Source organism: Astatotilapia calliptera, chromosome 3, assembly GCF_964374335.1.
Source record: "Astatotilapia calliptera chromosome 3, fAstCal68.1, whole genome shotgun sequence".
NCBI lineage: Eukaryota > Metazoa > Chordata > Actinopteri > Cichliformes > Cichlidae > Astatotilapia > Astatotilapia calliptera.
In genome coordinates this window covers 58964733-59108911 of record NC_137424.1, presented here as the reverse complement: position 1 = coordinate 59108911, position 144179 = coordinate 58964733, and the positions used below count along the sequence as shown (strand labels likewise).

At 39.3% G+C, this 144179-nt stretch overlaps 7 protein-coding genes across 9 annotated transcripts in view; 4 read left to right on the top strand and 3 right to left on the bottom strand.

Moving 5' to 3' along the window:
• The window catches only part of LOC113017244 (uncharacterized), a 6139-nt gene extending 5773 nt beyond the window's left edge, over positions 1-366 (top strand). Inside the window, exon 4 of the mRNA XM_026160401.2 lies at positions 1-366. This exon is cut by the window's left edge and continues 1788 nt beyond it. The gene's annotated coding sequence lies outside the window, so the exon portion shown is untranslated.
• Positions 367-69310: 68944 nt separating this feature from the next.
• Positions 69311-74963, top strand: LOC113017218 (toll-like receptor 13). Of its 3 annotated transcripts, none has more exons than XM_080292676.1 (3): positions 69311-71820; positions 73353-73470; positions 73552-74963. In XM_080292676.1, exons 1-3 carry the CDS (start codon positions 69354-69356, stop codon positions 73796-73798), a joined length of 2832 nt encoding a protein of 943 aa, XP_080148802.1. In that variant the 5' UTR covers positions 69311-69353; the 3' UTR covers positions 73799-74963. The 3 variants fall into 3 exon arrangements, 2 of the variants coding, with proteins under 2 accessions (XP_080148802.1, XP_026016159.2); XR_003271422.2 differs by lacking the exon at positions 69311-71820 and adding an exon at positions 71985-73235 and having other exon boundaries at positions 73552-73566; XM_026160374.2 differs by lacking the exon at positions 69311-71820 and adding an exon at positions 72016-73064 and having other exon boundaries at positions 73552-74912.
• A 2157-nt stretch (positions 74964-77120) lies between these two features.
• LOC145421816 (uncharacterized) lies at positions 77121-83078 on the top strand. Its single transcript, XM_080292669.1, has 4 exons — positions 77121-77374; positions 79102-81647; positions 81997-82114; positions 82209-83078. Exons 2-4 carry the CDS (start codon positions 79178-79180, stop codon positions 82453-82455), a joined length of 2835 nt encoding a protein of 944 aa, XP_080148795.1. The 5' UTR covers positions 77121-77374; positions 79102-79177; the 3' UTR covers positions 82456-83078.
• A 4759-nt stretch (positions 83079-87837) lies between these two features.
• Positions 87838-114031, bottom strand: rnf150b (ring finger protein 150b). The gene is made up of 6 exons (XM_026160322.2): positions 112866-114031; positions 97553-97803; positions 97102-97256; positions 94873-94969; positions 92620-92875; positions 87838-91682 (listed from the first exon to the last, which is right to left on the bottom strand). Exons 1-6 carry the CDS (start codon positions 113314-113316, stop codon positions 91564-91566), a joined length of 1329 nt encoding a protein of 442 aa, XP_026016107.2. The 5' UTR covers positions 113317-114031; the 3' UTR covers positions 87838-91563.
• Positions 114032-117022: 2991 nt separating this feature from the next.
• On the bottom strand, positions 117023-119752 carry LOC113017203 (tripartite motif-containing protein 16-like). Its single transcript, XM_026160361.2, has one exon. The coding sequence runs from the start codon at positions 119644-119646 to the stop codon at positions 117982-117984; it is 1665 nt and encodes a 554-aa protein (XP_026016146.2). The 5' UTR covers positions 119647-119752; the 3' UTR covers positions 117023-117981.
• Positions 119753-123477: 3725 nt separating this feature from the next.
• LOC145423410 (zinc finger protein 232-like) lies at positions 123478-128907 on the bottom strand. Its single transcript, XM_080295818.1, has 3 exons — positions 128817-128907; positions 127230-128035; positions 123478-124216 (listed from the first exon to the last, which is right to left on the bottom strand). Exons 1-2 carry the CDS (start codon positions 128905-128907, stop codon positions 127350-127352), a joined length of 777 nt encoding a protein of 258 aa, XP_080151944.1. The 3' UTR covers positions 123478-124216; positions 127230-127349.
• A 7821-nt stretch (positions 128908-136728) lies between these two features.
• Positions 136729-141392, top strand: LOC113017265 (tripartite motif-containing protein 16-like). The gene has a single exon (XM_080292661.1). It carries the CDS (start codon positions 137375-137377, stop codon positions 139046-139048), a length of 1674 nt encoding a protein of 557 aa, XP_080148787.1. The 5' UTR covers positions 136729-137374; the 3' UTR covers positions 139049-141392.
• The last annotated feature ends 2787 nt before the right edge of the window (positions 141393-144179 follow it).

Sequence of the window (144179 nt, the reverse complement as noted above, 5' to 3'; positions counted from 1 at the left end):
CTATAATCTTATCAGTCGATGCAGAAAAAGCATTTGACAAAGTCTGCTGGAAATTTCTGTTTGAGTGACTATGAGTTATAGTTATTTCCCATATTCTTGTTATAATTGTGTTATTGCTATCATTGTCATTATTATGATTACTGGTGATGAGTATTATTCTGATTATTGTAATAATTCTTTCCTCAATTGCATTAATCCTGGACTGAATAGAAATTAATGTACTCATACTCGTATTTTTCTGTAAGTTCCCTAATCTGTTCTCCTCTACTCTGTATGTTGTATATTTCGTGATAATAAGAAAATAGGGAAAAAAGAAACGTTTAAAATTTTAATTGTTAGGAATTAAAATTATACTTCTATTTCAAATGCTAAATGTATTGTTCTTTTTTCTCAGTTTACATTGTTTGTATTTACACGTATGATTTATTTAAGAAGTGTTAGAAAATAATAACTAGTATGTTTTCCTGTTACTAACATTCATACTAACAACTGTGACACAAATATGTCTTTGGTGTCCTAATGCTTACAGGACTCAGTGTCCTTAATTACATTTAATCTTTGGTTTAATCTTCACAACAGCCCACAGCAAGTTTCCCTAGTGCTTTACCTGCCTGTCACCACTAACTGAGGGCTTGAGTGAGAGACAGTACTTTCATCTTAGACACATCAGTCATTTCAATTCATTTGGTTCTTATTTTTCAAAACAGCAAAAGAATAGGAGTAACTAACAGTTTGATATGGTTGTTAATCTTAAATGGCACACTATAAGTGTTTGTACTATATAATTTTACTGTAAAAACTGTGTGAGAGTGGTCTATTGCTCAGTGAAAATGGCTTTTTTCTTTGCAGTTTCACAGTTTTGAAAAAGGTTCAAGTTGCTGTCATTTGCATGTTTCCTCCTGAAAACAAAACTCAATTCTAGAGAGAGAGATAGCGTGATAAGAGATAACTCTTTATTGTCATTGCACAGTCTTACCTAGTACAATAGTACGACAAAAGTGGAAACTGTCCCCAGGTCGGCACCAGAGATGGGCAGTAACGCGTAATCTGATTACTTTTTTCAGGTAACGAGTAAAGTAAGGGATTACTATTGCAAAAACGGTAATTAGACTAGAAAAATTTGCATTTCCTGCGAAAATGCAGTGTGGATGCTTAAAGCTGAAGCTGTATGCAAAAAGTAGCTGAAAAAGCTGAAAAGTTGCAGAAATTGTAAAAACTTTGCAGAAGCAAAAGAACTTTGCTAAAATGGAATAACTTAGCAGAACTGCAATATCTTAGAGGAAACATAATACTTGGCAGAAATACAATAGCATAGCAGAATTTAGCAGAAATATTGTAACTTACCAGAAACATGATAACTTCTCAAAAATACAAGAATTTAGGAGAAATAGTATAAGATAACAGAAAGAATATATTTAGCCAAAAATACTTAAACATTACAGAAACACTATGATTTAGAAAAATAGTACAACAGAGCAGAAATATTGTGATTTACCAGAGACACTGTGATGAACTATGAATATTGTAATTTTAAATTGAGACTATGTTTTAGCACAAATATTATAATTTGGCAGAAATACTATAATTTAGCAGAAATACTATATTAAGCACAAATCCTATAAAAAGCAGAAATGGTATGATTAAGCACAAATACTACATTTAGTAGAAATACTTTGTTTTAGCACAAATCCCATAAAAAGCAGAAATACTGTACTATGATTTAGTAGAAAAACTATAATTAATCAGAAATACTAAATTTAGCAGAAATACTATATTAAGCACAAATACTATGAAAAGCAGAAATAGTATGATTAAGCATAAATACTACATTTAGCAGAAATACTATATTAAGCACAAATCCTATAAAAGCAGAAATAGTATATTAAGCACAAATCTTATAAAATAGCAGAAACAGTATGATTTAGCACAATAGTAATAAGTTAAACAGAAAAATTGGAAAAGCAAAATGGACAGCTGAAAAAATGCTGAACATGCTGAGGGTCCCTCAAATATACTTGTTAAATGACAAAAATCTGCAAAAAAATTTATTACAGCCACACAATCACAAATATGTACACATGAGGAAACACACATGCACAGAGAGACCCACACACAAGATCCAATTCAGTCAACCAGTCTAAATATATTGAATTTAAATCTTAGAATGAGATCATCCCATTAAAAGCCTTTCTCTCTCTCTCTCTCTCTCTCTCTCTCTGTCACACACACACACACACACACACACACACACACACACACACACACACAGGGAGAGAGAAGTGAGTTTCTAGGTCAGCCTGGGAGCTGGTGAATTTGAATCCACCAATCAGAGAGGCTGTGCACTTTTCCCCACCAAAACAGGTGCATCTTTTTACACACGCAGCAGCACAGAGAGACACAGGATTATTGCAGTCTATTTCTCATAGTGACGACTCCCCTCAAACAAATGACCGTAATTTCCTAACCGTAGGGGCTAGAACGGTCATTCTTACACCGTTTTGTTCAGAAGAGATGGGGGAATCTTCAAGTGTTGACAATTTAATATTAAAATATGAATTTTTAGAGATATATGACATGGATGACTTATTGACTTAGAAGCCACGAATTCCCCAATATGCAAATTTGAATACCTGGAGCCCACATACATGATTGGCTGGCTGGGAAGCTGTGCAGGCCCTGATTTGTGGATTTGAATTCCTCAGCCCTCAGATATGATTGGCTGGCTTAGAAGCCATGAAGGCCCCAATATGCAAATTTGAATGCCTCAGGACACATATATGATTGGCTGGGAAGCCGTGCAGGCCCTGATTTGAAAATTTGAATTTCTCAGTCCTCACAGAGGATTGGCTGCCTGGGGACCTGGCAGAAATATATAGAAATACTATGATTAAGCATAAATACTACATTTAGTAGAAATACTATGTTTTAGCACAAATACTATAAAAAGCAGAAATACTATAATTTAGCAGAAATACTATATTAAGCACAAATCCTATAAAAAGCAGAAATAGGATGATTAAGCATAAACACTACATTTAGTAGAAATACTATGTTTGAGCAAAAGTACTATAAAAAGCAGAAATACTATAATTTAGAACAAATAGTATAAAAAGCAGAAATACTATAATTTAGCAGAAATACTATGTTAAGCACAAATCCTATAAAAAGCAGAAATACTATAATTTAGCAGAAATACTGTATTTAGCACAAGTACCGAAAAGTACCAGAAATACTATGATTTAGCAGAATAGTAATAACTTATTGAAACACAAATGCACAGAGGGACACACAAACACAGGCTCTAATCCAGTCAACCAGTCTAACTATATTCAATTTAAATCCTACAATGACATGCTGCCAAATAAGGGCAGGGTCCTCTCTCTCCCACTAAACACACACACACACACACACACACACACACACACACACACACAGAGGGAGAGAGCTGCCAAATTTAAATCCACCAATCAGAGTGGCTGTTTACGTTTTCCCGCCAAAACAGGTGCATCTTTTTACACACGCAGCAGCACAGAGAGGCACAGGATTATTGCAGCCTATTTCTCATAGTGAGGACTCCCCTCAAACAAATGACCATAATTTCCTAACCGTAGGGGCTAGAGCGGTCATTCTTACACTGTTTTGTTCAGAAGAGATGGGGGAATTTTCCAGTGTTAACAGTTTATCATTAAAATGTGAATTTTTAGAGATATATGACATGGATGACTTGTTGACTTAGAAGCCACGAATTCCCCAATATGCAAATATGAATGCCTGAGACCACATATATGATTGGCTGGCTGGGAAGCTGTGCAGGCCCTGATTTGTGGATTTGAATTCCTCAGCCCTCAGATATGATTGGCTGGCTTAGAAGCCATGAAGGCCCCAATATGCAAATTTGAATGCCTCAGGACACATATATGATTGGCTGGGAAGCCGTGCAGGCCTTGATTTGAAAATTTGAATTTCTCAGTCCTCACAGAGGATTGGCTGCCTGGGGACGTTGGCAGAAATATATAGAAATACTATGATTAAGCATAAATACTACATTTAGTAGAAATACTATGTTTTAGCACAAATACTATAAAAAGCAGAAATACTATAATTTAGCAGAAATACTATATTAAGCACAAATCCTATAAAAAGCAGAAATAGGATGATTAAGCATAAACACTACATTTAGTAGAAATACTATGTTTGAGCAAAAGTACTATAAAAAGCAGAAATACTATATTAGGCACAAATCCCATAAAAAGCAGAAATAGTATGATTAAGCATAAATACTACATTTAGTAGAAATACTATGTTTTAGCACAAATAGTATAAAAAGCAGAAATATTGTAATTTAGCAGAAATACTATATTAGGCACAAATCTTATAAAATAGCAGAAATAGTATTATTTAGCACAATAGTAATAAGTTAAACAGAAAAATTGGAAAAGCAAAATGGACAGCTGAAAAAATGCTGAACATGCTGAGGGTCCCTCAAATATACTTGTTAAATGAAAAAATCAGCAAAAAAATGCACAGGGAGAGAGAAGTAAGTTTCTAGGTCAGCCTGGGAGCTGCTGAATTTGAATCCACCAATCAGAGAGCCTGTGTACTTTTTCCCGCCAAAACATGTGCCTCTTTTTACACACGCAGCAGAGAGAGGCACAGGATTATTGCAGCCTATTTCTCATAGTGAGGACTCCCCTCAAACAAATGACCATAATTTCCAAACCGTAGGGGCTAGAGCGGTCATTCTTACACCGTTTTGTTCAGAAGAGATGGGGGAATCTTCCAGTGTTTACAATTTATCATTAAAATATGAATTATTAAAGATATTTGACTTGTAATGCACCATAACTGAGTAGAGCGAAGCAAAAACTGCCTTGACTTGCCCTCAAATAACGCTTTCTAACTCGAAATCTATTTGGAGTATCGATATCATTCTTTCACCGTAAGAGACAGCAGGCTTTGGTGAACAATCATGGAAATTTTCAGGTCTCTGTGGAAATCCAACAAAAAGTTATGACGAGAGAAAAAAGTGGTTCATTTCCACAGTTTGAAATCTGAAGAAATCTGAGCGAAGGACGAATTTCCTACCCTCAAACAAGTCCAACTCATTTCAGAACGGTAATAGGTGAGAAAGAAATTCTTGAATTGTGAGCGTCAGGGGTGTCTGAAGATATTCGGGGACAAGCCTCATGTCTTAACTTTGCTTCGTTAAGGAGATATGACGATTCGAATATGCCTCTCATTACAGAAATCCAGCGGTGATTTTGAACAAGCTCTCCATTCACTTTATATGGAGAGTTTTCTGACCTTGTGTTAGTCTGAGGAGATTTGCAAAAATTCTATAAATCCCACAACAATGATGGTGACATTTTCTGAAAGCCAGCAAAAATACCTACGTTTTGATGTATAATTTGTGGAAGTTGAGTGAAAATTGAGCAAGTAGCAGGAAGTTGTTCGGACATGAAGTGAAAATTGCAAAACCTTCAGTGGCACACTGGAAGCCAAGAGCATAGCAACCATAACAACACATGTATTTTGTGAAAAATCACAATTTTGACACTCAAAACTTTAAGAGGCATAAAAGTAAAACAGTAGAAGATTTGAAAAAGCTGAATCATACCTGAATAGCCAAATAATTTGTGAACATTTTAAAATTTGAATGGTTGTTCTAGGTGAAAATATGAGGAAGTAGTTAAGTTTCAAAAACAGGCAAAATTTAGCAGAATTGCAGAAGTTTCCCATTCATTTCAATGGGACAAATTAAAGGAAAAAAGCTTAATATTTTAAAAAGTATAATAGTTAAAAATAGCAAAAATCGTAGCAGGAATTAGCAAAAATAGCTGAATAGTTTAAAGTTTGAACGGTGAAAATAGCACAAAAATTGTGGAAGTAGTTAAACGGCGAAAAGTGTACGGAAGCAACTAGAATAATAACTAGAAAAATTTGCATTTCCTGCGAAAATGCAGTGTGGATGCTTAAAGCTGAAGCTGTATGCAAAAAGTAGCTGAAAAAGCTGAAAAGTTGCAGAAATTGTAAAAACTTTGCAGAAGCAAAAGAAGTTTGCTAAAATGGAATAACTTAGCAGAACTGCAATATCTTAGAGGAAACATAATACTTGGCAGAAATACAATAGCATAGCAGAATTTAGCAGAAATATTGTAACTTACCAGAAACATGATAACTTCTCAAAAATACAAGAATTTAGGAGAAATAGTATAAGATAACAGAAAGAATATATTTAGCCAAAAATACTTTAACATTACAGAAACACTATGATTTAGAAAAATAGTACAACAGAGCAGAAATATTGTGATTTACCAGAGACACTGTGAGACTATGTTTTAGCACAAATATTATAATTTGGCAGAAATACTATAATTTAGCAGAAATACTATATTAAGCACAAATCCTATAAAAAGCAGAAATGGTATAATTAAGCACAAATACTACATTTAGTAGAAATACTTTGTTTTAGCACAAATCCCATAAAAAGCAGAAATACTGTACTATGATTTAGTAGAAAAACTATAATTAATCAGAAATACTAAATTAAGCACAAATCCTATAAAAGCAGAAATAGTATATTAAGCACAAATCTTATAAAATAGCAGAAACAGTATGATTTAGCACAATAGTAATAACTTAAACAGAAAAACTGGAAAAGCAAAATGGACAGCTGAAAAAATGCTGAACATGCTGAGGGTCCCTCAAATATACTTGTTAAATGAAAAAAATTAGCAAAAAAATCTATAACAGCCACACAATCACAAATATGTACACATAAGGAAACACACATGCACAGAGAGACACACTACCAAGATCAAATTCAGTCACCCAGTCTAAATATATTAAATTAGAATCTTAGAATGAGATCATCCCATTAAAAGGCTTTCTCTCTCTCTCTCTCTCTCTCTCTCTCTCTCTCTCTCTGTCACACACAGACACACACACACACACAGACACACAGGGAGAGAGAAGTAAGTTTCTAGGTCAGCCTGGGAGCTGCTGAATTTGAATCCACCAATCAGAGTGCCTGTTTACGTTTTCCCGCCAAAAGAGGTGCACCTTTTTACACACGCAGCACAGAGAGGCACAGAGAGGCACAGGATTATTGCAGCCTACTTTTCATAGTGACGACTCCCCTCAAACAAATGACCATAATTTCCTAACCGTAGGGGCTAGAGCGGTCATTCTTACACCGTTTTGTTCAGAAGAGATGGGGGAATCTTCCAGTGTTAACAATTTATCATTAAAATATGAATTATTAAAGATATTTGACTTGTAATGCAGCATAACTGAGTAGAGCGAAGCAAAAACTGCCTTGACTTGCCCTCAAACAACGGTTTGTAACTTGAAATCTGTTTGGAGTATCGATATCATTCTTTCACCGTAAGAGACAGCAGGCTTTGGTGAACAATCATGGAAATTTTCAGGTCTCTGTGGAAATCCAACAAAAAGTTATGACGAGAGAAAAAAGTGGTTCATTTCCAGACTTTGAAATCCGAAGAAATCTGAGCGAAGGACGAATTTCCTACCCTCAAACAAGTCCAACTCATTTCAGAACGGTAATAGGTGAGAAAGAAATTCTTGAATTGTGAGCGTCAGGAGTGTCTGAAGATATACCGGGACAAGCCTCATGTCTTAACTTTGCTTCGTTAAGGAGATATGACGATTCGAATATGCCTCTCATTACAGAAATGCAGCGGTGATTTTGAACAAGCTCTCCATTGACTTTATATGGAGAGTTTTCTGACCTTGTGTTAGTCTGAGGAGATTTGCAAAAATTCTATAAATCCCACAACAATGATGGTGACATTTTCTGAAAGCCAGCAAAAATGCCTACGTTTTGATGTATAATTTGTGGAAGTTGAGTGAAAATTGAGCAAGTAGCAGGAAGTTGTTCGGACATGAAGAGAAGACTGCAAAAGCTTCAGTGACACACTGGAAGCCAAGAGCATAGCAACCATAACAACGCATGTATTTTGTGAAAAATCACAATTTTGCAACTCAAAACTTTAAGAGGCATAAAAGTAAAACAGTAAAAGATTTGAAAAAGCTGAATCATACCTGAATAGCCCAATAATTTGTGAACATTTTAAAGTTTGAATGGTTGTTCTAGGTGAAAGTATGAGGAAGTAGTTAAGTTTCAAAAACAAGCAAAATTTAGCAGAATTTTGGAAGATTTCCATTCATTTCAATGGGACAAATTAAAGGAAAAAAGTGGAATATTTTAAAAAGTATAATAGTTAAAAATAGCAAAAATCATAGCAGAAATTAGCAAAAATAGTTGAATAGTTTAAAATTTGAACGGTGAAAATCGGCTGAAAATTGTGGAAGTAGTTTAACGGCGAAAAGTGTACGGAAACACCCAGAATAATAATAATAATAATAATAATAATAACTAGAAAAATTTGCATTTCCTGCGAAAATGCAGTGTGGATGCTTAAAGCTGAAGCTGTATGCAAAAAGTAGCTGAAAAAGCTGAAAAGTTGCAGAAATTGTAAAAACTTTGCAGAAGCAAAAGAAGTTTGCTAAAATGGAATAACTTAGCAGAACTGCAATATCTTAGAGGAAACATAATACTTGGCAGAAATAGCATAGCAGAATTTAGCATAAATATTGTAACTTACCAGAAACATGATAACTTCTCAAAAATACAAGAATTTAGGAGAAATAGTATAAGATAACAGAAAGAATATATTTAGCCAAAAATACTTAAACATTACAGAAACACTATGATTTAGAAAAATAGTACAACAGAGCAGAAATATTGTGATTTACCAGAGACACTGTGATGAACTATGAATATTGTAATTGTAAATTAAGACTATGTTTTAGCACAAATATTTTAATTTGGCAGAAAGACTATAATTTAGCAGAAATACTATATTAAGCACAAATCCTATAAAAAGCAGAAATGGTATGATTAAGCATAAATACTACATTTAGTAGAAATACTTTGTTTTAGCACAAATCCCATAAAAAGCAGAAATACTGTACTATGATTTAGTAGAAAGACTATAATTAATCAGAAATACTAAATTTAGCAGAAATACTATATTAAGCACAAATCTTATAAAAAGCAGAAATACTATATTAAGCACAAATCCTATGAAAAGCAGAAATAGTATGATTAAGCATAAATACTACATTTAGCAGAAATACTATATTAAGCACAAATCTTATAAAAAGCAGAAATACTATATTAAGCACAAATCCTATAAAAGCAGAAATAGTATATTAAGCACAAATCTTATAAAATAGCAGAAATAGTGTGATTTAGCACAATAGTAATAAGTTAAACAGAAAAATTGGAAAAGCAAAATGGACAGCTGAAAAAATGCTGAACATGCTGAGGTTCCCTCAAATATACTTGTTAAATGACAAAAATCAGCAAAAAAATTTATGACTGCCACACAATTACAAATATGTACACATGAGGAAACACACATGCACAGAGACACACACACACAAGATCCAATTCAGTCAACCAGTCTAAATATATTGAATTTGAATCTTACAATGGGATCATCCCATTAAAAGGCTTTCTCTCTCTCTCTCTCTCTGTCACACACACACACACAAACACACACACACACACACACACACACACACACACACACACACACACACACACACACACACACAGGGAGAGAGAAGTAAGTTTCTAGGTCAGCCTGGGAGCTGGTGAATTTGAATCCACCAATCAGAGAGGCTGTGCACTTTTCCCCACCAAAACAGGTGCATCTGTTTACACACGCAGCAGCACAGAGAGACACAGGATTTTTGCAGTCTATTTCTCATAGTGACGACTCCCCTCAAACAAATGACCGTAATTTCCTAACCGTAGGGGCTAGAACGGTCATTCTTACACCGTTTTGTTCAGAAGAGATGGGGGAATCTTCAAGTGTTGACAATTTAATATTAAAATATGAATTTTTAGAGATATATGACATGGATGACTTGTTGACTTAGAAGCCACGAATTCCCCAATATGCAAATTTGAATGCCTGAGACCACATATGTGATTGGCTGGCTGGGAAGCCGTGCAGGCCCTGATTTGTGGATTTGAATTCCTCAGCCCTCAGATATGATTGGCTGGCTTAGAAGCCACGAAGGCCCCAATATGCAAATTTGAATGCCTCAGGACACTTATTTGATTGGCTGGGAAACTGTGCAGGCCCTGATTTGAAAATTTGAATGTCTCAGTCCTCACAGAGGATTGGCTGCCTGGGGACCTGGCAGAAATATATAGAAATACTATTATTAAGCATAAATACTACATTTAGTAGAAATACTATGTTTTAGCACAAATATTATAAAAAGAAGAAAAACTATAATTTAGTAGAAATACTATATTAAGCACAAATCCTATAAAAAGCAGAAATACTATAGTTTAGAACAAATAGTATAAAAAGCAGAAATACTATAATTTAGCAGAAATACTATGTTAAGCACAAATCCTATAAAAAGCAGAAATACTATAATTTAGCAGAAATACTATGTTAGGCACAAATCCTATAAAAAGCAGAAATACTATAATTTAGCAGAAATACTATGTTAAGCACAAATCCTATAAAAAGCAGAAATACTATAATTTAGCAGAAATACTATGTTAGGCACAAATCCTATAAAAAGCAGAAATACTATAATTTAGCAGAAATACTGTATTTAGCACAAGTACCGAAAAGTACCAGAAATACTATGATTTAGCAGAATAGTAATAACTTATTGAAACACAAATGCACAGAGGGACACACAAACACAGGCTCTAATCCAGTCAACCAGTCTAACTATATTCAATTTAAATCCTACAATGACATGCTGCCAAATAAGGGCAGGGTCCTCTCTCTCCCACTAAACACACACACACACACACACACACACACACACACACACACACACACACACACACACACACAGAGGGAGAGAGCTGCCAAATTTAAATCCACCAATCAGAGTGGCTGTTTACGTTTTCCCGCCAAAACAGGTGCATCTTTTTACACACGCAGCAGCACAGAGAGGCACAGGATTATTGCAGTCTATTTCTCATAGTGAGGACTCCCCTCAAACAAATGACCATAATTTCCTAACCGTAGGGGCTAGAGCGGTCATTCTTACACTGTTTTGTTCAGAAGAGATGGGGGAATCTTCCAGTGTTAACAGTTTATCATTAAAATGTGAATTTTTAGAGATATATGACATGGATGACTTGTTGACTTAGAAGCCACGAATTCCCCAATATGCAAATATGAATGCCTGAGACCACATATATGATTGGCTGGCTGGGAAGCCGTGCAGGCCCTGATTTGTGGATTTGAATTCCTCAGCCCTCAGATATGATTGGCTGGCTTAGAAGCCATGAAGGCCCCAATATGCAAATTTGAATGCCTCAGGACACATATATGATTGGCTGGGAAGCAGTGCAGGCCTTGATTTGAAAATTTGAATTTCTCAGTCCTCACAGAGGATTGGCTGCCTGGGGACCTGGCAGAAATATATAGAAATACTATGATTAAGCATAAATACTACATTTAGTAGAAATACTATGTTTTAGCACAAATACTATAAAAAGCAGAAATACTATAATTTAGCAGAAATACTATATTAAGCACAAATCCTATAAAAAGCAGAAATAGGATGATTAAGCATAAACACTACATTTAGTAGAAATACTATGTTTGAGCAAAAGTACTATAAAAAGCAGAAATACTATATTAGGCACAAATCCCATAAAAAGCAGAAATAGTATGATTAAGCATAAATACTACATTTAGTAGAAATACTATGTTTTAGCACAAATAGTATAAAAAGCAGAAATATTGTAATTTAGCAGAAATACTATATTAGGCACAAATCTTATAAAATAGCAGAAATAGTATTATTTAGCACAATAGTAATAAGTTAAACAGAAAAATTGGAAAAGCAAAATGGACAGCTGAAAAAATGCTGAACATGCTGAGGGTCCCTCAAATATACTTGTTAAATGAAAAAATCAGCAAAAAAATGCACAGGGAGAGAGAAGTAAGTTTCTAGGTCAGCCTGGGAGCTGCTGAATTTGAATCCACCAATCAGAGAGCCTGTGTACTTTTTCCCGCCAAAACATGTGCCTCTTTTTACACACGCAGCAGAGAGAGGCACAGGATTATTGCAGCCTATTTCTCATAGTGAGGACTCCCCTCAAACAAATGACCATAATTTCCAAACCGTAGGGGCTAGAGCGGTCATTCTTACACCGTTTTGTTCAGAAGAGATGGGGGAATCTTCCAGTGTTTACAATTTATCATTAAAATATGAATTATTAAAGATATTTGACTTGTAATGCACCATAACTGAGTAGAGCGAAGCAAAAACTGCCTTGACTTGCCCTCAAACAACGCTTTCTAACTCGAAATCTATTTGGAGTATCGATATCATTCTTTCACCGTAAGAGACAGCAGGCTTTGGTGAACAATCATGGAAATTTTCAGGTCTCTGTGGAAATCCAACAAAAAGTTATGACGAGAGAAAAAAGTGGTTCATTTCCACAGTTTTAAATCTGAAGAAATCTGAGCGAAGGACGAATTTCCTACCCTCAAACAAGTCCAACTCATTTCAGAACGGTAATAGGTGAGAAAGAAATTCTTGAATTGTGAGCGTCAGGGGTGTCTGAAGATATTCGGGGACAAGCCTCATGTCTTAACTTTGCTTCGTTAAGGAGATATGACGATTCGAATATGCCTCTCATTACAGAAATGCAGCGGTGATTTTGAACAAGCTCTCCATTCACTTTATATGGAGAGTTTTCTGACCTTGTGTTAGTCTGAGGAGATTTGCAAAAATTCTATAAATCCCACAACAATGATGGTGACATTTTCTGAAAGCCAGCAAAAATACCTACGTTTTGATGTATAATCTGTGGAAGTTGAGTGAAAATTGAGCAAGTAGCAGGAAGTTGTTCGGACATGAAGTGAAAATTGCAAAAGCTTCAGTGACACACTGGAAGCCAAGAGCATAGCAACCATAACAACGCATGTATTTTGTGAAAAATCACAATTTTGCAACTCAAAACTTTAAGAGGCATAAAAGTAAAACAGTAAAAGATTTGAAAAAGCTGAATCATACCTGAATAGCCCAATAATTTGTGAACATTTTAAAGTTTGAATGGTTGTTCTAGGTGAAAGTATGAGGAAGTAGTTAAGTTTCAAAAACAAGCAAAATTTAGCAGAATTTTGGAAGATTTCCATTCATTTCAATGGGACAAATTAAAGGAAAAAAGTGGAATATTTTAAAAAGTATAATAGTTAAAAATAGCAAAAATCATAGCAGAAATTAGCAAAAATAGTTGAATAGTTTAAAATTTGAACGGTGAAAATCGGCTGAAAATTGTGGAAGTAGTTTAACGGCGAAAAGTGTACGGAAACACCCAGAATAATAATAATAATAATAATAATAATAAAGAATAAAGAGAAACAGGAACTCTATAGTGTGGATGCTTAAAGCATCCACACAATAATAAAGAATAAAGAGAAACAGGAACTCTATAGTGTGGATGCTTAAAGCATCCACACAATAATAAAGAACTAGAAAAATTTGCATTTCCTGCGAAAATGCAGTGTGGATGCTTTAAAGCTGAAGCTGTATGCAAAAAGTAGCTGAAAAAGCTGAAAAGTTGCAGAAATTGTAAAAACTTTGCAGAAGCAAAAGAAGTTTGCTAAAATGGAATAACTTAGCAGAACTGCAATATCTTAGAGGAAACATAATACTTGGCAGAAATACAATAGCATAGCAGAATTTAGCAGAAATATTGTAACTTACCAGAAACATGATAACTTCTCAAAAATACAAGAATTTAGGAGAAATAGTATAAGATAACAGAAAGAATATATTTAGCCAAAAATACTTAAACATTACAGAAACACTATGATTTAGAAAAATAGTACAACAGAGCAGAAATATTGTGATTTACCAGAGACACTGTGATGAACTATGAATATTGTAATTTTAAATTGAGACTATGTTTTAGCACAAATATTATAATTTGGCAGAAATACTATAATTTAGCAGAAATACTATATTAAGCACAAATCCTATAAAAAGCAGAAATGGTATGATTAAGCACAAAAACTACATTTAGTAGAAATACTTTGTTTTAGCACAAATCCCATAAAAAGCAGAAATACTGTACTATGATTTAGTAGAAAAACTATAATTAATCAGAAATCCTAAATTTAGCAGAAATACTATATTAAGCACAAATACTATGAAAAGCAGAAATAGTATGATTAAGCATAAATACTACATTTAGAAGAAATACTATATTAAGCACAAATCCTATAAAAGCAGAAATAGTATATTAAGCACAAATCTTATAAAATAGCAGAAACAGTTTGATTTAGCACAATAGTAATAAGTTAAACAGAAAAATTGGAAAAGCAAAATGGACAGCTGAAAAAATGCTGAACATGCTGAGGGTCCCTCAAATATACTTGTTAAATGACAAAAATCTGCAAAAAAATTTATTACAGCCACACAATCACAAATATGTAGACATGAGGAAACACACATGCACAGAGAGACCCACACACAAGATCCAATTCAGTCAGCCAGTCTAAATATATTGAATTTAAATCTTAGAATGAGATCATCCCATTAAAAGCCTTTCTCTCTCTCTCTCTCTCTCTCTCTCTGTCACACACACACACACACACACACACACACACACACACAGGGAGAGAGAAGTAAGTTTCTAGGTCAGCCTGGGAGCTGGTGAATTTGAATCCACCAATCAGAGAGCCTGTGCACTTTTCCCCACCAAAACAGGTGCATCTGTTTACACACGCAGCAGCACAGAGAGACACAGGATTATTGCAGTCTATTTCTCATAGTGACGACTCCCCTCAAACAAATGACCGTAATTTCCTAACCGTAGGGGCTAGAACGGTCATTCTTACACCGTTTTGTTCAGAAGAGATGGGGGAATCTTCAAGTGTTGACAATTTAATATTAAAATATGAATTTTTAGAGATATATGACATGGATGACTTGTTGACTTAGAAGCCACGAATTCCCCAATATGCAAATTTGAATACCTGGAGCCCACATACATGATTGGCTGGCTGGGAAGCTGTGCAGGCCCTGATTTGTGGATTTGAATTCCTCAGCCCTCAGATATGATTGGCTGGCTTAGAAGCCATGAAGGCCCCAATATGCAAATTTGAATGCCTCAGGACACATATATGATTGGCTGGGAAGCCGTGCAGGCCCTGATTTGAAAATTTGAATTTCTCAGTCCTCACAGAGGATTGGCTGCCTGGGGACCTGGCAGAAATATATAGAAATACTATGATTAAGCATAAATACTACATTTAGTAGAAATACTATGTTTTAGCACAAATACTATAAAAAGCAGAAATACTATAATTTAGCAGAAATACTATATTAAGCACAAATCCTATAAAAAGCAGAAATACTATATTAGGTACAAATCCTATAAAAAGCAGAAATACTATATTAGGCACAAATCCTATATTAAGCACAAATAGTATAAAAAGCAGAAATACTATAATTTAGCAGAAATACTATGTTTGGCACAAATCCTATAAAAATAATAAATACTATAATTTAGCAGAAATACTATATTAGGCACAAATCTTATGAAAAGCAGAAATAGTATGATTTAGCAGAAATACTGTATTTAGCACAAGTACCGAAAAGTACCAGAAATACTATGATTTAGCAGAATAGTAATAACTTACAAAACTAGAAAGTGCATTTTCTGAAGAAACTGCAGTGTGAATGCTTGAATCTGAATGTATGCACTGAAATGAATTAATTACTGAATTTTGAGTTAAAAATATTGAATGAGATAAAAAAAAAAACCCGAATTTAACCTGAAAACAAAAGTGCTGAACTGCTAAAAGCTGAAGGTTACACAGAAGAAGAAGTTGGAAAAAAGCTGAAATGTTTTAATTGTAAATTAGAAAACCCTAAGAAATGAGAAAAGAACATTTAGAGTCAGAAAACATCTGAATGAATATTAAAAGGTCATATTCTTTGAATCACTGAATGACTCAAATGTGATCCCTCCACTTTGATCCACACAGTTTAAAAAGTTTAAATGCCTGAGCTTTGAAAGATACGGTGTTGGAAAGAGAACAATAATGGCGACAATTTGAGGGTAAAATGATGGCTGTAACACTGTGGACACAGCAGCAGTTGAAAGAGAAGTGCTTAAGATGAATCTTGGTACAGTGGCAGGCAGAGCTCGTTAAGCAGGCAGGTGTGAGCCTGGTTGCTATAGTGACCGCACCCAATGGCTCCATACACACGTACACAGACATGCGCCTCACTTTTGCTGCTTAAAATGAACAGAAAAGTCAGGCCGAAACAAATCGTTCCCAAATGAAAAGTAAAAGTCGTATTGACAAAATTCTTTCACCGTGAGTGACAGCAATGTCTAGTCTACCTAATTCTCAGTTTTCATGCCTGTGGAGCTTATTATATGGACGTGGTGACAGTGGAAAGACACCATGCTCTTCTGATTTTCAAACGAACCTTCTGAGCCATTTTAACATTAGAGTCTATGGAAGAGTTGGAGGGAGGAGGCTGTGCATTGGTGACATTTATGAAAGAACCATAACACCTAGGACAATAGTAAACACATTGGATGAAAGAGGACAGCCATGGCTACGTTTTGAGGGTAAAATCATACCTGTAGAGCAAACGCTGCGGACACAGCAGCAGTTTTAAAAAAGATTTTAAGATTAATTTTTTTGCTCCTCTCACTCTAGCAGTTGAGCTGCCTCACTCTAGCCCCAACATTCCGTCCCATACACACCCATTATAAACTCTGAAACGGGTGAAAAAACATCATGAAACTTAAACTGGAACTGAAGAAAAAGTATAATAGATATTGAAAAGATAAATACAAGTTGAATAGTTGAATGTCTTGTCTTCGTTTTAAAGTTTGAATGGTGGCTCTATGTCAATGTATGTGGAAGTAGTAAGAGTTTAAAAATGAGTAAATTGAATGAGAATTTGAAGGATCTCCCCATTGAAATACATGGGAAATTTTTGTTGAATAAAGTTGAATAAAATTAAAAATATAAATGTTAAAAATGAGAAAAATAGAAGCAGTCATGTCCAAAAGAATAGGAATCTAATGGTGTTTGAATGGTTTTTCTAAGTTGAACGGTTTTGAAGGAGTAGGAGTACAAAAAACGTACGGAATAGATAAAATAGAACTAGAAAGTGCATTTTCTGAAGAAACTGCAGTGTGAATGCTTGAATCTGAATGTATGCACTGAAATGAATTAATTGCTGAATTTTAAGTTAAAAATGTTGAACGAGATGAAAAATACAGAAATTTGCACATGAAAACAAAAAAGCTGAACTGCTAAAAGCTGACAATCACACAGAGAAGAAGTTGGAAAAAAACTGAAAATGTTTTAAATGTAAATTAGAAAAACCTAAGACCTGAGAAAAGAAAATTTAGAGTCAGAAAACATCTGAATGAATATTAAAAGGTCATATTCTTTGAATCACTGAATGACTAAAATGTGATCCCTCCACTTTGATCCACACAGTTTAAAAATTTTAAATGTCTGAGATTTTAAAGACACAGTGTTAGAAAGAGAACAACGATGGCGACGTTTTGAGGGTAAAATGATGGCTGTAACACTGTGGACACAGCAGCAGTTGAAAGAGAAGTGTTTAAGATGAATCTTGGCAGAGTGAGAGAGAGAGCTCGTTAAGCAGGCAGGTGTGAGCCTGGTTGCTATAGTGACCGCACCCAATGGCTCCATACACACGACACAGACATGCACCTCACTTTTGCTGCTTAAAATGAACAGAAAAGTCAGGCCGAAACAAATCGTTCCCATATGAAAAGTACAAGTCGTATTGACGAAATTCTTTCACCGTGAGCGACAGCAATGTCTAGTCTACTGAATTCTCAGTTTTCATGCCTGTGGAGTTTATTATATGGACGTGGTGACAGTGGAAAGACACCATGCTCTTCTGATTTTCAAAAGAACCTTCTGAGCCATTTTAACATTAGAGTCTATGGAAGAGTTGGAGGGAGGAGGCTGTGCATTGGTGACATTTATGAAAGAACCATAACACCTAGGACAATAGTAAACACATTGGATGAAAGAGGACAGCGATGGCTACGTTTTGAGGGTAAAATGGTGGCTGTAGAGCAAACGCTGCGGACACAGCAGCAGTTTTAAAAAATATTTTAAGATTAATTTTTTTGCTCCTCTCACTCTAGCAGTTGAGCTGTCTCACTCTAGCCCCAACATTCCGTCCCATACACACCCATTATAAACTCTGAAACGGGTGAAAAAACATCATGAAACTTAAACTGGAACTGAAGAAAAAGTATAATAGATATTGAAAAGATAAATACAAGTTGAATAGTTGAATGTCTTGTCTTCGTTTTAAAGTTTGAATGGTGGCTCTATGTCAATGTTTGTGGAAGTAGATACAGTTTAAAGAGGAGGAAGTTGAATGAGAATTTGAAGGGTCTCCCCATTGAAATACATGGGAAATTTTTGTTGAAAAAAGTTGAATAAAATTAAAAATATAAATGTTAAAAATGAGAAAAATAGAAGCAGTCATGTCCAAAAGAATAGGAATCTAATGGTGTTTGAATGGTTTTTCTAAGTTGAACGGTTTTGAAGGAGATAGATTACAAAAAACGTACGGAATCCATAATAATAAAATATAATAAAATAGAATAAAGATTAGAAGAACAATACTGTGAATGCTTTTCAAGCATTCACACTAATAACTAGAAAGTGCATTTTCTGAAGAAACTGCAGTGTGAATGCTTGAATCTGAATGTATGCACTGAAATGAATTAATTGCTGAATTTTGAGTTAAAAATATTGAATGAGATAAAAAAACAAAACAAAAAAAAAAACGAATTTAACCTGAAAACAAAGGTGCTGAACTGCTAAAAGCTGAACGTTACACAGAAGAAGAAGTTGGAAAAAAACTGAAAATGTTTTAAATGTAAATTAGAAAACCCTAAGAAATGAGAAAAGAACATTTAGAGTCAGAAAACATCTGAATGAATATTAAAAGGTCATATTCTTTGAATCACTGAATGACTCAAATGTGATCCCTCCACTTTGATCCACACAGTTTAAAAAGTTTAAATGCCTGAGCTTTGAAAGATACGGTGTTGGAAAGAGAACAATAATGGCGACAATTTGAGGGTAAAATGATGGCTGTAACACTGTGGACACAGCAGCAGTTGAAAGAGAAGTGCTTAAGATGAATCTTGGTACAGTGGCAGGCAGAGCTCGTTAAGCAGGCAGGTGTGAGCCTGGTTGCTATAGTGACCGCACCCAATGGCTCCATACACACGTACACAGACATGCGCCTCACTTTTGCTGCTTAAAATGAACAGAAAAGTCAGGCCGAAACAAATCGTTCCCAAATGAAAAGTAAAAGTCGTACTGACAAAATTCTTTCACCGTGAGCGACAGCCATGTCTAGTCTACCAAATTCTCAGTTTTCATGCCTGTGGAGTTTATTATATGGACGTGGTGACAGTGTAAAGACACCATGCTCTTCTGATTTTCAAACGAACCTTCTGAGCCATTTTAACATTAGAGTCTATGGAAGAGTTGGAGGGAGGAGGCTGTGCATTGGTGACATTTATGAAAGAACCGTAACACCTAGTACAATAGTAAACACATTGGATGAAAGAGGACAGCCATGGCTACGTTTTGAGGGTAAAATCATACCTGTAGAGCAAACGCTGCGGACACAGCAGCAGTTTTAAAAAAGATTTTAAGATTAATTTTTTGCTCCTCTCACTCTAGCAGTTGAGCTGTCTCACTCTAGCCCCAACATTCCGTCCCATACACACCCATTATAAATTTTGAAACGGGTGAAAAAACATCATGAAACTTAAACTGGAACTGAAGAAAAAGTATAATAGATATTGAAAAGATAAATACAAGTTGAATAGTTGAATGTCTTGTCTTCGTTTTAAAGTTTGAATGGTGGCTCTATGTCAATGTATGTGGAAGTAGTAAGAGTTTAAAAATGAGTAAGTTGAATGAGGATTTGAAGGGTCTCCCCATTGAAATACATTATAGATTTTTGTTGAATAAAGTTGAATAAAATTAAAAATATAAATGTTAAAAATATGAAATTTAGAAGCAGTGTTGTCCAAAAGAATAGGAATCTAACGGTGTTTGAATGGTTTTTCTAAGTTGAACGGTTTTGAAGGAGTAGGCTTACAAAAAACGTACGGAAAAATAAAATATAACTAGAAAGTGCATTTTCTGAAGAAACTGCAGTGTGAATGCTTGAATCTGAATGTATGGACTGAAATGAATTAATTGCTGAATTTTGAGTTAAAAATATTGAATGAGATTTAAAAAAAACAACAAAAAAAAAACGAATTTAACCTGAAAACAAAGGTGCTGAACTGCTAAAAGCTGAAGGTTACACAGAAGAAGAAGTTGGAAAAAAGCTGAAAATGTTTTAATTGTAAATTAGAAAAACCTAAGAAATGAGAAAAGAACATTTAGAGTCAGAAAACATCTGAAAGAATATTAAAAGGTCATATTCTTTGAATCACTGAATGACTAAAATGTGATCCCTCCACTTGGATCCACACAGTTTAAAAAGTTTACATCTCTGAGCTTTGAAAGACAAGATGTTGGAAAGAGAACAACGATGGCGACGTTTTGAGGGTAAAATGATGGCTTTAACACTGTGGACACAGCAGCAGTTGAAAGAGAAGTGTTTCAGATGAATCTTGGCAGAGTGAGAGAGAGAGCTCGTTAAGCAGGCAGGTGTGAGCCTGGTTGCTATAGTGACCGCACCCAATGGCTCCATACACACGGACACAGACATGCACCTCACTTTTGCTGCTTAAAATGAACAGAAAAGTCAGGCCGAAACAAATCGTTCCCATATGAAAAGTACAAGTCGTATTGACGAAATTCTTTCACCGTGAGCGACAGCAATGTCTAGTCTACCTAATTCTCAGTTTTCATGCCTGTGGAGCTTATTATATGGACGTGGTGACAGTGGAAAGACACCATGCTCTTCTGATTTTCAAAAGAACCTTCTGAGCCATTTTAACATTAGAGTCTATGGAAGAGTTGGAGGGAGGAGGCTGTGCATTGGTGACATTTATGAAAGAACCATAACACCTAGGACAATAGTAAACACATTGGATGAAAGAGGACAGCGATGGCTACGTTTTGAGGGTAAAATGGTGGCTGTAGAGCAAACGCTGTGGACACAGCAGCAGTTTTAAAAAATATTTTAAGATTAATTTTTTTGCTCCTCTCACTCTAGCAGTTGAGCTCTCTCACTCTAGCCCCAACATTCCGTCCCATACACACCCATTATAAACTCTGAAACGGGTGAAAAAACATCATGAAACTTAAACTGGAACTGAAGAAAAAGTATAATAGATATTGAAAAGATAAATACAAGTTGAATAGTTGAATGTCTTGTCTTCGTTTTAAAGTTTGAATGGTGGCTCTATGTCAATGTATGTGGAAGTAGTAAGAGTTTAAAAATGAGTAAGTTGAATGAGGATTTGAAGGGTCTCCCCATTGAAATACATTATAAATTTTTGTTGAATAAAGTTGAATAAAATTAAAAATATAAATGTTAAAAATATGAAAAATAGAAGCAGTGTTGTCCAAAAGAATAGGAATCTAACGGTGTTTGAATGGTTTTTCTAAGTTGAACGGTTTTGAAGGAGTAGGATTACAAAAAACGTACGGAATAGATAAAATATAATAATAATAATAACTAGAAAGTGCATTTTCTGAAGAAACTGCAGTGTGAATGCTTGAATCTGAATGTATGCACTGAAATGAATTAATTGCTGAATTTTGAGTTAAAAATATTGAATGAGATTAAAAAAAAACAACAAAAAAAACCAAATTTAACCTGAAAACAAAGGTGCTGAACTGCTAAAAGCTGAAGGTTACACAGAAGGAGTTGGAAAAAAACTGAAAATGTTTTAAATGTAAATTAGAAAACCCTAAGAAATGAGAAAAGAACATTTAGAGTCAGAAAACATCTGAATGAATATTAAAAGGTCATATTCTTTGAATCACTGAATGAAGAAAATGTGATCCCTCCACTTTGATCCACACAGTTTAAAAAGTTTAAATGTCTGAGCTTTGAAAGACAAGATGTTGGAAAGAGAACAACGATGGCGACGTTTTGAGGGTAAAATGATGGCTTTAACACTGTGGACACAGCAGCAGTTGAAAGAGAAGTGTTTAAGATGAATCTTGGCAGAGTGGCAGGCAGAGCTCGTTAAGCAGGCAGGTGTGAGCCTGGTTGCTATAGTGACCGCACCCAAGGGCTCCATACACACGACACAGACATGCACCTCACTTTTGCTGCTTAAAATGAACAGAAAAGTCAGGCCGAAACAAATCGTTCCCAAATGAAAAGTACATGTCGTATTGACAAAATTCTTTCACCGTGAGCGACAGCCATGTCTAGTCTACCTAATTCTCAGTTTTCATGCCTGTGGAGCTTATTATATGGACGTGGTGACAGTGTAAAGACACCATGCTCTTCTGATTTTCAAACGAACCTTCTGAGCCATTTTAACATTAGAGTCTATGGAAGAGTTGGAGGGAGGAGGCTGTGCATTGGTGACATTTATGAAAGAACCATAACACCTAGGACAATAGTAAACACATTGGATGAAAGAGGACAGCCATGGCTACGTTTTGAGGGTAAAATCATACCTGTAGAGCAAACGCTGCGGACACAGCAGCAGTTTTAAAAAAGATTTTAAGATTAATTTTTTTGCTCCTCTCACTCTAGCAGTTGAGCTGCCTCACTCTAGCCCCAACATTCCGTCCCATACACACCCATTATAAACTCTGAAACGGGTGAAAAAACATCATGAAACTTAAACTGGAACTGAAGAAAAAGTATAATAGATATTGAAAAGATAAATACAAGTTGAATAGTTGAATGTCTTGTCTTCGTTTTAAAGTTTGAATGGTGGCTCTATGTCAATGTATGTGGAAGTAGTAAGAGTTTAAAAATGAATAAGTTGAATGAGAATTTGAAGGGTCTCCCCATTGAAATACATGGGAAATTTTGGGAAATTTTTTTTGAATAAAGTTGAATAAAATTAAAAATATAAATGTTAAAAATATGAAAAATAGAAGCAGTCATGTCCAAAAGAAGAGGAATCTAATGGTGTTTGAATGGTTTTTCTAAGTTGAACGGTTTTGAAGGAGTAGGAGTACAAAAAACGTACGGAATACAGAATAAAATATAATAATAATAATAAAGATTCGAATAACAATACTGTGAATGCTTTTCAAGCATTCACACTAACTAGAAAGTGCATTTTCTGAAGAAACTGCAGTGTGAATGCTTGAATCTGAATGTATGCACTGAAATGAATTAATTGCTGAATTTTGAGTTAAAAATATTGAATGAGATTAAAAAAAAAACAAAAAAAACCCCGAATTTAACCTGAAAACAAAGGTGCTGAACTGCTAAAAGCTGAAGGTTACACAGAAGAAGGAGTTGGAAAAAAACTGAAAATGTTTTAAATGTAAATTAGAAAACCCTAAGAAATGAGAAAAGAACATTTAGAGTCAGAAAACATCTGAATGAATATCAAAAGGTCATATTCTTTGAATCACTGAATGACTCAAATGTGATCCCTCCACTTTGATCCACACAGTTTAAAAAGTTTAAATGCCTGAGCTTTGAAAGATACGGTGTTGGAAAGAGAACAATAATGGCGACAATTTGAGGGTAAAATGATGGCTGTAACACTGTGGACACAGCAGCAGTTGAAAGAGAAGTGCTTAAGATGAATCTTGGCACAGTGGCAGGCAGAGCTCGTTAAGCAGGCAGGTGTGAGCCTGGTTGCTATAGTGACTGCACCCAATGGCTCCATACACACGTACACAGACATGCACCTCACTTTTGCTGCTTAAAATGAACAGAAAAGTCAGGCCCAAACAAATTCTTCCCAAATGAAAAGTACATGTCGTATTGACAAAATTCTTTCACCGTGAGCGACAGCCATGTCTAGTCTACCTAATTCTCAGTTTTCATGCCTGTGGAGTTTATTATATGGACGTGGTGACAGTGTAAAGACACCATGCTCTTCTGATTTTCAAACGAACCTTCTGAGCCATTTTAACATTAGAGTCTATGGAAGAGTTGGAGGGAGGAGGCTGTGCATTGGTGACATTTATGAAAGAACCATAACACCTAGTACAATAGTAAACACATTGGATAAAAGAGGACAGCCATGGCTACGTTTTGAGGGTAAAATCATACCTGTAGAGCAAACGCTGTGGACACAGCAGCAGTTTTAAAAAAGATTTTAAGATTAATTTTTTTGCTCCTCTCACTCTAGCAGTTGAGCTGTCTCACTCTAGCCCCAACATTCCGTCCCATACACACCCATTATAAACTCTGAAACGGGTGAAAAAACATCATGAAACTTAAACTGGAACTGAAGAAAAAGTATAATAGATATTGAAAAGATAAATGCAAGTTGAATAGTTGAATGTCTTGTCTTCGTTTTAAAGTTTGAATGGTGGCTCTATGTCAATGTATGTGGAAGTAGTAAGAGTTTAAAAATGAGTAAGTTGAATGAGGATTTGAAGGGTCTCCCCATTGAAATACATTATAAATTTTTGTTGAATAAAGTTGAATAAAATTAAAAATATAAATGTTAAAAATATGAAAAATGGAAGCAGTGTTGTCCAAAAGAATAGGAATCTAACGGTGTTGGAATGGTTTTTCTAAGTTGAACGGTTTTGAAGGAGTAGGATTACAAAAAACGTACGGAATACAGAATAAAATATAATAATAATAATAATAATAAAGATTACAACAACAATACTGTGAATGCTTTTCAAGCATTCACACTAATAAAGATTCGAATAACAATACTGTGAATGCTTTTCAAGCATTCACACTAATAATAATAATAATAATAAAGATTAGAAGAACAATACTGTGAATGCTTTTCAAGCATTCACACTAATAAAGATTAGAAGAACAATACTGTGAATGCTTTTCAAGCATTCACACTAATTACAAATATGGAGGCATATTGAAACAGAAATGCACAGAGGGACACACAAACACAGGCTCTAATCCAGTCAACCAGTCTAACTATATTCAATTTAAATCCTACAATGACATGCTGCCAAATAAGGGCAGGGTCCTCTCTCTCCCACTAAACACACACACACACACACACACACACACACACACAGAGGGAGAGAGCTGCCGAATTTAAATCCACCAATCAGAGTGGCTGTTTACGTTTTCCCGCCAAAACAGGTGCATCTTTTTACACACGCAGCAGCACAGAGAGGCACAGGATTATTGCAGCCTATTTCTCATAGTGAGGACTCCCCTCAAACAAATGACCATAATTTCCTAACCGTAGGGGCTAGAGCGGTCATTCTTACACTGTTTTGTTCAGAAGAGATGGGGGAATCTTCCAGTGTTAACAATTTATCATTAAAATGTGAATTTTTAGAGATATATGACATGGATGACTTGTTGACTTAGAAGCCACGAATTCCCCAATATGCAAATATGAATGCCTGAGACCACATATATGATTGGCTGGCTGGGAAGCCGTGCAGGCCCTGATTTGTGGATTTGAATTCCTCAGCCCTCAGATATGATTGGCTGGCTTAGAAGCCATGAAGGCCCCAATATGCAAATTTGAATGCCTCAGGACACATATATGATTGGCTGGGAAGCCGTGCAGGCCCTGATTTGAAAATTTGAATTTCTCAGTCCTCACAGAGGATTGGCTGCCTGGGGACCTGGCAGAAATATATAGAAATACTATGATTAAGCATAAATACTACATTTAGTAGAAATACTATGTTTTAGCACAAATACTATAAAAAGCAGAAATACTATAATTTAGCAGAAATACTATATTAAGCACAAATCCTATAAAAAGCAGAAATAGGATGATTAAGCATAAACACTACATTTAGTAGAAATACTATGTTTGAGCAAAAATCCTATAAAAAGCAGAAATACTATATTAGGCACAAATCCCATAAAAAGCAGAAATAGTATGATTAAGCATAAATACTACATTTAGTAGAAATACTATGTTTTAGCACAAATAGTATAAAAAGCAGAAATATTGTCATTTAGCAGAAATACTATATTAGGCACAAATCTTATAAAATAGCAGAAATAGTATTATTTAGCACAATAGTAATAAGTTAAACAGAAAAATTGGAAAAGCAAAATGGACAGCTGAAAAAATGCTGAACATGCTGAGGGTCCCTCAAATATACTTGTTAAATGAAAAAATCAGCAAAAAAATGCACAGGGAGAGAGAAGTAAGTTTCTAGGTCAGCCTGGGAGCTGCTGAATTTGAATCCACCAATCAGAGAGCCTGTGTACTTTTCCCCGCCAAAACATGTGCCTCTTTTTACACACGCAGCACAGAGAGGCACAGGATTATTGCAGCCTATTTCTCATAGTGAGGACTCCCCTCAAACAAATGACCATAATTTCCAAACCGTAGGGGCTAGAGCGGTCATTCTTACACCGTTTTGTTCAGAAGAGATGGGGGAATCTTCCAGTGTTTACAATTTATCATTAAAATATGAATTATTAAAGATATTTGACTTGTAATGCACCATAACTGAGTAGAGCGAAGCAAAAACTGCCTTGACTTGCCCTCAAACAACGCTTTCTAACTCGAAATCTATTTGGAGTATCGATATCATTCTTTCACCGTAAGAGACAGCAGGCTTTGGTGAACAATCATGGAAATTTTCAGGTCTCTGTGGAAATCCAACAAAAAGTTATGACGAGAGAAAAAAGTGGTTCATTTCCACAGTTTGAAATCTGAAGAAATCTGAGCGAAGGACGAATTTCCTACCCTCAAACAAGTCCAACTCATTTCAGAACGGTAATAGGTGAGAAAGAAATTCTTGAATTGTGAGCGTCAGGGGTGTCTGAAGATATTCGGGGACAAGCCTCATGTCTTAACTTTGCTTCGTTAAGGAGATATGACGATTCGAATATGCCTCTCATTACAGAAATCCAGCGGTGATTTTGAACAAGCTCTCCATTCACTTTATATGGAGAGTTTTCTGACCTTGTGTTAGTCTGAGGAGATTTGCAAAAATTCTATAAATCCCACAACAATGATGGTGACATTTTCTGAAAGCCAGCAAAAATACCTACGTTTTGATGTATAATTTGTGGAAGTTGAGTGAAAATTGAGCAAGTAGCAAACAGTTGTTCGGACATGAAGAGAAGACTGCAAAACCTTCAGTGACACACTGGAAGCCAAGAGCATAGCAACCATAACAACGCATGTATTTTGTGAAAAATCACAATTTTGCAACTCAAAACTTTAAGAGGCATAAAAGTAAAACAGTAGAAGATTTGAAAAAGCTGAATCATACCTGAATAGCCCAATAATTTGTGAACATTTTAAAATTTGAATGGTTGTTCTAGGTGAAAATATGAGGAAGTAGTTAAGTTTCAAAAACAAGCAAAATTTAGCAGAATTGCAGAAGTTTCCCATTCATTTCAATGGGACAAATTAAAGGAAAAAAGCTTAATATTTTAAAAAGTATAATAGTTAAAAATAGCAAAAATCGTAGCAGGAATTAGCAAAAATAGCAGAATAGTTTAAAATTTGAACGGTGAAAATCGGCTGAAAATTGTGGAAGTAGTTTAACGGCGAAAAGTGTACGGAAGCAACTAGAATAATAACTAGAAAAATTTGCATTTCCTGCGAAAATGCAGTGTGGATGCTTTAAAGCTGAAGCTGTATGCAAAAAGTAGCTGAAAAAGCTGAAAAGTTGCAGAAATTGTAAAAACTTTGCAGAAGCAAAAGAAGTTTGCTAAAATGGAATAACTTAGCAGAACTGCAATATCTTAGAGGAAACATAATACTTGGCAGAAATACAATAGCATAGCAGAATTTAGCAGAAATATTGTAACTTACCAGAAACATGATAACTTCTCAAAAATACAAGAATTTAGGAGAAATAGTATAAGATAACAGAAAGAATATATTTAGCCAAAAATACTTAAACATTACAGAAACACTATGATTTAGAAAAATAGTACAACAGAGCAGAAATATTGTGATTTACCAGAGACACTGTGATGAACTATGAATATTGTAATTTTAAATTAAGACTATGTTTTAGCACAAATATTATAATTTGGCAGAAATACTATAAATTAGCAGAAATACTATATTAAGCACAAATCCTATAAAAAGCAGAAATGGTATGATTAAGCATAAATACTACATTTAGTAGAAATACTTTGTTTTAGCACAAATCCCATAAAAAGCAGAAATACTGTACTATGATTTAGTAGAAAAACTATAATTAATCAGAAATACTAAATTTAGCAGAAATACTATATTAAGCACAAATCCAATGAAAAGCAGAAATAATATGATTAAGCATAAATACTACATTTAGCAGAAATACTATATTAAGCACAAATCTTATAAAAAGCAGAAATACTATATTAAGCACAAATCCTATAAAAGCAGAAATAGTATATTAAGCACAAATCTTATGAAATAGCAGAAACAGTATGATTTAGCACAATAGTAATAACTTAAACAGAAAAACTGGAAAAGCAAAATGGACAGCTGAAAAAATGCTGAACATGCTGAGGGTCCCTCAAATATACTTGTTAAATGAAAAAAATTAGCAAAAAAATCTATAACAGCCACACAATCACAAATATGTACACATAAGAAAACACACATGCACAGAGAGACACACACACAAGATCCAATTCAGTCAACCAGTCTAAATATATTGAATTTGAATCTTAGAATGAGATCATCCCATTAAAAGCCTTTCTCTCTCTCTCTCTCTCTCTCTCTCTCTCTCTGTCACACACACACACACACACACACACACACACACACACACACACACACACACACACATACACACAGGGAGAGAGAAGTGAGTTTCTAGGTCAGCCTGGGAGCTGGTGAATTTGAATCCACCAATCAGAGAGCCTGTGCACTCTTTCCCTCCAAAACAGGTGCATCCTTTTTACACACGCAGCACAGAGAGGCACAGGATCATTGCAGTCTATTTCTCATAATGACGACTCCCCTCAAACAAATGACCATAATTTCCTAACCGTAGGAGCTAGAACGGTCATTCTTACACCGTTTTGTTCAGAAGAGATGGGGGAATCTTCAAGTGTTGACAATTTATCATTAAAATATGAATTTTTAGAGATATATGACACGGATGACTTGTTGACTTAGAAGCCACGAATTCCCCAATATGCAAATTTGAATGCCTGGAGCCCACATACGTGATTGGCTGGCTGGGAAGCTGTGCAGGCCCTGATTTGTGGATTTGAATTCCTCAGCCCTCAGATATGATTGGCTGGCTTAGAAGCCATGAAGTCCCCAATATGCAAATTTGAATGCCTCAGGACACATATATGATTGGCTGGGAAACCGTGCAGGACCTGATTTGAAAATTTGAATGTCTAAGTCCTCACAGAGGATTGGCTGCCTGGGGACTTGGCAGAAATATATAGAAATAGTATGATTAAGCATAAATACTACATTTAGTAGAAATACTATGTTTTAGCACAAATACTATAAAAAGCAGAAATACTATAATTTAGCAGAAATACTATATTAAGCACAAACCCTATAAAAAGCAAAAATAGTATGATTAAGCATAAATACTACATTTAGTAGAAATACTATGTTTTAGCACAAATCCTATAAAAAGCAGAAATACTGTACTATGATTTAGTAGAAAAACTATAATTAATCAGAAATACTATATTTGGCAGAAATACTATATTTTGCACAAATCTTATGAAATAGCAGAAACAGTATGATTTAGCACAATAGTAATAACTTAAACAGAAAAACTGGAAAAGCAAAATGGACAGCTGAAAAAATGCTGAACATGCTGAGGGTCCCTCAAATATACTTGTTAAATGAAAAAATCAGCAAAAAAATGCACAGGGAGAGAGAAGTAAGTTTCTAGGTCAGCCTGGGAGCTGCTGAATTTGAATCCACCAATCAGAGAGCCTGTGTACTTTTTCCCGCCAAAACAGGTGCATCTTTTTACACACGCAGCAGAGAGAGGCACAGGATTATTGGAGCCTATTTCTCATAGTGAGGACTCCCCTCAAACAAATGACCATAATTTCCAAACCGTAGGGGCTAGAGCGGTCATTCTTACACCGTTTTGTTCAGAAGAGATGGGGGAATCTTCCAGTGTTGACAATTTATCATTAAAATGTGAATTTTTAGAGATATATGACATGGATGACTTGTTGACTTAGAAGCCACGAATTCCCCCAATATGCAAATTTGAATGCCTGAGGCCACATATATGATTGGCTGGCTGGGAAGCCGTGCAGGCCCTGATTTGTGGATTTGAATTCCTCAGCCCTCAGATATGATTGGCTGGCTTAGAAGCCATGAAGGCCCCAGTATGCAAATTTGAATGCCTCAGGACACATATATGATTGGCTGGGAAGCCGTGCAGGCCCTGATTTGAAAATTTGAATTTCTCAGTCCTCTCAGAGGATTGGCTGCCTGGGGACCTGGCAGAAATATATAGAAATACTATGATTAAGCATAAATGCTACATTTAGTAGAAATACTATGTTTTAGCACAAATACTATAAAAAGCAGAAATACTATAATTTAGCAGAAATACTATATTAAGCACAAATCCTATAAAAAGCAGAAATAGGATGATTAAGCATAAACACTACATTTAGTAGAAATACTATGTTTGAGCAAAAATCCTATAAAAAGCAGAAATACTATATTAGGCACAAATCCCATAAAAAGCAGAAATAGTATGATTAAGCATAAATACTACATTTAGTAGAAATACTATGTTTTAGCACAAATAGTATAAAAAGCAGAAATATTGTAATTTAGCAGAAATACTATATTAGGCACAAATCTTATAAAATAGCAGAAATAGTATTATTTAGCACAATAGTAATAAGTTAAACAGAAAAATTGGAAAAGCAAAATGGACAGCTGAAAAAATGCTGAACATGCTGAGGGTCCCTCAAATATACTTGTTAAATGAAAAAATCAGCAAAAAAATGCACAGGGAGAGAGAAGTAAGTTTCTAGGTCAGCCTGGGAGCTGCTGAATTTGAATCCACCAATCAGAGAGCCTGTGTACTTTTTCCCGCCAAAACATGTGCCTCTTTTTACACACGCAGCACAGAGAGGCACAGGATTATTGCAGCCTATTTCTCATAGTGAGGACTCCCCTCAAACAAATGACCATAATTTCCAAACCATAGGGGCTAGAGCGGTCATTCTTACACCGTTTTGTTCAGAAGAGATGGAGGAATCTTCCAGTGTTTACAATTTATCATTAAAATATGAATTATTAGAGATATATGACATGGATGACTTGTTGACTTAGAAGCCACGAATTCCCCAATATGCAAATTTGAATACCTGGAGCCCACATACATGATTGGCTGGCTGGGAAGCTGTGCAGGCCCTGATTTGTGGATTTGAATTCCTCAGCCCTCAGATATGATTGGCTGGCTTAGAAGCCATGAAGGCCCCAATATGCAAATTTGAATGCCTCAGGACACATATATGATTGGCTGGGAAACCGTGCAGGCCCTGATTTGAAAATTTGAATGTCTAAGTCCTCACAGAGGATTGGCTGCCTGGGGACCTGGCAGAAATATATAGAAATACTATGATTAAGCATAAATACTACATTTAGTAGAAATACTATGTTTTAGCACAAATACTATAAAAAGCAGAAATACTATAATTTAGCAGAAATACTATATTAAGCACAAATCCTATAAAAAGCAGAAATAGAATGATTAAGCATAAACACTACATTTAGTAGAAATACTATGTTTGAGCAAAAATCCTATAAAAAGCAGAAATACTATATTAGGCACAAATCCCAATAAAAAGCAGAAATAGTATGATTAAGCATAAATACTACATTTAGTAGAAATACTATGTTTTAGCACAAATACTATAAAAAGCAGAAATACTATAATTTAGCAGAAATACTATATTAAGCACAAATCCTATAAAAAGCAGAAATAGGATGATTAAGCATAAACACTACATTTAGTAGAAATACTATGTTTGAGCAAAAATCCTATAAAAAGCAGAAATACTATATTAGGCACAAATCCCATAAAAAGCAGAAATAGTATGATTAAGCATAAATACTACATTTAGTAGAAATACTATGTTTTAGCACAAATAGTATAAAAAGCAGAAATATTGTAATTTAGCAGAAATACTATATTAGGCACAAATCTTATAAAATAGCAGAAATAGTATTATTTAGCACAATAGTAATAAGTTAAACAGAAAAATTGGAAAAGCAAAATGGACAGCTGAAAAAATGCTGAACATGCTGAGGGTCCCTCAAATATACTTGTTAAATGAAAAAATCAGCAAAAAAATGCACAGGGAGAGAGAAGTAAGTTTCTAGGTCAGCCTGGGAGCTGCTGAATTTGAATCCACCAATCAGAGAGCCTGTGTACTTTTTCCCGCCAAAACATGTGCCTCTTTTTACACATGCAGCACAGAGAGGCACAGGATTATTGCAGCCTATTTCTCATAGTGAGGACTCCCCTCAAACAAATGACCATAATTTCCAAACCGTAGGGGCTAGAGCGGTCATTCTTACACCGTTTTGTTCAGAAGAGATGGGGGTATCTTCCAGTGTTTACAATTTATCATTAAAATATGAATTATTAAAGATATTTGACTTGTAATGCACCATAACTGAGTAGAGCGAAGCAAAAACTGCCTTGACTTGCCCTCAAACAACGCTTTCTAACTCGAAATCTATTTGGAGTATCGATATCATTCTTTCACCGTAAGAGACAGCAGGCTTTGGTGAACAATCATGGAAATTTTCAGGTCTCTGTGGAAATCCAACAAAAAGTTATGACGAGAGAAAAAAGTGGTTCATTTCCACAGTTTGAAATCTGAAGAAATCTGAGCGAAGGACGAATTTCCTACCCTCAAACAAGTCCAACTCATTTCAGAACGGTAATAGGTGAGAAAGAAATTCTTGAATTGTGAGCGTCAGGGGTGTCTGAAGATATTCGGGGACAAGCCTCATGTCTTAACTTTGCTTCGTTAAGGAGATATGACGATTCGAATATGCCTCTCATTACAGAAATCCAGCGGTGATTTTGAACAAGCTCTCCATTCACTTTATATGGAGAGTTTTCTGACCTTGTGTTAGTCTGAGGAGATTTGCAAAAATTCTATAAATCCCACAACAATGATGGTGACATTTTCTGAAAGCCAGCAAAAATACCTACGTTTTGATGTATAATTTGTGGAAGTTGAGTGAAAATTGAGCAAGTAGCAGGAAGTTGTTCGGACATGAAGTGAAAATTGCAAAACCTTCAGTGGCACACTGGAAGCCAAGAGCATAGCAACCATAACAACACATGTATTTTGTGAAAAATCACAATTTTGCAACTCAAAACTTTAAGAGGCATAAAAGTAAAACAGTAGAAGATTTGAAAAAGCTGAATCATACCTGAATAGCCAAATAATTTGTGAACATTTTAAAATTTGAATGGTTGTTCTAGGTGAAAATATGAGGAAGTAGTTAAGTTTCAAAAACAGGCAAAATTTAGCAGAATTGCAGAAGTTTCCCATTCATTTCAATGGGACAAATTAAAGGAAAAAAGCTTAATATTTTAAAAAGTATAATAGTTAAAAATAGCAAAAATCGTAGCAGGAATTAGCAAAAATAGCTGAATAGTTTAAAGTTTGAACGGTGAAAATAGCACAAAAATTGTGGAAGTAGTTAAACGGCGAAAAGTGTACGGAAGCAACTAGAATAATAATAAAGAATAAAGAGAAACAGGAACTCAATAGTGTGGATGCTTAAAGCATCCACACAATAACTAGAAAAAAAAAATTTGCATTTCCTGCGAAAATGCAGTGTGGATGCTTAAAGCTAAAGCTGTATGCAAAAAGTAGCTGAAAAAGCTGAAAAGTTGCAGAAATTGTAAAAACTTTGCAGAAGCAAAAGAACTTTGCTAAAATGGAATAACTTAGCAGAACTGCAATATCTTAGAGGAAACATAATACTTGGCAGAAATACAATAGCATAGCAGAATTTAGCAGAAATATTGTAACTTACCAGAAACATGATAACTTCTCAAAAATACAAGAATTTAGGAGAAATAGTATAAGATAACAGAAAGAATATATTTAGCCAAAAATACTTAAACATTACAGAAACACTATGATTTAGAAAAATAGTACAACAGAGCAGAAATATTGTGATTTACCAGAGACACTGTGATGAACTATGAATATTGTAATTTTAAATTGAGACTATGTTTTAGCACAAATATTATAATTTGGCAGAAATACTATAATTTAGCAGAAATACTATATTAAGCACAAATCCTATAAAAAGCAGAAATACTGTACTATGATTTAGTAGAAAAACTATAATTAATCAGAAATACTAAATTTAGCAGAAATACTATATTAAGCACAAATCCTATAAAAGCAGAAATAGCATATTAAGCACAAATCTTATAAAATAGCAGAAATAGTATGATTTAGCACAATAGTAATAAGTTAAACAGAAAAATTGGAAAAGCAAAATGGACAGCTGAAAAAATGCTGAACATGCTGAGGGTCCCTCAAATATACTTGTTAAATGACAAAAATCTGCAAAAAAATTTATTACAGCCACACAATCACAAATATGTACACATGAGGAAACACACATGCACAGAGAGACCCACACACAAGATCCAATTCAGTCAACCAGTCTAAATATATTGAATTTAAATCTTAGAATGAGATCATCCCATTAAAAGCCTTTCTCTCTCTCTCTCTCTCTCTCTCTCTCTCTCTCTCTCTCTCTCTCTGTCACACACACACACACACACACACACACACACACACACACACACAGGGAGAGAGAAGTAAGTTTCTAGGTCAGCCTGGGAGCTGCTGAATTTGAATCCACCAATCAGAGAGCCTGTGTACTTTTTCCCGCCAAAACAGGTGCATCTTTTTACACACGCAGCAGAGAGAGGCACAGGATTATTGCAGCCTATTTCTCATAGTGAGGACTCCCCTCAAACAAATGACCATAATTTCCAAACCGTAGGGGCTAGAACGGTCATTCTTACACCGTTTTGTTCAGAAGAGATGGGGGAATCTTCAAGTGTTGACAATTTAATATTAAAATATGAATTTTTAGAGATATATGACATGGATGACTTGTTGACTTAGAAGCCACGAATTCCCCAATATGCAAATTTGAATGCCTGAGACCACATATGTGATTGGCTGGCTGGGAAGCCGTGCAGGCCCTGATTTGTGGATTTGAATTCCTCAGCCCTCAGATATGATTGGCTGGCTTAGAAGCCACGAAGGCCCCAATATGCAAATTTGAATGCCTCAGGACACTTATTTGATTGGCTGGGAAACTGTGCAGGCCCTGATTTGAAAATTTGAATGTCTCAGTCCTCACAGAGGATTGGCTGCCTGGGGACCTGGCAGAAATATATAGAAATACTATTATTAAGCATAAATACTACATTTAGTAGAAATACTATGTTTTAGCACAAATATTATAAAAAGAAGAAAAACTATAATTTAGCAGAAATACTATATTAAGCACAAATCCTATAAAAAGCAGAAATACTATAATTTAGAACAAATAGTATAAAAAGCAGAAATACTATAATTTAGCAGAAATACTATGTTAAGCACAAATCCTATAAAAAGCAGAAATACTATAATTTAGCAGAAATACTATGTTAGGCACAAATCCTATAAAAAGCAGAAATACTATAATTTAGCAGAAATACTATATTAGGCATAAATCCTATGAAAAGCAGAAATAGTATGATTTAGCAGAAATACTGTATTTAGCACAAGTACCGAAAAGTACCAGAAATACTATGATTTAGCAGAATAGTAATAACTTATTGAAACACAAATGCACAGAGGGACACACAAACACAGGCTCTAATCCATCCAACCAGTCTAACTATGTTCAATTTAAATCCTACAATGACATGCTGTCAAATAAGGGCAGGGTCCTCTCTCTCCCACTAAACACACACACAAACACACACACACACACACACACACACACACACACACACACACACACACACACAGGGAGAGAGGACTAAGTTTCTAGGTCAGCCTGGGAGCTGCTGAATTTGAATCCACCAATCAGAGAGGCTGTTTACGTTTTCCCGCCAAAAAAGGTGCATCTTTTTACACACGCAGCACAGAGACATAGACCTGCTTCTTTCAGTTTATTTCACATAGTGAGGATTCCCCTCAAACAAATGACCATAATTTCCTAACCATAGGGGCTAGAGCGGTCATTCTTACACCGTTTTGTTCAGAAGAGATGGGGGAATCTTCAAGTGTTGACAATTTATCATTAAAATATGAATTTTTAGAGATATATGACATGGATGACTTGTTGACTTAGAAGCCACGAATTCCCCAATATGCAAATTTGAATGCCTGGAGCCCACATACATGATTGGCTGGCTGGGAAGCTGTGCAGGCCCTGATTTGTGGATTTGAATTCCTCAGCCCTCAGATATGATTGGCTGGCTTAGAAGCCATGAAGGCCCCAATATGCAAATTTGAATGCCTCAGGACACATATATGATTGGCTGGGAAGCCGTGCAGGCCCTGATTTGAAAATTTGAATTTCTCAGTCCTCACAGAGGATTGGCTGCCTGGGGACCTGGCAGATATATATAGAAATACTATGATTAAGCATAAATACTACATTTAGTAGAAATACTATGTTTTAGCACAAATACTATAAAAAGCAGAAATATTATAATTTAGCACAAATAGTATAAAAAGCAGAAATATTATAATTTAGCACAAATAGTATAAAAAGCAGAAATATTATAATTTAGCACAAATAGTATAAAAAGCAGAAATACTACATTTAGTAGAAATACTATGTTTTAGCACAAATAGTATAAAAAGCAGAAATATTATAATTTAGCACAAATAGTATAAAAAGCAGAAATATTATAATTTAGCACAAATAGTATAAAAAGCAGAAATACTACATTTAGTAGAAATACTATGTTTTAGCACAAATAGTATAAAAAGCAGAAATATTATAATTTAGCACAAATAGTATAAAAAGCAGAAATATTATAATTTAGCACAAATAGTATAAAAAGCAGAAATATTATAATTTAGCACAAATAGTATAAAAAGCAGAAATACTACATTTAGTAGAAATACTATGTTTTAGCACAAATAGTATAATAAAGCAGAAATACTATAATTTAGCAGAAATACTGTATTTAGCACAAGTACCAAAAAGTACCAGAAATACTATGATTTAGCAGAATAGCAATAACTTACAAAATTACAAATATGGAGGCATATTGAAACAGAAATGCAGAGAGGGACACACAAACACAGGCTCTAATCCAGTCAATCAGTCTAACTATATTCAATTTAAATCCTACAATGACATGCTGCCAAATAAGGGCAGGGTCCTCTCTCTCCCACTAAACACACACACACACACACACACACACACACACACACACACACACACACACACACACACACACACACACACAGACAGACACAGAGGGAGAGAGCTGCCGAATTTAAATCCACCAATCAGAGTGGCTGTTTACGTTTTCCCTCCAAAACAGGTGCATCTTTTTACACACGCAGCAGCACAGAGAGGCACAGGATTATTGCAGCCTATTTCTCATAGTGAGGACTCCCCTCAAACAAATGACCATAATTTCCTAACCGTAGGGGCTAGAGCGGTCATTCTTACACTGTTTGGTTCAGAAGAGATGGGGGAATCTTCCAGTGTTAACAATTTATCATTAAAATGTGAATTTTTAGAGATATATGACATGGATGACTTGTTGACTTAGAAGCCACGAATTCCCCAATATGCAAATATGAATGCCTGAGACCACATATATGATTGGCTGGCTGGGAAGCCGTGCAGGCCCTGATTTGTGGATTTGAATTCCTCAGCCCTCAGATATGATTGGCTGGCTTAGAAGCCATGAAGGCCCCAATATGCAAATTTGAATGCCTCAGGACACATATATGATTGGCTGGGAAGCCGTGCAGGCCCTGATTTGAAAATTTGAATTTCTCAGTCCTCACAGAGGATTGGCTGCCTGGGGACCTGGCAGAAATATATAGAAATACTATGATTAAGCATAAATACTACATTTAGTAGAAATACTATGTTTTAGCACAAATACTATAAAAAGCAGAAATACTATAATTTAGCAGAAATACTATATTAAGCACAAATCCTATAAAAAGCAGAAATAGGATGATTAAGCATAAACACTACATTTAGTAGAAATACTATGTTTGAGCAAAAATCCTATAAAAAGCAGAAATACTATATTAGGCACAAATCCCATAAAAAGCAGAAATAGTATGATTAAGCATAAATACTACATTTAGTAGAAATACTATGTTTTAGCACAAATAGTATAAAAAGCAGAAATATTGTAATTTAGCAGAAATACTATATTAAGCACAAATCTTATAAAATAGCAGAAATAGTATTATTTAGCACAATAGTAATAAGTTAAACAGAAAAATTGGAAAAGCAAAATGGACAGCTGAAAAAATGCTGAACATGCTGAGGGTCCCTCAAATATACTTGTTAAATGAAAAAATCAGCAAAAAAATGCACAGGGAGAGAGAAGTAAGTTTCTAGGTCAGCCTGGGAGCTGCTGAATTTGAATCCACCAATCAGAGAGCCTGTGTACTTTTTCCCGCCAAAACATGTGCCTCTTTTTACACACGCAGCACAGAGAGGCACAGGATTATTGCAGCCTATTTCTCATAGTGAGGACTCCCCTCAAACAAATGACCATAATTTCCAAACCGTAGGGGCTAGAGCGGTCATTCTTACACCGTTTTGTTCAGAAGAGATGGGGGAATCTTCCAGTGTTTACAATTTATCATTAAAATATGAATTATTAAAGATATTTGACTTGTAATGCACCATAACTGAGTAGAGCAAAGCAAAAACTGCCTTGACTTGCCCTCAAACAACGCTTTCTAACTCGAAATCTATTTGGAGCATCGATATCATTCTTTCACCGTAAGAGACAGCAGGCTTTGGTGAACAATCATGGAAATTTTCAGGTCTCTGTGGAAATCCAACAAAAAGTTATGACGAGAGAAAAAAGTGGTTCATTTCCACAGTTTGAAATCTGAAGAAATCTGAGCGAAGGACGAATTTCCTACCCTCAAACAAGTCCAACTCATTTCAAAACGGTAATAGGTGAGAAAGAAATTCTTGTATTGTGAGCGTCAGGGGTGTCTGAAGATATTCGGGGACAAGCCTCATGTCTTAACTTTGCTTCGTTAAGGAGATATGACGATTCGAATATGCCTCTCATTACAGAAATCCAGCGGTGATTTTGAACAAGCTCTCCATTCACTTTATATGGAGAGTTTTCTGACCTTGTGTTAGTCTGAGGAGATTTGCAAAAATTCTATAAATCCCACAACAATGATGGTGACATTTTCTGAAAGCCAGCAAAAATACCTACGTTTTGATGTATAATTTGTGGAAGTTGAGTGAAAATTGAGCAAGTAGCAGGAAGTTGTTCGGACATGAAGTGAAAATTGCAAAACCTTCAGTGGCACACTGGAAGCCAAGAGCATAGCAACCATAACAACACATGTATTTTGTGAAAAATCACAATTTTGCAACTCAAAACTTTAAGAGGCATAAAAGTAAAACAGTAGAAGATTTGAAAAAGCTGAATCATACCTGAATAGCCAAATAATTTGTGAACATTTTAAAATTTGAATGGTTGTTCTAGGTGAAAATATGAGGAAGTAGTTAAGTTTCAAAAACAGGCAAAATTGAGCAGAATTGCAGAAGTTTCCCATTCATTTCAATGGGACAAATTAAAGGAAAAAAGCTTAATATTTTAAAAAGTATAATAGTTAAAAATAGCAAAAATCGTAGCAGGAATTAGCAAAAATAGCTGAATAGTTTAAAGTTTGAACGGTGAAAATAGCACAAAAATTGTGGAAGTAGTTAAACGGCGAAAAGTGTACGGAAACACCCGGAATAATAATAATAATAAAGAATAAAGAGAAACAGGAACTCAATAGTGTGGATGCTTAAAGCATCCACACAATAAAGAACTAGAAAAATTTGCATTTCCTGCGAAAATGCAGTGTGGATGCTTAAAGCTGAAGCTGTATGCAAAAAGTAGCTGAAAAAGCTGAAAAGTTGCAGAAATTGTAAAAACTTTGCAGAAGCAAAAGAAGTTTGCTAAAATGGAATAACTTAGCAGAACTGCAATATCTTAGAGGAAACATAATACTTGGCAGAAATACAATAGCATAGCAGAATTTAGCAGAAATATTGTAACTTACCAGAAACATGATAACTTCTCAAAAATACAAGAATTTAGGAGAAATAGTATAAGATAACAGAAAGAATATATTTAGCCAAAAATACTTAAACATTACAGAAACACTATGATTTAGAAAAATAGTACAACAGAGCAGAAATGTTGTGATTTACCAGAGACACTGTGATGAACTATGAATATTGTAATTTTAAATTGAGACTATGTTTTAGCACAAATATTATAATTTGGCAGAAATACTATAATTTAGCAGAAATACCATATTAAGCACAAATCCTATAAAAAGCAGAAATGGTATGATTAAGCACAAATACTACATTTAGTAGAAATACTTTGTTTTAGCACAAATCCCATAAAAAGCAGAAATACTGTACTATGATTTAGTAGAAAAACTATAATTAATCAGAAATACTAAATTTAGCAGAAATACTATATTAAGCACAAATACTATGAAAAGCAGAAATAGTATGATTAAGCATAAATACTACATTTAGCAGAAATACTATATTAAGCACAAATCCTATAAAAGCAGAAATAGTATATTAAGCACAAATCTTATAAAATAGCAGAAATAGTATGATTTAGCACAATAGTAATAAGTTAAACAGAAAAATTGGAAAAGCAAAATGGACAGCTGAAAAAATGCTGAACATGCTGAGGGTCCCTCAAATATACTTGTTAAATGACAAAAATCTGCAAAAACATTTATTACAGCCACACAATCACAAATATGTACACATGAGGAAACACACATGCACAGAGAGACCCACACACAAGATCCAATTCAGTCAACCAGTCTAAATATATTGAATTTAAATCTTAGAATGAGATCATCCCATTAAAAGCCTTTCTCTCTCTCTCTCTCTCTCTCTGTCACACACACACACACACACACACACACACACACACACACACACACACACACACACACACACACACACACACACAGGGAGAGAGAAGTAAGTTTCTAGGTCAGCCTGGGAGCTGGTGAATTTGAATCCACCAATCAGAGAGGCTGTGCACTTTTCCCCACCAAAACAGGTGCATCTGTTTACACACGCAGCAGCACAGAGAGGCACAGGATTTTTGCAGTCTATTTCTCATAGTGACGACTCCCCTCAAACAAATGACCATAATTTCCTAACCGTAGGGGCTAGAACGGTCATTCTTACACCGTTTTGTTCAGAAGAGATGGGGGAATCTTCAAGTGTTGACAATTTAATATTAAAATATGAATTTTTTGAGATATATGACATGGATGACTTGTTGACTTAGAAGCCACGAATTCCCCAATATGCAAATTTGAATGCCTGAGACCACATATGTGATTGGCTGGCTGGGAAGCCGTGCAGGCCCTGATTTGTGGATTTGAATTCCTCAGCCCTCAGATATGATTGGCTGGCTTAGAAGCCACGAAGGCCCCAATATGCAAATTTGAATGCCTCAGGACACTTATTTGATTGGCTGGGAAACTGTGCAGGCCCTGATTTGAAAATTTGAATGTCTCAGTCCTCACAGAGGATTGGCTGCCTGGGGACCTGGCAGAAATATATAGAAATACTATTATTAAGCATAAATACTACATTTAGTAGAAATACTATGTTTTAGCACAAATATTATAAAAAGAAGAAAAACTATAATTTAGCAGAAATACTATATTAAGCACAAATCCTATAAAAAGCAGAAATACTATAATTTAGAACAAATAGTATAAAAAGCAGAAATACTATAATTTAGCAGAAATACTATGTTAAGCACAAATCCTATAAAAAGCAGAAATACTATAATTTAGCAGAAATACTATGTTAGGCACAAATCCTATAAAAAGCAGAAATACTATAATTTAGCAGAAATACTATATTAGGCATAAATCCTATGAAAAGCAGAAATAGTATGATTTAGCAGAAATACTGTATTTAGCACAAGTACCGAAAAGTACCAGAAATACTATGATTTAGCAGAATAGTAATAACTTATTGAAACACAAATGCACAGAGGGACACACAAACACAGGCTCTAATCCAGTCAACCAGTCTAACTATGTTCAATTTAAATCCTACAATGACATGCTGTCAAATAAGGGCAGGGTCCTCTCTCTCCCACTAAACACACACACACACACACACACACACACACACACACACACACACACACACACACACACACACACACACACACACAGGGAGAGAGGACTAAGTTTCTAGGTCAGCCTGGGAGCTGCTGAATTTGAATCCACCAATCAGAGAGCCTGTTTACGTTTTCCCGCCAAAACAGGTGCATCTTTTTACACACGCAGCACAGAGACATAGACCTGCTTCTTTCAGTTTATTTCACATAGTGAGGATTCCCCTCAAACAAATGACCATAATTTCCTAACCATAGGGGCTAGAGCGGTCATTCTTACACCGTTTTGTTCAGAAGAGATGGGGGAATCTTCAAGTGTTGACAATTTATCATTAAAATATGAATTTTTAGAGATATATGACATGGATGACTTGTTGACTTAGAAGCCACAAATTCCCCAATATGCAAATTTGAATACCTGGAGCCCACATACATGATTGGCTGGCTGGGAAGCTGTGCAGGCCCTGATTTGTGGATTTGAATTCCTCAGCCCTCAGATATGATTGGCTGGCTTAGAAGCCATGAAGGCCCCAATATGCAAATTTGAATGCCTCAGGACACATATATGATTGGCTGGGAAGCCGTGCAGGCCCTGATTTGAAAATTTGAATTTCTCAGTCCTCACAGAGGATTGGCTGCCTGGGGACCTGGCAGATATATATATAGAAATACTATGATTAAGCATAAATACTACATTTAGTAGAAATACTATGTTTTAGCACAAATACTATAAAAAGCAGAAATATTATAATTTAGCACAAATAGTATAAAAAGCAGAAATATTATAATTTAGCACAAATAGTATAAAAAGCAGAAATATTATAATTTAGCACAAATAGTATAAAAAGCAGAAATACTACATTTAGTAGAAATACTATGTTTTAGCACAAATAGTATAAAAAGCAGAAATATTATAATTTAGCACAAATAGTATAAAAAGCAGAAATACTACATTTAGTAGAAATACTATGTTTTAGCACAAATACTATAAAAAGCAGAAATACTATAATTTAGTAGAAATACTATATTAAGCACAAGTCCTATAAAAAGCAGAAATACTATATTAGGCACAAATCCTATAAAAAGCAGAAATACTATATTAGGCACAAATCCTATAAAAAGCAGAAATAGTATGATTAAGCATAAATACTACATTTAGTAGAAATACTATGTTTTAGCACAAATAGTATAAAAAGCAGAAATATTATAATTTAGCACAAATAGTATAAAAAGCAGAAATACTACATTTAGTAGAAATACTATGTTTTATCACAAATACTATAAAAAGCAGAAATACTATAATTTAGTAGAAATACTATATTAAGCACAAGTCCTATAAAAAGCAGAAATACTATATTAGGCACAAATCCTATAAAAAGCAGAAATACTATATTAGGCACAAATCCTATAAAAAGCAGAAATACTATGTTAGGCACAAATCCTATAAAAAGCAGAAATACTATATTTAGCAGAAATAATATATTAGGCACAAATCCTATGAAAAGCAGAAATAGTATAATTTAGCAGAATAGTAATAACTTACAAAATTACAAATATGGAGGCATATTGGAACACAAATGCACAGAGGGACACACAAACACAGGCTCTAATCCAGTCAACCAGTCTAACTATATTCAATTTAAATCCTACAATGACATGCTGCCAAATAAGGGCAGGGTCCTCTCTCTCCCACTAAACACACACACACACACACACACACACACACACACACACACACACACACAGACAGACAGACACAGAGGGAGAGAGCTGCCGAATTTAAATCCACCAATCAGAGTGGCTGTTTACGTTTTCCCGCCAAAACAGGTGCATCTTTTTACACACGCAGCAGCACAGAGAGGCACAGGATTATTGCAGCCTATTTCTCATAGTGAGGACTCCCCTCAAACAAATGACCATAATTTCCTAACCGTAGGGGCTAGAGCGGTCATTCTTACACTGTTTTGTTCAGAAGAGATGGGGGAATCTTCCAGTGTTAACAGTTTATCATTAAAATGTGAATTTTTAGAGATATATGACATGGATGACTTGTTGACTTAGAAGCCACGAATTCCCCAATATGCAAATTTGAATACCTGGAGCCCACATACATGATTGGCTGGCTGGGAAGCTGTGCAGGCCCTGATTTGTGGATTTGAATTCCTCAGCCCTCAGATATGATTGGCTGGCTTAGAAGCCATGAAGGCCCCAATATGCAAATTTGAATGCCTCAGGACACATATATGATTGGCTGGGAAGCCGTGCAGGCCCTGATCTGAAAATTTGAATTTCTCAGTCCTCACAGAGGATTGGCTGCCTGGGGACCTGGCAGAAATATATAGAAATACTATGATTAAGCATAAATACTACATTTAGTAGAAATACTATGTTTTAGCACAAATACTATAATTTAGCAGAAATACTATATTAAGCACAAATCCTATAAAAAGCAGAAATAGGATGATTAAGCATAAACACTACATTTAGTAGAAATACTATGTTTGAGCAAAAGTACTATAAAAAGCAGAAATACTATAATTTAGAACAAATAGTATAAAAAGCAGAAATACTATAATTTAGCAGAAATACTATGTTAAGCACAAATCCTATAAAAAGCAGAAATACTATAATTTAGCAGAAATACTATGTTAGGCACAAATCCTATAAAAAGCAGAAATACTATAATTTAGCAGAAATACTGTATTTAGCACAAGTACCGAAAAGTACCAGAAATACTATGATTTAGCAGAATAGTAATAACTTATTGAAACACAAATGCACAGAGGGACACACAAACACAGGCTCTAATCCAGTCAACCAGTCTAACTATATTCAATTTAAATCCTACAATGACATGCTGCCAAATAAGGGCAGGGTCCTCTCTCTCCCACTAAACACACACACACACACACACACACACACACACACACACACACACACACACACACACACACACACACACACAGAGGGAGAGAGCTGCCAAATTTAAATCCACCAATCAGAGTGGCTGTTTACGTTTTCCCGCCAAAACAGGTGCATCTTTTTACACACGCAGCAGCACAGAGAGGCACAGGATTATTGCAGCCTATTTCTCATAGTGAGGACTCCCCTCAAACAAATGACCATAATTTCCTAACCGTAGGGGCTAGAGCGGTCATTCTTACACTGTTTTGTTCAGAAGAGATGGGGGAATCTTCCAGTGTTAACAATTTATCATCAAAATGTGAATTTTTAGAGATATATGACATGGATGACTTGTTGACTTAGAAGCCACGAATTCCCCAATATGCAAATATGAATGCCTGAGACCACATATATGATTGGCTGGCTGGGAAGCCGTGCAGGCCCTGATTTGTGGATTTGAATTCCTCAGCCCTCAGATATGATTGGCTGGCTTAGAAGCCATGAAGGCCCCAATATGCAAATTTGAATGCCTCAGGACACATATATGATTGGCTGGGAAGCCGTGCAGGCCTTGATTTGAAAATTTGAATTTCTCAGTCCTCACAGAGGATTGGCTGCCTGGGGACCTGGCAGAAATATATAGAAATACTATGATTAAGCATAAATACTACATTTAGTAGAAATACTATGTTTTAGCACAAATACTATAAAAAGCAGAAATACTATAATTTAGCAGAAATACTATATTAAGCACAAATCCTATAAAAAGCAGAAATAGGACGATTAAGCATAAATACTACATTTAGTAGAAATACTATGTTTTAGCACAAATAGTATAAAAAGCAGAAATATTGTAATTTAGCAGAAATACTATATTAGGCACAAATCTTATAAAATAGCAGAAATAGTATTATTTAGCACAATAGTAATAAGTTAAACAGAAAAATTGGAAAAGCAAAATGGACAGCTGAAAAAATGCTGAACATGCTGAGGGTCCCTCAAATATACTTGTTAAATGAAAAAATCAGCAAAAAAATGCACAGGGAGAGAGAAGTAAGTTTCTAGGTCAGCCTGGGAGCTGCTGAATTTGAATCCACCAATCAGAGAGCCTGTGTACTTTTTCCCGCCAAAACATGTGCCTCTTTTTACACACGCAGCACAGAGAGGCACAGGATTATTGCAGCCTATTTCTCATAGTGAGGACTCCCCTCAAACAAATGACCATAATTTCCAAACCGTAGGGGCTAGAGCGGTCATTCTTACACCGTTTTGTTCAGAAGAGATGGGGGAATCTTCCAGTGTTTACAATTTATCATTAAAATATGAATTATTAAAGATATTTGACTTGTAATGCACCATAACTGAGTAGAGCGAAGCAAAAACTGCCTTGACTTGCCCTCAAACAACGCTTTCTAACTCGAAATCTATTTGGAGTATCGATATCATTCTTTCACCGTAAGAGACAGCAGGCTTTGGTGAACAATCATGGAAATTTTCAGGTCTCTGTGGAAATCCAACAAAAAGTTATGACGAGAGAAAAAAGTGGTTCATTTCCACAGTTTGAAATCTGAAGAAATCTGAGCGAAGGACGAATTTCCTACCCTCAAACAAGTCCAACTCATTTCAGAACGGTAATAGGTGAGAAAGAAATTCTTGAATTGTGAGCGTCAGGGGTGTCTGAAGATATTCGGGGACAAGCCTCATGTCTTAACTTTGCTTCGTTAAGGAGATATGACGATTCGAATATGCCTCTCATTACAGAAATCCAGCGGTGATTTTGAACAAGCTCTCCATTCACTTTATATGGAGAGTTTTCTGACCTTGTGTTAGTCTGAGGAGATTTGCAAAAATTCTATAAATCCCACAACAATGATGGTGACATTTTCTGAAAGCCAGCAAAAATACCTACGTTTTGATGTATAATTTGTGGAAGTTGAGTGAAAATTGAGCAAGTAGCAGGAAGTTGTTCGGACATGAAGTGAAAATTGCAAAACCTTCAGTGGCACACTGGAAGCCAAGAGCATAGCAACCATAACAACACATGTATTTTGTGAAAAATCACAATTTTGCAACTCAAAACTTTAAGAGGCATCAAAGTAAAACAGTAGAAGATTTGAAAAAGCTGAATCATACCTGAATAGCCCAATAATTTGTGAACATTTTAAAATTTGAATGGTTGTTCTAGGTGAAAATATGAGGAAGTAGTTAAGTTTCAAAAACAAGCAAATTTTAGCAGAATTGCAGAAGTTTCCCATTCATTTCAATGGGACAAATTAAAGGAAAAAAGTGGAATATTTTAAAAAGTATAATAGTTAAAAATAGCAAAAATCGTAGCAGGAAAGAGCAAAAATAGCTGAATAGTTTAAAATTTGAACGGTGAAAATCGGCTGAAAATTGTGGAAGTAGTTAAACGGCGAAAAGTGTACGGAAGCAACTAGAATAATAACTAGAAAAATTTGCATTTCCTGCGAAAATGCAGTGTGGATGCTTAAAGCTGAAGCTGTATGCAAAAAGTAGCTGAAAAAGCTGAAAAGTTGCAGAAATTGTAAAAACTTTGCAGAAGCAAAAGAAGTTTGCTAAAATGGAATAACTTAGCAGAACTGCAATATCTTAGAGGAAACATAATACTTGGCAGAAATACAATAGCATAGCAGAATTTAGCAGAAATATTGTAACTTACCAGAAACATAACTTCTCAAAAATACAAGAATTTAGGAGAAATAGTATAAGATAACAGAAAGAATATATTTAGCCAAAAATACTTAAACATTACAGAAACACTATGATTTAGAAAAATAGTACAACAGAGCAGAAATATTGTGATTTACCAGAGACACTGTGATGAACTATGAATATTGTAATTTTAAATTGAGACTATGTTTTAGCACAAATATTATAATTTGGCAGAAATACTATATTAAGCACAAATCCTATAAAAAGCAGAAATGGTATGATTAAGCACAAATACTACATTTAGTAGAAATACTTTGTTTTAGCACAAATCCCATAAAAAGCAGAAATACTGTACTATGATTTAGTAGAAAAACTATAATTAATCAGAAATACTAAATTTAGCAGAAATACTATATTAAGCACAAATACTATGAAAAGCAGAAATAGTATGATTAAGCATAAATACTACATTTAGCAGAAATACTATATTAAGCACAAATCCTATAAAAGCAGAAATAGTATATTAAGCACAAATCTTATAAAATAGCAGAAATAGTATGATTTAGCACAATAGTAATAAGTTAAACAGAAAAATTGGAAAAGCAAAATGGACAGCTGAAAAAATGCTGAACATGCTGAGGGTCCCTCAAATATACTTGTTAAATGACAAAAATCTGCAAAAAAATTTATTACAGCCACACAATCACAAATATGTACACATGAGGAAACACACATGCACAGAGAGACCCACACACAAGATCCAATTCAGTCAACCAGTCTAAATATATTGAATTTAAATCTTAGAATGAGATCATCCCATTAAAAGCCTTTCTCTCTCTCTCTCTCTCTGTCACACACACACACACACACACACACACACACACACACACACAGGGAGAGAGAAGTAAGTTTCTAGGTCAGCCTGGGAGCTGGTGAATTTGAATCCACCAATCAGAGAGGCTGTGCACTTTTCCCCACCAAAACAGGTGCATCTGTTTACACACGCAGCAGCACAGAGAGACACAGGATTATTGCAGTCTATTTCTCATAGTGACGACTCCCCTCAAACAAATGACCGTAATTTCCTAACCGTAGGGGCTAGAACGGTCATTCTTACACCGTTTTGTTCAGAAGAGATGGGGGAATCTTCAAGTGTTGACAATTTAATATTAAAATATGATTTTTTAGAGATATATGACATGGATGACTTGTTGACTTAGAAGCCACGAATTCCCCAATATGCAAATTTGAATACCTGGAGCCCACATACATGATTGGCTGGCTGGGAAGCTGTGCAGGCCCTGATTTGTGGATTTGAATTCCTCAGCCCTCAGATATGATTGGCTGGCTTAGAAGCCATGAAGGCCCCAATATGCAAATTTGAATGCCTCAGGACACATATATGATTGGCTGGGAAGCCGTGCAGGCCCTGATTTGAAAATTTGAATTTCTCAGTCCTCACAGAGGATTGGCTGCCTGGGGACCTGGCAGAAATATATAGAAATACTATGATTAAGCATAAATACTACATTTAGTAGAAATACTATGTTTAAGCACAAATACTATAAAAAGCAGAAATACTATAATTTAGCAGAAATACTATATTAAGCACAAATCCTATAAAAAGCAGAAATAGGATGATTAAGCATAAACACTACATTTAGTAGAAATACTATGTTTGAGCAAAAGTACTATAAAAAGCAGAAATACTATAATTTAGAACAAATAGTATAAAAAGCAGAAATACTATAATTTAGCAGAAATACTATGTTAAGCACAAATCCTATAAAAAGCAGAAATACTATAATTTAGCAGAAATACTATGTTAGGCACAAATCCTATAAAAAGCAGAAATACTATAATTTAGCAGAAATACTGTATTTAGCACAAGTACCGAAAAGTACCAGAAATACTATGATTTAGCAGAATAGTAATAACTTATTGAAACACAAATGCACAGAGGGACACACAAACACAGGCTCTAATCCAGTCAACCAGTCTAACTATATTCAATTTAAATCCTACAATGACATGCTGCCAAATAAGGGCAGGGTCCTCTCTCTCCCACTAAACACACACACACACACACACACACACACACACACACACACACACACACACACACACACACACAGAGGGAGAGAGCTGCCAAATTTAAATCCACCAATCAGAGTGGCTGTTTACGTTTTCCCGCCAAAACAGGTGCATCTTTTTACACACGCAGCAGCACAGAGAGGCACAGGATTATTGCAGCCTATTTCTCATAGTGAGGACTCCCCTCAAACAAATGACCATAATTTCCTAACCGTAGGGGCTAGAGCGGTCATTCTTACACTGTTTTGTTCAGAAGAGATGGGGGAATCTTCCAGTGTTAACAGTTTATCATTAAAATGTGAATTTTTAGAGATATATGACATGGATGACTTGTTGACTTAGAAGCCACGAATTCCCCAATATGCAAATATGAATGCCTGAGACCACATATATGATTGGCTGGCTGGGAAGCCGTGCAGGCCCTGATTTGTGGATTTGAATTCCTCAGCCCTCAGATATGATTGGCTGGCTTAGAAGCCATGAAGGCCCCAATATGCAAATTTGAATGCCTCAGGACACATATATGATTGGCTGGGAAGCCGTGCAGGCCTTGATTTGAAAATTTGAATTTCTCAGTCCTCACAGAGGATTGGCTGCCTGGGGACCTGGCAGAAATATATAGAAATACTATGATTAAGCATAAATACTACATTTAGTAGAAATACTATGTTTTAGCACAAATACTATAAAAAGCAGAAATACTATAATTTAGCAGAAATACTATATTAAGCACAAATCCTATAAAAAGCAGAAATAGGATGATTAAGCATAAACACTACATTTAGTAGAAATACTATGTTTGAGCAAAAGTACTATAAAAAGCAGAAATACTATATTAGGCACAAATCCCATAAAAAGCAGAAATAGTATGATTAAGCATAAATACTACATTTAGTAGAAATACTATGTTTTAGCACAAATAGTATAAAAAGCAGAAATATTGTAATTTAGCAGAAATACTATATTAGGCACAAATCTTATAAAATAGCAGAAATAGTATTATTTAGCACAATAGTAATAAGTTAAACAGAAAAATTGGAAAAGCAAAATGGACAGCTGAAAAAATGCTGAACATGCTGAGGGTCCCTCAAATATACTTGTTAAATGAAAAAATCAGCAAAAAAATGCACAGGGAGAGAGAAGTAAGTTTCTAGGTCAGCCTGGGAGCTGCTGAATTTGAATCCACCAATCAGAGAGCCTGTGTACTTTTTCCCGCCAAAACATGTGCCTCTTTTTACACACGCAGCACAGAGAGGCACAGGATTATTGCAGCCTATTTCTCATAGTGAGGACTCCCCTCAAACAAATGACCATAATTTCCAAACCGTAGGGGCTAGAGCGGTCATTCTTACACCGTTTTGTTCAGAAGAGATGGGGGAATCTTCCAGTGTTTACAATTTATCATTAAAATATGAATTATTAAAGATATTTGACTTGTAATGCACCATAACTGAGTAGAGCGAAGCAAAAACTGCCTTGACTTGCCCTCAAACAACGCTTTCTAACTCGAAATCTATTTGGAGTATCGATATCATTCTTTCACCGTAAGAGACAGCAGGCTTTGGTGAACAATCATGGAAATTTTCAGGTCTCTGTGGAAATCCAACAAAAAGTTATGACGAGAGAAAAAAGTGGTTCATTTCCACAGTTTGAAATCTGAAGAAATCTGAGCGAAGGACGAATTTCCTACCCTCAAACAAGTCCAACTCATTTCAGAACGGTAATAGGTGAGAAAGAAATTCTTGAATTGTGAGCGTCAGGGGTGTCTGAAGATATTCGGGGACAAGCCTCATGTCTTAAAGTCGCTTCGTTAAGGAGATATGACGATTCGAATATGCCTCTCATTACAGAAATCCAGCGGTGATTTTGAACAAGCTCTCCATTCACTTTATATGGAGAGTTTTCTGACCTTGTGTTAGTCTGAGGAGATTTGCAAAAATTCTATAAATCCCACAACAATGATGGTGACATTTTCTGAAAGCCAGCAAAAATACCTACGTTTTGATGTATAATTTGTGGAAGTTGAGTGAAAATTGAGCAAGTAGCAGGAAGTTGTTCGGACATGAAGTGAAAATTGCAAAACCTTCAGTGGCACACTGGAAGCCAAGAGCATAGCAACCATAACAACACATGTATTTTGTGAAAAATCACAATTTTGCAACTCAAAACTTTAAGAGGCATAAAAGTAAAACAGTAGAAGATTTGAAAAAGCTGAATCATACCTGAATAGCCAAATAATTTGTGAACATTTTAAAATTTGAATGGTTGTTCTAGGTGAAAATATGAGGAAGTAGTTAAGTTTCAAAAACAGGCAAAATTTAGCAGAATTGCAGAAGTTTCCCATTCATTTCAATGGGACAAATTAAAGGAAAAAAGCTTAATATTTTAAAAAGTATAATAGTTAAAAATAGCAAAAATCGTAGCAGGAATTAGCAAAAATAGCTGAATAGTTTAAAGTTTGAACGGTGAAAATAGCACAAAAATTGTGGAAGTAGTTAAACGGCGAAAAGTGTACGGAAACACCCGGAATAATAATAATAATAATAAAGAATAAAGAGAAACAGGAACTCAATAGTGTGGATGCTTAAAGCATCCACACAACTAGAAAAATTTGCATTTCCTGCGAAAATGCAGTGTGGATGCTTAAAGCTGAAGCTGTATGCAAAAAGTAGCTGAAAAAGCTGAAAAGTTGCAGAAATTGTAAAAACTTTGCAGAAGCAAAAGAAGTTTGCTAAAATGGAATAACTTAGCAGAACTGCAATATCTTAGAGGAAACATAATACTTGGCAGAAATACAATAGCATAGCAGAATTTAGCAGAAATATTGTAACTTACCAGAAACATGATAACTTCTCAAAAATACAAGAATTTAGGAGAAATAGTATAAGATAACAGAAAGAATATATTTAGCCAAAAATACTTAAACATTACAGAAACACTATGATTTAGAAAAATAGTACAACAGAGCAGAAATATTGTGATTTACCAGAGACACTGTGATGAACTATGAATATTGTAATTTTAAATTGAGACTATGTTTTAGCACAAATATTATAATTTGGCAGAAATACTATAATTTAGCAGAAATACTATATTAAGCACAAATCCTATAAAAAGCAGAAATGGTATGATTAAGCACAAATACTACATTTAGTAGAAATACTTTGTTTTAGCACAAATCCCATAAAAAGCAGAAATACTGTACTATGATTTAGTAGAAAAACTATAATTAATCAGAAATACTAAATTTAGCAGAAATACTATATTAAGCACAAATACTATAAAAAGCAGAAATAGTATGATTAAGCATAAATACTACATTTAGCAGAAATACTATATTAAGCACAAATCCTATAAAAGCAGAAATAGTATATTAAGCACAAATCTTATAAAATAGCAGAAATAGTATGATTTAGCACAATAGTAATAAGTTAAACAGAAAAATTGGAAAAGCAAAATGGACAGCTGAAAAAATGCTGAACATGCTGAGGGTCCCTCAAATATACTTGTTAAATGACAAAAATCTGCAAAAAAATTTATTACAGCCACACAATCACAAATATGTACACATGAGGAAACACACATGCACAGAGAGACCCACACACAAGATCCAATTCAGTCAACCAGTCTAAATATATTGAATTTAAATCTTAGAATGAGATCATCCCATTAAAAGCCTTTCTCTCTCTCTCTCTCTCTCTCTCTCTCTGTCACACACACACACACACACACACACACACACACACACACACACACACACACACACACACACACAGGGAGAGAGAAGTAAGTTTCTAGGTCAGCCTGGGAGCTGGTGAATTTGAATCCACCAATCAGAGAGGCTGTGCACTTTTCCCCACCAAAACAGGTGCATCTGTTTACACACGCAGCAGCACAGAGAGACACAGGATTTTTCTCATAGTGACGACTCCCCTCAAACAAATGACCGTAATTTCCTAACCGTAGGGGCTAGAACGGTCATTCTTATACCGTTTTGTTCAGAAGAGATGGGGGAATCTTCAAGTGTTGACAATTTAATATTAAAATATGAATTTTTAGAGATATATGACATGGATGACTTGTTGACTTAGAAGCCACGAATTCCCCAATATGCAAATTTGAATGCCTGAGACCACATATGTGATTGGCTGGCTGGGAAGCCGTGCAGGCCCTGATTTGTGGATTTGAATTCCTCAGCCCTCAGATATGATTGGCTGGCTTAGAAGCCATGAAGGCCCCAATATGCAAATTTGAATGCCTCAGGACACTTATTTGATTGGCTGGGAAACTGTGCAGGCCCTGATTTGAAAATTTGAATGTCTCAGTCCTCACAGAGGATTGGCTGCCTGGGGACCTGGCAGAAATATATAGAAATACTATTATTAAGCATAAATACTACATTTAGTAGAAATACTATGTTTTAGCACAAATATTATAAAAAGAAGAAAAACTATAATTTAGCAGAAATACTATATTAAGCACAAATCCTATAAAAAGCAGAAATACTATAATTTAGAACAAATAGTATAAAAAGCAGAAATACTATAATTTAGCAGAAATACTATGTTAAGCACAAATCCTATAAAAAGCAGAAATACTATAATTTAGCAGAAATACTATGTTAGGCACAAATCCTATAAAAAGCAGAAATACTATAATTTAGCAGAAATACTATATTAGGCATAAATCCTATGAAAAGCAGAAATAGTATGATTTAGCAGAAATACTGTATTTAGCACAAGTACCGAAAAGTACCAGAAATACTATGATTTAGCAGAATAGTAATAACTTATTGAAACACAAATGCACAGAGGGACACACAAACACAGGCTCTAATCCAGTCAACCAGTCTAACTATATTCAATTTAAATCCTACAATGACATGCTGCCAAATAAGGGCAGGGTCCTCTCTCTCCCACTAAACACACACACACACACACACACACACACACACACACACACACACACACACACACACACACACACACACACAGAGGGAGAGAGCTGCCGAATTTAAATCCACCAATCAGAGTGGCTGTTTACGTTTTCCCGCCAAAACAGGTGCATCTTTTTACACACGCAGCAGCACAGAGAGGCACAGGATTATTGCAGCCTATTTCTCATAGTGAGGACTCCCCTCAAACAAATGACCATAATTTCCTAACCGTAGGGGCTAGAGCGGTCATTCTTACACTGTTTTGTTCAGAAGAGATGGGGGAATCTTCCAGTGTTAACAATTTATCATTAAAATGTGAATTTTTAGAGATATATGACATGGATGACTTGTTGACTTAGAAGCCACGAATTCCCCAATATGCAAATATGAATGCCTGAGACCACATATATGATTGGCTGGCTGGGAAGCCGTGCAGGCCCTGATTTGTGGATTTGAATTCCTCAGCCCTCAGATATGATTGGCTGGCTTAGAAGCCATGAAGGCCCCAATATGCAAATTTGAATGCCTCAGGACACTTATTTGATTGGCTGGGAAACTGTGCAGGCCCTGATTTGAAAATTTGAATTTCTCAGTCCTCACAGAGGATTGGCTGCCTGGGGACCTGGCAGAAATATATAGAAATACTATGATTAAGCATAAATACTACATTTAGTAGAAATACTATGTTTTAGCACAAATACTATAAAAAGCAGAAATACTATATTAGGCACAAATCCCATAAAAAGCAGAAATAGTATGATTAAGCATAAATACTACATTTAGTAGAAATACTATGTTTTAGCACAAATAGTATAAAAAGCAGAAATATTGTAATTTAGCAGAAATACTATATTAGGCACAAATCTTATAAAATAGCAGAAATAGTATTATTTAGCACAATAGTAATAAGTTAAACAGAAAAATTGGAAAAGCAAAATGGACAGCTGAAAAAATGCTGAACATGCTGAGGGTCCCTCAAATATACTTGTTAAATGAAAAAATCAGCAAAAAAATGCACAGGGAGAGAGAAGTAAGTTTCTAGGTCAGCCTGGGAGCTGCTGAATTTGAATCCACCAATCAGAGAGCCTGTGTACTTTTTCCCGCCAAAACATGTGCCTCTTTTTACACACGCAGCACAGAGAGGCACAGGATTATTGCAGCCTATTTCTCATAGTGAGGACTCCCCTCAAACAAATGACCATAATTTCCAAACCGTAGGGGCTAGAGCGGTCATTCTTACACCGTTTTGTTCAGAAGAGATGGGGGGATCTTCCAGTGTTTACAATTTATCATTAAAATATGAATTATTAAAGATATTTGACTTGTAATGCACCATAACTGAGTAGAGCGAAGCAAAAACTGCCTTGACTTGCCCTCAAACAACGCTTTCTAACTCGAAATCTATTTGGAGTATCGATATCATTCTTTCACCGTAAGAGACAGCAGGCTTTGGTGAACAATCATGGAAATTTTCAGGTCTCTGTGGAAATCCAACAAAAAGTTATGACGAGAGAAAAAAGTGGTTCATTTCCACAGTTTGAAATCTGAAGAAATCTGAGCGAAGGACGAATTTCCTACCCTCAAACAAGTCCAACTCATTTCAGAACGGTAATAGGTGAGAAAGAAATTCTTGAATTGTGAGCGTCAGGGGTGTCTGAAGATATTCGGGGACAAGCCTCATGTCTTAACTTTGCTTCGTTAAGGAGATATGACGATTCGAATATGCCTCTCATTACAGAAATCCAGCGGTGATTTTGAACAAGCTCTCCATTCACTTTATATGGAGAGTTTTCTGACCTTGTGTTAGTCTGAGGAGATTTGCAAAAATTCTATAAATCCCACAACAATGATGGTGACATTTTCTGAAAGCCAGCAAAAATACCTACGTTTTGATGTATAATTTGTGGAAGTTGAGTGAAAATTGAGCAAGTAGCAGGAAGTTGTTCGGACATGAAGTGAAAATTGCAAAACCTTCAGTGGCACACTGGAAGCCAAGAGCATAGCAACCATAACAACACATGTATTTTGTGAAAAATCACAATTTTGCAACTCAAAACTTTAAGAGGCATAAAAGTAAAACAGTAGAAGATTTGAAAAAGCTGAATCATACCTGAATAGCCAAATAATTTGTGAACATTTTAAAATTTGAATGGTTGTTCTAGGTGAAAATATGAGGAAGTAGTTAAGTTTCAAAAACAGGCAAAATTTAGCAGAATTGCAGAAGTTTCCCATTCATTTCAATGGGACAAATTAAAGGAAAAAAGCTTAATATTTTAAAAAGTATAATAGTTAAAAATAGCAAAAATCGTAGCAGGAATTAGCAAAAATAGCTGAATAGTTTAAAGTTTGAACGGTGAAAATAGCACAAAAATTGTGGAAGTAGTTAAACGGCGAAAAGTGTACGGAAACACCCGGAATAATAATAATAATAATAAAGAATAAAGAGAAACAGGAACTCAATAGTGTGGATGCTTAAAGCATCCACACAATAATAATAATAATAATAATAAAGAATAAAGAGAAACAGGAACTCAATAGTGTGGATGCTTAAAGCATCCACACAATAAAGAGAAACAGGAACTCAATAGTGTGGATGCTTAAAGCATCCACACAATAAAGAGAAACAGGAACTCAATAGTGTGGATGCTTAAAGCATCCACACAATTATCGTTACTTCCTACGTTCCTACGGGAAAGTACCGTTACGTTACTTTCCCGTAGGAACGCTGCGTTACTGCGTTACTAAAACCGTGATTTTTTGCGAGAATATCTCACAACAGTGACGTAAGTGAGTGCGACGTTCGTGACAACAGCTGTGTGCAGATCAACAATGGATCATATATCGAGTGCAGGAGAGAGTATGAGCGTGCAGCGTTTAAAGCGTGGAAGCACTGACCTTACTTTGAGTTTGATTCCATACAAAGTGACAAAAACATTAATGTCCGTTGTGCGTAGGAAGAAAACTTCTTTTTACAGCGAAAAAAATCCCCCTAAACTTCCGAGCAAGCACCAGGAGTGCGCTACCACGTAATGGGAAATTCACAGAGAAACTCACGGATTCTTCCACTGACCGCTGCGGCACACCTGCACCAGAGCACACCTCCACCTACCCCACTCCTGCTTTACAGTTGAAAATAGAGCAACAGGACCGCTGTGTCTTTGATGTTATTTATTTTCTGCTGTGTTTTACTTGCATCTATTTGAAAGAGTGAGTGTAAACACAAAAAATATATATTTTATGTGCTGGAATGTGCAGAAAATAGGTTTAAATGTTAAACAAATTTCTTCCAGTCAGAGAATGTTGCATATAATTAAATTTTTGCTTGATGCATAAAGTCTGTGAAGGTTCTCTTCTTAAAGAAGTCCAGATGCTTTTCTTTGCAAGCTCCTTTGACCTTGATGCATAAAGTTAAAAGGTTAAAACTACTAAAACAAGTTACAAAAAGAGACTTTTCCATTTGATTACATTTTGTATGATGGATTATGTAGAAAAAGTAGAATTGGGCTGAAAGATCTATCGCTTTATCACCTATTCAGGTTGTAAATCGTGTTTTTAAAAAGTAACTAAGTAATTAATTACTTTTGAAAATAAGTAATCAGTAAAGTAATGAGATTACTTTTTGGGGGAAGTAATTGGTAATTAGTTACTGATTACTTTTTTCAAGTAACTTGACCAAAAATACTTACCAATGAGTTGATGTCTTTCTGTTCAACAGCAGGAGTGCTGGTCCCGAGCCTCAAAGACAGAAAGAAGCAAGCAGAGGGAGAAAAAACAGAACATTTTTAGAAGCTGATTTGATCCTTAATGGCTGTGCAATCATAATAACTTACAACACAGAGGGTCAATGTAGACCCCATACAACCGAATTAGACTAACACATATAGTATTAAAAACACCATCTACTACTGTGTCTGAATGTGTAGTATTGGCACATTTTAGGCCTAAAGAGATATGTTTTGAAAAAAAGACCACCTAATTTAAATATAATCATTGCATGCTTGTTAAAAGTTAACTTATGACAGGGTTTATATGTAACATGTTTCTTATGATTCAACTGTGTAATTTAACTTAATTCTTTAGAAGGACGAGCTATATTACTTTATTCTCAGTTATAAAGCCAACCCAGATGTTAAGCATTTAACAGGCCATGTATCTGGATTATAGCTTTCACAACAAAACTTGTTTTTAAACACATGTTTTAACAAAACAAATACTATTGTTAATGTTATTATTTAAAATGTAATTCAACAGAAAAGTCGGTTAAATATAAAAGCAGTTTGCTTATGTTGTTAAATAAAGGCTAGATTTGACAATAGATATAGATGCCACAGATGTTCAAAAGCTGCCACAAAGCATTAAAAAAAATAGACGTCTCCGAAAACGTCGGAGCATTTTTGCAAATATGCAATGTCTTGATAAATCGAGCTTGAACTGATACTTGAACTTTACACAGCTACATTCTCGCCTGAAAATATCTTAAAAGTTTATTTTGTGACCAAGAAAATGTAATATTTAAAGGTTTTTTAGCCGCGCTCCTCTGCCATTGCCGTGCTTACAAGTACGCATAGGCTCCGACAACCGCAGCCAACAAATGCGATCCTCCTTTTCTCCAGATTACCCTTTCTGGGTCACCAAATAAACTTTTTTTTTTCTTTTTTTTCTTTCTTTCTTTCTTTTTTTTTTGCCTGTCCCGTTTGGCTCTTTTGCCATCAGAATTGTTGTCTAAAGGCAAAGAAAGATGCCCAACGGATTTACTTTACCAAATTGACCATCCCAGCCTTGCCGTAATGGTCCATTTGATTCACCTTTTATTGTTTATTTTATTTTCACTTACTGAATACGGGACAGACTTGACTGGAGGAAAGAAGGGGAGAAAGAAAGAGGGAAAGAGAAACAGCTGAGAAGAGGGACGGGGGAGAAGGGCAAAAAACAAAAACCAACAGAATGAGCAGAAAAAAAAAAGAAAAAGAAATAAAAAATGCATATATCAATCACCTGGATCACCTGCTGAGAAAGAAAAAAGAAAACAAGCAGAAGAGAACAAGAGTAATAGAATAAACAGCATCACAATGATATATGGGAATATGACAGTAAATACTAAATATTAAACATTATTGTGCAGCACATAAGATCGACAGAACACAGTGTGCTTTGAGGTAGGAGCCAAAAAGGGTGTAGTTTGTGGGTGTGATCACCTGTGTGTACACCTGTGAGCATGGACGCGCTTGTTTTTTTAAAAGGTTCCTTCATGTAATGATCTGCTAGAGGGTGTGGGGGGGCCACAGCCCCGTCCTCCAGGGCATGAAGCAGGTATGGAGGAGATCAAAACTCCAGACATCCAGAGGCCCCCAGAACACAAGAGACCAAGGAAGACCAACAGAGGGGCAGCTGCGCCACTGTCCCGGAAAGAGCTGAGGAGAGTCCCAGATGAGGGCTCACTCAGCAGCCGCGGAGCAGAAGCCAGGGGGGGTTGCAGTGACGCGCCCGTGAGCTCCGCCGGCAGCCAGCCGCGCCTGAGTGACCGAGCCCCAGGCCGAGAGGCCGGGGGCACCCCACCTCCGAAGTGGCCCGAGCGAGCCCCAGGCTCCAGACCCCGATAAGCGGCCGCCAAGGAGTGAGCCGGTGTGTACCTGGACGCCCATCCCCAGACACAAAGAACCACCAACGCACCGACACCTGAGGGAGTCCGCCACTGGCAGGGGAAGTGGTGGTAGGGGGAGATAGGCCTCCAAACCTTGGAGGGCCTGAGATGTCCCCAGAGAGGTGGCGTCTGATACCCAACCTGACATACAGTGGGGCAAAAAAGTATTTAGTCAGCCACCGATTGTGCAAGTTCCCCCACTTAAAATGATGACAGAGGTCAGTAATTTGCACCAGAGGTACACTTCAACTGTGAGAGACAGAATGTGAAAAAAAAAATCCATGAATTCACATGGTAGGATTTGTAAAGAATTTATTCGTAAATCAGGGTGGAAAATAAGTATTCGGTCACCTCAAACAAGGAAAATCTCTGGCTCTCACAGACCTGTAACGTCTTCTGTAAGAAGCTTTTCTGTCCCCCACTCGTTACCTGTATGAATGGCACCTGTTTGAACTCATCATCTGTATAAAAGACACCTGTTCACAGCCTCAAACAGTCAGACTCCAAACTCCGCCATGGCCAAGACCAAAGAGCTTTCGAAGGACACCAGGAAAAGTATTGTAGACCTGCACCAGACTGGGAAGCGTGAATCTACAATAGGCAAGCAGCTTGGTGTGAAAAAATCAACTGTGGGAGCAATCATCAGAAAATGGAAGACATACAAGACCACTGATAATCTCCCTCGATCTGGGGCTCCACGCAAGATCTCATCCCGTGGGGTCAAAATGATCATGAGAACGGTGAGCAAAGATCCCAGAACCACACGGGGGGACCTGGTGAATGACCTGCAGAGAGCTGGGACCAAAGTAACAAAGGTCACCATCAGTAACACACTACAACGGCAGGGAATCAAATCCCGCAGTGCCAGACGTGTTCCGCTGCTGAAGCCAGTGCATGTCCAGGCCCGTCTGAAGTTTGCCAGAGAGCACATGGATGATACAGCAGAGGATTGGGAGAATGTCATGTGGTCAGATGAAACCAAAGTAGAACTTTTTGGTATAAACTCAACTCGTCGTGTTTGGAGGACGAAGAATACTGAGTTGCATCCCAAGAACACCATACCTACTGTGAAGCATGGGGGTGGAAACATCATGCTATGGGGCTGTTTTTCTGCCAAGGGGACAGGACGACTGATCCGTGTTAAGGACAGAATGAATGGGGCCATGTATGGTGAGATTTTGAGCCAAAACCTCCTTCCATCAGTGAGAACTTTGAAGATGAAACGAGGCTGGGTCTTCCAACATGACAATGATCCAAAACACACCGCCCGGGCAACAAAGGAGTGGCTCCGTAAGAAGCATTTGAAAGTCCTGGAGTGGCCTAGCCAGTCTCCAGACCTCAACCCCATAGAAAATCTGTGGCGGGAGTTGAAAGTCCGTGTTGCTCGGCGACAGCCCCAAAACATCACTGCTCTCGAGAAGATCTGCATGGAGGAATGGGCCAAAATACCAGCTACTGTGTGTGCAAACCTGGTAAAGACCTATAGTAAACGTTTGACCTCTGTTATTGCCAACAAAGGTTATGTTACAAAGTATTGAGTTGTATTTTTGTTATTGACCAAATACTTATTTTCCACCCTGATTTACGAATAAATTCTTTACAAATCCTACCATGTGGATTCATGGATTTTTTTTTTTCACATTCTGTCTCTCACAGTTGAAGACACATTCTGTCTCTCACCTCTGTCATCATTTTAAGTGGGGGAACTTGCACAATTGGTGGCTGACTAAATACTTTTTTGCCCCACTGTATGTGCGTTACTGTCACGGTTCGGCATGGCAAACCGTAGGTGTGGGGAAGGAGGACCCAGGCACGGTGCTCTGTGTATAAACAGTGCGTTTATTTACAGTGATGGAAACAATAACAGTAAATCCCCGTGCTCTCCCCTGACTCCCGTGTCGTGTCTTCCCAAAAAGTCTGTGCTCCATGTTCTCCGCTCCCGTGTCTCAGCACCCCTCATGCTGGCTGCTGTCTGGCGCTCCACACTTCTCCTGGGGACACAATAGACGCAGCCGTCAGGACACATATAACCGCGGGCATACACACACTAACTCAGTTCAACTGGATGACTAACGTGGAGTCTCATGGAATGATCCCACGTCGGTGGGAGCTCCAAGACTCTCCTAAGTAGCTCCCCCGACGAGCCCTGATCAGCGGCAGGTGTCTAGCTTCGGGTGTGGCCAGTCCCCTAGCTGGGCAACACCCACCAGGCCTGAAGGCACCTGTAAACCAGTGTACATACACACCTGCACCCATACACACACACACACACACATCTACAAGCATGGAGAAGAGCAGCAGCAACACCAAAAATACATATAATATCACCAATCCATGACTGCCCAGGGATCCTGGGTCGCTCAGACCCAGGACCCTGACAGTACCCCCCCTCTAAGGGTCGGCTCCCGACGACCCAAAACAAAAAAACAAACAAAAAGTACAGCACAACCAACCCAGGGCGGGTGGCGGGGGGTCCAGGACGGAGGGCCCCAAAACCTCACCGTTAAACAGCCACCACACAACAACTTGTTTGACGGCAAAACAAGCGGGACCTGCGGTCGGTTAGGCAGCGGCGGAAAAACAGTTCAGGTGGCCTACCTCCAACCCCTTGGTGGAAACACAGCAGCTCCGGTGGCCGCCCCGGGTCCGACGGCGGCGGCGGCGCTGCTCCCCAGGCGGCCTGCCCCGGGTCTGACGGTGGCGGCGCTGCTCCGGTGAGCAACAGCGAGGTGTGGTACATGGCCGATGACGCGCTGGTCGCTGACGTGGACGTGCTGGACGTGGATGGCGTGGAGGTCCCTCTGACTCGCTGACCTCCAGTTCTGGCTGAGCGGGTCCCTCCGGACCTCCGAGCTCCTACGGAGGCAGCGCAGGCTCCACAGGCTCGCTGAGCTCCTCCCGCTCGCCGATCCCCGGCTCGCCGAGCTCCTCTGCTGGCAACGGTCGCTCCGGCTCATTGAGGTCCTCCAGCAGCGGCGCTGGCTCCTCAGCCGGTGGCTCGCTGAACTGCTCCCGCTCCGGCTCGCTGTTTTTGCCTTTTCTGAGCCTACATTGAGTGTGAAAAACTGTAGTCACTCTGCTTCTTCCAAGCCTGGAGTTAAAATCACCAGGACTGTTAATTAAAAAACTGAGAATGTTAAGGACTTCTGTTGATCTGCATCTGCTCACTCAGAGCAGAGAGCTAATTTGACAAAGACTGTTTTCAATGAGCCTGCTCCTCTGTCGATCTGTGTTTCTACTTGGCCTTTAGCGCAGCCTGCAGTTCTGTTACCTGGTCAGGTTGCAGCTCAACCTTCAGTTCAATCATTAGCTCAGTCGCGTATTCGGCCACCATCATCAATTTCTTTGTGTTGGCCAGAGGACTCTGTGCCTGCTGGTTTTTTGCTGCAAAACAAAAAACTGCCCTTTCGTGTTGGTGGAAAATGCATGTCGACCAATCAAAAATGATATGGTGACATGACATTTGGTTGTTTTTGCACATATTCAACTCTGTATATTTTATATATTTTATTATTACTATTATTAATATTTATTTATTTATTTATTTTTTTTTTTTTACTATTTAATTTGTAAAAATGTGTATACACACACACACACACACACACACACACACACACACACGTAGGAAAATATTTAGTATACACATCCAGAAATGCATACACTATTATATATTGTACATATATTTATTAGTTTCAGGTTGGCCATTCTTGTATTTTGCTCGTTTGTGTTGTTGTGTTTGCACATCTCTGTTGCTTGTGGGGCTCGCACACAAGAATTTCACTCGCATGTGCTGTGCCAGTGTGCCTGCACATGTGATGTGACAATAAAAGTGATTTGATTTGATTTGATTTGATTTGATTAGAAAGAGGGGGAAGCTTTAGGAGTGACGGCAAGATCCGGGCCATACCAATTTTGCTATGTGGGTAAATACAATGTGGTGTATAAACAAATTGTGATTGAAGAAGGTACACGCTTAGCCTAGGCCTGTTGTGTTGGTTAAGGGTTAAGCCTGTATGCTATGTGTCTTCCCTCAATCAAGCGCCTAATGAGTTTTGTGGTTTCTGGTGTGGAAGGGTGGGCTGTGCTTTTAGATAATATAGTGGTATTTATCGCAACACCTGGCAAGATCATCTTAAGTCCATCTGTGCTTTCCTTGATTGCATAACTTTGGAAAATCTTACAGCGAACCTTGCCAAGTGTGAGTTTACTAAGATAAGATAAGATAGAACTTTATTAATCCCTCGGGTGGGTTCCTCTGGGAAATTCGACTTCCAAAAAAAGCACAGCAACGACCGAAGTTACAGTTACAGAATTGTTATATATATATATATATACACACACACACACACACACACACACACACACACACACACACACACATATAAATACAGAGACAAATATAAATAAAATATACAAAGGGGATAAATAGAATAAATAGGAATAAAAAATAAAAATACAAGTGAATTGCACATTTCAAGTATTGAGTCTATTGCACTGTTGACTATTTACAAAAGTATTGCACAAAAGGTATTGTACAGTGAGGTGAAGAGGCACTACAGCTTAGTTGTTCCCCCCTCCTTTGTCCTCCTGTTTCCCCTCCCTCTCCCCTCCAGAGAGGAGTTAAACAGTTTGATGGCGTGTGGGACAAAGGAGTTTTTAAGTCTGTTAGTTCTTGTCTTGGGGAGAAGCAACCTGTCACTGAACAGACTCTTCTGGTTGTTAATGGCCGTGTGCAGAGGATGCCCAGCATTGTCCATAATGTCCATCAGTTTCTTTAGCGTCCTTTTCTCTGCCACTGTCACCAGAGTGTCCAGCTTCATGCCGACCACAGAGCTAGCCCTCCTGATCAGTTTCTCCAGCCTGGATGAGTCCTTCTTTGCTGTGCTGCTCCCCCAGCACACCACAGCATAGAAAAGTACTCCAGCAACCACCGACTGGTAAAACATCCTCAGGAGCTTCCTGCAGATGTTAAAAGACCTCAGCCTCCTGAGGAAGTACAGTCGGCTTTGGGCTTTTTTATACAGGTGCTCTGTGTTGCATGACCAGTCCAGTTTATTGTCCACCCACAGCCCGAGGTACTTGTACTTGTTGACCACCTCCACCTCCTCCCCCTCTATCTGAACCGGCAGTGAGCCTTCTCTGGACCTCCCGAAGTCCACAACCAGTTCCTTAGTCTTTGAGGTGTTGAGTTGCAGGTGGTTTGTGTGACTCCATGCGACAAAGTTCCTCACCAGACTTCTGTACTCCTCTTCCTGATCATCCCAGATACACCCCATGATGGCCGTGTCATCTGCAAACTTCTGGGGCCACTTTGACTTACTTGGGTAAGGTGGCTGGACAGGGACAGGTACATCCAGTAAGAGCTAAAGTGGAAGCTACTGATCACTTCAATTCTCCCACTACTGAGAAAGAACTTCCACACTTTCTTGGAATGGTGGGTTATTATTGTGGGTTTTGTGAGAATTTCTCTGCAGTGGTTGCTCCTCTAAGTGACTCCTTAAACCCCAAGGTTATGTTCCAGTGGTCAGATCATTATCAGACAATCTTTGAGGATATCAAGGCTATCCTTGCCTCTGCTCCAGGGCTTGAGAGACCCCATCTCAGAGATTCTTTCAAGCTGAAGGTAGACGCTAGCAAAGTGGATGCTGGGGCAGTATTGTTGCATCAGGATGGAGCAGGTATTGAGCTACTTCTCCCACAAGTTTTATTCCTTGGTGAGGGATGTTGGTGAGTAGCAGAGTTGGTGTAAATAGGAACTGAGTTTTCACTGGTGCACTGATAAGCACATTTGAACTTCATGTGACTCATGGGTAGCGCTGTCAATTGTTCTCATTTCACCCCTGACTTGCTGACATTTCTGTTTCCACCTTTTGTAAATAAATTTTAATAAATAATCATATCTTTATATTGTTCATATCTTCGTTGTGTAAACTCCTTTTTGTTGCAAGCAAGAGTCAGGTGATGCAACAGAGATTGTGTTTTGGACAAAAACAGTGAAGATTACACAATGAAATAAGTCTTTATCTAAAAAGTTTTTAATTAAACAGCCTACACAAAACATCAGCATCATAATAGAAACAGGAAATGATACGATACAGCAGTGAGAGCTAAAACCTTTTGTGATTTAGCAGTCCAACTTCCCCATTATGTGTCAGACGGGAAAAACAAAACAATTTCCACTGTTGTCTTCCTCAGATTAATAGCACTTGAAGCGCATCCACTCTGAGTTCAGGCCATTTTCATGTCTCAAGGAAAAACTTATGAAAGAGGTAAGACTCTGTTTATAAACCCTAACAATATTATTTGCGTTTACTGGAGAGAAAAAATATGACACAAATGTGGTCACATTAAATCAAAAAATCTGTTATTTTGCTTTAAAGCTGTTGAGATGTAGCTGACATTAAAACACACACTTAAAAAAAATCTCAGGATTAAAATCAATATCAGTTAAGCAGTATCAAGGTTTTTCTCAGAACTAGCTTTTGTAATGATGGAAACCTAGCACACTGAACTGTCTTATATTTATTTTTATTATCTATGTTGCATTTATATGTTGTTTGCTCTTTGGTTTTTTTGAGAGTAATATTGATGTCAATGGCCAAGAAAATGCTTTTTTTTATAAGAAAGCTATAGATGATTGGTTTTGAAAATACAAATCAAATTTTGTACAATTCAAGGAAAAAAAATTTGTGCTACTTAGATGAAACCCTCGAGCTGGCTGAGCCAGTGTCCATTAGATAATCCAGCCCATACTGTCACCAAAGCAAGTAGCTCCATTTTGTAATGGTTAACTCATTTCCCTTTCAAGTCAAGTTATAATGCGGTTGACTCATAATGATGTTCTTAGGCCCAGATAGATGCTGTGTCAGGAAGAACATGTGATGCAAAATCTGTGCCAAATCAAACATACCGATTCTCCCACAGCGAATCATCTCAGAGATTTACCCTTTGAATTTGATTCGATTCAGTTTTATTTATATGCTGTCAAATTACAACAAAGACCAAGACAATAATACATAATACTACCCCAACTTTCAGACAAGCCCTGAACAGCAAGCACTTTGGTGACAGTGGGAAGGAAAAAAACTCCCTTTTAACAGGAAGAAATGTTGAATGCTTATAAATCTCAATTTTTACTAATTTTTGTTTTTTCTTTAAAGTTGTAGGAATATGCTGACCTAGTTTTGTTATGTAAATTTGTAATTAATTTTTGGAACAGTTTTTGGAAAGTGATTGGTTTATTAGCATATGGACCCTCGCATTAATCAAGGGATTAAGAGCACCCTGGAGGGGTGTGGTAAAGAGGTTTTTTGTTTGCCAAGTGTCAGATGGGACGACGGGGGGGTTTAAAAAAAATTTGACCACTTTTTGAAGTTGTGAAAGCAAATTAAGTTAACTTTCATTTAATTTTAAGTTGTAAGAAGTTATTTGGTTGATTTTTGTTTAGAATTTTCCACAAAATAAACGCCATATAATTTTAAACAATGAAGTCAGAATTGCATTCTAAAACAAACCTTCCGTTGCCACCCATGGCCTTTTCTTGGACTTTTTTGGTGTTTGGAGCATAAAAGGCCATGACAACCTGTTCAGGGTCTACCCCGCGTTTTACCCTATGATAGCTAGGACAAGATCCAGCACCCCCTGTGATGATGATAAAGACAACCAGAGGAGACTGGGTGGAAGGATGGATGGATTGACCTTTCTGCAATTCTGAAATCTGTCTAACTTCCCTCTGTGCTGCCTTGATGTTGTCATCTAGTCTTGCTGTTCTTTGTGATTGTTATTAGTCAAGCATATCAGGGATCACTGTAGCTGTGGCATAGACCAGCTAGTTGGTTTCACTAACGGTAATGCTGCATTCACATCTGCTAGTAGACATTTACAGGGTAATTCACGTAATCTTGGTAATAAGCACAGAGGGTCCAGGTTTAGCCAACTTAGCCATGATCTTCTCTTTCAGGTCAACTGCTCTCACATTCAACATACCAGTTGTTTATGGGGCTTGCCAGCTGATCTTGAAGGGTGGAGATAATTATATCTCACTCCTGATTTTAAATCCTGGCTCCACCTTGCCATAGCATTTGTGTTCTACTTCTTCCTTCTCCAGCTGTGATAGCAGTTACTTGCGTATCACTGAGCTACTAGTTGTTTTGATGTTAGTCTAGGTGGGTTTCAATTTGTATCCTCTTCATGTAACCTTCTGGATTAGATGAAGCTTTCACTGAAGTTAAATGTATAGTAGGATTCCAGCAGTTCACTATTCTGATTTGTTGTTCCAGTGAAACCTCTGAGACATACCGATTAGAGGTGTGTCTCAGAGGTTTACTGGAACAACAAATCAAAATCACGAATTTTTCATCACTAGTTGCAGCAAATCTCACGTTGTTTTATTCTGTGCTAAAATGATGACATGGTAATGTAATCAGACTAACACCTTCAATTTTATTTTTTATCCTGCCCAACTCAGGTATATTGAACAACAGAATACCCCCATCTCTAAGTGGAAACAGTACTGCTTCCCAAGATCAACATGCTAGCTACAGGAGTTTGGCCTCTGCTGCTTTTCTCACTTCTTTTGTGTTTCTTTCATTGTGAACATTTACTTGCTTTTTCACTGAAAAACTGCACAATTATCTATACAGAAAAATCTAATGTGTTAGTCACTTGCACAGAGCGTTACCTCACTGCTATTCCAGATGACATTCCCAAAAATGCAGTATTGCTAAATCTCAAGTCAAACTACATTTCAAATATTACCAGGATGAATTTGGAAGGTTTATTCAAGCTTGAAGTTCTAAATTTGGAAAAAAATTGGATTTCACAAATTGATGGTGAAGCTTTTGCAGACTTGGTAGAGTTAAAGGTTCTCATCTTGAGTATAAATAGGCTCGCAACACTGACAGAAAACATGTTTCAGGGTCTTTCCAAGTTAGAGACACTGTCTCTGGACTGGAACCAGATCTCATTTATCTCCCCTGTGGCCTGTCAGCCCCTGGTCAGCGTACACTCAGTAGATTTGAGCTATAACCTTCTGCATCAAATTTCAGATATTGATCACATTATTAGACTCCCAACTTTACAACATTTGTTTGTATGTTACAACAACTTTACTTCTTTTCAGTCAAATGACCTCCATGTAAATACCTCAAACCTACTCACCCTGTGTTTGGATTCAGTGAAAAAGTTCAGCATTACAAGAGACATTTTTCCTCATCTGCAGTCTCTGGACTTGCGAGGCTGGAACGGGGACATCGAGTGGGAAGTGTCAAACAAGACTTTTTTAAAGAGCCTGACGAGACTGCAAATGAGTGAAACTTCTCTTAGCTTTGAAGTGTACAGAGTGATTCTGCAGACTGCTTACTCTCTTCAAGAGTTTCAGATGGATAACATGAAAAAGTGGATAGATGATGATTTCATAGACGTGGCCTGCAAAATTCCTTCTCTTAGAACTCTGAATGTAAGCAGTAGTGAGATTTACACCTTAAAGGAGCACATGCTACAGTCTTGTTCTCACCTAACTAACCTCAACTTATCATTTAACAATATAAAAAGCATGGCTGATAATGCACTCCAGTCAATGACACAGCTCAGGAGCCTGATATTACAAAATAATGAACTGTCCGAACTGCCAGTTGCCATCCAAGGACTCACCACATTGGAAGTCTATGACCTTAGCATCAATGACATCAGTGAACTTTACTGTCCTTACTTCTGGAATTTAACAAGCCTAACAATACTCGATCTGAGCCACAATCATATATCCTATATCTCTGAGTGTGTTTTTGAAAATTTAAACAATTTGAAAATCCTAAATCTTGAAAACAATAAGATTTCATCATTCGATTATTCTTTTAAATTTAAATTACAGACACTGGAGTGTTTGTATTTGAAAAACAATGAGCTTATAAATCTCTTTCAAGGAGTCTTCAGTAATCTGTCTTCCCTTCGTTATTTGAATTTAGATGTACGCATGTGTAACAATGTTGAGGAAGGAGGGTTAAAGGGACTCTATAACCTCCAGTTCCTTCTTATGCAAGGTGATATTTATTTTTATGAGCATTTCAGTGGGCTGCCAAACTTAAGCACTCTGATCTTAAATGTTGTCTCTAGCCTGCCACATAACAGCTCCAAACAAAGCGATAACCCTTTCTCAAATTTACCGAAACTGAAGAAGCTTCATATCAAGGTTCATAGAGGATATTACGATATTTCAAAAGATGTTCTCAGTGGTTTGACTTCTTTAGAGTACTTAATAACAGAGGCATACTTCATGGGATCTTTGCATCCAGACACATTTAAACACACACCGCAACTGAAACGTCTCACAATTACTTACAGCGAGCTTTCCGTTTTAACATCTGACGTGTTCTTGCCAATTCCAAACCTGATAACACTCGACCTCTCCAACAATAAACTCAGGTCTTTGGATTTTCTAGCAGAGGCCAAACTGTCGGCACTCAGATGGCTCGATGTCAGCAACAATGAATTGTTCGTAATCAGTGAAACAGTTATCCAATCCCTTTTAACCATGAAATATCTGGATCTGTCTGCTAACCTTTTAACATGTGAATGTTCTAATTACGGTCTTATCCAGTGGATTCAAGGCAGCAAACAGACACAGGTTGTTAATGCACATCAGTACACTTGCTCATTTCCTGTCAGCCAACGGGGAAACAAATTCCTTGACTTTGGTTTTGACTCCTGTTGGATAGATGCTGCATTGCTCTGCTTCCTTTTTAGCTCTAGTCTAGTTGTGCTTACTCTCCTCGCATCCTTCATCTATCACTTCCTGAGGTCACACCTCACCTATACCTACTACCTCTTCCTGGCCTTTCTCTATGATAATAAGAGGAGGAAGAAAGGTATTCCTCACAGCTACGATGCCTTTGTCTCCTACAATGTTCATGATGAAGCTTGGGTCTGTGGAGAGTTGCTTCCAGAGCTGGAGGGTCAACAGGGCTGGAAACTCTGTCTGCACCACAGAGACTTTGAACCAGGTATAGATGCTTTTCATTAGCCTCTGTTCTACTTTTAGCTCAATATTTAATGAAGCTAGCACACAAACTCTGTGTCTTCTTTCCTATAAATACAATTGTTTCTTTTTGTTCCGCTTTTCAGTGGTACCGAAAAAGATCAAGTTTTAACACCACAGTATCTTTTTTTTCTCTTTGACAGCACTGCAAAAATATAAACAGCGTCTACAGTGTCAAAACAAAAATAGCAATGACATGTGACTCACAAACTGCAGTTTGAATGCTAGATCTAAAAGACTGACCATTTAGAGAAACGCTACAAACTGATCTTTAAACCTCAAAAAGTAGTATATAGATGTGCTACTCAGCTGACAAAGCATCCTACATCTGGGAAAATGAAAGGTTTACTCTGGAAGAACTTTTTTTTTTTTTTGCTGAAACCATGAACAAGCCCCTAGAAGGCCATGTGTACCCAAAGCTTTAATTAAATTGAAAACATCTAAGTTTCTTCCATATTTAAAATCTATAAACATGAAATTACTTTCATTGATTTTGTTTACTGCATTGAAAAGAGAAAAGCACCAAAGATGTATTTTGCACTTACAGGCCTGTAAGAAAATCTTCACTAAATTAGATTTTGGCAAACGTAAAAGTTGAATATTGTAGAATCTTTTAGCAGCTGCCATTAGTAAATTGGGCACTTTTAGACAGACTTTAAAAATGTTTAGCCAGAGACAATCATCCATCTCCACTGTTCTCCATTGAGCTTGTCAACTGTTCCAATCCAACACAAATATATGTAGCTGCCCAATTAACAAAGTATAGACTTAAGAATTTCACAAAAGAAAATTATAGATTCTCATTAGCTGGAATTTGATTCAGCATCAGTGTACGTGTCAGGGTTTCTGGGTCGTTGACCCAGTATTTTCAGTTCATGTTCACTGTTTATCCTCTGTACGTTCCACTTCCTGTTTTGTGTTACGTTACTCTGTGTGCATTATGCTCTAGTTCTTATTCCATGCATCGTTAGTTCAATTGTGTTCAGCTGCTCACTCACCTGTCACCTGTCAGTCATTGTTCAGCCAGTGTATTTAAGTCCTCAGTTCTCTCCTGGTCGGCGTCGCGTCATTGATGTTGTCACTGCTGTCTATGCCCCATGTTTGCCTTCCAAGTTCAGATCAGTCAGCCGTTCAGTCAGTTATTCAGTCAGTCAGCCATCTCCTGTTTTCGTCATTCGTCCCTCACAATAAACACCCTGAATCTTCACCGTGAGTCCTGCGTTTGAGTCCTTTTCTCCACATCCACTCAGCAACCCCTGACAGTACGCCTCAGTGACTTAAAAAATAGTTTTTTGCTTACTCACCATTGCTAAAAAAAAAAAAAAAAAAAGTACAACCAAAGTTGGAGTGAATGGAATTTAAGCCCCACTATTCTCTGAAGTGAGAATACCTTTGAAATCTTTTAACTTGTACAAAGATAAATTTGATGTAACTTACCTGTGTCATTTTAGAACACAATGCTGACATGTTTGATGTGTCAGATTTTTGTTTTTACAGGTAAGCCCATCGTCGAAAACATTACAGAGGCTATCTATTGTAGCAGAAAGACTATCTGTGTGATCAGCCAGCATTACCTGCAAAGTGAGTGGTGCTCCAAAGAAATCCAGATGGCCAGGTATGGTTACCAACTCTTTGTTCTTACATGTAATGATGTCACCAGTTTCTACATTGATTAATCTGTGTGTGGTGTCTTTAGCTTCCGTCTCTTCAATGAGCACAAGGATGTGATGATCATGGTGTTTCTGGAGGACATACCAGCCAAGCAGCTGTCTCCATACTTCCAAATTAGGAGTCTGGTGAAGAAGCGTAGCTACCTGAGTTGGCCACAGGCTGTTCAGCACACTGGAGTCTTCTGGCAGAAAATACAACAAGCTCTCAAGAGAGAAGAAAACCCTGCTGAGCACAGGTGCCTCCTCACTGGCTACCAGAGAGTCATCCAGTGAGATTTAACCCAGGTGGAAAAATCACAGATTGTATATATATATTGTGTATATTTAAACAGAGCGGTCACGCTAATGCAGGAGTGGCTAAAATGCATTACTTCTAATGCCCAGCAGGGGGAAACTCCTCTGGCTTCAATAAGGTTGCTTGTCGAAGTGTATGGGTAAACATGGTAGCTTCTGGATCAGAGAGGTGAAGCTTCTGCAGAAGTGGATAAACTTGCAGTACTTCTAATGCCCAGCAGGGCTCCTGTGGTTTCAATAAGGTTGCTTGTAGGTGTCTAGTGGCAAACAGCCCTATGGTGCCTTGACCTGTGACCTCAGCAACACTTTGTTGTCTGGTGGACTTTCCTGGAGTTTATGGACTCAGTCAAAAGTGTCAAGTCTTATTTCATGTTGTCTGTTTTATAAATGTAGAACTCAATGTAACAAGAACTATATGTGCATTTTTATTAACACATGTACACAATTGTAACATATTAACGTGTTTGTTGTGCTCATCCTGTCAGGAGTAAATATACTAAATGACATTTCTTGCCATAAAAGTGTGAATAAACTTTTTTCATAGTTGATGTGCTTAGAAATGAAATGCTATTATAATCTGATATAACAAAATAATAATGAGACTGATGAAGAGGAGCACTTACTTGAACTGGCTACAGGCTGTTCAACACACTGGTGAACAGCCTTCTGCCAGAAGACTAAATGTATTTTCTAGTTTATCATCTCATATTATTTGTATTTACAGATATAATTAATTGTGTGTTACAAAAAATATAACATGTATGGTTTCTTGTTACTTGTACTAAACTGTCACACGGTCACATGGATGTATCCTTGCTGTGCTAATGCTTAGGCAGCACACTGCTGGTTTCCTTGATACGTCACCTGACTATCACACTACCTGAGGGCTGGAGTGACAGTCAGCAGCAGCAGTGTTTCGGTAGCTCATGCTTTTTTGTTGTTTTTTATTGATGCTCTGATGATGTGGAATGGTATGAGTTTTTGTACTATATCATTTTACTGGCATGTGGAAAGTGTGTTTAAAATAAAGGTAATTCAGTGGTTTGTCTCTTTACAGAAGTTTCAGAGTTTTGAAATAGGTTCAAGGTTCCATTATCCTCATGAAAATTAAGATAAATAATAAACAATAAAATAAACTGCCTGTCACCAACATAAAACAACTATAGTGCAGCATATTGAAACATTTAAACTGGAGCAGCATTTTAAAATTATAGCAGCACAGTGACAGCATTTAAAAAAAACACACAAAAAACAGATTAGTGTGCTTAAATACAAAGAATAGTAGCATAGTAGAAGCATAGTAAATAAAATAAAACCGAACAAAAACAGTGCAGCGCATCAGAACAACTGAGTTATCAGTGAGCAATGGAGTTGATCAGTCTTACGGCCTTAGAGCCTCCTGCCTGTGTGGTGGGAGGGTATCAGTTTATGATACTGACCGCAATGCACTGTGTGAATGCAGAAGTCTTGGGTGCAAACTGTACAGCTTCCTCATGAAGTGCTTCATTAAACATTGATCTGAAGTGACTCAAATGAATTTGACAAAGTGAAACTTAATAATGGTAATAAGGTCACAGGCCTCACTTTTGCCATCGAACAGCTTGTCAGTCGATTCTTATCAACTGTGAACCCCTGAAAATGGAAAACTGTATATTAAAATGTCTCTAATTTCTAAACACTTAATGCAATACTTTAGTCAAACTTTGAATCAAAGGTGAAAGACTGCACTGTAATTACATCTTGATTGTTTGATTTTAATTCCCCTGTCGTCTGGAAATGCAGTTTCTCTAATAAAGGATAGAATAGAATAGAATAGCGCTTTTATTGTACATGTACAACTAAATTATGGAATTATGGGTGCTCCACGACATCTGTGTAGGAATAAAATATAAATAGACAGCAGGAATAAATAACAAACAGGAGAAATGTAGATATAATCAAGAGAAAGACACATTGGAGAACAAAGTGTTTGGAAGTAGTACAAGTTATTGAGTTATGGGGGTTAGTCAGACTGTGGCACAGATTGGTGAGGTGAGTGGGCAGGGGTAGCATTGGGGGGGGGGGGGTGTAAGGGGTGTAAGGGGTCACCTGTGACAGCACTGTTTTTCCTGAGATAGGAGGATCTGCGGATTTTTTTGGGCAATGTTAATTACACTTTGTGTGGCCTTCCTGTTCTCCTCGTGGCCCCTGTGTACCAACCCAGGCAGTAGAAGAGCAAGCTGTTGGGTCTGTGCTTTCAGCAGGCCCGCTAGTTCAGAGCAGGGCTGGACTGGGACAAAAAATTGGCCTGGGCATTTTGACTGGTGACCGGCCCTTTGAGCGAGTACTTGGTGACTGTGGAAAGGAAAAACCCAATTTTAATAGAAATAAGCCTCCAGCAGAACCAGGCTGAAGAAGGAACAGTCATCTTCTGTGAACAGCTGGGGGTTTGAACACCCCATTATGAACATTGTATCATTTGTCTTATACTAAATTCAAGTAATGGAGGGAAGACAGAACCCTGAATGCCTGATTTCACAGACGTCATCTCCCAAATTCCTCCTCTAGTAGTTTTTGATGTAATATTTGCGAAAACTGGCGCTCTAAATGACATCCTGCTAAAGTCTTGGTCTAATCTCACTGAGCTCAGTTACTTGGTCCCAGTTGCTCTCTTTGACCTCAACTCTTAGACCTGAGCTTCAACATTTTCAGCGAACTAACATACTGAAAATCAATTACATTTTCAAAATCTGAACAATTTGACAGTTTTGAAAACAAAATCTAAGTTTATTTGTTGGTAAAACCTTAAATTTATAAAACCTGCAAAAAATAAAGCTTTTAAAAGGATTCAGGCATTTTTTTTTCACCTTTGTGACTCACATGCTGCCATTTTCTGTGGCTAGACAAGCTTAATAATGGCATCATCCTTGTCAAATGGGGATAGATACATACCATTGTCTTGGACACCCCTGGGTGAGGAAACTTTTGTGCAGTAATGTACATGACATTTCACACAGGATATACAGAAACATGAAGTATTATTAGTGAGTGTTCTTAAAGACCACAAAGTAGAAACAGGAAGCAAGCAACCCACTTGTGCACACAAGCCTTAAGATATTCACTTAAGATGTGAGGGCAGGGAGGATGGCTGCAGAGCACAACTTGTATGGACTTCAAAAATGCTAAAATGATTAAATCAATTAAAAGATCTCTTTGAAAAATCCCTTTCAATAAATAAAACTTGACAACGGTCGAGGCTCATCTAAAATACTGGGGAAAAAACCATGAAAAAACAAAAGGAAAAACGAAGACAAGCATGCAAGCTGCAGAAAGTAAATTTTTTTTCATTGTGGTGTTTTATTTCATGGACCAGTCATACTTGGGTTTGAGTAGACAGACTGCAGAAGTAGCAGCATCTGTGGGAGTGAACCATCCAACTTCCTCTTCCTTGTACAAGTGATTCACTCTGAATTTACTCCATTATATTTTGTCGGTTTGACCTCAATGGTTACAGCTTGGTTTTTTCTTTTGTTCTGTTATCAAGCTGGTGACAGAAACAACTTTTTTTTGGAATAGGTAAGTTTCTTTTATCTTGTTTAATGAAAAACCACTGACCTTGCATATATATATATATATATATATATATATATATATATATATATATATATATATATATATATATATATGGTCAGTTTTAATGCAAATAACATTTACTTTGCAAAAACAATTTAAACTGGACTTTTTTTTTATTAGACATGGAACAACTTAACTCTAAAAATGGTATATTAAAAACAAATTAGCCATAGTCTGATTTTATTTATATTATATTACTGAATTACTGCAATTCTAATGAAAAAAGAAAATTCAAAATTATCCTCAGGTGGAGTTAATTTAAGTGTAAACTGTTGGACTGTGTTGGTACATTTACACGTCATATGACACAAACAACAGTAAATAACTATAGGTTAAGCAGTATGCAGGTTTGTATTGTGTTATCTATGGTTTGTGGGTATGGTAGTTGCAATTCTGTATTTTTCAGAGTTTGGGTATCTACTTCCATGTACTTTACACTACATGTTTTCTGAGAATCCATAGCATGAAATAACTTTAGGCTGATGAGTGACTAGAAAGTAGAGGTTAAGCAGTATTAAAGCAGGCAAGTTATTTCATTTTGAACAGCAACTGCTCTAGGTTACCAAGCAAGCAAGCAAAAAGTGTTACATACAAGGAAACCTTTATGTAGCACCTCATCTCTGCTGCTTCATATTTGTTCCCTAAAATGGGGCCATCTGCTTGGCCTAGCTCTGCTAGTTCACTAATGTCAAGAAAAGAGTTTTTGGGGGTTCTTTTAATCAAAATAGGGTTTTTTTTTTTTTTGGGGGGGGGGGGGGGGGCTGTTAAAAAAAAAGAAACTGACTGTATATTAAAGTGACACTAACGTAGGTATGTACATTTTTTATTAAGTCCATGCCATCACCTATGGATATCTGTAAATCTAACCCTTTGCCATGACTGTAAATACACTGGCTAAGCATCATTTTTAAATGTGAACAGTGAAGCTTCAAATGGATGACTGTGGACGTCTCATATACGGCCCCTGGGCCACACCCAGCTCCTGACACAATTATATCTGGCCTTTGAGATAAATTCATGTGTCATGTGTTGTTAATGGCTCGTTGGTATGTGAGATTTGAAACTTCAGCCCTGCTAAAAATCCATGCAGACAGGGGAGAGAATTTTTTTTATGGGCACACCATGCAGCCAATCACATGCAAAGACAGACTGGGGTCATGCCAATATGTGGAAGAAGGAAGGGGGGTAGACATTCTGAAGACACCGAGTGTAGTGGCACAGGCCAGGTAGACAGAGAGAAGGGGAATGCATATGTGTTGGGAAAAAGTGAAGAAATGTAAAAACGTAAAGTGAGCATCATCTGGCTGCAATTCAGTGACATTGCAGACTTCAAAGCTGGGTGCAGAATTTATCAAATTAGGAGCTGGCTATTTTTATTTTCAGTCATTTTCCAATGTGAAGAACAAAAGGTTTCAAACTTGTCCAGGCCTTAAATCTCATTTGTTCCCCCTAGTAGTAGTAAATGTATACAAAGGCTTTTATGAAAACACTGAATAAAAAATTGCTTCCTTGAAAAAGACTAAATGTACAGATCATTATTGAATATTACATAAAATAAACAATATAAAAACTATATACAAAGTGTCTTTGAATACCAGACGTCATGTTGTTGCTATCTGTGGTGTGAACGCTGAATGGTTAAGAGTAATTTCTTCTCCTGTCATTTTCAGATGTTATGAACAACTATTTTTTTTGCCCCTTCCAAGTTTGTCAGAAAACTGAAACTGAAGTAAACAACATTTCAACATGCTAGCTACAGGAAGTGTGTCTCTGCTACTCAGCTCATTTCTGTTCTGCTTCTGTTTCTATAACCCCTCACATGCTTTTTCACTGAAAAACTGCATAATTCCCTATCCTCAAGAGGAAAATAATACATCCATTTTATGCACAGACCATGACCTCACTGCTATTCCAGATGACATTCCCAGAAATGTAACATCACTGAATCTCTCCTCAAATAAGATTTCAAACATCACCTGCAAAGATTTAAGAGATTTAGCTAAGCTCAAAATTTTAAACGCTGAAAGTAATGTGATTGTACACATTGATGATGGAGCTTTTGCAGACTTGGCAGAGTTAACGGTTCTAGTCTTGGCTAGAAATAACCTCTCAAAGGTGACAGAAAATATGTTTCGGGGTCTTTCACAATTAAAAGAATTATCTCTGAATAAAAACCTGATCTCATCCATCTCGCAGGCGGCCTTTCAGTCCCTGGTCAACATAATCTCAGTAGATCTGAGCTACAATTCTCTGTCTGAAATTGCAATTATTGCTCCAGTATTAACACTTCCACACTTACAAAATTTGTGCATTGGGGGAAATGATTTTACTTCTTTCCAGTCCTCCGACCTACCTTTAAATAGCTCAAACATTAGGGAACTGGATATAATTTGGTGTAAACTCAGAAAATTCAGTATTACAAAAGACATGTTTCCTCATCTGCAGTTACTGGACTTCAGGAGATGTAATAGTAAGATTGAATGGAATGTAACAAACAAAACATTCTTGAGGAGCCTAACTTCCCTCTACTTGGATGGGAATAATGTTACTTTTGAGGCATACAGCAAGATGCTAAAGACTGCTGCCTCACTTAAACATCTTAAACTGTACTTCATGAAAATTCCGATAAAACGTGGTCTTATAGATATTGCCTGCCAGATTCCTTCTCTACACATTCTCGATATAGGGAGTAGCAAAATTACCCACGCAAATGATAACCTGCTGCGGTCTTGCTCCCAACTTACTGAGCTTAGTTTACCTTTTAATAAGATGGAAACAATGTCTGATCATGCACTCCAATCAATGACACAGCTCAAGCACCTGGACCTGCAGAAGAACGTTTTATCCAAAGTGCCGCTTGCTCTCCGGGGACTCTCCAAATTGGAAGTTCTGGACCTGAGCTTCAATGTCATCAGTGAACTCAACAGCTCTGACTTTAATCATCTGAGGGCACTCAGACACCTCAATCTAAACCACAATCGCATTTCCCGAATCACACCGCATATTTTTCAAAATCTGCCTAATTTGAAAGTCCTGAAAATAGAAACGAATGGAATTTTTTCTTTTGAGCATAGCTTCAAAGGAAATTTAGAAAAACTAAAATATTTGTATTTGAACAACAACACTTTGGCAGATTTACAGGAAGGAGACTTCAAAAAACTCCATTCCCTCGATCACTTGGAATTACAATCAGACGACAGTTGCATTGATCATTCGGGAATATTTGAAGAACTTAAAAGTCTCCAAACTCTTAAAGTGTCATGTAGGGGTTACGTAAAAGAGTATTTTAGGGGACTAACAAACTTAAATACTCTGGTCTTCCATATTACCAAAAATCAGAACATACAACATCATGCACATCCTTTCTTATATTTAACCAAATTGAAGAAACTTATTATCTTTGATAAAAGGGAAACTCACGAGGATATTCCGTCAGACGTACTTAATGGTCTGACATCTTTAGAGTACTTATGGATGGAGAAATTTTTTATGGGGTCATTGCACCCCGACACATTTAAATACACCCCCCAGCTGAAGTCTCTGAAGATATCTAATAGTGAGATTTCAAATTTAACATCTGAAGTGTTCTGGCCTGTCCCAAACCTGACAATGCTCGACTTCTCTAACAACAAACTCAGATCTTTGGATTTCCTGGCTGATGCCAAACTGCAGGCACTCACCTGGCTGAAACTCAGCGACAATACATTGACACTAGTCAGTCAGAAAGTGATCAACTCCCTCCATGCTTTGACCTATCTGGATCTAGCTTCCAACCGCCTAACATGTGAATGCTCTAGCATTGATTTTAATGAGTGGATTCAAAACAGCAGCCAGACACAGATCGTTAATGCTCACCAGTACACTTGTGCATTTCCTGTGAGCCAACAGGGGAAAAAATTCCTGGACTTTGAAATCGACTCCTGTCGGATGGATGCTAATTTTCTCTACTTCATTTCTAGCTCTAGTCTAGTTGTGCTTACTCTTCTTATATCCTTCATTCACCACTTCCTGAGGTGGCACCTCACCTATACCTACTACCTCTTCCTGGCCTTCCTCTATGATAATAAGAGGAGGAAGAAAGGTATTCCTCACAGCTACGATGCCTTTGTCTCCTACAATGTTCATGATGAAGCTTGGGTCTGTGGAGAGTTGCTTCCAGAGCTGGAGGGTCAACAGGGCTGGAAACTCTGTCTGCACCACAGAGACTTTGAACCAGGTATAGATGCTTTTCTGATGACTATGAAATGCTGGAAATGAGAAGCCGAAATGTTGATTCTGACTGTTTGAGTCAAAGTCCTGCTCGTTCTTCTGCATCGCTCACTTCCTCTTAATATCTTTGTCAGCAATTTAAACTTCTTTTTTTCAGACTTGGTTTGGACCCATTTCTGTTTTTCATTTCTATATTTGTTAAGTGTTACGTTTTTATACCAAATAATGTGAAATCAGCACGACAGCCAGTGCAGAATTTTCAAAACCAGCAGACACAAATTAATCAGGACCAAGAATTATTCTTTTAATTTCACAAAGAATTCACCTGCCATTTCTATTGTGCATTTTTAAAACAGGTAAGCCCATTGTAGAAAACATCACAGATGCCATCTATAACAGCAGGAAGACTATCTGTGTGATCAGCCAGCATTACCTGCAGAGTGAGTGGTGCTCCAGAGAAATCCAGATGGCCAGGTATTGTCAACATCTTTGTCCTTGCACCCGATGATGTCACTATGCTCCTATGCTTATTCAACTGTCTGTTCTGTTCTGTGTGTGGTGTCTTTAGCTACCGTCTGTTTGATGAACATAAGGATGTGTTGATCATGGTGTTTCTGGAGGACATACCAGCCAAGCAGCTGTCTCCATACTACCAAATTAGGAGTCTGGTGAAGAAGCGTAGCTACCTGAGTTGGCCACAGGCTGTTCAGCACACTGGAGTCTTCTGGCAGAAAATACAACAAGCTCTCAAGAGAGAAGAAAACCCTGCTGAGCACAGGTGCCTCCTCACTGGCTACCAGAGAGTCATCCAGTGAGATTTACCGAGGTGGAAAAATCATAGATTGTATATATCAATCAATCAATCAAGTCAAAATGCAGTGAAATTGGACCCCTTCCGACCATAGATACATAGCACAAACATCACATTGGAAGACAGGTTGGAGAGAGGTAGAATGGTAAGAACAACAATGAAAAATAACATCAGGGACAAAAGGAGGAAAAACAAACTCTACTCAAACTGAGCTACTAACTGGTAGAGCAGTTTGAGGACAGTAAAAAAAACACCTCAGCGCAGAAAAGCACATGAATCTTCACATCTTATACCATGTAAGAAGGATGCGACATGCAATGGGGGGAAGCCATCGCCAGCTTGTTGCAAACAAACTGCATTCCAGTTTCACTTCAATTTCAATGGTTCTAAAAGGGAAAACAGCCCTGTGCTGCCTTGACCTGTGACCTCAGTGAACACTTTCTGGTCTGGTGGACTTTCCTGGAGTGAATGTGCTATTTACTTTTTCTTTTTCTTTTTTTGCCATTAAAGTATAAATAAAACTTTTTTTCATCATTGATATGCTTGAAAGAAATGCTATGATAATATGTGTTATAACATAGCAACATGGTAAAGCTGTAATAAAGGCAAAACAATGTTTTTACATGACAGTAGTTACATGTTTTATTTATTACATCATTTTCAGTGTTTCCATTAACAGCACCAAAAATGTTTTTTAAAAAAAATCATAACCATAAATTCATAATGGTGTTGTTCTTTTCCCCCCTATAATTTATTGTGATAGGTTTAAGCACAGTACGAGATCCAAATGTTCTAGCCTAACTGCCCAGTAGCGACCATATTTTAGGTAAATTTTATTCTAATTCAAGTTACTTTCAAATCTGGGACTCTATTTTTTATATTTAACACAACATTTATAATCAAGTATATATTCATACTTTCCAGACACTCCTTTGCCAACACTGAATTTAACAAAAGAAAATGAAAAAAAAGTCTGAGAGTTTTTGGTTTGTAAGTCTGAAAACAATCACAAAGGGTCTGATTGTGTGAATAAAAAAAAGTATGTTTATTATTTCAAACAGATACTTTTAAGTGCAACAGTGTAATTCATATACTCATATAAAAGGAAAGGAACGGCCAACTTTACTTCAGACTGAAGCCATAGTCGCACAGAAAAACAAGGCTGGGCTCATGATGCATATTCTTTAATCAGTGATAAAATTGTGTTTTCAGTCACTAACTCTGCTCATATTCGTCCAAAAACACTGCACATACAATATTGGAACACATCGTAATTGTCTAAATGCCTCAGCTCAGAGAAGTCCGAATCCAGATTACTAATTTTCAGACTAACTCATCCTGACTTGTCATTTCTGTTTCCATGAATTGACCGGTTGGATAGAGATTAGACCATTGTCCAGAAGAAGGGTGAATTGTTGGTCCAATACATCCATTAATAGACACTTTCAACTGTGGAATTAAAAGTAATGGACATGGTCGTTGTTTGTGCACTGCAACTTGGAAACAAAGCCAGAGATTTCTTGCTCCCCTCACCTGTGACTCTCTATTCATATTGGGCTTCAACGATTCTGGAAATCTGTTTTCTTAAGCTGTAGTTGTAAAGATGCAACCTTGGCTCTGACATGACTGGAGAAAAATGAGCTCACAGAAACAGGAAGGATTTGGAATTACGTTCATTCTATGATGAATGGGTGGATGACTGGATATGTAAAGCGCTTTGGGGTCCTTAGGGACTAGTAAAGCGCTATATAAATACAGACCATTAAGTCCAGCACTCCCAAACAATCCCAGTTTCTCATGGGAAAATTATTTTCCCACCTCTACTCTAATGGTGTATAAACTAGTGGTAAATTAATCGATTGTAAACGTAATTGTAAAAAAAAACAACCCAAATCTTCAAACTTCTAAAGTTCTGAAAGGTTCACTGAGCTTTAAGTCATTTACCAGGCAATATATGTATGTCATTTGTCGCCTTCTTTAATAGCAGGTAAAATGTCATCAGTACCTTTTTTTACTCGCACAATGTGATGCTTAATGGGGCACATGTGGGCACTTGTGTGTGTAGGTGGTGGAAACCATGGCCACATTCGTGCGGAGATGAATTTGCTGAAGCCAGAAGAGAAATGAGGAGGTAAAAACTGAAAGTACAACACCATCTACTGGCTAACATGAAGCAAATAATAAAAGGAGTGCTGGCTTTTTATCTATGTAAAGGCTTAATTTCAGGACAGTTGTGCTGCCTTGATGTCATACAATCATTGGTGCTTTTTTGCCATTTTAACTTATTTAAAATGAGAAAAAAAAGTTTTGTTTCCTTTGCATCCTTTCATACTGAGTAAGACACTTAACATCAAGTAGTGAATTAGTAAAGGTGAACACAAGTTATAGTAAAATGCTATCCAATGACATCCAAAATTCTTAATGTTTACCTTGAATAGATTTAAATTATTTTCTTCTTGCAGAGGTTTCCTTACAGAGCAGCAATAAGGAATGCCTGATTCTGTATTACCTGAAGACCAGTGGAAACCAACCAGCTGCCATGCTGAGTCTTGAGGAAAGCTGTGACTAGAGTTTCTTTGTAGTTCTGTACGGTTTCTGTTGGGTCTGTGTTTCCACAAACCCCACTAATTCTAGAGACTTATTCATCATGAAGAAAACAAGACAGTCGATCGATCGATTATTTGCGCAAGGGAGGCCTCGTCTGTGTCCACCACGAAAATGACCCCCAGATCTGACCTCCTCCTGCTGCCTTTTAATGAGAGACAGTTCACACAAAACACGTCAGAACAAAGCCACGCCCCCTTGGTTCTAAGACAAAGCATTTTATGTATATGTGTGAAGTTCTGTAAGAATGTGTGTGTGTGTGTGTGTGTGTGTGTGTGTGTGTGTGTGTGTGTGTGTGTGTGTGTGTGTGTGTGTGTGTGTGTGTGTGTGTGTGTCAGACCTCCTGCTGACCAAAGGGTCGTAAACCCAGGAAGCTTACGTCAAAAGAAACAGATCTTTCAGATAGGATGTATCTACAATAAAACCTCCCCCAGCACAGAGTGGTTGGAGAGGTGGTCAGGATCAAAGGAATGGCTTTGATCCTACTGCTTGAACTAAGACTGTACAAATTTAAGAAACACAATGGCAACATTCAGCAATTAGACTTAACAGTTTCTGTTCTACTTCCAGTCTTAAAATTGAACTACCAAAAACAAGTCAAACCACCCCCTTGTAGTTTCATGTACAACAGAAACCAAATAAAGTCTGTGGTTCTTGTTCATTAACTTTGTTTGAAAAGCATAAAAATGAGCTTCCATTTATTTTCATCTGAAACAAAACAAAATTATAGCAAAAAAGTAATGCTTAATGTAAAAAAAAAAAATCTAACGACAATAATTACAAATAATAATAAAAATAGTTAACTGGATTATGTGTTTTGTAAACAATACTATTCACTTGAAAAGCAGGAAACAAACCAAACCAGTAAAATGAAGGAAAATAAAAATTATATGGTACTAACTCTTTGTATTAGAGATACTAATGTTGGCTATTGTCCTTGTTCAGACTTGAAAACCACCAACGGGCCATCTAAATAATAACACCTTATTGCATGCATTAAACCAACTATAACATCTGGATGCACAGATCAACATTAGAAGGTGAGGGGTTTAGTCTGTTTGGCGAATGCATGGTTTGGTTTGGGTTTTGTTTAGTATATAACTGAAACAAAAACCTGGGGCAATTCTGTCCTGAAAAAATAAAAAGAAGGTTAGGGACTTGGAACAAAAAGTCACAAAATCTAAAAGAGCAGATAACAAAAAAGGCAAAAACAGAAGCAGGAAACATGGAAAGACACAAAACAGAAGTGAGGTAAAGTTGAAGAAGAAGGAGAAGACTTTTGTAAAGAAGCCAAACAAATGCAACGCGAGAAGGGGGGGGAAAACAAAAAAAACAAAAACTGGGCAACCAATCAAACCACAGCGTACAAGAAAAATACCTAAACAAAAGAGCCAATCGGACGTCATTACTGGCAGTGACACAACAGTCCCCCCTTTGACTTTTTGAAAAACTCCTTTTCCCCCCGTCAGTCTTCTAAAGGATCTCAACTTCCCCGTGTTATACGTATAATTACTGCCAATCACAAGGTTTGTATCGTGGAATCACAGCCTCCTAATCTCATTTATGATTGGTAGTCTTCACCATTTCACATCAATGTGCAACATTCTCATAGTTAGATGATTACCTCTAAATTAAACCTTTGTGATCACAAAAAGCAAGTTTATTGAGATTACTTTGTTTCTTTTGTATTCTCAAATAATTACATGAAGCTGATTACAAAAATTTATTATTAATTAAAACATAGGTCCAAAATGAGAGTTGCAATTTTCAAAGCTCCAGAAGTTTTCGGGTTTTGTTCCCTGTCTGATGATGAATCAAGTCATCATTTTTAATTAGGAAATAATCTTTATTAAAGCATTCATATTAAATTTAATGTGAGCAAGAAAACTTAATTTTCCCAAATATTTCTTAATTTGAAATAATGTATTAATGGGAAATGAAAGGTGGGCATCATTTAAAATACTTTTTGACTCTAGTGATAATGCAAAATAAAAAAAATGTAAAGCACTGCATGCACAGTTATTATTTTTATTTTTTATCTATTAATCTAAAAAAAACATTTTCCTTCCTATGAAAAGGCCGCGCCGCTGTCGAGAGCATGCCAAAGTAACCTGTGGTGATATTACCCGAATTTTATAAAAAAAAGTTGGCCGATCTGACGTCGAAACAGGGGATCAGAAGTACATGATGATGCCAAAAGACAAAGTCTGTTTTTCTTCTCAACACCTAAAAGCAGAAATCCTGCTTTTATTTATTTATTTAATAAAAGTTCAGTTTTCTGTGACCTAAAATGCCATTTACATAAAATGAATAGATATTTCTCTAAACATTTGGGTACATGACGGGAGGGCCTTTAAGAGGCTATTAATATGGTGCTGCCAGAAATTCTGCTGCTGCTCTTCCATCCTTAAAAATCTAAATTTTGGATGTTTTAAAACAGATCATGGTGCTTTAAAGTTATTTCATTACAACTAACACCCATAAAAGATATTAAAAAAAAACAAAAACAAACCAACCTATACTGTATCTATTGAAAATGAAAAGCTCCAGTGGACCACGTTCATTCTGTACCATCTTGAGTCTTTCCCCACAGCCCCTTATGAAGCCTGAGGTCTATCCTCCATTATATGTTCTGTGGGCGAACATTACGCCACAGCAGCATCAGTCTCTACTAGAAAAAGAAAAGAGAAGCTGATTCAAAGTAGGCTCGAGTTCAGCTCACTTCCACTGTATGGCAGCAGTCACACAGGAAGAGGACGAAAGTGCAAATATCGATACGCAGTTCAAGCTTATAACACAAAGCAACTTTAATTAAAACATCACTCACTGAAAACAGGCCAGGAGGACAAGGCATACAAATCAATCGTCTTCATGTGTTATCAGCCCTCGACCGTTCTAGATTCAGTCAGCCAGTGTTAACAGGATACTTGGTGACTGGTGGATCTTAGTGTGGACTAATTCTCAGGTTTGAAGCTGAACCATGAAGACACAGGAAAGGTGAAGTCTTGGAAGCAAAGTCGGAGAATTTCACAACATAAATTCGGTTTCATTGAGAATCTGAGAGAAAAAGAAGCCACTGGGAGGACTGAAGACCGCAACACACAACCACTGTGTCTTTGATTGCTGCAAATTTGTACCAGCTTGAATGTCCAAATATCAGTCTGCTCATCAGAAAACTCCAAATTACATTTGCTTTTAATTAGTTTTAAAGTACAAGTAAACAGTAAACACACCACTTAAATTTAGCCTTGTTAGGAGAATATTTTATTTTTTCATTGCACAACATTTATATTTATTATGTCTTCTTATTTGAGCATTGGAAGTTCTCATAAGATCCAGTTTGCCTGGTGGACCAGTATAGCGCTGGTTTTCCAGTCTGCCCTTTGGTCTCATTTCTCTCATTTTTCATCAGGTTACAGCAAAGAGGAGAAAAAAACAAAACCCAAAAACCTTTTACAGAGAAGCATAATAACAACAGTTTAGGCTCATAGCATCAAGGTCCTTTGCAAACTGTGTGTATGTACAATTATACAAATAATCATTAATAATCGGTCAATGCTCAATCACATTGAGAATCATCCAGGCAACAGGTAGACTCGGGAGAGTGGGAAGGAAATCAGTCTTTTTTACAAAAATAAATGTCTCCTCTGGTATCAAAATAGACGACAATCTTTCATCTTTCTCATTTTCGGGAACCTTGTGGTGCCACCGACACCACAATGCGACCGCAGCCCTACACAGTCTGCGTACCAATTTGACAAACTGACAGTGATGCCACGTGGCAAAGTGGACTTGTGTTATATACTTATTTACATGTTCGGCTTCGAGCTGACGAACACATCCTGATGAAACGCGTTTCCACAAATCTGTCTCTAAAGCTCTAAAAGGATTTCTCTATCCCAGGTACTTTAATTCACAGGAGGTGGTGATAATTTCTTGATCTGTGGAAGTAGTAATAGCATCTAACCTCTACTGTGTGGTGTGTTGACTGCAGATTTGAAAGCGCTTCTTAGGTTTCCTAAGGTTCAGAGAGAGGATCCCTGACTAGCAAGTAAAGGACCCAATCCTTGATTGTCAGGGTTAAAGGTAAATGTGTCTTTAAAAAAAAAAAAAAAAGGCAGCATGAGGCCATGGTAACAGACACGTGTGGTCAGGCAGACGGACAGACGGCTGGACAGTCAAACAAAACAAGGCAACGCTATAGACAGGGTTCCTACGTGGCATTTGGATGTATGACTGCCACAGAGTTTGCTTAGCTAAGGTTAAGGTGACGGAAGAAGGACAAGGGAAGTGTTTCCACTGTGTACCTTAAAGGGTGGGCAGACTTTGATATCTTGTTCCTAATTAAAATCAGTTCTACATTAATTGCACAAATGATCAGTGCAAAAATTGCAACAAAACGTAGGAATCTCCAACATCCGAGTTCGTCAGAGGCCACAAACCACAACAGACCGGCCCCGTGCTGTGTTCCACCTGAAGCTGAAAATCTCAAGTTCACACCTCAGTTAGACCACCTCAGGGAAGTCGGAGATTGCAAATCCACTGTTTGTGGCCAAATAACTCTACCTTGCTAGGGAACAAAATAAGCCTGTCATTCAGACGACTACAGCGCGGTCAACTCTAAGCTTGGATCCCAACTCGAACATCTGATGTTTAAGTAACATAGCACAGCAACTGCAAGCGTTGGAGTTTTTAAACTTCCCTCTCGTGCACTTTGGTGATAGAAATTTTCCAAATGGCGTATGTGGAAAAAAACTGGCACTGACTATGGACTCGACAGCCATCTTTATTGCACTTTTATTTTGTGATTATGGGTTTGAAGAAGAAATCTCAAAACTGTCACATTTTCATCCCATTTTCTGAAATTGTTTTCAGCTTCTAAGGTCTGACTGGATCCCTCTTAATTAATTTATTGCAATTTTCTGCATAACTCGTATCAAGAAAATGGAATTTGACATGTGGACAAAAATACAGTCTGAACTAAACTGACTCCTCTTCATTCTTTCTGTCCACTTTATCAGAACAGACCAGAGCTGACATGTGCACACATTGATTGTTTTGCTGAGAATAAAAGTTGCATGTGTAGGCCATGCAGATGGTTCAAACGGTTATCTCGGGTTAACACAACAAAGGATCGACAGAAATGTTTCTGCTCAGCATTGGAAGCGTTTTAAATATTTCGAAAGATGATTGATACATTATGACGGGATGTCTATCGACCCGATTACCCAAGGTGCAGGATTTATTGCCTCCATATGCACTTCTTGTACAGAAAGGCCAGACCATATCAATCCTCTAATTTTCTGTGGAGCCCTGTAATCTACAAACAAATAAAAAAAAAATGGGAAAAAGTGGTTTAAATGTCATCGCTCTTGCAGACAAACATAGGAACCCTGTTTGGAAACCCAACTGTGGACAGAAAGCAACCAAACTAAATACTGTCAGAGTATTGTTAAGATAACAAAGCCTAGAATAACACAGACAGGGAAAAAGAGGGGGGGGATTAAAAGGAAACAATACTGTGTGTAATTGCTGTTCAAACTGCAGTCAAACTGTGGTAGTAATTATTTCAGGACAAAGCTACCTCTTTACATAAACTACAGACTAAAGAAAACCACTGCTCAGAGTAGCTTGTGTCCTTTCAAAGTAAATGTCCACCTTTGCAAAATGTAAATCATCCACCACAGATACTCACACACACATCAGGGAACAGGCTCTGCCTGGCCTTTTGGCAGGCAAATTAAAATAAGCTTATTTAACAGAGTTTTCCAATAATGCGAACCTGGAGAGGAAGCGAGCAGTCCATCATGATTGGTTTTTGCTGTTGTGCTTCCCTATTTGGGAAAACCAGGTAAAAGAGAATATTCCAGGAGATCCAGAGAAAAGTTACAGAACAAAAGCTTAATCTATATTCACGGACTGCATACAGAAATACAGCCTACTGCTTCTTGGAAGTCCTCAAAGGCAGGAGACAAAAAAAAAGTCTTGAAATGAAGGACTCGATCTATACTGCAGAAGCTTGTCAGGGTCAATGAAAGGTTTGTAAGGATAACAAGATGCGAGTCTGACTGAGGCAGAACTGGATTTAACCAAGACATCTGTAGACTGAGTTGCACTGGAGAAAAATCCTGGTTAACTCGAGAACCAAGGAAAGGACTGAGGTGAACACACTGGAAAAGACCCACTTAGTTTCAATACGTCTGGTCCAGACAAGTTGGTTTGGCGAAATCTTGTATCACATATCCATGTAGAAGAGCCAAGAAGAACCCTGGTGCTGGATCTGGGTTTTAGCATCCACTTGGAACCAGAGAAAACCAGAACCAGATCCCAGGCCTAGCTCAGGTTTTGCTCAGTCGAATGCGGTCAGGTTTGGTTCAGATATTTTTTTCTTTTTCATCATTTTGTTTTTGTTTTTTTAAATATAACAGTCAGGTCTGTTATTTATCTAATCTGAACCTGATTAGAGCCTGGTTTGGGCCGATTCTGGTTAGGTTCTGCTGTGCTGCTCTCAGGACTTGTCCACCAACTGAGGTTGCTCCAAGGACACTTCCTCGTCTGACAGACCCGTTTCCACAGCGATGACAAATGATGCCACTGAGGCGCTGCTCGCCATTGGCTGAAGCTCACCTGAAAGAGAGAAAAAGAGGGCTATTCCTGAGTTTCTGGAGACGTAACTTTTGTTTTTAATTCAGATTACAGAGAGGGTTCGCTCTTTTCAGTTTCACGGTTGTCTGAAAGTCTTGTGTGAAACTCCTTCCAATAATAACGATAAATAAGTTCAATTCAAACTTGGCCAGGTGAAGCCAGCTGTTCTAGTCTACAATAACAATGCAAAGACATTTGAGAGCAATCTAATCTCGGTTTTGCTAAACAGAACCTAGAATTAAGACTGTGTTAATGTCTGTGGCTCAGGACTTCAGGCAGGTCATCTAATTGGCAGGTTGGTGGTTTGAGCCCTGCTCCAGTCTGGATGCTAAAGTATCCTTGGGCAAGACACTGAAAACCAAGTTGCCTCTGATGTGTTCATTGGAGTATGAATGTTAGAAAGCACTTAGAAGTAGAAAAAACTGCTTACATAACTGTATGTGTGAGTAGGTGAGTGTTGTGTATAGACTGCTTTGAGTGCTCAAGTAGAGCAGAATAGTGCTATATAAGAACCAGTCGAAAGAATGTTAGAAAGGATGACATTAAAGCATGACACAGACATGGCAGTAATACTTCCAGGACAAGACAAGAGAACGTTTTTCTACAGAGAAATGAAAACATCCCCAAACATCTGCCAAAAGTGTCACATTAGCTTTATGTTTCTATAATAGTTTGTAGCATGGTTGGTATGGGACCCTTTCATTCAATAAAATTAAGCTAAAATTGTATTTCTGCTTCCTCTTTTGCAGTCACTTAAACTTCCTCATTATGAAATAAAGAGGAAGTTTAATGTGATCAGGGTAAAGATGCATCACATAGTCAGTGTGACTGCAGTAGCCATGACTGAAGCGAGTTATGGGGCACAGACACCACTGGGTGTCAGTGTACGAGCACTTATCAGATGGAGTGTGAGAGTCACCTGTGTGGGTGTCCGTGGTGGTGGTCACAGGGCTGTCCCTCAGGGTGTCAGGGTCCTGGTAGTCCTGTGGGAGCCCGACCCGCCGCACGCCGGGGTCCAGCACAACAGAGGAGCCGCCCTCGCTCAGCGTGCCGTCGCTGGACGCCCCGGACACCACAGCTTCTAGGGCCAGAACCCCAACGCCGCCCACCCCACTTACACGGCCCAGGTCCAGGTCGTAGTCCAGAGGCAGGTCGTCGAGACAGTCTGCGTTCAGCTGTAGCAGAGCGACATGAAAGAACACCAGTGTGATTGTCCAGCTCCAGGAGCCGACTGACATCGTGTCATTCTACCTACGATACAGTGAGGGTCTAACTAATCAACATGTGTGACAGCCATTTTTAAAAGTTTCTTTGACCTATGTCAGACTTCACACCTTAGTTCTGAGACACAAGCTAACCTGTACTTCTAAGCTTAAAAACGTTTTAGCTCTGAACACTGAGGGTCACAGTCTGAATGACTGAGTTTTGTTACAAACAGAAAAAATACTTTTTTACTGGAAAATGATCAAAGCAATTTTTACTGAACAAATTCAACCTAAATGTTAAACGCAATACAAAACAGATGTCTAATGTAGTAAACAGTTCCAGTACCAATTACATAACTGTCAGTATTTAACATTTTCTACTAGGCTTCTACTCATTTTTGTTGCTTTAATGGCCGGTCCAACATCGGGCCATGGTGTGTTTTTAACAACAAACTGTCAGACAAACACTCTCCACTGATACAAGTTAACGTGATTTTCTTGGCAGATGTAAGTCAGTGGGGTGACCTTTGGTTGAGATGTCCGTTTGTACTTTTACTGTGTTTTTCTGTTGTTGCGGTGGTGGACTAAAGCTTCTTCATTTTGAGAAATACGCCTCAATAATAGTTAGAAAATACAAAAAACACTACACAAATAATAGTTAAAAACACCAGTCTGAAGGGAAATATGATAAACGGCATCAACAGGTTGGGTAATGGAATCGGCAATCAGTCATTAAAACTGAGACGGGGACGTGTCCATGAAGGGTGCTGAGCTAAGTGGATCTTTGAGACCGAGGAGCTGCCCAGAGCCCAGTGTAAGATAAACGAGGATTATTTGGAGTGAATCATTCAAAGCTACTCCAGTATTTTTTTTAAAGAAGGAGAAGAAAGAAAGAGCCTGTCATTTGCATGAAGTATTTTCCTCTCTTTGATGATGACCTTGCTTTTACCCTTAAAGTCGACTTTTGACAACTGACAATATCTCAATAAAGACGTGGTCTAATGGTTTGATGACCATTAGAAAAGGCTCTGGGTTTCTCCAGGGGTAGCTCCATAGGCAGAGACCACCCTCACTAACCCTTGATGCAAACCTAGTCATTTTGTTTCTAAGCAGACCTGAAACATCTCTGAACCGAGGGGTTTCTGCCAAGACCTTCAAAACATTTACACAACCTTAAAAGAAATAATTCTAGTAAAGCTAGTAAAGGATCATTTCAATCGCAGTCATCGAATACAGGATTGTATGTTTTCTCCCTTCAGTTTTTGAACAAAGGAACACTTTCTGTTTTGCAACGGTTTCTTGCAGCTTGAGGAATTTCCCAACTTCTGGTCTACAGTGGATATTATCTGACGAGTGTCTCAAAGAATTGCAAGTCGCTGTCTTTATTTAGAAGTGAGAACGTTTAAACAGACTCAGAAAACATTCATTTAATGAATTATGCATTTCCAAAACTGATGATGAACACTTTCATGGAAAACACCTCACATTCTGGTGTGCGCAGACAGACAGTGGGTTACGTCTCTGTCGGTAAGACAGCTGTAAAAACTGAGCATGATTCAGACGTCTGGCTTAGATTAAATGAACAGTTTGGAGTTTTGGGACGTGATCCCTTCTTAAGGACAAAACTCACTAAAAAGTTCATTTCCTTCTTTGCAATTTTCACACTCTGAAAAGTGGGTAGGACTGCGGCCTTCATTCTGCCCCCCGAGCCCAATGTTTGACACCCGTGTCTTATCTTCAGCTACCATTACGGATCAGAGGATGCATGACTTGGGGCTGCTATGACAGATCAGCGACAATATATGAAAAGATCCAGGAAGGATATTATCATCACCTGTTATTTAAGCAGCCGTAAACACGTCATAACGTTCTTGTACAGTCCTAAACTATAAAATCACTTCCTTTCAGGGCTGCATATCCTGCTCTGTGCTCACTCTAGGAAATATAAAACCCAGTTTCACACTCACAGCGATGCCCAGAGCTTTCAGGATGTTCATCTTGCACATGGGACATGTGCGGTGGTCCAGCAGCCACGGATCTACGCAGCTCTTATGAAACAAATGTCTGCAAAGAAGAAAAACAATAAAATATGGTGAAATCAGTCGTTCTACTGTGGATCTGAAAACATTAGAAAAATGCTGTGAGGAAAGACAAACATCACACCCGCTTTCACTTAGCGCCGGCACACAAGAATCTGCACAAACATGCTTTATGAAACTTGGTTGGTAATCTCATACAGTGCGCCGCACAGCCAGAGTGTTGTGAGGTCAAAACAAATAGTCATTGTAGTCACAACCAAAAATACATTTCCTCTGATCACAAGAAAACAATCTGCCCTGAGCTCAACTCAGCAGCTTCCATCGGCACAAAGTGGTTTTGTGATCACAGGAAAACAAGACTGGCAACAATTTAATAAAAAGGTCGACTCTGCCCGCAACGATCACGGCTTCCATTCAACAAGTTCGGTAGGGCTGAACAACAAACACTCGACGGGGCGTTTTCTCGCTGGTATTTGACAGTTTACCAGTGATGGTCATCATTGTCTTTAAATATTTGGATGCTTGTCGTTCTTCTCTCAGTTTTCCCTCATTTTCACAAAGAAAGATAAAATTCTACATGCCAGGGTTCAGCACAGACAACAGCCTGATGGTCAAGTTAAAGCCCACCTTGGTCAGTGACGGGGTTTCCATCAGAGTCCACAACAGCTTTACTTGTGAAGCAACTAAAAGAGGCTGAACCCGCAATAATTAATTTTATTTATATTTTTAAAGTATTTTCACATTAGAATCAATCACATGAGGATACTGTAGGTTAACAGACTGTTTAGTGACCCTCATAACATAAAACAGGTATTCTTCTTTGTACAAGGACTGTAAAATGCATTTAGCAGTGCATGTCGCCGACTGTTGCAGATTGCTGATTTGGCTGCAAACATCCAGCAACTACTCATCGAGTGATAGTGAAAAAGTCAGAAGTGCAATACAAAAAGGGATAAGATGCCATTGGCCTTCAAAGTAAAAGCTGACCCTTTTAAAAGTGTTGGTTTTAACAGTAAGGCACAACTTTTACCTTGAAGTCCAAGTTTTTCCAGTTTCATTACAGCTTAAATAGTGAAATGCAGAGTGTTTGTAGACAAGGACACTACAGACGACTGTGGCAACCTGCTTGTGATTAAAGCATTCAAAAGCAGAGTTTTGGTGCAACTGAATTCATCTGAATATCACCAGAAATCCCTCTTTCCTCTTGTCACCGTAGGTTGTCAGCTGGTTGCTAACCAGCTTAAGGGCTAAAGTGTAGCCCCCGCAGGCTCAGCTGTTGTCAAGAAAAAAGGTTAATATCACAACAAAGACTGATGCGGTCACAGTTTCTGGTGGGACTGTGTAGTCTGACACACAAGCAGAAAAAACAGTCAGTGAGCCGCGGTGGAGCCAACATGTTTTTCCTGTAGTCGACAGCAGCAGCACAAACCAGTAAACATGAAGAAAGGCCTTGTTTCAGCTGCTGTCCAAGCCCACTATGTGTTGCAGAAACAGCCCAACTGAAGTGAGAAGAAGTTAAAACCACAGCTGTCTTATTTAGTTTCCATTACTATTAAACGTCTTCTAATCTTTGTCCTCCTCTTTCTAGCACTGACACCTGCAGCACTATATTTATTTCAAAGCACTAAGTAATTACTTTGTAATTATTTCACTGATATAGATTATTCACATCACTGCTAGTTAAAACATGGTATATTCTTATAGACAGCGCAACCCACCAGCAAATAAAGCATTAAAAATCAGCTGTTTTCAGTAACCCAAACACACTATCCCTGTCTAACAGTCGTGTCCGCTCTGAGTCATTTCCCTGCACAGACTAACACTGAGCTCATAACCTGCGACAGCTACAGCGTGAAGACGTCAGGAGACTCTCTGAGGTCTTTTTCAGTCTCGATGACTGTTTGTTCTGTGGCAGCTAAGCTCCTGCAGGTTACAGTGGCCTCACGAACACCAACTGACTCAAAAACACCATGAAAATACTAAATTAGCTAAAGAGCCCCCACCAAAAAGAAAAAAAGAATAATTGGCACTGTATAGAAGATACTATCCTGAAGGTCTTCATTCAAACGCAGCACTCAGTCCTCAAACATAATACGATCCCCATCCTTCAGTCCTTACTTCCACATTTGCGTGAGGTGTTTCTGAGGCTGTGGTTACCTGCAGGGCAGGATGCGGACCACGTCGTTGGCCTTATAGCCCTCGATGCAGACGGCGCAGTTGTCAAAGTCGGGCTCGGTCTCCTGGTCGCCCTTCCTGATGGTGCGAAGCTGCAGCTTACTGATGGCCTTCTTCGCTGCGTCACCAAGACGCCGCTGGAGAGACACAGTGAGTCTTTACTTCGAGCTTGTAAAATGTGATTCATGTTTTACAAGCTGAAAACAGAACACTTTCCAATAATGGGCTTGTTATTCAGCAGAGATGAACTACATTACTGACGATACATTTTCAAAGTTTCAAAGTGCTAAAAATGTAAGTATTTACTCTTATACTGTAAAAGATAAACCTCTTCTGAACCACCTCATTAACATAGGCTCTAGTTATATGATGCTGTTCCTTCTGTCTTCATAAACTAAGCAGAACAGCAGGAGACGCAGACCCGTGTTCGCACCTGGTTCCGGTCCCGCGCGTTGGCGTATCTGAACCTCTGGATGTAGTAGAAGACGAGCCAGGCAAGGGAGATGATCATCAGCACGATGAAGGAGATCGATACGAACACCACCGACGTCCTGCTCACGTACTTCTGCAGGTTCCTCGTCCCGATGGTGATCGTCATGGTGACCGTCACATTTCGTTCCAACAGCGATACGATCTCGCGGCCTTTTGGCTCCGGGATCATGATGGCGACGACCTCGCTCGCACCTGAAGATGAGGACAGGTGAGAAGCACTAAGTCAGTGACAAATATAAAAGCATTCAAGTATTTAAATTTTACTCCTTGGGTCGATGAACCTGCAATGAAACTTTAACGCCCTTTAGTAGAGCTGGGCCATATCATACCGCTCACGGTAATGCTGGTATAATGTTAGGCAACGATAAAAGGAAATAACGCGATAGAGTAAAACACACATGCGCAGTGCCTTTGTTTTCATACGCACATGGCGGAAAAAGTATGACAGCAATGGAAAATGAGAAGGACGAAAGTGGACTGTTGAATGAAACGGATGAACCAGAACTGGTTTGTAAAAATGCTGCAACTTCAGTGGTGTGGAACTGGTTTAGCTTTCGTCCGTCAGATACACACAATTTGCATTTGCACTGTTAAATGTTATATAGCTTTAATGCACATAAAAAACAGCTGCTTGTTTAAGTGAAAATACATTGAAGGGTTTTTTTGCAGTAATAAAGTTGTGGAGTTGTAAAGTATTTTGTCTCGTGTCAATTATATCGTCAGTTATATCGTTATCACAAATTTTCAAATGTATATAGTGAGAAATATTTTTGGCCATATTGCCCTGCCCTACATTTTAGTACATATAATAAATAAAGACGTGGTTTTGATGACCATTAGAATATATGTTTGATTTTTCCAAGGCAGAGATCACCCTCACTAACTTCTTATGCAGATCCTTCTTATGAACAAGTGCATTTTTAAGTCTTATAAAAGTCACAAACTCCAAGCTTTCTTCTCAAAAAACAAATAAAACATTGTTTGGAAACTTTGTCCCAACAGGGTTGCACAACCTAACACAAATGTGCTACACTTTTTCATTTGCTCTAAAACTTCTTTCTAACTCATCCCAAACCAAAAGGGTTTCCCTCCTCACTAACATGGTTTGACCATTTTCTCCTAAACCTTCAGCTCGCTGTAGGATAAACCTGAGACCAGCAAGTCCTACTTTATCTGTTACTCACAGTTGCCACTTCCTCCAATTAGTTTTTATCCTATTTATGCATCAGACAATGTCATACTATCGTTTGTTTTAACTGTGCTTAGTATAAATGAAGGAAGGAAGAGTTGTCCTTAGCTTCAGGCCAACTTTACTTCCACTCACTGTGAGGAAAAAAAATTAAGTGTTTCCTTTTCAGGGTCTAACAAACATTTAAACTGGGAATCTAAGTACCAGCTCAAATAATGAGCTCAGTTATCAGCACAAAGCTTTAGACTGCTCTAAACGCTCAGTTTGATAAAGTTTTTTTCCTACTCCTCGCATGGCATGGCTATAAAAATAGAAGCTCCGCCCACCTGCTGTTCAAACTCTCAGTTTATGAGGGGCAGCTAATCAGAACAAAACTTGTTAAATTAATTTAATAGACATTAAATGTTGAACAGACTAAATAATGCAGTGGTCCCAACCCCTGGGCCGGTACCGGGGTGTGGAATTTATGGTTTTTAATTTGGCTTTTAGTGTTATTTTTTTGTTGTTATTAAATCATTTTTATCCTCAACTCTGTTTCCCTGGGTCTTTTCCTGTGTGCTATGAATAAAACGTCTTTTTTTGGTACTAGTTTTATTTTGTTGTATTTATTCACGACACCTTAAAGCCGGTCTGTGAAAATATTGTCAGACATAAACCGGTCCGTGGTGCAAAAAAGGTTGGGGGCCGTTGAAATAATGAACAGATGTGCCGACTTCAGCTCATTAGTGTTTCTCACATTGATTTCAAGTTTGGATTTTATGCGTCCTTAAAAATAAGTTTCTTAATTCCAGTCAAAGCTAAACCTGAGCTAAAAGCTAAAACTTTAGTTTTTGTCAGAAAAGTCCTTGAAAAGCAATCGTTTTACCAGAACAGCATCTAAGACTCAAATCTATTCTTTCCAGTCATTTACAACACATTTCAGGCTAAGCTGCAGACCATTCAGTTTTTCTGTGCAGAAATAATAACTTCCAATCAACTAATCGACTATCAGTGTTCAAATGACCTTACTTGCATGTTATGCAATGAGTTTAGCCAGACTTTAATATTTATTTAACACCATTTATGGACATGGAAATGTTGATCCGCTTTTTATTTATTTACCTTTTCAGTGTCCGGAAAACTGACTGTTCACTCGACCTCCTTGTTGTGGAGGTAACCTCGCAGAGTTTGTACTCGACACAAACACACCCGCACTAGTAGCCTGTTTATTGATCCAATAACAGCTTCTGCTCAACAAATCCCCCCATCACTATGGAGACCAGCTCCTCTCCCACACACAAGGGACTGCCTCTCTAAAAATACTCCGAATACACGATCTGTGATGCACGGCATATTCAGCATTGGGATGAACACAAGATTATATAAGTGACTCTGCGACTACTATAGGATTATTGCAGGATTTCTATAATCCTACAGCAGATCTGGAACCTCTTAATCACAGGCAGTTTCTCTTATCAGAGATTTTGTTTTCTTTCTTTCTTTGACAGAAACGTTCACAGTAACAGGAGTGTGCTTGGTCCCCAATAAAATGCAGTGAAAAGTAGGAAAGCTGGCTGGGCCTGTTATGTTTTTTTTTCCCAGCACCAGTTCATAACAACAGTCATCTGGAGGCTGTTTATACTGCAGGGTAAAGACCGTACAGAGAGAGAGCCCCAACAAACAGATGATTCCTGATAAGAACCCAGAAGCTATGGGTGGGACACGCTCCTTTTTAAGATGAAGAGCGCTCCATTTGTAACGGGCTCTGGGAGGCCATCAATCAGCAACGACCAGGGGAGTGAAGGTAAAGAGAACAGAAGCGCACCGGCCTCTGTGACCCTGTAAGGCTCTGTGAAAGGTGCAGGTTTAGAAAGCTCCTGTTTCCAGTGCACTCACATGTGTCCAGAGGACCAGATTACTGTGATACTGACATCAAACAGTACAGTCAGATTTATCTGATCAATATTTATTTTACATGATTATTCATCAACTTAATCATCGTGCATTTAATATAATTTGTTTAACTGTGTGGTTACAGAAGCTTTTCTTGAAATAGATGTTTTTTTTAAAATGAATAAATAAAAAGTGGAAATGGTTGGACACGCGGGGTTGTTGATAGGAAGTTAAGCCCAGGAGGTGGGGCGTTTCTCACCAAAAACACCATCTCATTAAAGGACAGTGGTGGAGATATCTGTGGGTGTAGGCAGCTGCAGACAGCCATAAGTGATCCTGTCAGAGGTTTGAAGGCAGTAACATTATTCCTAAAAGTAGTTCTAGATCAAACTTGTTGATCAAAGATTCTCGTTGGCTTGAGCTGAACTAAACTGACTTTTTCAGTAGGGAAACCTCTTTAAAAGGAAAAGGGAAGGTTTGGTTGATTAAGCAAAGGAATGGGATGGCTATAGCTCAGGACACAGAGCAGGGTCATCTTCTAACCAGAAGGTTGGCAGTTTGATCCCTGACTGCATACTTTGTTCAAGACACTAAGCCCTGAGTTGCTCTCTGATCTGTTCATCATGTGTGGATGTTAGAAAGCGTTAACTGCATTTGAGTGCTCAAGAAGACAAACAAAAATCTGTCCATTTACCACTCACATTAGAAGGTGTTAATATCTAAATGTATGGTGCAGGATAACCAATCAGACTCTAGCTTTCATTGGTTCACGCCAAAGTTCTTCCAGAAGTCATGCCCTTAGCAGCTTCCTTTGAAATGCTTCCAACAATCTTTTGAAGCCTCCATCTTAACGAATGGGAAGAAAACAAATATCTGACATTTTACTTCCACGCCCAGCAGGCATACTTGCCACCACAAAGCTGAAATGTTGTGAAACTATTGTGCACATGCACTCTTTGTTAATTTTCTTCACTGGAGCACCACGTCTCCTCTTTACATAATTTCCATTTCCAATTTACCAAGCTGACTTCTCGAGAAGGCAGACCACACAGAGGGCAAAACAACAGAAACAAACATCAGGCCAAAACATTTTATAATGTTAGTGGATCACAAATATCCAGTGATCTGCACAACTGTCCAACTTTGTTAAACCTACAACCTGAAGTGTTGATCTAGGACACTTTTATGGGCTGGAAGGGCTTGGAGGAGACTTGGGGGGAAAAAAAGCAACATTTTTGAACTCTGAGGTCAGATCAGGGTGTGCAGCTGGTAACGATTCGGTGTGTTGCTAAAGGATGCTCATGGCGCTGGATTGTGAGCTGCACCTCCGAGCCAAACCACAACACCAAGCTTCAACAGCTGCTTATTCTGAAGCTGAAAATACACAAATGCACAAAGACTCATGAATACAGCAAGTTCAGTTCTGCACAACTGAGGAGAAAATTTAATTTGTTTGCCTGTCATTTTGGCTGTTTTGATTTAGAGTTGAGGCCATCCTTGTGACTGAGACCTGACTCAGTGCAAACGCACCCTCGTGTCACCCTGAACGCACAGAAAAATATCCCAGAGGAAGGTTTGTTACCAGACTAAGACTTATCTGCAGCTTTGAAGAAAAAGTTCCATTTAACAATAAAGATTCGACAAGTAAAAACAAGTTGATCTGCAACGTTGAAGTGTTTAACTACAAAAATGCACTCAAAGGAAAAACTCTTTCACAGGTGGTACAAGAATGTCTCGCTACAAGTTTATGGCCAGACATTGGCACATTTAGGCAAACGTTTCACAACAAGCTGGGGATTAACTGCAGGAGAAACCGGGAGCAAAGGCTGGTGTCAGAGTTTGTACAGTAACTTTATTCAAAAATAATGGAAACAAACCATCCTGAGCATGCAAATGGATATGCAAGTTATTCCTGTGTGGCCATCATAAAGGTAAATTCTTTTCTATTTTAGTTCGCTTAAGGAGTTCCTCAAGGCTTAGTTTCATTTACACACAGATCAAAACCATCAGAAACATAAGGCTGGTTTATACAGATATATTTATATTTGAATCTCGAACCTCAGAACTCCTAATGTGCAGAGACCAATCTGTTCTTATTGTAGAGAACAAAACATGTTTACTTGAACATTTTTGCTCTGTGCCATTACAGGACGTACTGACTGCTAAAAGCTTGTTTGACTTTTGCAACACAAATCACATCAGCAACTCCAGTATGAGTTTGCATTAAAATTTGCACATCACAAACAGATAGCAACCCGTGCTACAAGAATCTAGTGATGATTGATGCAACAAAGAAATGTGAAAACAGTGAAGAAAAAGACCAGATCTGCCCCAGAATTTCAATAAATTAGCCAAGATTATCCACTCAAGACAATAGTTGGTGTGCTTTGACAATATTGTGCAAAATCACTTAGCTGCAGATTATTTCTTTATATTTTGCTTCCAAGAAGCCAGATTGTTTAAAGTGAGGTTGAGGATTAGTTTTCCAGACTTTCTGAAGTTCTTTACAAATTTTATGGGCAGTCCTCATATCAGATATGGGGAGAGGGGCACCTGAAAGTCATGGGGGGAGGAATCCAACAAAGATCAGACCCTTGAGCTGATCCAGCTGCTGTCAGTGAAAAAGTGGCTCTCAAGAAGCCAAATTACACAACGGGACTGAAAAATCAGCAGTAACAGGTCTGATGGAGGGATGAACACAAATTTATATTTCTGCTTTAAAAATCATTTTCAGTATGTAAAAACTGTCATGGGTTGGAGCTAATGCTGCAGACAGTGTTGTTGGAGATATTACAAGAATTGATTGTTAAGATAAGACTTTATTGATCCCACAACAGGGAAATTTTTGTGTCACCTCAGCTCAGGTACAGATATCAGAAGGAAATACAAAAATACAAATAAGTACAATCAATGAAAAAAAGTAAGATAATACACTATATACAATGGTAGCATACACATGTGTTCTGATCTGTTGATACATTGCTAAAAAAAAAAAAAGGATGTTAAAAACTAAAGTAGCAGCATAATTACTACAGATGAAAGGAATCAATTACTTCAGACTGCTGCCATTTCATAAATGCATTTCAAGCATTTTGCCTGCTGGTTCATTAAAACAGGAATATCTGATCAATTTAATTTTTGTTTATTTTATTGTGTAACTTGAAGGTTTTAGGGTTTTTATTATAGACTAAATAATGGAGAAACAGTTTACGTTAATGTGGAATCTTCCAACGCGAAAGCCCAATGTCCATCGACTTTGACCTGGATAAACACAGATGGCAGATACTTCAGATTATAATCTTAAGGAAGCTGAGGCTGAACTTTAATGTTTACACAAAGATCAGTATATTTGCTCAGTAAGCACAGTCTAGCTGACCACAGTTTAGGAAAAAGTCCCCTGAGGCCTGCACTGAACTCACATGACCCCAACTAACACACGAACACAAAAATTGATTAGTCTTGCCCTAAAAATAATCCCCTGGGATCGTTATGTTATGTTATGATGAGATTTTTATTTTCCAGTTAAACCTACAAACTACATGATAAATAACTGCAATTTGGTCAGTCTCTTTAGTAAGGTTTCTTTTGTTTTAAAAACTCAAGTAAATCTCTACAATAGCAGAGATGTCCAATTGTCCAATAGCAGACAAGCTTCAGATCTGTGAAGGCTTTGAGCTCCTCTGCAAATGTTTCTGTATTTCAGGTGTTATGTCATTTTTCTAACTTTAGAACGCAGCGAGACCGATTCAGCTCGCAGTCATCAGCAGCTCCCAACTAATCTGCCGGATAAACGGGACGATAAAGCAGCTGATTCCACATAGACCTTTTTTCCAGGTGGATTAGCAGAGTGAATTCCTGACCAACCGAGGAATTCACCAACTTCATTTTCACTCTGACAGTACTGATTTCCATCGATATCAGAGATTTTTAAAGCCCCTCTACAACCAGAAATCCTGCATGTGGATGTTTTGGCATCACTTTCCTGCCACATCAACTTATTTTGCCATAAACTGACCAAAAAGCTAAATAAAGTCTCAGTTTTCCAGAGTGCCAGAGTCACTTTTATTTCAACTGCGATAAAGAGTAAAAATAACACAGCCTGCAATAAACAACAAATAATTGTTGTTTATTGCAGGCTGTGTTATTTTTACTCTTTATCATGCTGCTGCGACAACAATTTGCCTTATGGGACCAATAAAGTATCCATCCATCCAATCATGACTACTGGAATAGTTTCTGGGTTTTTCCAAGGGTGGCTGCGCAGACAAAGACCACCCACACCTCATTTTCTTCTATAAGCAGGTCAGAAATGTGACAGAAACCTCTCAGCAGGGTTCTCGTAGGCTTTCAAGAGATAAAAAGTTAAACTAATGTTATTTTGTCCACGTCAATCAATTCAATTTAATTTCTAAATACATTAAATTGTAAAGAGGTCGGCTGCCGGTTGTGGTGTGACAGAAAAGAAGAGATAGAAAACAGGAGAAAACATTAAGGCCTTGTGACTGGGATTTCCTCATGTGGAACTTCATTATTTAGGCGAGAAACAGAATGGCAGGGACACAGTGGCTCATGACACAGTTCACAGGTTATAGTAATGGGTGATGTACAGATAGGAAGTTTTGTTGTCACTGGTTGGCTGTGCTGAGAAGCCAAGAATGGCTACAAGCAACCACATCCAGGACGAATTAATCGAATCACCAAAAACAAAGTGTTTGTACTGAGGAGTATTATGACTGCAGGCTCAGTAATAAACATGCCTTTAAAAAAAGTTGCCTGGAAAAGGACAAATGTGAGCTCGGCTTTGGGCAAAATGTAGGAGAGGACCTGTTACGTGATCACTGTGCACACTTCTGGACAGAGGCATGAAGCCATCCGTCCTGCTGGTTGAACTATTTAAAAATTAAAACATTTACAGCAGAGTTTCAAAATCACATTTCAAAACTGGAGCAAATTCTTCCCTTTTTCTCTTGTCTCTGTCACATCAGCACCTCATTACTGAGTATTTTACAAATCAGCACACTCATTTCTCATCGACAGCCGTTTTATTCGAAATGCGCTGGCTCGACGCCTGACAGGCGCCCGCAAATCAGACCACACGTCCCGTTTTGGCTTCTTAACACTGGCTCCCGATACATTTTAGAAACGATCTGAAGACTTTGTTTTTAAGTCATTAAATTGTGTTTGCACCTTGTTACCTTTCTGATCTTCTAAAAGATCACTGAGGTCAGCTGACCAGATGCTTCTGGTTGTACTCAGATTACAGCCTTTACAGTCTGGCCCTTCAATTTACAACTTCACCAAAACCCGTCTGTGGCCTGATCAGTCCGTTTTCTGTATTATGCTTCTTTATGGCTCCTATTGTGCTACTCTTATTTGGTTAACACTTGTTATTTTTAAATGTGCTTATAAACAAACTTGACCACTGTAAGTCAGAGCCATCCACACATCATGAGCCAGTCAGGTAAACTTGTCTTCGGACCGCTGCTTCACTTTACTAATGTTTGCATTACCTCTCTGCAGAGCCTCAGGACTCATGTTTCTAACATTAACTTCACTGTTTGTCATTTCAGCATGCTGAACAGGATCCTCTTCAGCTTATTTACACTCATATTTTTAATTGGCTGCCCGTGTTTGCATACCTTCAACTTCACATTTTTGAGGCTTGTTTGCGTTTGCTAGACTTCCTGAAACAGCAGCAAAAGCCTGGAGAGGCAGAGAGAGCTGCTGGTGCTGTCCAGGCTGCACGTCGATGCCGTGCTGCTCTAATAGTGTGCAGGAGTCAGTTAAAATATGTCAGCACTACACTGGAATTATTAACAGCAAGCAAATAATTTTCCTGCTTGTTTCAATCCATTTAATAACACACAAAACAGAACCAAAGTTTTTTGCTCAATTAAGAAATGCCCCTCAGAAAAGTTTAGTTGAAATCAGTTCAACTGCAATTCTCATGATTTTCCTTTGGAGAAAGTTAATTTTTCTTTATTGTGCAGCAAAAACCCTGCAAATAATTGTTGGTCGCAGCTGACTGGACAGTAAACAGCATCTTTTGGTTTAGGACCGACTGTTTGATAAAGGAACAAAGGTTCAAGACCACACTCTAAACAAAAACATTTTGCACAGTTGCCTGCCTTCTGCAGATGATTCATGATAAACCTAATCAGCAGATTAATCGTGATTCATCCTCACCTACTGCGAGTATTTAATCTGCAGCTTTTCTGCTGATCAGTGAAGTCAGTTTCCAGTCGAAAATGTTACTGTGTTGTTATATAATGTGGTGAAGAGGCAGGAGAGCAGGAGGAGAGAACGAGTGGAGGAAACCAAGCAGGGCCTCAGGTCAGAGTCAAACCCAGGCTGCTGCATTTAGCCTTTGTGGCACATGGTCGCCTGCTCAGCCTGCGAGATAAACCGGCACCCGGTGAAGTCTCAGCAGCAGTGCTCTAACTCAGGAGTCGGCAACCTGCGGCTCTTTAGTCCGTATAGTGCGGCTCCGCGTGGATTGGGGAAATAAATTAGACGTATTTAGCTGAAGTGTATTTTATTTATGTTAGTTCTTTTTAAACTTGTTGGAAGATTATTGTGATATTGAAATATAAAAAAAACAATAATTTATTTTTAATAATGATCACTGTAGTTCAGCTGGGTGTCTTTCCTTTTGTTATATTTCTTTAAGAGTTCAAAATGTGTTCATTACATAAATAAAATGTAATTTTCTCTGTAGCACTTCATGGATTTCATAAGCAACACACCTTAGTTGTTCACACAAAGCATAAAAGTAAAAAACAATATATACAGTGATATCTGCATTTTAGACGTCAAAAAGTATTTGCGGCTCCCAGTGTTTTCGTTTGCGTGGAAACCGGGTCCAAATGGCTCTTTGGGTGTTAACGGTTGCTGACCCCTGCTCTAACTGAATCTGACTTTCTGGCAAAAACTAAAGAAAAAGCTATGTGATGGCCCTCACCAAGTACATGAGTCAGCTCTTAATAAGAAGCCAAATGATTACATGTCCAAACAACACAGCGTCGCTGAACTTGTGGCTGACCGGCCAGCTGTTGAACTTCTGGAAAAATTATTTAACCGGCACTCAACTGTGCAAAGACTGATTTGCAAAAAATAACCTGGACACAGAAAAACGTGAACTGTTTAAAGCAAACCAACCACCCAGGGCTTTTTCCCCCTTCCTGAATTCATGGCATCTAAATGTGGGTGTGTAGGCCTGCCAGGGATCCCTGAAGGAGTTTCCAGCTGTCAGAGAAACAGCTGTTACTTCACTCAGCAGCAGAGCGACTCAAAAGAACACCACTTACGGTGCTACAGAGCAGTCAGCCCTGTTATGCAACTCAGCGCTAAGTCGTGACCAACATCAAACGTCACATGGAGTTTCTCTGGACATAATCGAATGACAGGAGCCTGTTTTCCATAATCAGTCACTGTGGATGCAGCGGGGCTGGGAATCCCTGATCCACACGACTGTTTCTGTCAGAGAGGCACTGTGTGGATGACGGCCACTGACAGCATCGTTTAACAAATGGAAATAAACTGATAAAGAAGCATCACAGACCTTCAGTCAGCAACTCTGAGAATATCTCTGATTTCTATCTCTTCCAATCCAGTGGATGCAAATAAAAGGTCAAAAAATTACTACTTTCTTGTTAAGTCTCCAAAATATTCTTTTTTTCTATGAGCTAAATCCTGAAAACTTAAATCTCAAACAAAAGACTTGATAAAACTTTACAAAATACAGCTTCACAGAAAGAGCCCTTGGTGGTTGAGCCCATTCAACCTGTAACGAGTCTGCATTTGTGATCGTTACTACACAGAGGGGATCTTCGGACTCAAAATGGTCTGTTCGATAAGCGACTATGCCTGTAAGTACCACTGTGCCACACATACAGCACTGTGCACAAGTCCTGCCCTCATTTCTTTACATTTTGAGTCAGATTTCCCTTTAATTTGTTTACACTGGTCTTGAGCAACAGCTCTGCAGGCTCTCTGAAGGTCTTTCAACATTTTTCTTATGACTTTGGCTGCCTTTCCACCTATTTTCAGATCAGTCCTTGCAACAGACCAGTTTCACATGAATGTTTTGTTGTTTGTTAACACTGACCTATGAATCATTTAAGCATGAAAAACCCACCTAACTCACAGGACCAATGTTGTGTCAATAAATAACACAAGTTATCAAATATTTTAAATTCTGTATTTATGCACTTTGTTACTAGCAGCCTGTTGCACAAGTACATAATTTGTTCCCAATTCTTTAGTTTGAAAAATACAGTCTGACAGACGTTAAATATTTTTGCACCAACAAAGTGATTCCTAAAGAGTTATTAGCTGAAAAATCAGCATCTCTCAGTCCTTACAGATGCTTTGGAAACGATACAAGTGGCGGACAAAAGATGAAGTAGCCGGCTTCAAAACAGAAGAGAAATAAGCAGCAAAAACCCGACTCCGGATCTGCGAGATACATCTAACCCTTCAGTTGATCTCAGGTTGGAGGCTTTGCCACAGTTTGGCGCTGCATTTCAACCAGTGGTGTTGGGCATCTTCTCAAAGCTGATGGAATTATGAGCACAGAGAAGTACTGTCAAATTATAACCCACCATGCAGTACGGCCAGGAAAGCGTTTGATTGATGACAGCTTTATTTTTCAGCATGCCAGTTTTACCTAACAAACAGCCAATACAGTAAAAGCATACATAGATAGGAAGGAAAAAAATGCACACACATAGTTGAAAACTATTGGTCATGGACTGGTCCCAGAGCCCAGACCTCAGCATTGTCGTTTGGATCATCGCGATAAGGAACAAAACTAAAAGGACCCAAAACATGAAGCCTGGAGAACCTTTCCTGAAGACTACTTAAAGTAATTACAAGAAAGTTCAGGTTGTGTTGACGAATTAAGGTCATATCAAAAACTGACTTTCAGTTTCACTTAATTTGTACCACCTGTTACATACTGTATTTCAATACATGGAAATACAGTATGTAAGGCAGGTATTTCCCATTTTCCTAGCAAAATATAAAGACATGAGGGGGCAGAGTCTGTACAGAACTAACAGAATAAGCACCTCATATGTCAAAGGAGATGAAAGGCAGATGTATCCTGGTGTGGTTATGGTACAAATCTGAGCATCAAAGACCTGGAGACAAAGATGACTGCAACATTAATGATCCTTCTACATACAGGTCATCTACAAATCCACTAATGTTTTTAGACATGATGGACTTCTTTATAACAAACCTGCATCCTTGTTCCAAACTCCAAAACTTTTCTGCTAGAAAATCTTGGATTTCCTGCCTGAATCTGCTGTGCAACTCACTTTTTAGATATTCAAATGCATGCCCGCCCGCATCAGTTCATGAGGAAAATGTTAATATTCATAGACATACAATATAAACATATAGAGTCACAACCATGAATATAAATGAACTCAAATAACTGTACACTCTGTCCTGAACTGGGGAGTTGTTACCCGTGTAGCCAACTCAAACTTTTACTGAGCAGACTTCTTGCAGCGGTGGACTCAGATTACAGCTCCACGCTCATAATTCAGCGAGGTCTTTAAAAAGAGCCACTCTGTAAAGCAGACTGCATGGCCAGGTGCCTGATTTCATACGTCTGTGGCAATAAGACTGAACTCAAATATTAAGAGGAAAGGTCCCATACTTTGGTTTACATCGTGTGTATTTTTTTATTTATTGTGTGGATGCCTGAATAGGCACACTATTGAGTTCCTGTTTCTCTTTATTCTTTATTCCACTATTTACTAGTTGCTTCCGTACACTTTTTGGCACTCAACTACCCCCACAGTTTTCATCCGATTTTCGCCATTCAAACTTTAAAAAAAATTCTGCTCTTTCTGCTAATGTGTGCTATGACTTTTGGTGCTCATAACTTCTATACTTTTTGAGATATTGAATTTTATTTGCAATATTTTTTGCCCATTTCTGCCATTTCATCCGTGGCCTCACTGATTTTCCTTGCCGGGTTGACCTGTGTTTTAGCTCAGTGAGTTGAGCATCTGTTCTCAGACTGGGAGGGTTCAAATCCCGCTTATGGCAACATTTCTTTCAGTTAACAGTTAAACTCTTTTCAACACAAATTTTAGCTTTTTCACCCCTTTTCATTAGAATTTTAAGTTTTTTCACCACTTTTCAGCACAAATACTAGCTTTTTCAGCTGTTTTCAGCAAAAACCTCTTTTCAGCAGAAATTCTGCTAATTGAACTCTTTTGAGCAGAAATTCTGCTAATTGAACTCTTTTGAGCAGAAATTCTGCTAATTGAACTCTTTTGAGCAGAAATTCTGCTAATTGAACTCTTGAGCAGAAATTCTGCTGATTCACCTCTTTTCTGCAAAGTTTTCAGCCTTTTCACCTCTTATCAGCACAATACTCAGCCGCTTCTGCTCATTTCAGCACAATTGTCAGTCTCTCCACCTCTTCTGTGTGAGAAAGAGTTTGGTGCAGTGAGATGAATAGCCGCCTTGAGACCTGAAGGGCCAGGTTCGAATCCTGCTCAGGGCAACATTTTTTTTTTTCAACTTTTTCAGCTTTTTTCAGCAGACATCTTCAGCGTTAAGGCATCCACACAGCATTTTCGCAGGAAATGCAAAATTTTCTAATTTTTATTATTTTTTTCCAATTTACGACCCAAAAAATCCTTGCGGGACTATTTTGAAAGGTCAAACGCCAATAATCATTTAGCGCCTGTGCTTCCTGCCAGTACGCTGATCAGACTGTGCAATTCGCCAACTCCACCGCCCTGAAGATGCTGGACCTTGTTCAGATGTGAAGACCTCAGTGAGTCTGAGAAACTCAGAGTCTATGCTATTCCTTGTCACAAGGAAACGATAGCATGACTCGAAGTATTCAAGAGACTGAGAGAGTACTTTCTTTTTAAGAACAGCTTTTATGGGTGAATTGACAAGTTTCCTGCTTCAGGGTCGGCTATCCCTCCACAATAAAAGGAGCCAGCTGAGGTGGTTCAGCCATTTGATTAAGATGCCTCCTGGGTGAGGTGTTTTCGGTATGCCCTCACAAGAGGAGGCCCTGGGTAGGCTCATGTCCTGTCCTGACATGACAGAGAGATTATGTCTCTCAACTGGCCTGAGAAAGCCAGAGAAGGTGGACAAGGAGAGGAAGGGCTCCTCTACTCAGGCTGCCACTGCCTAGAAAAGCAGCAGGAAATGGACGGACGGGTGGTTTGGTGGGTGCAACCGTGAGATTTCATGAGTGTGTTTACTTCAGACTTAACTTGTTAAGTGTTCTAGCCATTCACTTCACCCTATAATCCAGGGATGGCCAACTCCAGGCCTCAAGAGCTGGTGTCCTGCAGGTTTTAGATGTGTCCTTGATCCAACACAGCTGATTTAAATGGCTAAATTACCTCCTCAACATGTCTTGAAGTTCTGGTAATGAACTGATATCTTAAATATGCAGGACACCAGCCCTTGAGGCCTGGAGTTGGCCATCCCTACTCTAATCTAAATGGGGCAATTTCTTGCCCCAACAGGTGAGACCAAAACACCAACCACAACTGTTACGTCCCTCTGCAGCTTCTAATCGTCTCAGTGTTTTCAGCTGGTGCTACTCAGGTGTGGATAAAAGCATACCTGAGGCAAGCTTTCGGGGAGTGCACTAGTCTTTGCCTTGGTGGCCCCAGCCATTTGAGCCAACCTGCTATGCCATTTTAAGATAAAACTTCTTTTCACCTACACGCTGGTATTCGTCTCCTTTGTTATGTTGCGGCTTTTGAGCCGGGTCGTAACAACAACATATAAAAATGAGTCAAACCAATGGGTGGTGTCAGTGTGGCTATGTTCTACATTTATACTTGACACAAACTTAACCTGTACACACTTCTACATTTTACCCTCAACTATTTCTCAGAGTCCACAGTAAAGCAGTCCCCAGTGTGAGTGCACTCGTCCTTGGACTTGACATAAAACTAAATGACTCTGAAAGATGCAACACATCCCGTATAACAGAAAGACCTCGTGAGTTGGACTCTTTCCATGACATTTTTATTAAGAAATTAAGAGAAACACTGAACACGTCACCTTTAATCCCCATAGCTCACCCCAGCAGCAAACTACCCAACTTAGAAAAGCTCTACAAAGCCTCCTTCAGAGGGAGGAAATCGAGTTAAATGCGCATTTATTGGGGTGAATAAAGCAGAGCATCATCTACCTGGCATGGTGATGGTGTCGTTCGTGTTGGTGGAGCCCACATTAAAGATGACCACCGCAGAGGCGTTGTGGGCTGCAGCGTGGCGGATCTTGTCCTTGTAGGTGCAGTTGCCCCGGGCTATGAGCGCCACCCAGGCCCCGGCCTGAGCGGGCACCGCGAAGCGGGTGTTGGGGTCGCAGGCCTGGCGGTCGAGCGGTGCTGCGGGCAGGACCAACACCCCCTTGGCGTCCCGCTTCGGAGACTGCTCGCCATATCGCCCGCACTCCGTCTTCTCGGTGCGCAGCTCCGAGGTGGCCGGGTCCACGTAGGTGATGTTGACGAAGGCGGTGTACCACTCCTCCCGCTCGGCCACGGTGAAGTCCAGGCACAGCAGGTGGACGAAGCAGAAGGAGAGCAGCCACGTAGAGAGGGCCAGGCTGCGGCAGGCCGCCACCAGCGAGCCCGGGGCCATGACGAGCCTCCCCGGGGTGAGAGCGAGCTGTGTGTCGGTAGGTCGGAGGAGCCCGGTAGCTTCAACGCTGGAGCCTCCTACTCCACCATGCTACAAGGCAAAACCACCAGGAGCGTGTTTAACTCGCTGATACTCCCCTTTTCACAAGAAAGAAAAAAAGGCTGTTTTTAGCCGCTCCCCTCCTCTACTCTCGGGCTACCTAGCAGCAGACGCCTGTTAGCAGTCTCCATTTCCAGCCTCCACCGTTAACTCGATGAGAAACACCCACGAAAAAACTCCTAAATGCGCACAACTGAAAGGAGAAATCACCACAGGAGTGACGCAACGTGAGCCCACCGAAGTGAAGCACCAGGCGGTTGGCTGAGTGCGCGCACACGTTAATAAGTTGTTGGAGATTTAAAGCTAAGTGCAGCAGCAGGCCAGCGCGGCTGCATTGTTTTGACTGGGCCACGGTCCACTGGTAAAGTTACGGAAATGTGGACTGTTAGTTCCGGTTATTACTCTGCGACATAAAAGCATTTTACTTTTTTAATTATAAGTCTGTGATGCTCGATTAAAACTTTAATTCACCAATAATTCGCTTTAATTCATTAATAAATAATGTCCAGCAGGTGTTCTGACAGTCAACCTTTATCAAAGAAATTCTAAGGTATTTTATTTTGAAGGTCACCACACGTTGTTTACCTGAAGGATTTAAAGCGCTCTGTTGGATTTAAAGAAATCAATTCTAAACAGCGCCACAAAGCGACACGAGGCGAAATATACACTCTGATTATAGTTACAAAACTGAGTCACAGTTATAATGCCTTTATTATTTTTTCGGAAGAGGGCTAATTAATAGCAAATTAACTGTACATTATATTTTTGTCTTTTTATCTTTTGCATTCTTCACCAAATAACCTTTCATGTTCATCTTTATATAATCTTCAATAAAGCCATATTTAAAATTATATTCACATTTCTTGACTGTATGGTATAAGGCAAGGCAGGGGAAGGCAAGTTTATTTATATAGCACAATTGAACAACAAGGTGATTCAAAGTGCTTTACAGAGACATTGAAAAACAAATAAAAAAGCATGATTTAAAATTGATTAAAAAAACAATAGATAAAATCAGAACAGTAGATAAAATCAGTAGTTAAAATATAAGTTTTGAAATTTAAGCTTAGAAGTGTGGATTTGGTGCTTTATTCAAATGCAGCTGAGAACAGGTGAGTCTTCAACATGGATTTAAATAAACGGAGTGTTTCAGCTGATCTGAGGCTTTCTGGGAGTTTGTTCCAGATATAAGGAGCATAAAAGCTGAATGCAGCTTCTCCGTGTCTGGTTCTGACTCTGGGAACTGATAAAAGACCAGATCCAGATGACCTGAGGGATCTGGAAGGTTCATACTGGGTCAGGAGGTCACTGAGGTATTTTGGTCCTAAACCATTCAGAGCTTTATAGACCGGCATCAGAACTCTAGTTTAGGTCTGCGTCCATCACTACACCCAAATTTCTCACCTGGTTTGTATAAAGGTACAGTTTAACTGCGTCCACTCCATCCAGGCCTTATGACTTTGTATGGAACTTTTATTTAAAGAAAACAAAGCAAATAAATAAATAAATGTTACAACATTATAAAATAGTCTGACAAAAGTAATGATCTTTGTTGTTACTATAAAACAACACGTACTACCAAAATTGATATCATAAACACACTGAAAGCTCTCTGACACACAGAGAGAGAATTTATTCAGGACCTTCTCTCTTTGCCTGTTTATATATAGGTAGTCACTAATATTCTGCTTCCAAAGACTGAAAAGAAAATATGCAGACATGTAAGGCATGTACAGGCCAGCTAGGATTAGATGGTGACTTACAGAGTACACACTCCAGATTTCAGCAAGAGAAAATAAAGACACAATAAGCCAGGTTCTCGACCATAACTTTCCTAATGAGGCAGAGGACATAGGTCAGAATAGCGATATGCATGATCCAGTTTCTGAGAAGGACAACGGTATAGAGCATCAATCAGAAGACACAGACACATCTGATGAGCCTGAGGAAGAAGTCTCAGGTGCTCAAGCTGCTCCCACCCCTCGTGAAATGTGCAAATCCTTAAGCGATAAAGTGTCTTAGAGCTCAGTATATATATAGCTTCTATTTTGGCTTCCCTTCATTGCTTCCTGTTAAATCCAGAATTGAATCCAAACTCCTGCTCCTCACATACAAGGTCTTAAATAATCAGGCCCGGTGTTATCTTAATGACCTTGTAGTACCATATCACCCCATTTGTGCCCTTCACTCTCGCACTACAGGCCTACTTGTTGTTCCCAGAGTGTTTAAAAGTAAAATGGGAGGGAGAGCCTTCAGTTTTCAGGCCCCTCTTCTGTGGAACCAGCTTCCAGCTTGGATTCAGGAGTTAGAGCCCCTCTCTAGCTATAACACTAAGTGCAATAATCTTTTCTGGCATCGTTGTATTTTTACTCAGTTGTATATAGCATTCGTATTCTATTTTTATCTTATTGTATATTTTTATTCTATTTTATTCTACTGTATATAGTATATTATTTTATTCTATTCTGTACAGCTGTGTATTGTATTTATTCTTATTGTATTCTAATTTTTGCGTCATAACTTTTGCACTGTCCACTTCCTGCTGTGACAAAACAAATTTCCCACGTGTGGGACTAATAAAGGTTATCTTATCTTATCTTATCTTAAGATCAGGCTTAAAACTTCCCACCCCTTGGTAAACCTGGTTCTGCTGGAGGTTTCTTTCTGTTAAAAGGGAGTTTTTCCTCGCCACTGTCGCCAAAGTGCTTGCTCATAATGGGTCATGTGACTCTTAGGTTTTCTCTGTATTCTTCGCATTATTGTAGGGTCTTTACCTTATAAAGCTTCTCGAGTTAATTGTTGTTGCACAAAGGAGTATTAGGGCCACGTTAAAAAAAAATATTATGGGTCACATTGAAAATAAAGTTGCAGTTTTGAGATTCAAATCGTAATTCACTTTAGAAAAGAAAGTCAAAATCTGGAGATTACAGTTGTTTTGAGACAAACTGCAATGGTTGCTCTACCCTCTGAGTTAGTGAAGTTGTGCTTCAGAATCAGTTTTAGTAACAAGGCAGGAAACGGTTTCTCTTTTAGCACATAAACACAGTGTGGCAATCAGCATCAGGGCCTTGAGAAGAAGGAAGGAAGTAGCGTACAAATATTTCTTTACTGTACTTGAGTACTTATTTTTCTGACGTTTTACTTTCTACTCCTTACATTTTCAAAACAGACTCATCAATTTAGGTTTAACACCTTTAAGGGTGAGTTATTATTTTGTCACTGCAGGCCTCAAATCAAACCGCTTTGAGGTTAAACAGTAAAAGCTTTATGCTGAGAAATGTGTGATATTATACCAAACTCCTCGCCTTCATCTGTTTGAAGTTTCTCACTCAGAACATCCTTAAAAGCAGCTACAACAGATGCTGCTGCCTTGGTTTGAAGACATCTGACCCATGCATACTTAGAAAATCCATCTATACATGGCAGTAATATCTTACATTATCATTATCTGCTCAATATTCACCCATATCAGCCAAATCAGCCTCAAACTGTTTGTCGAGTCCACTAATCAAAACTCTGTTTCTGGGAAAATGTCTTCTTGCTGGTTTATGAATTGTGTAAGTATCTTCCCAACAAAGACCTCTCTAGCTTAACAGGCAACACTGAGTTGTATTTTATATTTTTTATTATTTCAACAACTTTACAGGACAAATTTACATGCAGGACAGAGACATTTCTGCCTCTGTCACTCAAAAAGTGTACAATATATTTGTTTTAACTTTTAATCATAATAACACAGAAATAAACTTTTTACAACGAATCATCCATCAGTAAAAATCAATTCCAATACAACATATTCAACATTCATATAAAAAAAAAATTCCAACTCTTTTTTCTGAAGCATGACAAATATTTCTAGCTGTTTGTCTCCACTCTGCACTTTAGTCTTTCTTCCTGTCATGTCTGTGTTTGTCCACCAGGTGTCTCCCTCAGCTCATTTTCTCCAAATCAGAAGCTTCAGATTTGTGGAGACGCTCTGCCTGCCAGACACAGCTCAGGCCTGTATCATTTAGTTTTGATATTTACATGTATAAATGATCAAATGTGAATAGATTTTCATACGAAAAAGGACATTAAATGTCATCACTTTACATACAATAATGATAATCTAATATCAAAAACCTTGAGGATTCAATGTTTTGTTACATTTTAAAAGTTCAAACCTCAAAGACATTAAGTTTACAGTCATATATGATCAAGAAAATCAACAATCTTCACATTTCAGAAACTGGAACCAGCTTTAAATGTGACTAAAATAATGATAAAACAATCAATTCTCTAATCATTGACTAACTGATAAATCACTGCAGCTCCAATATATTGTTGCATTTGACAACCCACTACAGCAACTACAGAATAAAACCACTAACCAGACTGATGACAGATTTCAAACATGCTGAATATAAAGAGTAGTATCATTTAAACTCACATGATTATCAGCCATAAGAACAAATTCAGATTTATATTGATGTAAGGTATATAAATGTAAGTACAGTTTGAATCAGTGCAATATTATTTTCACACATCAATGGACCACTGAACTTCTCAGCTTCTAAAATGTAAAGACTACACCAGCTCTGCAGTGGCTCCAAGTCCATAAAGGTAAAGTCCAGCATAGAGCGGCTGAGTGAATGTGGTCTGGACTCTGTGGAGGAGAGTCATGGTTTCAGAGACGCTGTAGAAAGACAGAATACCTGCTCTGTGATCCAGGTACACTCCTACTCTGGAGGACCGAGGACCTGAGAGGACAGTTTGGACAAAGTTGTGCCAAAATCTATAACCGTTTGTGTACCAATATAATGACCAAGACTTGTCATTGTATCCAAAACCACATTCTTTGTCCCTCCCTGCTCTGCTGATATTCTTGTATGCGACTGCAACACCAACTCCTCTCCCTCTCCACTCCACCTCCCAGTAACAACGTCCAGTCAGACTCTCTCTACTCAGGACCTCTTCCCATCCAGTGAATCTGTCTGGATGATCAGAATAAGACTGTTCTTGTTTCATCAATGTTACTTTTCTGTTCCCCTCAGATAATAACAGACGTCTGTGAGTTGTGTTTGGATCCAGTGTGATTTCACGTGAATATTTTAAGAATCCAGCTCTGGTCTTTGGCTCTGCTGGTGACAGTAAAACATCCTCTTCAGTGACTGTCAGTGAGATGTTTGTCCATTCCTCTCTCAGAATGTCCTGTAGTTTATCTCTGGTCTCTGACACAGCTGCTGTCACATCCTCAAAGTAGCTCAGAGGACGAATATTGATGCTGGATGAGTGTGTAGACTCACTGAGTGCTGACAGTGAGGGGTAGTTGTGTAGAAACTGGTTGTGATCCTCTGTGTGTGAGAGCTGCTCCAGCTCGCCGTCTTTCCTCTTCAGCTCAGCGATCTCCTGCTCCAGCTTCTCCTGAAGCTCTTTGACTCGACTCACTTCAGTTTCCTGCTGGGATCTGACCTGCTGCTTCACATCAGAGCTTCTTTTCTGGAGGAGACGGATCAGCTCAGTGAACATCTTCTCACTGTCCTCCACTGCTTTATCAGCAGAGCCATTGATGGCCTCCACCTCCTGTTGAAGCAGCTTCACATCTTTCTCTCGCTCCTGGATTCTCTGCTGGATGTTTAGTCGTCTCACCTCGAGCTCCTTCTGCTTCTCAGTCCTTTCTGCTGCAGCTGGGACTGTTTCATGGCCTTTATGTTCATCCATCAAGCAGAGATAACAGATACTCTGCTGATCAGTACGACAGAAAATCTTCATCACCTCATCATGACGAGAGCAGATGTTGTCCTGGAGCTTCTTGGAGGGGGCCACCAACTTGTGTTTCTTTAATGGAGCTGCATCATAGTGAGGTTGGAGGTGTTTCTCACAGTAAGAGGCTGGACAAGATAAACAGGACTTGATGGCTTTCAGTTTCAACCCAGTGCAGACATCACAGGCCACATCTTCAGGTCCAGCATAGCAGTGATCAGCTGGAGCAGCTTGGAGTCCAGTCTTCTTCAGCTGCTCCACTAAATCTGCTAACATGGTGTTTTTCTCCAGGACAGGCCTCGGTGTGAAAGTCTTCCTGCACTGAGGGCAGCTGTGGATTCCCTTCCTGTCCTCTCCATCAAAGTGGGATTTAATACAGTTCCTGCAGTAGCTGTGTCCACAGGTTGTAGTCACCGGATTTATCAGTAGATCCAAACAGATCGAACAAGAGAAGGTTTCTCGGTCCAGCTGAACTCCTTTCTGCGCCATTTCTCCTCTCAGTGTCAGTGACTGTGTGAGTTTATCTTCGTAATAACTGAAACTCGTCTGAGCTCTGATCTCAAAAACCTGTATTTCTGCAGTGAATGGAGCCTGTCAGCTCTTACATGTCACCACATGTTGGTTACACCCATCTTCAAAGTGCAGATCTGAAGGGGAGGGAACGAGGAAACATTTGGAGAGAGAGGAGTTCCTGTGTTTAAGCAGGAAAAAGAGGATTTTCAGGCTGTGCTTCATTCCAGGAAGAGGAGCAGTTTGAGAGTGATACTGTCTTTTTAACCCAGGGGTCGGCAACCTTTCTGATGATGAGTGCCATCTAAAATTCCCTCACAAGTCAACGTGCCATATGATTGCAAGAGCAATAAATTTAATAGACTTAGAGACTTGGACTTAGAGCTTTTTATTGTCGTTGTGCAGTTTCTTGCACAGCAAAATTGGGCAGCTGGACCACAAATGTGCAAAAGTAAGAAGAAGAGAAACCAATATGCAACAAGGGGGGGGATAAATAAATTAAATTAAATAAAAAGCATATATGAGAGTGACACTTTATACATAGTGTATGTGCAAGAAACATTGAAACAGAAACAGAAACATAAATAAAATGTCCATTATATAATAAATAAAAAAGTATGGAGAGGCCATGGTCATTTTGCGTGGAGATGGTACTTCTACCAGAATATTTCACGGGACTGAAAAATATTGCACACACCAAGCATATTGCACATGGGCCAAACATATTCCACAGAACATGGAAATACTGAGATATTGCACATAGATGATCAACAGCAGTGTCAGAGTGGATGTGTTGGGGAAGTCTGTACACACTCTTAGTTTGCATTAAGAGTTCTGAGAGCCCACGGGAAGAAGCTGTTCTTTAGTCTGTTGGTTTTGCACCTGATTGATCTGAGCCCTTTTCCAGAGGGCAGGATGTTGAAGAGGTGGTGGTTAGGATGGAGGTGGTCCTTTATAATTGCCCTGGCTCTGGAGAGACATCTTGAGCTGGCAATTAAGTCCAGGGAGGGGAGTGGACAGCCGATCACCTTCTCTGCAGTTCTGATGACCCTCTGTAGTCTCTTCTTGTCAGCTGTTGTGCAACCAGCATACCACACAGGGATGGCGTGCACCAGCACACTCTTGATATTGGCACGGTAGAAGGACACTAGGAGTTCAGTCTGCAGCCTGTTCCATCTCAGAACCCTCAAGAAATGGAGGCGCTGCTGGGCTTTCTTTACTAGGGCTGATGTGTTTGTGGACCAAGATAGGTCCTCAGATATGTGGGTGCTGTAAGGGTGTGTTTTAACTGATGAAACGGTGCCATACTCAGGCTCGGACATCTGATTGCTGCCTTTTACAAGCTTTATTGCACAAGTATAAGCTAACACCACTACAGTAACTGTGCCTTTACAGAAGCGAGGTAATCAACTGAAAGACACTAAATAAAACAACCATACAAGAGTAATAAAGCAACCCTATTAATGACAGTACAGTTTGGTAATAGTCATGTTTATAACTTTAACACGTTTTTAATCAACACAGAAAGTCACCAGATTTGATCCCCACACCAAAGAGTCCACAGTATGTAAGTATTTCTCGGGTAGTCAGGGGGACGAACCACATCCCTCTAGCTACTTTACTGGCAGTAACACCACCAGCCTCCTTACGTCCCTGTGGAGAATGGTGGAATGACCTTCAATTATGTCTGCATGAACTGCTCTTGAAGCCATACAACTAAAAACTACACCCCAGACTTTTTTCTTCACTCGTCGCCTTACTGAGTCTCTGACAAAATACGGACCAAACAGGTCCAAAGTAGTGTATACTCGAAAGGGGCTGCTGGTGTAATACATACAAGAGGAAGATCACTAATCACCTGAGTGCATAACTTGGCCCTATACTTTCTGCAACTTATGCACGAATCAATCACCTTCCATACAATCCTGGAACCTCGATTTATCCAGCCTCTTTGCCTCATTCGAAGAAGGGTGGCAGAAACACCTTCATGGTTGCTCAGCCATTGCCAGTGCCTGTTCTGGCCCCGAGGGTGAGGGCAGCCGTGACTCAGCTTTCTCCTGCACCCGTACCTACTCCTCAGGTGGGACTGGCTGGTCTGCCATATCACCAGTGCCGGTCCCTGAGGCGTGGGCAGCCAGTACACAGCCTACCTCTGCACCCGTACCTACTCCTCGGGTGGGAGCAGCTCATGTCTGGAGGAAGCCTGCACCCGTTCCCATGTCCACTGTAAGCGTAAGCAAGTCTGTCCAGCCATCTTCTTCGTGTTCAGAAAGCTCAGAAGTGTTAGCTCAGCCTCTGTCATAATTGCCATCGCTACAATAGCCCCTACAATATGTATTACAGTCCCTTGCTCAGTCATTAGCCCAGTTCTTAGCTCAGGCATCAGCTTTCCCACCACTTCATACTCCAGTACAGCACCCGCTAGCTCCGTCTCCTGTGTCCCCGCTAGCACAGTCGTTAACTCCGCCACTAGTTCCATTTTCACCTCAACCATCACTTCAGTCTCCCTCAGCCCAGTCATCAACTCAACCACCAACTCCACTCTCACCGCAACCACCACTACAGCCACTAGTTCAGTGTCCAGTGTCACCTGCAGTGCAGTCCCCAGCTCAACTGCCTTTTGTTCTCTCTCCTGCCCAGGTGCCACTAGCTCAGTCTCCTAAACCTCCATTGCAGTCTTCAGTTCAATCCGCTGTGCCAGTTCAGTCTTCAGTTCAGTCCCCTAGTCTGTTGCACACTCTCCCACCTGGTCGGCTACACATTCAGCCAGGGGTCCCAATACCCTCTGGCCCTGCATCTGCTCCTGCTGGAAGCTCGGGTGAGCCCGGCCAGCACTTCCTCGTCTCCGCCGGGGGGTCTGGAGAGCCCGGCTAGCACTTTTTCGTCTCGCTGGGGGTTCTGTTGAGCCCGGCCAGCAACCTGTCTCCGCTGGTCTGGTCCAGCCTCCGAGTCTTCGTCCTTGCCAGCAGCATCGCCGTCTACAGCATCCGCAGCCGTCACGCTGCCGTCAAGTTCAGCCCCTGTGTCGTCTTCCTCATCTTCGGCTTCTGCCTCGCCTGGTCCAGCCTGTGCCTCACCTGGTGCTGCGGAGGCCACGCAGCCTCAACATCGTCGTCATCTGCCAGGCCACTTGTTGGGCATCGTCGCCACTGTGGACGACCTCCTGAACGCTGCCACTGCCTTCCGTGTGGCCGGTTATCGGAACTGTTTGCCCGCCGCCTTAGTTGCTGTCCGCACGGTCGGCCCCCGGAGCTGTTTGCCCACTGCCGCCATTGCCATCCGCAGGATCAGCCCCTGGAACTGTTTCCCTGTTACCGCAGTTGCCGTCTGCACGATCGGCCCCCTGAATTAGTTGTAAACTGTTCTCTGTGTGCCAGTGCTTTCTTTTTTTGTGCACGTTTTGTTTTTGCCCTCTTTGTGCTCCTGTTTTTTGTTCCATTCCAAGCCCTCCATCCTGGACCCCCCTGCCCGCCCTGGTCGGGTTGTTTTGGGACTGTTTTTGTTTTTCCTGTTGGGCTGTCTGGAGCCAGCCCTTACGGAGGGGGTACTGTCACGGTCCTGGGTCGGACCCAGTGTTTTGAGTTTCTTGTGTCTCGGAGTTTTTGTATTATAATGTGAGTTCTTTGTTGCCCCAGTTTATTCTATAGTCTAGCGTCTTAGTTTGGCTTTCTTGTTTTCTGTTTAGTAGCTGCCCTCTGTGTCTCTTTGTTGTGTTTCTTAGTTGCTCTGTCTCCCCTAGTCGAGTCTGCGTCTGTGCTACTTCCTGTTTTACTTTGAAGGTCTGTGTCTCATGTGAGTGTATCCTATTTTTCTTCCTTGTCTCGTCAGTTCTGATTTCCCCCAGTTGTGCTCTCCTTCTGTGTCTCATTGTTGTCATGGTTCTGGGTCAGTGTTGACCCAGCATTTTGAGTTTCTTATATTTTGGTTTTATTTTTGCATTATGGATTATTTTCTGATGTTCCGGTGCTTTGTTTATTATTATTATTATTATTATTATTATTATAGATCTGTTTCAGTTATTCTTGGTGAGGGATTAGCTCTTAGGTTGTGTCTCGTGCACACAGCCGAAACATGACAGGTTAGCCTGTAAGACTTTGAAGGCAGTTGATAGGTACAGACAGTACAAGTAGAATGTGGCTCAGGCAGTGGCTCACAGTTTGGAGAGCCATGGAAAAAGTCTTTCAGATTCGAAGAGATTCTGGCAAACCATCAGGCAACTAAGGATGAGAAAATGGTGCTCTACCTGCACTGTGTATAGTGTGGGTGAAGTGCTACTGACTTCGACTAAGAACATTGTCGTGCTGTGAAATGAAACTGGTAAGTCTCCCATAGAACAAGTAGAGTCTGGGAATGAGGGGGATAGCTCATCTAACTGCAGGGGTGAGGTCACCCTTAAACACCTCTGTGCACTACACACAGGGACACACACACACAGGTCTTTGTCTCCAGAAGCCACATTTATTTATAGCGTCCTGTGTTATGACCGGCCACAGTCTGACAGCTGTCGGTCTCAGCTGATTTCCCGCTCCTGCTCTCCTCTCCCGTCTCACTATAAAAGGGAAGGAAACCATCATCAGTCCAAAACGCCATCAGCTGTTCTGACCTGTGTCTGCAACACCGCCCGGTTGAGCTCACCGCACCACTCCTACCCTGCAGCCGCGCCCGGGACCACACCTCCGCCACACACCCCCACCGCCCGACTGAGGCTGGGGAGCTGTCGGCCCCCCTTACCTGCTGGGACAAAACGGCCCCCAGCCCCCTGTTTGAGGCGTCAGTCTGCAGAACAATAGGGAGGGAAAAGTTAGGAGTGTGAAGCAGCGGCTCCCCACAGAGAGATTATTTAACTGCACAAACGCCACCTGGCACGGCCCCGTCCACTGAACAAGATCCGGAGCACCCTTTCGGGTGAGATCGGTCAAGGGGCTGGTCAGCTGCGCAAACCCCGGCACGAAACGGCGGTAGTAACCTGCGAGCCCCAGAAACCGTCTCACCTCCTTTTTAGTCTTGGGGCGCGGGCAGGATGCGATAGCTGCCGTCTTCTCCACCTGTGGATGCACCTGCCCGCCCCCCAAGTGGTACCCCAGATACTGCACCTCCCTCCGTCCAACCGCACACTTCTTCGGGTTAGCCGTGAGCCCCGCCCTCCTCAGGGACTCCAGGACCGCGGTCACCCGCTGCACATGCTCCGCCCAGGTGTCGCTGTGGATGATCACGTCATCCAGATAGGCGGCAGCATATGCAGCGTGTGGACGCAGCAGCCGGTCCATGAGGCGCTGAAAGGTGGCAGGGGCTCCGAACAAGCTGAACGGAAGCGTAACGAATTGGTACAAACCGTACGGAGTGGAGAAGGTCGTTTTTTCCTTGAACTCGGCAGACAAGGGAATCTGCCAGTAGCCCTTGGTTAAATCCAGTGTCGTGAAAAAACGGGCCATGCCCAACCGATCCAGGAGTTCGTCGACCCGGGGCATGGGATAAGCATCAAAGCGTGACACTTCATTCACCTTGCGATAGTCGACACAGAACCGTATAGACCCATCCTTCTTCACCACAAGAACGATGGGGTTACACCAGGCGCTGTGCGACTCTTCTATCACTCCCATTTTCAGCATTTCAGCCAATTCCATCTGAACAATTTGCTGTTTATGCTCAGGAACGTGAACGCACCGTCACACCAGGCGTTTCAAAATGGTGCTCAATGAGAGACGTTCGGCTGGGCAGGGGGGAGAACACATCAGCAAAACGCTGTTGTAACGCGACAACGTCCGCTCTCTGGGCCTGTGTGAGATGGTCATCACAAGGGAGGGAGGCGGGGATGATGGAATTTGGTACCTCCGGCCCCAACTCATCTCTCTCCTTAACCAGGCTTACCAGAGAAGCGGTTTCAACCTCTCTCCACCCTTTAAGGAGATTGAAGTGATAAATCTGCGTGGCCCCTCCCCTGTCCGACCAAGCGACCTCATAGTCAACGTCCCCGACTTGCCATGTGACCACAAAGAGTCCTTGCCACTTGGCGAGCAACTTTGAGCTAGAAGAAGGGAGTAATACAAGCACTTTTTCTCCTGGTGAAAATTGCCTGAGTCTAGCCCCTCTGTCGTACAGGCGTTGCTGACGCTGCTGAGCCTGGAGCAAATTCTCCTGTGACAACCTCCCCAAAGTGTGGAGTTTCGCTCTCAGGTCCAACACGTACTGAATCTCATTCTTGGCGGGGCTCGGACCGTCCTCCCAGCTTTCTTTAATCAGGTCGAGCACCCCACGCGGCTTCCTGCCGAACAGCAGTTCAAAGGGAGAAAATCCCGTGGAGGCCTGGGGCACCTCCCGCACTGCAAATAACAGAGGGTCTAGCCAGCGATCCCAATTGCGTTCATCTTCTGTAATGAACTTACGAATCATGGACTTTAAAGTCTTATTCAGCTGCTCCACCAGCCCGTCCTTCTGAGGGTGGTAGACGCTGGTCCGAATAGATTTAATGCCCAGTAATTCGTACAGTTCCTGCAGTGTACGAGACATGAACGACGTGCCCTGGTCAGTCAGTATCTCTTTCAGGATTCCGACTCAGGAGATGACCTGAAACAGTGCCTGCGCCACACTCTTTGCAGAGATGTTGTGCAGCGGGACTGCTTCCGGGTACCGCGTTGCATAATCCACCAGGACTAATACAAAGCAGTAGCCGCGTGCACTCCGATGAAACGGCCCGATGAGGTCCATACCAATGCGCTCAAACGGGACCTCTACGAGTGGAGCGGGCGCAAAGGCGTTTTTGGTATGGCCGGCTGATTAACAAGTTGGCAGTCCGGGCAGGACGCGCACCAGCGGCGCACATCCGCTTGGATGCCCGGCCAATAAAATCGGGCCGTTATTCGCTCCAGAGTTTTTTCGTATCCCATATGCCCTGCCATGGGGTTATAATGAGCCGCTTGTAAAATCATTTCTCGGCGGCCCTGCGGCACCAACAGCTGGGTGTGAGTCTCCTCCGTGCGAGTGTCACGACTCACTCGATATAGCCTATCTTTTAATAAAATGAAGCGCGGGTAGGTCCGCACGGCTTCAGGGCGCACCACGTGACCATCAATCTCAATCACCTGGTCAAAGGCTGAGCGTAGGGTGTCATCACGAGACTGCTCCAGTGGGAAATCACTCGTGGGGGAAATTTCCGGAGCCGGCGGGGCCTCCCATGAAGGACCCGCCGTCTCCCCCTCCCCGGAGTCAGTGTCGGACGACCCCGCGTCACCGCTGAGCGCCGCGCAGACACTACACGCTACTAACGGTCGTGATCGCATCCCCGCATACTGCCCTAACAGGTGATGAAACCCCGGCCAATTCGTGCCCAGAATTAGGGGATGCGACAGGCGCGGGCTAACCGCAGCCGTTACTCTATGCGTTTTGCCCTTATACTTTAATAACAGCGGAACTATGGGATACCTGTGAACATCACCATGAACACACTTCACCTCCACCCATTCTGCCTCCAGCAATGCCCCGGGGCGAACCAAGCCTTGGTGCACGAGGGTCTGCGTGCAGCCCGTGTCCACCAAAGCATGGCGTATACCCCCTCGAGTCCTTACCGGAATGCTGTACGTTCCTCCTGGACCGGGAGAGGGTGCTAGGGCACCGGTGACGCGGAACACCTGCCCCACTTCCATCAGAGGACAGTCCCTCCTCAGGTGTCCCGGTTGCCCGCAGTTCTAGCACTCCTGCCCCAGCGTCTGTGCTGCTCTCCGTGGCTCAGGGGCGGCACCGCTCATTTCGGATCCCTGGGAAGGCACAAACGAAGCAAACGGATTAGTGGGGCTCAGCGCCAGTGCCTGCTCTGCCTTCCCTGGCGCAGGTACCCGGCGCCTCGGTGCCGGCACTGGGGCTTGTTTGCTCGGTCTCCGGCCGCCGTCCCCGGGCTCCCCCGCTCTAGCGGCAAGGTGGTCCTCCGCCAACGTTACTGCGACCTCCAGACTCACAGGACTGTGGCACCGGACCCATCTTGCCGTCTCCGCAGGCAATCCCTCCACGAACTGCTCCAGCACCACCTTGTCCACCAGCAGCTTCTCTCCCTCTGACGATCCCGGCTGCAGCCAGCGCACCGCTGCGTCGTGCAGCTTCCGGGCCCAAGCAAACGGCCGATCCTCCGCGGCCAGCCGACAGGCCCGGAACCGCCGGCGATGAGCCTCAGGGGTGAGTCCCATCCTGTCCACCACCGCCCGGCTCACGTCCTGGAAGCTGCCCCTCGAGGTCGGCGGCAGACTCAGGGCCGCCGTCTGAGCCTCCCCCGACAGCAGAGGAAGCAAACGCGGAGCCCACTCCACCTGCGGCCACTGGCAGGCCTCCGCCGTGACAAGAAAAATCTCCAGGAAACCTGGGTCTGCCGGTCCACCTGCTCCTGCAGCTTAGCCAGGTGAGCACGCTGGGCCGCCGCCTGGTCCTGGCTCATCTTCGCCACCCCCGCCAGCATCTGCGCCAGGAAGTGCAAAGGCTGGGCGGGCGGCGCAGCCTGTGGGTCAGACATCCCCACGCCAGCTGGGTTTGGGCACCACTTGTGAAATGCACTACACACAGGGACACACACGCACAGGTCTTTGTCTCCAGATGTCACATTTATTTATAGCGTCCTGTGTTATGACCGGCCACAGTCTGACAGCTGTCGGTCTCAGCTGATTTCCCGCTCCTCCGCTCCTCTCCCGTCTCACTATAAAAGGGAAGGAAACCATCATCAGTCCAAAACGCCATCAGCTGTTCTGACCTGTGTCTGCAGCACCGCCCCGTTGAGCTCACCGCACCACTCCTCCCCTGCAGCCGCGCCCGGGACCACACCTCCGCCACAACCTCCTTGGTGGCAGGGCCCCTGGGGACGATAAAGTTTGCCCTGAGTCCCTGAAGGCTCTGGACATTATAGGGCTGTCTTGGTTGACACGCCTCTACATTGTTGCATGAAGATCAGGTGCAATACCTCTGGATTAGCAGACCTGAGTGGTGGTTCCCATCTTTAAGATGTGGCACTGGAGGTTATGTTCCAACTATAGGGGGATCACACTCCTCAATCTCCCTGGAAAAGTCTATGCCACGGTGCTGGAAATGAGAGTCCATCCATTAGTCGAACCTCAGATACAGGAGGAACAATGAGTTTTTCGTCCTGGCCGTGGAACACGGGACCAGGTTCTTACCCTGACTTGGAGAAGGCATTTGATTGTGGCCCTCGAAGTGTCCTGTAGGAGGTGATTCAAGAGTGGTCTCTGGGCCATTGTTACGGGCCATTTGATCCTTATACAAGTTCCGGTGGGTGATAGATTCTCACAGGACTGCACTTTGTTACTGATTCTGTGTGTAATTTTAAAGGACAGGATTTATATGCATTTTCAAGTGGCTGAAGGTTTTAATTTGGGTAGTCTCAGAATCTCATTTCTGCTTTTCGCAATTGATGTGGTTCTGTTGTTCATCAGGTGATCTCCTAATGCTTGCACTAGAACAGTTCACAGCCAAGTGTGCAGTGGTGGGACTGAGAATCAGCACCTCCAAATCTCAGGCCATGGTATTCAGCCGGGGAAAAGAGTGGAGTGCTCACTTTGGGTCAGGGACGAGTCCCTGCTCTAAGTAGAGGAGTTTAAGTATCTCGGGGTCTTGTTCACGAGTGATGGGAGAAGATAGCTGGAGATCGACCGACAGATTGGTGCTGCGGCTGCAGTGATGCGGGTGCTGTACCAGTCTGTTGTGGTGAAGATGTAGCTAAGTGTAAAAGTGAAGCTCTCAATTTACTCACAATTATTTAATGTATTTCTATGACCATCGTGAGTTTTTCTTTCATTGACCGAAGGGTACCAACAATTTTGTCCACATTTAGGAGTACATATACACTAAGTTTATTGTTAATTAATAAGAAAACTCCAGATAATTCCATTCTGAGCTGAAGAAGCTTCTGATAGGTTAGTAGAGTTCATGTGAGTAAATTGGTGGCACACCTGTGGATGCATATAAGGCAAAACACAGAGCCTGTGTTTTGATATAAACCAAAACACCAGGAAAAGAATTGTGGAGCTCCATAAGTGTGGCTCAATTGTGAATACAATTTGGTGCCATTTACAATTAAGAAATACAGACAGTTTCTCTCTTTACTCTTAAAGTTAATAAATGTGAGGGGGACGTAAGGAAGATGGCAGCATAAACCTGCAGCTCCCGGTCAAAACTCGAAAGAGAACCAGAATTCGAATATTTCCACCGCTAAACCGTGTAATAAATGCCATGGAAGGTGGAAGAAGGTCAAAAAGACAAGGAAACATTAAGGATTTTGTGAAACAAGTGGAGCTGGTAAGAGGGGGCAACGCAGACATGTCCGAGAACAGCGTGCAAGGCGAGCAGATGGAAGGAGATGTAGCTAGCCACCCTCACGCAGACTTCCAGGACATCATTAAGGAAATTCACTCACTTAAAGCAGAGTTTAAAACCGAGTTTGCCACGTTTAAGAAAGACATCACACAAGAAATGAAGGACGAATTCGACAGCTTCAAGAAAGACATTAATACAAAGCTGGCAGAAACTGCAAACGAGCTAGCTAGCCATGAGACCAGACTCGAAGAAGCTGAGAAAAGACTGGAAGAGATGGAAAGGTGGAATTTGGCCGCAAAAGACGCTCTAATCCAGTCGCTTCAGCAACAACGGAATATTCAGACGAAACTGGCTGACTTGGAAGGCCGTAGCCGATGGAACAACATTCGCATTTTTGGCCTAAAAGAGGGCTCTGAAGGAAACTCTGTGCTGCAGTGTGTGGAGGACTTGTTGAGAGCTGAGCTTTCGCTCCCGCCAGATTCTGCTCTAAATATTCAGCGGGCGCACAGAGCTCTGGTGCCAAAACCCGGACCAGAAAAACCTCCGCGATCGGTGGTGGTTAATTTTCTTCAGTTCTCAACCAAGGAGATGGTGCTGAAGGCAGCGTGGAAGAAAAAGGTTGTACATCAGGATAAGCAGCTTTTCTTTGATCATGACTACGCTGCCGACGTGGTTCAAAAGAGGAAGGAATACGCTGGAATTAAGAAAGCCTTAAAAGAGAGAGGAATTCGCTTCCAGATGCCTCTGACCAGAATCAGGATCCACTGGGAGAGCGGCGCCAGGACATATGACAGTGGCCAGGCGGCGGCGGAGGAGCTAAGGAGGAGAGGAATACAGGTGGAGGTGCCGCAGCGGAGCGGGGAAAGCATGATGCTGGAGGAGCGACTGCAAAATGCATTGGGATGGCAGCGATCTAACACCGAGAACTTATAAGTGAGGATACAAACATTTGAATCCGGTGGAAATGACTGAACAGTAGAACTCTGAAACTAAAGGTTCATTACTCTGTTACTTTTCAAGGCAAGGTAGACCGGAAAGTGGTAGGTTTTCTTTTCTTTTTTTTTCTTTTTTCTTAAGGAACCTATGTTGGATCTCACGGGGGCCCCTAATCTGAAAGGGATATACCCCACGAACCACAGGGACGCTGTGGGTAAGAAATACGTATTTTCAGTTTCTCTTAAGTTTCTTGTTATCTTGTTCCAAGTTCTTAGAGTTAGTGTGGGATGCTATGATAGTGATAAGCCAAAAATAAAGCAAAACTTAACAGTGAAAAGATGAGGAATATAACGCTGGTGTCAATGAATGTCAATGGGATGAATAACCCAATTAAAAGAAGCAAAGTGATACTCAAAATGAGAAAGCTTAATGCCAATGTAATATATCTACAGGAAACACATTTGTCGCAGGAAGAGCATGATAAATTGAAGAAATTTGGGTACAGAAATTCTTACTATAGTACTTGCAAGAAAAGTTGTAAAAGGGGGGTAGCAATACTTATTAAAAATTCAGTTAATTTTGAATGTTCTAAAGAAATTCGGGACAGTGAGGGGAGATACATTATTGTAAGAGGTAAACTAGAAGGGGAGGCGGTGACACTAATCAATCTCTATATTCCCCCTGAGAGCAACCAACAAAATGTGAAGACTCTACTTACTACAGTCATGTCAGAATCTGAAGGGACTGTGCTGTGTGCAGGAGACTTTAATGTGGTATTCGACCATAGAATTGATACAACAAGCACAAATAGAAGCAAAAACAGCCTGGCGAGAATGGTTAATACATTTATGAAGGAGCATGGAATGGTAGATGTATGGAGGGAACACCACCCACTGGATAAGGAGTATACACACTACTCAAAGACTCACAACACTTACTCAAGAATTGACTATGTCTTAATGAACAGATGGGATCTACACAGAGTAACTGAATGCACAATTGGAGTGGCAGATATTGCTGATCACTGTGCCATTCATTTAAAGCTAAATCTAAATAGTAGGCGTAGAAATACCTGTTGGAGGTTAAATCTGAGCTGTCTGAATAATAAAGAAACGAAAGACCAAATCAAGAAAGATATAAAGCAATACATAGAGGAAAACTCCACTGAAGAAATTAGCCCAACGGTGTTTTGGGATGCATTCAAAGCTGTGCTCAGAGGGAAGCTTATTGCTATAACTTCAAAACAACACCAAATGAGGAAGGCCCTGTACCTAAGCCAGGTGGAGGAATTGAAAAACACAGAAATATTATACCGAACAACTCGGAATGTTCAGCTCCAAGACAGAATTAAAACACTAATTCAGGAAATTGACAATATATTGACTGAAGAAGTGGAAAAAAAACTTAGATTTTTGAAACAGGATTATTATGAGAATGGCCCAAAGGAAGCTAGACTGATAGCACGGCGTCTTAGACAGCAGCAAGCTGTTAATACGATTCACAAGATTAGAGACCCATCTACAAATAACTTGCAGTATACCCAGGAAGCAATAGAAGAAACATTTAAGAAATATTACGAAAACTTGTATAAACAACCATGTTCCTCAAATAAAGATAAGAAAACTGCTTTTCTTAACTTCCTAGACTTACCACGTATTGGTACGCAGCAAAACAGCAAACTGACTGCCCCCATCAGTCATGAAGAAATATCTAGAGCAATTTCCAGTCTGAAAGCTAATAAATCACCGGGGGCCGATGGGTTCCCCTCAGAGTGGTACAAGAACTTTAAGGAGGAGTTGATACCAATGCTTCAATCATCATTCAATCATACCCTTGCGGAGGGTGTAACACCTCCCTCATGGAGAGAGGCGATTATCTCAGTAATCCCTAAAGAGGGAAAAGACACCGAATATTGTAACAACTACAGACCCATATCGGTTCTTAATGTGGACTACAAAATATACACATCTATAATCGCTAAGCGATATGGAGCAATTATGACAGACTTAATTAATGAAGACCAAACTGGCTTTATCTCAGGACGTAGAACTCAAGATAGTATAAGAAGGACCCTCCAAATAGTTAACTCAATACAAACAAAAAAGGGCAGTGCGGCCCTAGTAAGCCTGGATGCAGAGAAGGCTTTCGACAGTGTAGATTGGAACTTCCTATATGCCGTGCTTGAAAGGTTTGGTTTTAATGACGATGCTGTGATGTGTATCAAATCTATTTACCAATCTCCTACAGCTCGAATTAGAATCAATGGCAGCCTAACGGAGCAAATCTCTCTCGAGAGGGGTACCCGTCAGGGTTGTTGCCTCTCACCTCTTCTCTTCACTCTATATATTGAACCCCTGGCACAGGCCATCCGACAAAGTGAGGAGGTGAGAGGAATAAGTATTAAAGGGGAAGACCACATCATCAGCTTATTTGCAGATGATATCATACTCTACCTAGACAATCCAAACCAAACTTTAATTCCAATGTTTAATGTAATTAATATCTTTGCTGAACATTCGGGGTACAAAATTAATGTGACCAAAACTCAGATACTGGCTTTCAACTATTTGCCATCTGAAGAGGTTAAAAATAAGTTTAGACTGAACTGGACTGCAAAACAAATGAAATACTTGGGTGTAACCGTGACTAAACAATTGAGTGACCTTTTTAAAACAAATTATGATAGGCTGACCACTCAGATTAAACACGATCTAAACCGATGGTCAACTCTTACACTAGACTTTAGTGCAAGAATCACAACAATAAAAATGAGTGTCCTCCCACGGTTATTGTACCTTTTCCAATCTCTGCCAGTTAAGATCCCAGTGGAAAAATTCAAGGACTGGGATAGGCTCATCTCTAGATTTGTATGGAATGGTAAAAGGCCTAGAATAAAATACACAACATTACAACTATCTAGGAAGCAGGGTGGTGTGGGACTCCCTAATCTAAAAGATTATTATCATGCGGCCCAAACCAGACCGGCGATAAAGTGGTGTGATCAGAACTTTAATGCTAAATGGAAAGATATTGAAATAAAAGTACGGGATGTCCCAGTCCAGACTTTTCTTGGAAATGAGCAACTTAAGAAAACCTTACAGCATTTCCTTGATCCTATAACATCCCACACTCTAGAGATATGGTTTGGCCTAGTTAAACAAAGTAAGTTGGAAAGGGAGGTTAAGATGTTAAACTGGGCTGCCTATGTTGTTGGTGATATACTAAGTGCTCACGACCCAGGATTCAGGAAGTGGGAACAAAAAGGAATAACAGCGATTTGTACAGTAATGAAAGATGGCCATTTGATGAGTTTCCAAGATTTAAAAGATCGGTATAGTCTAGAGAAAACCGATTTTTACCGGTACCTGCAACTCAGAGACTACTTTTCAAAGGAAATACGAAGTTCGCGTACGTCTTATGGCATCCTGAATTGTATAATTAAATCATACAGGGGCCTCCAATTCAAGGAGATTTCTGTACTATATAAAAATCTAAGAGAGAACACGGCAACAGCAACTGAATACATAAAAAAGAAATGGGAGCAGGAAATAAAAACTGATATCTCAACTGAGGAATGGTTAGATATGTGTGAAACCCAGAACACAACGACTAACTCAAGATGCTGGAGAGAATTTGGGTGGAAACACCTTACTCGATTCTTTATTACACCAAAAATCAAAAGTAAACAGACTCAAGACAGTTTGCCATGCTGGAGAAGATGTGGTAACATGGAAGCACATCATACGCACGTGTTTTGGGAGTGCCTGAAACTGCATAATTTTTGGAAGAACGTGAGTCTTGTAATAGGCAATATCTTGGGCTACCAATTACCACACAATTTTAAAACTGTATATCTTGGGAATATTAGAGAGTATGTTCTGTACGACGACTTGTATTTGACAAAAATCCTATTGATAGCTGCAAAGAAAGCTATAACAAGAAACTGGTACAAACTGGCTCCGCCTTCATCAAAAGACTGGTTAAATATTGTTGGAGAAATCTATGCAATGGAAAAAATGACTTACATTCTCAGATTAAAGGAAGATATTTCCGTTGCTAAGTGGGAGAAGTGGACATTGTATGGCACCAAGGAAAATTAATGAACGAACAAAACATTTAAGGTCTATGACTCTGTATATCTATTGATGCATGCCTGTATAAAAGTACATATATAAGCTGGAGTATGTATGCTGCTGAGCAAAGGCAGGCATGCATACGGTAGTTGATTAGAATTGGCACCCACACCTTTTGTTCGCTTTAGTTCTGTTTTGTTTTGACTGTGTGCTTGCATGGTTATTTCTCCTGTAATGCAAAACATGTCTATGTTTAAACTGTGACAAAACTATCAATAAAAATTACAGTGTCAAAAAAAAAGTTAATAAATGTGTTTTTTATATTTATCAACCTAAAAAAATAAACAATTAGTCTGATTTGATGTTACAGTTAAAAAAGTGTTTGTGTTTTTATCTGAAGATTATGTAAATATCTGATTTCAACTGTATATTTGATGATGTCGGTGTTTGGCTTGATTATCAGCACAAAGAGGGAAAGAGAGGAACAGAGAGGGAGATGGAGAATGAGGACAGAACAGAGATGGAACAAGAGCAGGTGAGACACATGTTAGTCAAACGGTTGTTTACCAAAAGTATCACCGTATCATAGGTACTCATGTATCTCGTACCTAGTGTTTCTTTTTAGGTTTGTTATTTTTCAAATTCTATATTTATTAAGTTTTGCTGGCTTGTTTGCACAACAAGGCTAAATAATTATATAAACTTTTCTCAATCTAAATAGTGGACTTTGGTAGAATTAAAAAAATAAGTGTAGTGCAGGTCTATGATGATTTTTAGTGCTACTATCATCTAGTTTTGATTCTGGTTCTGTCTTGGTTACTGTTGTAGTCCTGTTTTAATTCCGGATCAGTTCTGGGTCTGGTTGAATTGGGCTTTAGTCCTCGTGTCTTGATACAGCCCTGATTTTGTTCTGCATTGCTGCTTAATTAAAAAACTAGTTTAAGGTGTCCTGCATATGTGATATATATTTTTCCCTATATGAAGTCATTCTTTTTTTAACAAAACTCAAAACAGAGCAAATTAATCTTTTAGTCATTTCCAAACCCCCCCCCCCCCCCTCCCCCCAATCCCACATGCATACTACCCTTTAGGGCTAAGCCCCGGGTGTATCAAATGTCTGCCTGTCGGATTCAAATATTGGGGATGGATACAAGAGGAAAAACCACAATAACAACACTGGTCCGGCCGGGTTGAGTCAAACGATGATTTTAATGATCACACGCGTGGGAGATGGACACCGTACGCAGACAGCATCAGATCTCAAAATGGTGGAGCATTGATCAAACTCTTATAACCTCTGGTTCTCCCACCTTATCATAAAAGCCTAAACATTCACATTCTTTCTCTCACTCAGCGCCTAAGCTACGACCTTGGCTCCATGTTTATCTGCTCCTGCTGAGATGGGGCAGAAAACTCCAGTATGTTCTGTTCTCTTCTAATCAGACAAATAAGGCGATGACTTTCTGCAAACAGTATTTCTTATAACTCAGCAGTATAATGCATCATAAAACAATATCATTCATTCACAATAAATCAGCAGTCTAATGTAATGCAAATCAGTTTAACAAATGTAATAGTTATTACCTTCTTCTAATTCAGGAGAATAATGCAAACTAAAACTATATAATAATTCACAATCTTTAATTAGGGGTCTAACATGGCATAAAATAATATTATAATCCCACACTCTCCAGCCATTTTTGGTTTAAAGACCTTACATCTTCTTTGTCCTTACATCGTATGAGCCCCCACTGAAATATGAGGAACTCTGACACTCAAGAAAACAACAAACAATCCTCCTGACTAACAAAAGAAAAACAACTATTATTAAAGGCTTAGTGTAGTGTGGCAAAACCTTTATTAAGTTGTTTTCAACAATGTTATGTTTATGTAATAAGTCCCTCATGTTCCACAGGTGGTGGCCTGACTTCTCCCCCCCTTTGTTGTGTGTGGAAATAATTATGCTTACGTCTGTTCAGAGTATTTTCTGTCGTGCTTTGCTGAAATTCTTTGTTCTTGTTTTTATCTGATATATTTAACTTTCTTTGGGTTATCATTAGTTACTAATGATAGTAACTAATGGTTATCGTTAGTAACTAATGGTTTTCATTAGTTAGTAATGATAACCATAATTTCTTTGTACACCATTTGTCTGCTTTAAACTGCTCTTCTTCATAGATTCAGTTAAAGCCTGAAAGCTCTTCCCTTTTCACCTCTTCTCTCATTTGTCGTTGACTCCCCTTCAGATCTGCACTTTGAAGATGGGTGTAATCAACATGTGGTGACGTGTAAGAGCTGACAGGCTCCATTCACATGTTGTTGAGATCAGAGCTCTGTGTGAGTTTCTCTTCCTTATAACTGAAACTACTCTGTCACTGACACTGAGAGGAGAAATGGCGCAGAAAGGAGTTCAGCTGAACAGAGAAACCTTCTCTTGTTCCATCTGTTTGGATCTACTGAAGGATCCAGTGACTACAGCCTGTGGACACAGCTACTGCAGGAACTGTATTAAACGTTTCTGGGATCAAGAGGACAGGAAGGGAATCCACAGCTGCCCTCAGTGCAGGAAGACTTTCACACCGAGGCCTGTCCTGGAGAAAAACATCGTGTTAGCAGCTTTAGTGGAGCAGCTGAAGAAGAGTGGACTCCAAGCTGCTCCAGCTGATCACTGCTATGCTGGACCTGAAGATGTGGCCTGTGATGTCTGCACTGGGAGGAAGCTGAAAGCCATCAAGTCCTGTTTATCTTGTCCAGCCTCTTACTGTGAGAAACACCTCCAACCTCACTATGATGCAGCTCCATTAAAGAAACACAAGCTGGTGGCCCCCTCCAAGAAGCTCCAGGAGAACATCTGCTCTCGTCATGATGAGGTGATGAAGATTTTCTGTCGTACTGATCAGCAGAGTATCTGTTATCTCTGCACGATGGATGAACATAAAGGCCATGAAACAGTCCCAGCTGCAGCAGAAAGGACTGAGAAGCAGAAGGAGCTCGAGGTGAGACGACTAAACATCCAGCAGAGAATCCAGGAGCGAGAGAAAGATGTGAAGCTGCTTCAACAGGAGGTGGAGGCCATCAATGGCTCTGCTGATAAAGCAGTGGACGACAGTGAGAAGATGTTCACTGAGCTGATCCGTCTCCTCCAGAAAAGAAGCTCTGATGTGAAGCAGCAGGTCAGATCCCAGCAGGAAACTGAAGTGAGTCGAGTCAAAGAGCTTCAGGAGAAGCTGGAGCAGGAGATCGCTGAGCTGAAGAGGAAAGACGGCGAGCTGGAGCAGCTCTCACACACAGAGGATCACAACCAGTTTCTACACAACTACCCCTCACTGTCAGCACTCAGTGAGTCTACACACTCATCCAGCATCAATATTCGTCCTCTGAGCTACTTTGAGGATGTGACAGCAGCTGTGTCAGAGACCAGAGATAAACTACAGGACATCCTGAGAGAGGAATGGACAAACATCTCACTGACAGTCACTGAAGTGGATGTTTTACTGTCACCACCAGAGCCAAAGACCAGAGCTGGATTCTTAAAATATTCACGTGAAATCACACTGGATCCAAACACAGCAAACAGATATCTGCTATTATCTGAGGGGAACAGAAAAATAGAAGTAATGACACAGAAAGTGTCTTATTCTGATCATCCAGACAGATTCGTATATTATTGGCAGGTCCTGAGTAGAGAGAGTCTGACTGGACGTTGTTACTGGGAGGTGGAGTGGAGAGGAAAACTGGTTTATGTAGCAGTTGCATACAAGAATATCAGAAGAGCAGGGCGCTCAGATGAATGCAAATTTGGATACAATGACAAATCTTGGGCATTACGTTGTGAAAAGGACAGATGTAAATTTTTCCACAATAATGTCCAAACTGTCCTCTCAGGTCCTCGGTCCTCCAGAGTAGGAGTGTACCTGGATCACAGAGCAGGTATTCTGTCTTTCTACAGCGTCTCTGAAACCATGACTCTCCTCCACAGAGTCCAGACCACATTCACTCAGCCGCTCTATGCTGGACTTTGGCTTTATGGAGATGGAGACACTGCAAAGTTTATTAAACTGAAGTAGACAGAAGTCATTGCCAGAAAGTTGCTGAAAACATGCTTTAGTTTCCAGTTTCCCTTGTCTCTTGTTCACACAGAGATCACATGTCAGTCGCACTTTATCTTTGCTACTTTGACATCTTATTATTTATTATCTAGTTAATGACTGACTTTGTTTGAGGGGCCCTCCATCTTATGTGTGTTTAGCCTCCATGACTTTAGCTGTTGAGGTTGTCACTGTTCACGATGATTTTCATTCAGCTAAACTGTTGTTCGTGTTCATGAAAATTTAATTTTCTGTGCCAGAAATGCTTTGTGACTAGTCATTGGTTTCATGTTTGAAGAAAAAGCAGGTTCTGTTTTTATAACTATTGTTAACTGTATCATCATTATTCTTACTTTTAATATTAGAAAGGAAGGAAACAGATGCAAGGATGCAGTCATTGTTGATCTACTTTTAGCAAACATCTGCAGCGTTTTTATAAAAGAAGTTCAATCAGGATGTTTCCTTTAATGGGCGATCGTGGCTCAAGAGTTGGGAGTTCGCCTTGTAATCGGAAGGTTGCCGGTTCGAGCCCCGGCTTGGACAGTCTCGGTCGTTGTGTCCTTGGGCAAGACACTTCACCGGTTGCCTACTGGTGGTGGTCAGAGGGCCCGGTGGCGCCAGTGTCCGGCAGCCTCGCCTCTGTCAGTGCGCCCCAGGGTGGCTGTGGCTACAATGTAGCTTGCCATCACCAGTGTGTGAATGTGTGTGTGAATGGGTGGATGACTGGATATGTAAAGCGCTTTGGGGTCCTTAGGGACTAGTAAAGCGCTATATAAATACAGGCCATTTACCATTTAATAAATGCAGCTTAAGCTTACTTGTAGATACAGTTTGTGGGATAAAAAGGGGATGTTTTTGTCTTTTTGGTCTCATTATTTTAATATGGCACTATTAGTCCATTAGAATCAGATAATCAGCTTTGCATTAAACATGTATTGAAGTTTTTGACCTTACAGTATCTTTTGTATTACAGTGATTGTTATAACTTTAGATTGATCTTTTCCTTACAGGTACCAGAATAATAATATGATCTTTCATTGCAGGTGTAACCATGATCATCTTATACATATTGCAGTTTGTTGCTCATTATAGAGTTGTGCTCAAGTTAATCAAGGGTTAAAAGCTACAGTCAGCGCGATGTCTGGCTGATCTATGGAGGGGAAAGGCTTTGAGCTTAGAAGGCCGCACGCGCTTACACAGCACTTATACAATGTTATTCTTGGTGATCTTGTGCTTAGTTATGTTTCCTGTTATGTTTTAAGTAGAAGTAGCTGATCAAGCAATATTCATTTAATATTATATACTTGGTTCAGAGCAGTATACACTGATCGTCTTAATCAATGTGGAAGTCCTTGTAGCTGCAATGTTGTGTCTTAGCAGGGGACAGATGGTTCCAGGAGACGGGGGCAGTCAGCGTCTGCCCTCTGGAAGGAGATAATGTTATTTTCTGTGTTAAATAAAACTGTCAACATCGATTGTATCACACCTGTCACTACGCATGAAGGGGCGTTCTAATACCCTGATTTCATAAAACTATGGAGATGTGTTTTTTGAGATGAGATCTGAGGCTGTCTGCATACAGTGTCCATCTCCCACGTGTGTGATCATTAAAATCATCGTTTGACTTAACCCGGCCGGACCAGTGTTGTTATTGTGGTTTTTCCTCTTGTCTCCATCCCCAATTTTTGAACTCGTAACAAGTTTCACAGTTGGAATTGGTTTATTTTCGTCTCTAATCATGTCTTTAAATATTGATGATTATAATTATTCAGACTATAGATATATTTTGTTATATAAAATATATTAATAAACTTTATGTTGTCCTCACAAGTTGGGAATCTGGAATTGTTTTATTAACAAATATTTGAATCTAAAATTGTTATAATTTATTAGTTTATTTTATTTCATATGTATTTGATTTTGTAAAACCTCTGCATGTCTTTCAGAATGGAAACACTGATACAGACAGTTTGCAGCTTGATACTCATGTTTGTGCAAATGTGGAGTCACATGATCACTCTGCTGTAAACCCGTGTAGTCAGTAGATGGTGCTGTTGGACTGTGTTTGTCTTTGTGAAGTTAGGATGTACTTAGTTTAACACAGAAATATGTGTACGAGTTTTAGTTTAATTAATTATAACTGTTATATAAACCTACAGACGTGACATGAAACTAAATGTTATTTCTTGTTGTTTATTTCCTCTTCAGAGCAAAGCTCAATGCACACTCACAGATTACAAAGACTGTAAAACCTGTATTACTGTGCCCTTCATTACTGTGCTGTGTAAATATCTGAGCCAACGAAATAAATGACTGCACTGCATTTGATTGACTCCTGCTTGTTCTGATTGACACCCCCAGAAAGACACAACACAAAGAGCTGCAATACGTACCAGTTATCAATATTCTGATCGGCTGACCTCCATTCCTATTCTCTTTGCCTTCAACCCCACAGACCCCCTAACCACCCCCCTGTCCCCCTTCAGCTACAAGTGCGAGTTTTGCATCACATCTCTCTTAAGAAGTGCTGCAAAAGTCAAAGCACAGTGTGTGAATTTGTGATTTCAGAGGAGGCAGTCAAGCTGTCAGGGCCGAGAGGCCAGCGTGAAAGTGGACCCACAAGCAGACTCAAGGCACGGCTGTTTGAAACTCAGCCTGATTTCATTAAATACAGAGATAAAGAGCTGTAAAATGTGACAAGGAGGATGCTTCTGAGAAGCTGGATCCACTGTGACAGAGGAAAGCCTTATTATTTCCAGTGCAGGTGAGTTGTACTGGAAGGTTGCTTCCTTAGCAGGCTGGCTAATCTGGGTTTTGAAGGGAGGGAGATCTTTTCTGGAGCGATGGATGGTTGCAGTGAGTAGGAAAGCAGGCCGGTGGGTTCCCAGATTCTCCACAGGAAGGGACGGCTCCTGACAGGTAAGATTGGGATAGGCAGTCGGTCGGAGGGAAGGACCAGTGTCACAAGAAATCCAGATAAGAGCGGAGTTGAGTGGATAATGATCTGTAGGTGCAGGGAACTGGAGACAAAAAGGCGGCGAAATTAAACAGGGAAACACTTGGAGCAAGTAGAACATGGAGGCCGATTTAAAACTTCACCCACAGGCAGGGCATGAGTTTTGAAAAGAGTAAGAAAATATTCCCCAAACAACACCAACACTCCGGATCATGACACGAGCACTTGTATTCACTGATCTGAGAGGTTGGAATAACAGAGTTGTGGTTCTAAGTAGTAAAAATAATAAATAAATATGAAATATTTAAAAATTGCAAGTTTGCAGCTCTAAATCTGCCCCAGGGCAGCTGTGGCTACAACTGTAGCTTGCCTCCACCAGTGTGTGAATGGGTGGATGACTGGGTGTGTAAAGCGCTTTGGGGTCCCTAGGGGGGACTAGTAAAAGCGCTATATAAATACAGGCCATTTACCATTTAAGTATATTTGTGAAAAATATTAATCGTTTGTGAATATTTTTTTCTGTAACTGTAGTTTAATACAAGTATGTGAAAACATTTTATTAGTAAAAAAAAACAAAAAAACTGTTCTACACATTCTGACTTTTTATTCTATGCATTCTCGCATTTTGCAGCATATTTAACTTGATATTCAATGGCCTAAAACACAAGAACACTTGCAGTGCACCTGCCCATCAAGAGTAAAAGGCCACGCCCACCAGGGAGGGTAGGAGTACTGGTGGGCGAACTCACTCAAGACAAATCTCCTCCACACATAGCTGGACTGACCATCGGGCATACCGGGCATTTGCCCGGTGGGCCACTTGCGATTTTTTGTTTTTATGGGCCGATCGATTTTCTTTTTTTTCTTTTTCTTTTTTGGAAGGGTATAAATAATGAAAGGTGTTGGATTGGCCAATTGGTCATGATTGACTCTGGGCTGGACCAATTACAGCCGAGGAGGTCGGATGCACCCTCCCCCTTGTTTAGCAATCTTATAGACAACTAAAGAAAATGGAGAACAAAATAAGGAAAGGAGGTGCAGAAAAAATTAGGGCCAAAAGAAACAAGCCCTTCAGGCAGACGCTGCCAAATGTGTAAAAATAACTGAATTGTTTGGCGGTAGCTATAGCATAGCATAGCATCTTTATTTATAACGCACTTTACATCCAACTATGTTGACCAAAGTGCTACAAATATAAAACAGAGAGGAAACAGTTTAAATTACATATAAAATATCTTAAAATTAAAAGTAATATAATTAATAAGAAACGTATTAAGAGACATCAACAAGTCCTGCTGTGCTAAAAGCCAAGGTTTTAAGACGTAATATGTATACTTAATATGTTTTAAGACGTGATTTAAAAACAGATAAGGAAGGTGCCTGTCTAACATGTAAAGGCAACTCATTCCACAATTTTGGTGCTGCCACAGCAAACGCCCGATCCCCTCTGAGCTTACGATTAGTCCTGGGCACACTCAGGAGGAGCTGGTCTGCCGACCTGAGGGACCAGGAAGGTATGTATGGATGAAGAAGCTCAGAGAGGTACACAGGGGCAGCATTGGACAAACATTTAAAAACAAATAAAAGCATCTTAAAATGGATCCTAAAATGCACGGGCAGCCAATGAAGTGAATATAAAACTGGGGTGATATGCTCGTATCTATGAGTGCCAGTTAAAAGGCGTGCAGCAGCATTCTGGACTAACTGCAGTCGAAAAACAGAAGATCGACTCACCCCAAAATAAAGAGAATTACAGTAATCCAGCCGAACGGTTACAAAAGCGTGGATTACTGTTTCAAATTGCTGTCTCGTAAGAAAGTGCTTAATTTTGGCCAGTTGCCTCAGATGAAAGAAACTAGACCTTGCAACCAACCCGATCTGGCTTTCAAGCTTAAGCTCAGGATCCATTTTAAAACCCAGATTAACAATCTCTGGTTTACAGAATGATTTCAGGGATTGCAAATCAACACACGGAACAGCAGTGGAGGCAGGTCTGAACACCATTACTTCAGTTTTAGAATCATTAAAACAAAGAAAGTTTAGCGCCAACCACGACTTGACGTCCTCCAGACATGTTTGTAAACGATTTACAGACGACCCATCTTTCTTTTTAAGAGGAACATAAATCTGGCAGTCATCTGCAGAGGTGGGACC

Bases quoted from the DNA above. Each gene is read 5' to 3' on its own strand.
- LOC113017218 (XM_080292676.1), top strand. From the start codon at position 69,354: ATGCTAGCTACAGGAGTTTGGCCTCTGCTGCTTTTCTCACTTCTTTTG. The intron at 71,821-73,352 runs GTATAGATGCTT...TTGTTTTTACAG, and splicing joins CCACAGAGACTTTGAACCAG to GTAAGCCCATCGTCGAAAAC. The intron at 73,471-73,551 runs GTATGGTTACCA...TGGTGTCTTTAG, and splicing joins AAAGAAATCCAGATGGCCAG to CTTCCGTCTCTTCAATGAGC.
- LOC145421816 (XM_080292669.1), top strand. From the start codon at position 79,178: ATGCTAGCTACAGGAAGTGTGTCTCTGCTACTCAGCTCATTTCTGTTC. The intron at 81,648-81,996 runs GTATAGATGCTT...TTTTTAAAACAG, and splicing joins CCACAGAGACTTTGAACCAG to GTAAGCCCATTGTAGAAAAC. The intron at 82,115-82,208 runs GTATTGTCAACA...TGGTGTCTTTAG, and splicing joins AGAGAAATCCAGATGGCCAG to CTACCGTCTGTTTGATGAAC.
- rnf150b (XM_026160322.2), bottom strand. From the start codon at position 113,316: ATGGCCCCGGGCTCGCTGGTGGCGGCCTGCCGCAGCCTGGCCCTCTCT. The intron at 97,804-112,865 runs GTAGATGATGCT...CCTCATCTTCAG, and splicing joins CGACACCATCACCATGCCAG to GTGCGAGCGAGGTCGTCGCC. The intron at 94,970-97,101 runs GTAACCACAGCC...TCTTCTTTGCAG, and splicing joins GTCCGCATCCTGCCCTGCAG to ACATTTGTTTCATAAGAGCT.
- LOC113017203 (XM_026160361.2), bottom strand. From the start codon at position 119,646: ATGGCGCAGAAAGGAGTTCAGCTGGACCGAGAAACCTTCTCTTGTTCG.
- LOC145423410 (XM_080295818.1), bottom strand. From the start codon at position 128,907: ATGGCCCGTAACAATGGCCCAGAGACCACTCTTGAATCACCTCCTACA. The intron at 128,036-128,816 runs GTAAGAACCTGG...GCTAAGCTGCAG, and splicing joins AATGCCTTCTCCAAGTCAGG to GAGCAGGTGGACCGGCAGAC.
- LOC113017265 (XM_080292661.1), top strand. From the start codon at position 137,375: ATGGCGCAGAAAGGAGTTCAGCTGAACAGAGAAACCTTCTCTTGTTCC.